Below are 144,179 nucleotides of genomic sequence, written 5' to 3' on the forward strand. Positions count from 1 at the left end.
CATCAATACAAATAAATCAGGTCACCAACCAGGACTGTGGGATATTATGCTTCCCAGCTTCCCTCCCTCCCCGAGAAGCGAGCATCTTTTCCCAGCTCCTTCCTTCCCTGTGTTTGGACTGGCTGTGGCAGAGAAGCACAGAAGCAGTGTGGCTCAGTGGAAAGAGCACGGGCTTTGGAGTCAGAGGTCATGGGTTCAAATCCCTGCTCTGCCAATTGTCAGCTATGTGACTTTGGGCAAGTCACTTTACTTCTCTGTGCCTCAGTTCCCTCATCTGTAAAATGGGGATTAAGACTGTGAGCCCCCTGTGGGACAGCCTTATTGCCTTGTAACCTCCCCAACGCTTAGAACAGTGCTCTGCACATAGTAAGTGCTTAATAAATGCCATAATCATTATTATTATTATCCCCCCACCCTCCCTCAACCCCAACAATGCCCCTGTTCTCACTGAGTTAGTTTTAGTTCTCATCCACTCAGATCAATCCATGTTATTTGGTTATTTACTCCTCTTTCCAGGCATTTCATCTCCCACGTCCCCTATAGCAACTTCATCCATCTCCAGAACTGCCATCCACAGGATTCCTTCCTCCATAGCCTCAGAGACAATTCAGCCAAGAGCCCCTGGACTCTCCTAACCATTAACCTTTTGAACTGATCAACCGTGGACAATTCAAACTTCTACTCTGGGCATCACTTGATTTTCTTGTTGTTGTTGCTAGCGTTTGTTAATTGGTAACTCCTCTCAGTGCTGTCGCTTACCTCATTGACCTCACCATGATCTTTCAATTCCCTGGCTCCCCATCTGCCCATCCCAATCCTCACCTCTCCTGTCCCATCTCCCACCCTGCTCTTTCCCTCCCCTTGCTCCGTCCCTACTCCTCCTCCCGGCCCCTTCCCTGGAATCCCTCTGTACCAGCACCAACAATTGTTCCCTCCCCCTGCACGCAGGCCCCCCCCAAAACCTCTCCCCTCCAACCCCTTCCTCCCACCCAGGCCCCCTCCAACTCATTCCCATCCAAACTCTCCCCACCCCCATCTCCCCTCCCTCCACAGCTGCTGCCAAATGTGGCCTATGGAACCGCTGCTCCATTATGAGTAAGCGCCCCTGCATGTTTGAAGTGTTCATTCATTCTTTCATTCAATCGTATTTATTGAGCACTTACTGTGTGCAGAGCATTGTACTAAGCGCTTGGGAAGTACAAGTTGGCAACATATAGATATGGTCACTACCCAACAGCGGGCTCACAGTCTGTCCCGCTCTCTCCTCTTTACTATCACTGAGATCTGGCTCACCCCAGATGACACGGTCTCTACTGCTGCTCTCTTCAGCGGAGGCCTCTCCTTCTCCCACTCCCCCAGACTCACGGGAAAGGAGGAAGTGTCGGCTTCCTTCTCACACCCCAGTGCCACTTTGTCACCATCCCCTCTCCCCCTTCCCTTTCCTTCCTTTGAAGTCCATATCATCTGCCTCTCCCATTCCCCTCCAGATTTTTGTAGCCATCATCTACTGCCACCCTGGTCCCACCTCCAACTTCTTTAACTATTTTGACCCTTTTCTCACCTTCCTTTTCTCTTTTTCCATGCCCACTTTGATTCTCGGAGACTTCAACATCCACATGGATGTACCCAGTGACTCTATCACTCCTTCTATCACTCCACCTTCTATCACTCCTCAACTCCACCAACCTCCTGCCCCATCCCACCTTGCCCACTCACCAACTTGGTCACACTATCGATCTCATCATCCCTAACTGCTGCACAATCTCCACTCTCAACTACTCTAAAATCCCTCTCTCTGACCACAACCTTCTCACTTGCCTCCTCTCTCATACTCCTCCTCCCCGTATATCTATATTACTCCCCCACAGAGACCTCTGCTCTCTCAACCCCATCCATCTCTCAGCGCATCACACTCCACCTAAGACTCCCTACCCACTCTGAATGACCAAATAGATCCTCTCAACTCCACCCTCTCTACCCAACTCAACTCCCTCACTCCCCTATTCCTTCATCACTCTCGCACCACTAACCCACAGCCCTGGATCACCTCCGCAGTTCACCTCCTTCGCTCCTGTGCTCGAGCTGCTGAATGCTGCTGGCAGAAATCTAAACACCAGGCCAACTTCGTCCGCTTTAAGTTTATCCTTCCTTGCTTTAACTCTGCCCTCTCCTCTGCCTGGCAAAGCTAATTCTATTCTCTTATTGGCACCCATGCTCATCACTCTCGTCAGCTGTTCCAGACATTTAACTACCTCCTCAGGCCCCCTATTCTTCCCCTTCCCCCATCCCTCACCCCCAACGATGTGGCTTCCTGCTTCATTATGAAAATTAACACCAACAGGTCTGAGCTCCCCAAAGTCACCCCTCCCCATCTTCCAGCCCCCCTCCTCTCGACCCTCTCTTCTACCTTCCCATCCTTCCCAGCAGTATCCAGAGGAGATCTCCTCCCTCCTCTCAAGTGCCACTCCCTCAACATGTGCTTCAAACCCCATTCCCTCCTTATAAAAACTCTCACTCCTTCCCTCCTCCACTCCTTAACTTCCATCTTCAACTGCTCACTCTCCAATGGTCTCTTCCCCTGTGCCTTCAAACATGTCTACGTCTCCCCCATCCAAAAAAAAACCCTCCTTGACCCCACAGCCCCTTTCAGTTATCACCCCATCTCCCTCTTACTTTTACTTTCCAAACTCCTGGAGCAAGTCACTTACACTTGCTGCCTTGAATTCTTCTCCTCCAACTCTCTCCTGGTCTCCCTCCAATCTGGCTTCTGTTCCCTCCATTCCACTGAACCCGCCCTCTCAAAAGTCACCAATGACCTCCTTCTTGCCAAATCTAATGGCTCCTACTCTATCCTAGTCTTCCTCGACTTCTCAGCTGCCTGTGACACTGTCGACCATCCCCTTCTCCTCAACACGTTATCCAACCTTGGCTTCATGGACTCTGTCCTCTCCTGGCTCTCCTCTTAACTTTCTGGTCACTCATTCTCAGTCTCCTTCGTGGGCTCCTCCTCCTCCTCCCATTCCCTAACTGTAGGGGTTCTTCAAGGGTCAGTTCTTGGTCCCCTTCTGTTCTCCATCTATACTCACTCCCTTCGTGAACTCATTCACTCCCATGACTTCAACTATCACCCATAGGCAGACAGTACCTAAATCTGTATCTCCTCCCCTGTTCTCTCTCCCTCCTTCCAGGCTCGCATCTTCTCCTGCCCTCAGGGCATCTACACCTGGAAGTCCTCCCACCACCTACAACTCAACATGTCCAAGACTGAGCTCTTTATCTTTCCTCTCACACCCTGTCCTCTCCCTGACTTTAGAATGTAGATAGAGAATAGAAGGAGACTGAGAACTGAACTTTGAGGGACCCCCATAGTTAGGGGATGGGAGGCAGAGGAGGAACCCAGGAAGGAGACTGAGTATGAATGTCCCAAGAGATAAGAGGAGAACCAGGATAGGACAGAGTCAATCTAGTCAAGGTTGGATAATGTTTCCAGGAGAAGGCATTGAAAGCATCTGAGAGGTGAAGGAGGATTAGGATGGAGTAGAAGCCATTGGATTTGTCAAGAAGGAGACCTTTGAGAGGGTGGTTTCTTTGGAGTGAAGGGGACAGAGGCCAGTTTGGAGGGGGTCCAGAAGAGAATTTGAGGAGATGAATTTGAGCTCTCATCCTATCCCATCTGGACGACTGTATCAGCCTTCTCTCTGATCTCCCATCCTCATGTCTCTCCCCACTACAATCCATACTTCATGCTGCTGCCCGGGTTGTCTTTGTCGAGAAATGCTCTGGGCATGTTACTCCCCTCCTCAAAAATCTCCAGTGGCTACCAATCAATCTGCGCATCAGGCAGAAACTTCTCACCCTGGGCTTCAAGGCTGTCCATCACCTCACCCCCTCCTACCTCCCCTCCCTTCTCTCCTTCTACAGCCCAGCCCGCACCCTCCACTCCTCTGCCGCTAATCTCCTCACCGTGCCTCGTTCTCACCTGTCCCACCATTGACCCCCAGCCCACGTCATCCCCCGGGCCTGGAATGCCCTCCCTCTGCCCATCCGCCAAGCTAGCTCTCTTCCTCCCTTCTAGGCCCTACTGAGAGCTCATCTCCTCCAGAAGGCCTTCCCAGACTGAGCCCCTTCTCCTCTCCCCCTTGTCCCCCTCTCCAACCCCCCCATCTTACCTCCTTCCCTTCCCCACAGCACCTGTATATATGTATATATGTTTGTACATATTTATTACTCTATTTTACTTGTACATATCTATTCTATTTATTTTATTTTGTTAGTACGTTTGGTTTTGTTCTCTGTCTCCCCCTTTTAGACTGTGAGCCCACTGTTGGGTAGGGACTGTCTCTATATGTTGCCAACTTGTACTTCCAAAGCGCTTAGTACAGTGCTCTGCACACAGTAAGCGCTCAATAAATATGATTGAGACAGTGGGTACAGACGACTCGCTCAAGGAGTTTGGAGAGGAATAGTAAGACGGAGAAGGGACCATAACTGGAGGGAGCCGTGAGGTCAAGGGAGGGTTCTTTAGGATGGGGGAGACATGGGCAAGAGTCAAGAGTGAAAGGTTGAAGATGGCTGTTATAGGGGGAAGGACGGAGGGAGCGAGTTTTTATAAGGTGCGAAGGAATGGGGTCCGATGCACATGTGGAGGGGGTGGCATTTGATGATGATGGCATTTGTTAAACACTTACTATGTGCAAAGCACTGTTCTAGGTGCTGGGGGGATACTAGGTGATCAGGTTGTCCCACGTGGGGCTCACAGTCTTCATCCCCATTTTACAGATGAGGGAACTGAGGCTCCGAGAAGTTAAGTGACTTGCCCAAGGTCACACAGCAGACATGTGGTGAAGCTGGGATTCGAACCCATGACCTCTGACTCTAAAGCCTGGGCTCTTTCCACTGAGCCAAGCTAAGGCAGGAGATCTCCGGAGATACTGCTGGGAAGAATGGGAAAGTTGAAGAGGGAGCCGGAGGGGGAGGGACTGTGGAGGGGCTCACACCTGATGGTGTTAATTTTCTTAATAAAATAGATCATTGGGGGCAAGGGATGGGGGAGGGTGTTAAAGGTTTTGAACAATTGGTGAGGGTGATGGGCATGGGTGTCAATAAGGGAAATTTGCTTGACCCAGAGGATTCTGTTTGATTCCAGAAGTTTCATAAGTTTGTCAACTAGCTGTTGACTTGAAACAATTGAACTGGAAGTTTGAGCTACGTTTTTGAGAAGTCACTACCTTGGTGGAAGAATGAGCCATCTCATTAAGACAGTGTGCTGAAAACCCAATAAAATTATATCTAGGATCATTCTTCATTGTGCCCCTTCATCTGCTGTGTGTCAGACCTGTTGCTGTAGCTGTCTTTTGATACTGTAATCTTCCTGTTCATTCTTCTAAAGAAGCGGCATGGCCTAGTGGACAGAGCATGGGCCTAATTAATGATGGCATTTGTTAAGTGCTTACTATGTGCAAAGCACTGTTCTAAGCACTGGGGAGGTTACAAGGTGATCAGGTTGTCCCATGGGGGGCTCACAGTCTTAATCCCCATTTTACAGATGAGGTAACTGAGGCACATAGAAGTCAGGTGACTTGCCCAAAGTCACACAGCTGACAAGTGGCAGAGCCGGGATTAGAACCCATGACCTTTGACTCCCAATCCCGGGCTCTTTCCACTAAGCCACGCTGCTTCTCATAGTATAGCCATACATATATGCCATATATACGTATATATATATGTATATATACACACACACATATAACATATAACAATATAACAGAGTCAACATGTACCCTACCCACAGTGATTTGGTCTAGAAGGATTGTTTATCTGAAATAGCTGTAAAATACTCAACCAAATATACATATGCTGTTACATTGGCGTGAATTCATTATTTTCAAAGTAGCTTGCCAAATGTCTTAAATGCAATTACACAAGAATGGGTGAGAGTGAAAGCTATATTTGTTTGAGAAACTGAAAACCTAGAGAAGCAGTGTGGTTCAGTGGAAGGAGCCTGGTCTTTGGAGTCAGAGGTCATGGGTTCAAATTGCTGCTCCTCCAATTGTCAGCTGCGTGACTTTGGGCAAGTCACTTAACTTCTCTGTGCCTCAGTTCCCTCATCTGTAAAATGGGGATTAAGACTGTGAGCCTCACGTGGGACAACCTGATCACCTTGTATTCCCCCAGTGCTTAGAACAGTGCTTTGCACATAGTAAGTGCTTAACAAAATGCCATCATTAATTAATTATCAATCAATCATATTTATTGAGTGCTTACTGTGTGCAGTAAGTAATTAATTTAACTGCTTAACTGCTTACTGTGTGCAGTAATTAACTTCTCTGTGCCTCAGTTCCCTCATCTGTAACATGGGGATTAAGACTGTGAGCCCCACGTGGGACAACCTGATCACCTTGTAACCTCTCCAGTGCTTAGAACAGTGCTTTGTACATAGTAAATGCTTAACAAATACCATCATTATCATTATTATTATTATTATTATTATTGTGGATCCAACTGCAGCCTCTTCCAGACTGAAAGTTCCTTGTGGGCAAGGTATTTTACAATACCTTTCAGGGATCTGAAAGAATACTATTTGATTTTCAATAATAATGATAATAATAATAATAATAATGATAATAATGATGGCATTTGTTAAGCACTTACTATGTGCAAAGCACTGTTCTAAGTGCTGGGGGGGTACACTGAACTCCCCCAAGCACTTCAAACAGTGCTCTTCATACAGTAAGTGCTCAGTAAATACGATTGTGAGCCCACTGTTGGGTAGGGACTGTCTCTATATGTTGCCAACTTGTACTTCCCAAGCGCTTAGTACAGTGCTCTGCAGACAGTAAGCGCTCAATAAATACAATTGATTGATTGATTGATTGATTGAGGGGCCTGACTGGGTCAGGAAATTAGATGAGAAAACTATTAGATGATAGGAACTTGATGAAATCATCAATGTCAAGCCAGTTATGGTTGCATATCAAAAGATCTCTTCCCTGAATGTTATGTCATTCATACTCCGGGCACATTCCAGGGCCTCTCAGTTCTGTAGGGCTAGGTTGACCCCTGACCTCTCCCTTCAGAACAGTGCTCCAGCGCTTAGAACAGTGCTTTGCACATAGTAAGCACTTAATTAATACCATCATTATTATTATTATGATTCACCCTAATATGAGCTTACTATTCTTTGGTCAGATTCTGTCTGGGACATTCTCAGTTGAATAGAAAGTATCAGTTGGGTATCCTAATGGGTAGAGCATGGACATGGGAGTCAGAAAGGTTCTGGGTTCTAATCCTGGCTCTGACACTTGCCTGTTGTGTGACCTTGGGCATGCCACCTGACGCCTCTGTCTCAGTTAACTCATCTGTCAACTCTTCTAGACTGTGAGCCCGCTGTTGGGTAGGGACCGTCTCTATATGTTGCCAACTTGGACTTCCCAAGTGCTTAGTCCAGTGCTCTGCACACAGTAAGCGCTCAATAAATATGATTGAATGAATGAATGAATCTGTAAAATTTAGAATGAATGAGTTTGAATTTGAATGAATGAATGAATGAATCTGTAAAAGTTAGTCTGTGAGCCCACTGTTGGGTAGGGACTGTCTCTATATGTTACCAATTTGTACTTCCCAAGCGCTTAGTACAGTGCTCTGCACATAGTAAGCGCTCAATAAATTTGATTGATGATGATAAAATGGGCATTGAGACTGTGAGCCCCATGGGGGATTTGGACTATGTCTAACCTGGTTAGCTTGTATCTACCCAAGGCCATAAAACACTGTTTGACGCACAGTAAGTGCTTGATAAATGCCAGGAAAAACAAAAGTTGGAGATAATCTTCAATAATAATGGTATTTATTATAATAATAATGGTACTTGTTAAGCGCTTACTATGTGCCAAGCACTGTTCTAAGCACTGGCTATTAAATGCTTACTGCGTGCCAAACATTTGGTAGATGTAAAATAATCAGGTGAAAAATAATCCGGGACTCCCAGTCTGAAAAGCAGAGAGAACAAGTATTCTATCCCCATTTTAAAGATGAGGGAACTGAGGCAAAGGGAATTTAACCGATTCGCCCAAGTTCACACACAAGGCAGGTGGCAGAGCCGGGAACTAGAACCCAGGTCTCCTCACTCCCAGAATAGTGGACTAGGCCACGCTGGCTCCTCATAGCCTCATTGCCCGATCCACCTGATAGAGGAGGCTTGCCTGCTGATCAGGGATCTGAAAGAATACTATTTGATTTTTAATAATAATAATAATAATAATAATGGCATTTGTTAAGCACTTACTATGTACAAAGCACTGTTCTAAGCACTGTGGGGGATACAAGGTGATCAGTTTGTCCTACATGGGGCTCACGGACTTAATCCCCATTTTACAGATGAGGTAACTGAGGCTCAGAGAAGTTAAGCGACTTGCCCAAGGTCACGCAGCAGACATGTGGTGGAGCCGGGATTCAAACCCAAGACCTCTGACTCCAAAGCCCGTGCTCTTTCCACTGAGCCACGCTGCTTCTCTAAAATAAAGCACTGTTCATTCATTCATTCATTGAATCGTATTGATTGAGCGCTTACTGTGTGCAGAGCACTGTACTAAGTGCCAGGAAGGTTACAAGGTGATCAGGTTGTCCCTCGTGGGGCTCACAGTCTCAATCCCCATTTTACAGATGAGGGAACTGAGGCCCAGAGAAGTTAAGTGACTTGCCCAAAGTCACACAGCTGATACTTGGTGGAGCCGGGATTTGAACCCATGACCTGTGACTCCAAAGCCCGGGCTCTTTCCACTGAGCCATGCTGCTTCTCCACTGAGCCTCTCATTTAGCATTTGATCTTCGTGTATCTACACTTTTCCTGATTTCTGATTCCTGCTGGTCAACTAGGTTAGTGCTCAAATTCTATGGAATTGGGCAATATGATCGTATATTCTTTACGGTGTTAAGATCAATCAATCAATCAATCGTATTTGAGCGCTTACTGTTTGCAGAGCACTGTACTAAGCACTTGGGAAGTACAAGTTGGCAACATATAGAGACAGTCCCTACCCAACAGTGGGTTCACAGTCTAAAAGGGGGAGAAAATGTCATATGAGTAGACTGTGAGCCCACTGTTGGGTAGGGACCGTCTCTATATGTTGCCAACTTGTACTTCCCAAGCACTTAGTACAGTGCTCTGCACACAGTAAGTGCTCAATAAATACGATTGAATGAATATGAGTATGAAGTAATATGAGAAAACTAAGAAGTCATATTAAACTTAATTCCTTCAATAAGCCAAGTCCATGGGATTGTGAGAGAACAATGAGAGTCAGCAAAGAAAGACAGAAGCAGAAAAGTAGTGTGGTCTTGTGGAAAGAGAACAGGCTTGGGAGTCAGAAGACCTGGGTTCTAATCCTGGTCCTACCACTTGTCTGCTGTGTAGCCTTGGCGAAGACATTTAACTTCTCTGTGCCTCAGTTTCTTCATCTGTAAAATGAGGATTAAGATTGTATGCCCCATGTAGGACCTGGACCGTGTCCAACCCGATTATCTTCTATCTACTCCAGCGCTTAGTACAGTGCCTGGCACATTCAGTCATTCAATCATATTTATTGAGCGCTTACTGTGTGCAGAGCACTGTAGTAATAAATACTATAAAAAAGTAGTGTGAAGCAGGGCTTTGTTTTAATTTGCAGGATATTCAATTCCATTTTTCCTGATCAGTCATCCACAATGGTATTTAATCAATTGATCGTATTTATCTAATGAGAACTTACTGTGTGCACACCACTGTATTAAGTGCTTGGGAGACCACAATACAACCAAGTTGGTAGACATGTTTCCAGCCGACTACAAGCTCACAGTCTAGAGGGGGAGAGAGAGATTAATATAAATACAATATAATATATAATATATTAATATTAATAATGTATAAGTCATTTATAGATATTTACAAAACTGCTGTGGGGTTGAGAGTGGGGTGAAAATTAAATGCCCAAAAGTCACAGATCCAAGGGCATAAAATATGCAGTAGGGAGAACTGGAGCATTGTAGTAGTGATACTACAATGGGGAAGAGCGTGGCTCAGTGGAAAGAGCCCGGGCTTTGGAGCCAGAGGTCATCGGTTCAAATCCCGGCTCCGTCGCTTGTCAGCTGTGTGACTTTGGGCAAGTCACTTAACTTCTCTGTGCCTCAGTTCCCTCATCTGTAAAATGGGGAGTAAGACTGTGAGCCCCACGTGGGACAACCTGATCACCTTGTAAACTCCCCAGTGCTTAGAACAGTGCTTTGCACAGAGTAAGCACTTAATAAATGCCATCATCATCATCATTATTATTATATCCATTAAGTGCCTTCTGGGTGGTAAGTGCTGTATTAAATGCTTGCGGGAGAATACAGAAGCACGAGACATATTCCCTGCCCACAAGGAATATGGATGGGGAGACAAATATGGAAATATTTACAACAGTAAAGATGTTATTACGTTAGAACAAGAAATAGCAGCTTGGCTTAGTGGAAAGAGCACGGGCTTGGGAGTCAGAGGACATGGGTTCTAATCCCGCCTCCACCACTTGTCTGCTGTGTGACCTTGGGTAAGTCACTTAACTTCTCTGGTCCTCAGTTACCTTATCTGTAAAATAGGTATCAAAAGTGCGAGCCCCACGTGGGACAGTCTGATACCCTGCATCTACCCCAGAACTTAGAACAGTGCTTAGCACATAGTAAGTGCTTAACAAATACCATCATTATTATTAACGGTGGAATTGGAATAGAGAGTCAATCATATGCATATGCACAATGTCTGAGGAGGGATAGAAATATAGAGCTCTAGAGGTGGTGGTTGGGTTGGTGGGGCTCAGGGTTGGACCAATAATAATGTGAGCACTGACATCTGAAATTAAATCTGAATGACTTGTCCAAGCATACACTGTGTTTGTTATCCACCCAGCTTACTGAGAACGGCACAGGAAAGAACTGGTGTGTGGTACAGGACTCCAAATTTCACAGGAGAAGAATTCAACGGGATTTGTGGAATTGAAATTCCCGAAACCTCTGTCACAAGGCCAAGACAAATCCCCTTTTCCTGGAAGAAAAGACAAGATATTCCTTTGGATGGTACAGGACTCCAAATTTCACTGCAGAAGAATTCAACGGGATGTGTGGAATTGAAATTCCCGAAATCTCTATCAGGAGGCCAAGACAAATTCCCTTTTCCTGGAAGAAAAGACAAGATATCCCTTTGGAATTCTTTTCCTGTCTTTACAATGAATTCTAAATGAAGATCAAAGATTAGTGTAGCTTTTTCCTGTGGCACTAATTCTCATTTTTTGCTCCCTCCACTTCTGACTTCTTTTATTGTTTATCTGCTCCAGGGGGCACAAGTCTCCTATTTCCAGGTACTTTTATAACCTCCCTTCCTATTTGGTTCTAAGTACAATGTGAAATTCTTGGAATGGAATAAGAGATTAAGAAAAAAAAAGCACAATAGGGTTTGATATCACATTAGTCAGAAGAGTAATTATGACTGAATAAGCCAGTTCCAGGGGGAAGTTTTCTGGAGCCCTCACATTGGACTACATAATGCAGCACTCATGAACTCATTCAGGAGCCCCAAACAAATATTGGCTATTTGAGGCATACGTATATTTTCGGCCCACACACTTTTGGGGATCTCTCTGTTTAATGCCATCGAGTTGTGTCCGATTCATAGCATCTCCATGGATACAACTTCTCTAGAACATCCCATCCTCTACCATAATTCACAGCCCCACCAACAGCTCCTCTGCCATCGCTGTCATGGTCTCAATCAATCAATCAATCAATCGTATTTATTGAGCGCTTACTGCGTGCAGAGCACTGTACTAGGCGCTTTGGAAGTACAAGTTGGCAACATATAGAGACAGTCCCGACCCAACAGTCTCCATCCATCTAGCTACTGGTCTGCTCCTTCCACAACATCCTGGCATGTTTAATCCATAGGGTTTTCTTGGTAAAAAAATACCACTGCCTTCTTCTGGGAAGTAAAATCTTAAGTCTCTGCAGTTGTCTTTGATCAACATTTTGATCGCTTGATCATTCCCCTTTGACTCTTTCCCATACTACTGCTGCCCAGCAGGTGAATCACCTTTATCTGACACTTTGGCTTAGATTTTTCCATTAAGGGTAACCCTGTTGAGAGAACATCTCTCAATAGTATAGCTCTAAGTTTCATTGGAAAAAGCAAATTCTCCTGCCACAAGAAGACACTGATTCATAGGAGAGTTTCCAGGGATAGTTGAAGTCAAAATGTGTGAATACACACACACGTCATGTGCAAACAAATACCCATACACACAAGAAATGACACCTCCCTTCTTGTGTCGGTAATATACTTGGCATTGTACCTCTTAAGCGCTTTGATACTTACCCCAGCCCCATAACACTTATGCTTCTAGACTGTGAGCCCACTGTTGGGTAGGGACCGTCTCTATACGTTGCCAACTTGTACCTCCCAAGCGCTTAGTACAGTGCTCTGCACACAGTAAGTGCTCAATAAATACGATTGAATGAATGAATAAATTTCCTCCTGCATTACTTTTTCTCCTTTCTGTGATTTATTTTAATATCATCACCAGCCCCTGGTTCATGCGAACTAAGACCTTCCCAGCCCGGGGGAGCCTCGGTGACACGTAGTAGAAGTCAAACCACCCCTCTGATCACCAGCATTAATGTGAAAAGTTTTTTTACTTAGTTTACCAATGTGCATGGGAGTGAGACACACTCACTCACTCCACCACCCAAGGGTCCAACACCAGTCTGTGGTCAAAGGAGACCATTTGGCCAACGTTTCTTCCTCCTGCTTCCAAGTGTTGCTGACTTCTGCTGCTCGCTTCTCTCTCCATCTCAGCGTGCCTCTGCATTGTCTGCAGGTGGGCCACTGTGTGCCCTCATAGAACAGCCTTTTATCTGCCTTGGGCACAGCAGCTGTGGCTCTACATGGAGTCATTGACTGATCCAGGCCCATTACTGGATAGAACAGGGAGAGAAAGCCCCACCTCCCTCCCTGCTCTGCCCCCACATAAGCCAGCAATTACCTGCCTCAGGTAGAGCCCATTAGTGCTGTGGGATTACAAACAGTAATTAATAAGGCATCTTATTGTGGACTCACCACATCTCTCTGTCTCCCCCTCTAGACTGTGAGCTCCTTGAGGGCAGGGATCATGTTTACCTACTTTGTTATATTGTATTTTCCCAAGCATTTAGTATAGAGTTCTGCACACAATAGTGCTCAATTAATTCCATTGATTAACTGATACTAACACAACCTAACTACTAACTGCTAATTAACTAACAATACTAACACAGCCAAGCTAGCTCTCTTCCTCCCTTCAAAGCCCTACTGAGAGCTCACCTCCTCCAGGAGGCCTTCCTCTACCCCTCCTCCTCCCCCTCCTCATCCCCCACACCTTACCTCCTTCCCCTCCCCACAGCACCTGTATATATGTACATATGTTTGTACGTATTTATTACTCTATTTTACTTGTACATATCTATTCTACTTATTTTATTTTGTTAATATGTTTGGTTTTGTTGTCTGTCTCCCCCTTCTAGACTGTGAGCCCGCTGTTGGGTAGGGACCGTCTCTATATGTTGCCAACTTGTACTTCCCAAGAGCCTAGTACAGTGCTCTGCACACAGTAAGTGCTCAATAAATACGATTGAATGAATGAATGAATAAACCTGAGAAGATTTTTGCATAACCCCAGTGACACCTGTCTACATGTTTTGTTTTGTTGTCTGTCTCCCCCTTCTAGACTGTGAGCCCGTTGTTGGGTAGGGACCATCTCTATACGTTGCCAACTTGTACTTCCCAGGCACTTAGTACATTGCTCTGCACACAGTAAGCACTCAATAAATATGATTGAATAAATGAAAGAATGAATGTGCACATAAATGCATTCTTTGCTATGCTACTTTGTGTGACATGTGTAAGGCCTGCTACTGTTTTGCAAACTGTCTTCTGAATATTTCAAAAATGTTCCGTTCTTAGACAATATCAACGTTGGGAATGCATATTTCCTCCTCCCCACTTCCTCCACCCCCTGGTACATCTCCTTATATCCTGAAGAAAGGCTCTAGATGCTCCTAAATGTTGTCCTGTCTAAACCGGACAGTCCCTGTTCGAGGAAACAATGTAATCAGTCACTGAGAGTCCTGCATTCATTCCCTGATTCATAATTAGTGGCCTTTACCCCAAACTGCACTTCTGCAAAGTAGTTCGGAAAATGTCTGGAAAAGATATTCAAGTTTCTTAGTGTAAACACTGCCTTCTTCCAATGGTCCCATCTGGGCTACTTAGGAGTGAATATGGGCTTATTTTGGCGTCCAATTGAAAAAGGGTACTGCATTTGTTGCACCTGCGGAATGGGCTGGACAATATTTATCCTATCGATGACTTTCAGAGAAGTCACTGCCCAAGCTGAATCATCATAAAGAAAAACCAGTACAGAGTAGGGAAGTAGGAGTAGCCACGTGTGGTGGGCAAAGTCTAGCAAGCCTGTTGGATTGGGGCAATCCCTACAGCCTTTAGCCCTACCCTACTTCTCTTTGAGTCCCAGTTTTTCTCTTTCTAATCATCCTAAGGAACATTCACTGAGTCAGCAACACATCCACAAACACAGACAAAAGAGAGTGAAACAGAGATGAAGTGGATGTGTTCCATTTGGCAGCACAGACACTCTTCTAAGCGCTAAAATAATCAGACTGGATTTCTAGACTGTGAGCCTGTTGTTGGGTAGGGACCGTCTCTATATGTTGCTAACTTGTACTGCCCAAGCGCTTAGTACAGTGCTCTGCACACAGTAAGCGCTCAATAAATGCGAATGAATGAATTTAGTCCATGTCCCATATGTCTGTTGCTATCCTTTCCAGGTGATGGTGCTGATTAGATTTCGACTTTGGTGATAGTCTTGTTTGGGTTCAACCCTGATCTTTGGAGCCTTGACAGATCTCTCAACTAGCTGGGGTTTCTAATCCCAAATCTTCCTCTATCAATTATATTTATTGAGTGCTTAATGTGCGCAGAGCACTGTACTAAACCAGTGGGATAGTCCACAATAACGGGTTTCCCACAGTGAGCTTGCAAACTAGAGGGGAGAAAGACATTAATATAGATAAATAAATTAGGGATATGTCCATAATGCTGTGGGGCTGAGGGAGGGGTGAATAAAGGGAGCAGATCCAAGTGCAAGGGTGATGCTGAAGGGAGTGGGAGAAGAGGAAATGAGGGCCTAGTCAGGGAAGGCCTCTTGGAGGAGATGTACTTTCAGTAAGACTACCATGACTTACTGAAGTGGGAAGGAGTGGGAAGTAGAGGCGGATGATATTAGAGTTCGAAGGAAGGGAAAGAGAGGGATGGGGCAAGTGGAATGGTGTGAAAGTAGCATTAGGGAGCAAGAAATAAGCTGACTCTTACCCTTCCCATTGAGTTGGAGGAGTGGATGAAGATGAGCCCCCCACCCTCCTATAGGGAAGAAGCAGTATGGCAGAGTGGATCGAGTGGATGACCACTCAGAAGGTCATAGGTTCTAATCCCTGCCTTGTGACCTTGGGCCTGTCATTTCAATTCTCTGTGCCTCCGTTACCTCATCCATAAAATGGGGATTGAGACCGTGAGCCCCATATGGGACAGGGACTGTTTTCCAACCTGATTGACTTGTATCCACCCCAGTGCTTAGTACAGTGCCTGGCACATAGTAAGCACTTAACAAATACCACGACTATTATTTTTATTTTATTAGTGTCACCTGGGAAGAGCCAGGTTTGATAGCTTTGATAACTTCCTTTGATGGCTCTTAGTACAGGATGGTTACTTTTAATCCTAGTTTGGGTTTCTACAGTTAAACTACCCCGATTTGGAGCTCATAAAGCAAAGTAACCCATACTCCATAGTAAAACTTAGCTGCTACTAAATACATTCTCAAGATCTTCCCTGATTCAGTTTGAATGAATAAATACATTGAGTTTCTCCGTTCTCCCATTGTCATCCCGGAGTGCATCTTCCAAACAAAATCACAAAATGGCCCCATCAATCCTCTAGCCAGCGTTTTTTTTTTTCTTGGTACATTTTAAAAATATTTAATTATTTATTTGTTGCCCTTGGAAGGTCCTCCACAAACTGAAATATCATCTTCCAGCCTAATTTCTTGTTCGTGTGGCCTTTCTCTTGAGTGGTTAATTTTTTAAAGGATTTTAATTTTTTATGCCAGTTGAATAACTTTTACTTTTTAATTTAACATCTTGACCATCTGATTTTTTTTTCCCAATGTTCTGTGGCTGCATTTGGTCTGAGCTATTAACTTTCTTTTAGTTTTCTTCTTCTGGAGACTCATTTCATCTTTTTCCTCACTGAGGTTTGCATTTTTCACAGTTCCCCCTTTCTAAAGTGGTATATCCAAATTCTAGGGCTGTCTGTTACTTCCTATTCCTCTCTCCCAGAAAGTTTAATCATGTGATCCCTATGGTTAAGCAACTCTTCCATCCAGTCCTCAGTTTTAATTATTAAATGGGTTAGCAGCTAGTGAAAATCTTTCTATAATTGAAATATGTTTCTTTGTAGAGGTCTTGGTTTCTAGGTTCTTCTGGAAAATAGTCATTTATCCCTTCAAAAAAAAAAAAAACCTTCCCTCTACTTCTGGCTCTGAGGAGTTAGTTGGTCAGTTTATGTGAAAATATTTGAAATCTCCCATTGTTTTACTACCTTAATTTTCACAGCTTCCCTGTTCTTATTCAGTGTTCATTGCGCATTTTCCCTGTCAATCAGTCAATTGATCGATAGTATTTATTGAGAACTTGTTATGTTCAGAGAACTGTACTAAGCCCTTGGGGGAGTACAATAGCAGAAGCCATAAGGAGCTTACAGTCTAGTTGCGGGGAAAATCATATAATTTTTACCTTCAGATAATTCTCGCCAGTTAAAGCTGTTTATGTTGTCCTTCGCCAGCAGTCACAGCCCCTATCTGCCCATCTCTGTTCTTCTTAGAGAGTTGGTAGTCAGCAGCATTGTATCCTACTGGTTTTCTTCATCTCCATAAAATCTCAGAAATGGCAATTATATCAAGATTCTCACTAGTTGTCAAGACTGCCCATTCTTCAATTTCATTTTTCAGGTATTTTGTATTTCAGCAGACGCTTGTTTCTACCAATAAAAAAAAAATGATACGGATGGAGAGAGTAATAATCTCTTCATGATTCATTCGAGACTCCTCTTCCAACTTTCCTGACAAGGAAGATCTGGGGGAGCCATGGTGGCCGGGGGTTGGCCGCAGGGAACAGTTTGGGCCCACAGTCTGGTTATCCTCTCAGAGAGAAGCAGCATGGCCTAGTGGAAAGAGCACGGGCTTGGGATGTAGAGGACCTGGGTTCTAATCTGCGGCCCACCACCTGCTCTCTGTGTGACCTTGGTCAAGTCACTTAACTTCCCTGTGCCTTGGTTTTCTCATCTGTAAAATGGGGATTCTATACCTGTTCTCCCTCCTGCTTAGACTGTAATTCCTATACAGGACAGAGACTGCGTCCATCTTGATTGTATTGTATCTACTCTGGAATTTGGCAACAAAGTGCTTAATAAATAACACAATTGTTAGAAAGAGTGAAGGGAGGGGAAGTGATTTTGGGGAAGGCAAGGAGAAAATCAAGTCTGGGTGACTTCCCTTCATTTCAAGGGAAGTCAGAGCCCAAAACAGGATTGCACCTTGACTGGACTCAGCCCGATTCTGAAACTGCTCTGACTCTTCTGCCAGGAAATGGGGCTGGAGACTCAATCTTCAGCTGCCTTTACCTCTAGGAATTTACTGAGGCCTTACTCTGTGCAGAACACTGTGCTAAGTGCTGTGAATCAATCAATGATATTTATTGAGCACTTAATGATAATAATAATAATAATAGTATTTATGTGCTTACTATGCGCCGAGCACTGTACTAAGTACTGGGACAGATACGAGATAATCAGGTCCCACATGGGACTCACTGTCTAAGAAGGAGGGAAAGCAGGTATAGAATCCCCAATTTACAGATGAGGAAATTGAGGCCCAGGGAAGTGAAGTGACTTGTCCAAGGTCATACGGCAGGTGAGTAGCAGGGCAGGGATTAGAATCCAGGTCCTCTGATTCCCAGGCCCACGCTCCTTCAGTTAGGTCATGGTGCAGAGCACTGTACTAAGTGCTTGGGCGAGTACAATGCAGCAGGGGTTGGTAGACGTGTTCCCAGCTCATGGTGACCTTACAGTTTAGAGGGAAGAGTACGATAGAGTTAGTAGATAAGAGCCCTGAAGGAATTTATAATTTAGCCAGAGACACACATTAAAGTAAATTACCGGTTGGGGAAAGAACAGAATTTAAACCTAGGTACATAACTGCCGTGGGAATCACCAAGTATTTAAGTGATGCAGAAGTACTGAATAATGATTGTGGTATTTATTAAGCACTCGCTATGTGTCAAGCACTGTACTAAGCATTGGTGGTAAGAAGGAAAATATGGTGGGGAGATGAGAGATTAATCAAGGAAGACCTCCTGGAGAGGGATGTGATTTCAGAGGGTTTTGAAGATGGAGAGAGCAACGGTCTGCCAGTTGTGGAGGGGGAAGGACTTTCAGGAAGGAGGCAGGGTGGGAGAGAGATGAGAATGAGACACAGTGAACAGTTTGGTTTGAGAGGAGTGAAGTGGGTGAGCTGGAATGTAGTAGAAGAGGAGGGAGGATGAAAAAGGGGAGAGGGCCGATCGGCCGCATTAAAGCCAGTGGTCAGGAGTTTCTCCTTGCTGCAGAGTAGAATAGGCAGCCAACAGAGATGTTTGAGGTGAGGGAGGATGTGTGCAAAATAATGCTGTAGAAAAATGATCATGGAAGTTTGGCCTGGAGGGGAAAGCCTGGAGCTGTGCACTTGAACAGAGGAGAAGAGCTCAAGTCCCCTTCTCCCTCCAGCTCTAAAAACTGTTCTAACTGTCAGGAGGGGACTGGAGAGGCTCGCTTCCAGAAACCTGCCAATATCCATCTGTTCACCGGGAAGCAGCCAGCTCTTCTATTGAAAATTCCCTGGAGAGCAACCCAGAAGGAGGAGGGGAGTGCTTTCTCCACCGTTTTTTCATGGAATAGGATGGAGGCAAGTGAGGTGAAAGAGATGGCCCAGCCACCAGCCACGACCCACGAATGACCAGTCACCAGCCCCCAGCCCCAGTTATCAGCAAGTACTCAGCAGCTAGCAGCCAGCACCCACAACCTGCAGCTAAGGAACCATATCTGCTGCACCTCCGTCCCTCCTAGATCTAAACTGTTGCTCTGGGCCTTGGCCCCGTGGTTTTGTAAGGAGGGTGTGACCAGCCCTAAGAGTGGCATTCCACAATATCGACCCCCAGCAAACCCGTTCGTTTGTCCTGGGGAAGGGAGATAGCGGAAGAAGGAGTGTTGGGATTAGCTGACTCATGAGACTGGATCAAATCCTGAAAGACCCAGTTGAAATATCTCCCCCTCTAGATTGTAAGCTTGTTGTGGACAGGGAATGTATCAGTTTATTGTTATATTGTACTCACCTAAACTCTCAGTACAGTGCTCTGCACACAGTAAGCACTCAATAATAATAATAATGGTATTTGTTAAGTGCTTACTATGTGCAAAGCACTGTTCTAAGCACTGTGGTAGATACAGGCTAATCAAGTTGTCCCACGTGGGACTCACAGTCTTAATCCTCATTTTCCAGATGAGGTAATTGAGACACAGAGAAGTGAAGTGACTTGCCCAAGGTCACATAGCAGACAAGTGGTGGAGCCGGGATTACAACCCACAACCTCTGACTCCCAAGCCTATGCTCTTTCCACTAAGTCACTCTTCTTCTCTACGTCAGTAAATACATATATCAATAAATACGACTGACTGAGAAGGAATCTTTGCTTTCTCTACTGTGAGCTTAGCAGTGTAAGCAGAATCAGGACTGCCCTTGTGGGCCTAGAGGACACCTCTCACTCTCTCCTCGCCACTCACTTGCCTGTTCCTGAGATCTACAGCAAGTTGCTTAACTTTTTTCAACCGTTTCCTCACCCACGAAATGGGCATTAAATACCTGTTCTCCCTCCCTCAAGCTGTGAGCTCCATTTAGGACAGAGACGGTGTCTGTTTCGATTGTAGTCAATCAATCAGTATTTATTGAGCGCTTACTATGTGCAGAGCACTAAGCAATTGGGAGGGTACTTTTCATTCATTCATTCAGTCGTATTTATTGAGCACTTACTGTGTGCAGAGCACTGTACTAAGCGCTTGGGAAGTACAAGTTGGTGACATATAGAGACGGTCCCTACCCAACAGTGGGCTCGCAGTCTAGAAGGGTACAATACAATTGTTTTGTACAGAATTAGCAGACATGTTCCCTGCCCATACAAGCCTTCGGTCTAGAGTGGGAGGCAGACATTAATATGGATAGGTAATTTATAGTATATAACTTAAAGATATGTACATGTTTTGTTTTGTTATCTGTCTCCCCCTTCTAGACTGTGAGCCCATTGTTGGGTAGGGACCGTCTCTATATGTTGCCAACTTGTACTTCCCAAGCACATAGTACAGTGCTCAGCACACAGTAAGCGCTCAATAAATATGATTGAATGAATGAAGTGCAACGAACGTCAAGTGTCCAAAGGTCACAGATGGAAGTTCATAGACAATGCAGAAGGGAGAGCTACTGAAAGCTCACCTCTTCCAGGAGGCCTTCCCAGATTGAGCCCCCTTTTTCCTCTGCTCCTCCTGCCCTCCCCATGGCCCTTATTCACTTCTTCTGCTCTACCTCACCCCCCACCCCACAGCACTTAGGTGTATATTTACATATTTATTATTCTATTTCAGCTGTGTGACTTTGGACAAGTCAATTAACTTCTCTGTGCCTCAGTTACATCTGTAAAATGGGGATTAAAATTGTGAACCCCGCCGTGGGACAACCTGATCACCTTGTAACCTCCCCAGTGCTTAGAACAGTGCTTTGCACATAGTAGCAGCAGAAGCAGCATGAGGAGCAGCGTGGCTCAGTGGAAAGAGCCCGGGCTTTGGAGTCAGAGGTCAGGGGTTCAAATCCTGGCTCTGCCAACTGTCAGCTGTGTGACTTTGGGCAAGTCACTTCACTTCTCTGTGCCTCAATTACCTCATCTGTAAAATAGGAGGCCTTCCCAGACTGAGCCCCCTCCTTCCTCTCCCACCATCCCCCTCTCCATTCCCCCCTTCTTACCTCCTTCCCTTCCCCACAGCACCTGTATATATGTTTGTACATATTTTTTACTCTATTTATTTATTTTACTTATACATATCTATTCTATTTATTTTATTTTGTTAATATGTTTGGTTTTGTTCTCTGTCTCCCCCTTCTAGACTGTGAGCCCACTGTTGGGTAAGGAGTGTCTCTATATGTTGCCAATTTGTACTTCCCAAGTGCTTAGTACAGTGTTCTGCACACAGTAGGCTCTTAATAAATATGATTGATTGATTGATTGATTGATTGATTGATTGGAGATGAAGACTTTGAGCCCCCCGTGGGGCAACCCGATCACCTTGTAACCTCCCCAGTGCTTAGAACAGTGCTTTGCACATAGTAAGCGCTTAATAAATGCCATTATTATTATTATATAGTAAGCACTTAATAAATGCCATTATTATTATTATTATTATTTATTTTATTAATGATGTGTATATATCTACAATTCTATTTATTTATTTTGATACTATTGATGCCTGTCTACTTGTTTTGTTTTATTGTCTGCCTCTCCCTTCTAGAGCGTGAGCCTATTGTTGGGTAGGGATTATCTCTATCTGTTGCCAAACTGTACTTTCCAAGCGCTTAATACAGTGCTCTGCCCACAGTAACCGCTCAATAAATATGATTGAATGAATGAATGAGAGTGAGCCGGGGAAAAGAGGGCTTGACTGGGGAAGGCCTCTTGGAGGAGATGTGACCTTAGTAATTCTCTGAAGGTGGAGAGAACCTATTTCCACAAGAATTGTGTCTGCCTCAGCATTTAGCATGATGCTTGGCACATAGTGAGCCCCATTTGGGAGAGGGACTGACCCCAATCTGTTGCCTGAGTTCTGGAGCAGGGCTGAATCTTGAAGAATGAGAAGCAGCGTGGCTCAGTGGAAAGAGCCCAGGCTTTGGAGTCAGACGTCATGGGTTCAAATCCCGACTCTGCCACTTGTCAGCTGGGTGACTTTGGGCAAATCACTTAACTTCTCTGTGCCTCAGTTACCTCATCTGTCAAATGGGGATGAAGACTGTGAGCCCCCCGTGGGACAACCTGATCACCTTGTAACCTCCCCAGCGCTTAGAACAGTGCTGTGCACATAGTAAGCGCTTAACAAATGTCATTATTATTGTTATTATAAGAATAAAGTGATTTATGAAATATCAAGCTGCTGTTGGAGTCCTTTTTTATTTCTTGGTTTTTACTGCCACCGTCTGGCTATTTCCCCAGTGCTCTGGCCAAGTGTTTTGTAACAGAGAATTGGTACAGTGGATCATCATCAATCGTATTTATTGAGCGCTTACTGTGTGCAGAGCACTGTACTAAGCGCTTGGGAAGTACAAATTGGCAACATATAGAGACAGTCCCTACCCAACAGTGGGCTCACAGTCTAAAAGATGAGACTCATCAGTGGATGAGAGTAGGGTGGGCACTTTTGGCACCGGGAAATAACATAAAAGGAGATACCATGTGACATCACACAAGCTACACGTGATGACATCATAAGTGCTCTGGCCAAGTGTTTTGTAACAGAGAACTGGTTCAGTGGATGAGAGTAGGATGGGCGCTTTTGGCACCGGGAAATAGCATAATAGGAGATACCATGTGACATCACACAAGCTACACTTGATGACATCATAAGTGCCACTCTGCAAAACTACTATAATTTGGCATCAGTTTCTCAGGGGAACCCGTGAATCTATCAATGGCATTTATTGAACCCTTTTTATGTGCGGAGCTCCGTACTCAGTGCTTGGAAAAGTACAATGCAATAGAGTCGGTAGACATGATTCTTTCCCTCAAGGAGTTTACAATCTAGTTGGAGAGAGAGGTGTTAAAATAAATTGCAGATCAGGGAAGCAGCAGAGCTTAAGGCTATAAGTGTTGTGAGAGCTGGGGAGAGGGGTATAAAAGCCTGTCTACTTGTTTTGTTTGGTTGCCTTCTAGACTGCGAGCCCGTTGTTGGGCAGGGACCGTCTCTATATGTTGCCGATTTCTACTTCCCAAGCGCTTAGCACAGTGCTCTGCACACAGTAAGCGCTCAAGATATATTATTGAATGAATGAATGAATAAATGCAATTGAATGAATAAATGAAAAGGGCTTAGGGGTACAGATGCAAGTGTGTAGGTGATTCAGAAGGGAGGGAGAATAGGGTAGGGAGATGAGTTTAATCAGAGAAGGCTTCTTGGAGGAGAAATCATATTATTAGGGCTTTAAAGATAAGAAGAGTTGTGGTCTGTCAAATTTGATGTGGAAGGGAGTTCCACGCCAGAGGGAAGATGTGTGAGGAAGATGTGTATATATCTATAATTCTATTTATTGAATTAGATTGAGGTACAGAAAGTAGATTGGTGCTAGAGGAGCGAAGTATAAGAGGTGGGTTGTAGTGGGAGAGGAGAAGATTAGGCAGGAAGGGGAGAGCTGATTGAGTGTATTAAATCCAGCGGTAAGGAGTTTCTGTTTGAGGCGGAGATGGATGGGCAACTGTTGGAGATTTTTGAGGAGAGGGGAGATGTGTGCAGAATGCTTTTTTTTAAAAAAATGATCCAGACAGCCAAGTGAGGTACAGATTGGGGTGGAGAGAAGCTGGAGGCAGGGATGTCAGTGAGGAGGCTGATAACGTTAGTCAAGGAGAGACGTGATAAATGCTTGAATCAGCATGGTAGCTGTTTGGATGGAGAGGAAGGGGTGGATTCTAGAAATGCGGTAGAATATGGTGTGACGGTTATAATAATAATAATGATGGCATTTATTAAGCGCTTAGTATGTGCAAAGCACTGTTCTAAGTGCTGGGGAGGTTACAAGGTGATCAGGTTGTCCCTCGGGGGGCTCACAGTCTTCATCCCCATTTTACAGATGAGGGAACTGAGGCCCAGAGAAGTTGTGACTTGCCCAAAGTCACACAGCTGACAATTGGCGGAGCGGGGATTTGAACCCATGACCTCTGACTCCCAAGCCAGAGCTCTTTCCACTGAGCCACGTGAACGGACAGGATTTGGTGGCAGACCAAATTTGTGGGTCGAATGAGAGAGATGAGTCAAGGATAATGCCAAGGTTATGGGTTTGTGAAATGGGGAGGGTGGAGCGCTTCCCGAAGCGTTTCCCCACGACACCTGTATATATGTATATATGTTTGTACATATTTGTTACTCTATTTATTTATTTTACTTGTACATATCTATTCTATTTATTTTATTTTGTTAGTATGTTTGCTTTTGTTCTCTGTCTCCCCCTTTTAGACTGTGAGCCCACTGTTGGGTAGGGACTGTCTCTATATGTTGCCAACTTGTACTTCCCAAGCGCTTAGTACAGTGCTCTGCACACAGTAAGCGCTCAATAAATATGATTGATGATGATGATGATGATGAGGGGTTGTCTACAGTGATAGGAAAGTTTTGAGTGGGAAGGTGAGGAGTTCCATTTGGGATATATTAAGTTGGAGGTGTTGGTGGAACAGCCAAGTAGAGATGTCCTGAATAGTAATGGCATTTATTAAGCACTTACTATGTGCAAAGCACTGTTCTAAGCAACGGCAGAAGGAAATGTAGGACTGCAGAGGAGAGGGGTCATGGGTGGAGAAGAGCCCGCTGTTGGTTAGGGACCGTCTCTATATGTTGCCAACTTGTACTTCCCAAGCGCTTAGTACAGTGCTCTGCACACAGTAAGTGTTCAATAAATAGGATTGAATGAATGAATGAATGAGAAGTAGATTTGGGAATCATCTGCAGAGAGATGGTAGTTGAAGCTGAGGGAAGCAATTCATTCATGCACTCAATCACATTTATTGAATGCTTACTGTGTGCAGACCACTGTACGGAGCGCTTGGGAGAGGGCAAAATAACAATAAACAGACACATTCCCTGCCCACAGTGAGTTTACAGTCCAGAGCTCCACCCTCTCCAACCAGCCTTTCCTAATGATTAATTTACCAACATTCTGAGCTTTACCGACACAATGATTTCCCCTAAAATTAACGCATCTATTTATAGCATCCTCAGCACTCGTATATATATGCATATTCAAGTAAATCAAGCATTCAATTTATTTATTCTGATTGCATGTCTTGCAAATACACGCTGAGAAGCAGCGTGGCTCAGTGGAAAGAGCCCGGGCTTTGGAGTCAGATGTCATGGGTTCAAATCCCGGTTCCACCACTTGTCAGCTGTGTGACTTCGGGCAAGTCACTTCACTTCTCTGGGCCTCAGTTCCCTCATCTGTACAATGGGGATGAAGACTGTGAGCCCCCCGTGGGACAACCTGATCACTTTGTAACCTCCCCAGCACTTAGAACAGTGCTTTGCACATAGTAAGTGCTTAATAAATGCTATCATTATTATTACTTTAATATCTGTCTTTCCCCATTAGATTGTCAGTCTCTTGTGGTGAGGAGATAATAATAATAATAATAATGGTATTTGTTAAGTGCTTACTATGTGCAAAGCACTGTCTTAAGCACTGGGGAGGTTACAGGCTGATCAGGTTGTCCCACGGGGGGCTCACAGTCTTCATCCCCATTTTACAGGTGAGGGAACTGAGGCACAGAGAAGTTAAGTGACTTGCCCAAAGTCACACAGCTGACAAGTGGCGGAGCTGGAATTTGAACCCATGACCTCTGACTCCAAAGCCCAGGCTCTTTCCACTGAGCCACGCTGCTTCTCATGTATCTTGTCCATTTGCTGTAATTCCCTGATCACTTAAAACAGCATGGCCTAGTGGAAAGAGCATGGGCCTTGGAGTCAGAGGACCTGGGTTCTAATCCTAACCACTTGTCTGCTGTGTGACCTTGGACAAGTCACTGAAGTTTTCTGTGCCTCAGTTCCCTAATCTGTAAAGTGGGGATTAAATCCCATCCTTCCTACTTAGACTATGAGCTCAGGTGGGACAGTGAGTGATGATAATGATGATGATGGCATTCATCAAGCACTTACTATGTGCAAAGCACTGTTCTAAGCACTGGGGAGGTTACAAGGTGATCAGGTTGTCCCACAGGGGGCTAATAGTCTTAATCCCCATTTTACAGATGAGGGAACTGAGGCCCAGAGAAGTGAAGGGACTTGCCCAAAGTCACACAGCTGACAATTGGCGGAGCCGGGATATGAACCCATGACCTCTGACTCCAAAGCCTGTGCTCTTTCCACTGAGCCACACTGCTTCTCTAATCTGAATCTAATCAGATTGAGTGTGTTCAATCTGATGATCTTGTATCTACCCCAGCACTTACTATAATGCTTGGCACATAGTAAGCATGTAACAAAAATAACAATAATGCTGATTATGATAATAATATAGTGCATTGTACCCAGAGGGTGCTCACTATATAGCAGTCAGTCAGTCAGTCAGTCAGTTGATCCATCAATCACATTTATTGAGCACTTACTGTGTGAAGGGCACTGTCCTGTAGGGAAGCAGCATGGCATAGTGGATAGAGCAGGGGCCTAAGTGTCAGAAGGTCACAGGTTCTAATCCCAGCTCTGCCACATGTCTGCTGTGTGACCTTGGACGAGTCACTTCCCTTCTCTAGGCCTCAGTTACCTCATCTGGAAAATGGGGATTAAGACTGTGAGCCCATGTCGGACAAGGACTGTGTCCAACCCGATTTGCTTGTATCTGCCCCAGGGCTTGGTATAGTGCCTGCCACAGGTAAGCGCTTAACAAATACCATCATCATTATCATTATTATTACTACGCACTTGGGAGAGTACAATACAACAATAAGCAGACACGTTCCCTGCCCTCAACGAGCTTACAGTCTAGAGGACTGCACTAGCACTGCAGTGTGAAAGGTTCAGGGCAGTGCAGAAGCTCTCAAGGGCTAGACAGTGCTAGTGAAAACCACCAGAGGAGATACCTGAATGAATGAATCGATCAATGCTATTTATTGAGTGCCTACTTAAGCGCTTAGTACAGCGCTCTGCACACAGTAAGTACTCAATAACTACAATTGAAAGAATGAAATGCAGAAGCTGGACAGTGAAGAAACAGAATACAAAGAGCGCCGATTCTTTGGAAATGAGGTGTCAGAGAAGGGTTTTGCGAATACCACGGATGGCCTGAAAAACTAGCAAATGGGTTTTGGAGAAAATTAAACCGATGTAATCTTTGGAAGGCCAAATGAACCATTTTAGATTAGCATATTTTGGACACATCATCAGGAGGACTAATTCTCTGGAGGAGATGCTAATGCTAGGAAACGTTCTAGGAAAATGTGGAAGAGGCAGACCAGCAGCTAGATGGATTAAAACCCTAACAACGGTAACTGAATAACTGTTAGCGAGATGAAGGTTTATGGCAGAAGATAGGATGTTACGGAGAAAATAAGTCCATAAAGTCGCTGTGAATCGGAAATGACTCGACAGTATTTTGTATATGCACTGTGTGGACAGCACTGTACTAAGCCCAGAGTTGGGAGACACAATTCCCTGCCCACAACGAGTTGACAGTATAGAGGAAATGAAGAGTCTGGAAATGACTACTTTGGGAAGCCCTAATGACTGAAAAATCACCCTCCTGAGATCCAAAAGGAACAACGAGAGGGGACCCTAGGGGTGAAGTATTGATAACTGGAAAGAGCTTAAAAACACCCTTGAAAGAAAGAGAGACTAAATGTAGTTCAAAATGGTCTCTACAGAAATTCCATTTAAGTAATAATAATAATAATTGCGATATTTTAAGATACTGAAGGAGGCTGATCTGGGGCTGCGTTGGGGCTGGGGCAAGCAGAATATACTTTTCGTAGAGTCGGGGAAAACCAACACTTCTTGTTGCCCTGGCTGGAATGACTCAACCTTTTAGGTTGCTGAGTGGTTATTATTGCAGAACCCATTTGGGGAATTCCCGGGCACACCACACATCTCCTCACCTTTCATTTCACGACTCTCAATTCAGGAAGTATAATGTCTTCTTGGAAAAGTCCCTAGAGTTTAGGGAACAGGTGAGGAGAGGGTAATATGCTGGTATTTTTTTTTTTTTTTGGTGAACACGTGCGTGAGCGTGTTTGTGTGTACGCGTATGTGTGTGGTGGGAGAGAGGTATGGGGATTATGTATGAACTTTTGACAATGGCAACCCTAAAAATCTCAGACCCCCCCCCCCCCCCCCCCCCCCCATTTTATTGTGATCTTCTTTAGCCATACTGTGCAATTAAGGGTTAAAGGAGCCCTCTCTATGCTGAAAGGATTACCACCGGCCACAACTGGGAAACTTTCTATATCCGTCTCTTGAATGTTCTTGATGCTCTTCGATTGGAACCAGGCTACAAGAAATTTCCTTCCCATTTTACAGATGGGTCAAGCTGAGGTTAAGATCCAGGCCTGTGGCTCCCTGTCTATTGACTGCTCATGATGCTCTTCAATTCGAACCAGGCTACAAGAAGTTTCCTTCCCATTTTACAGAAGAGTCAAGCTGAGGCTAAGATCCATACCTGTGGCTCCCCACACCTCAGGCCTGTTCCATCCTTGTAAACCAAGGCAGACACATTTCCCTGCCCCTTAGAAACCATGCTGCTGCTGGTTTCTTTTGCTTCTCGTGCTTCTCTTGTTATTCCATTGCCTCAGGAGATGCTTTTCTGCTGGGATGACTCAAGCCCGTGGGTGAAGTCGACAGGGCACCCAAAGCCCTTGTGGCTTGAAGTCGGGCCTCCCTCACTGTGTCTGCAGGTTTTGGAGCAACTTCTGGGATGGAGGGTTTATGGCTGCTGCTGCCACTAGTGGGTGGGAGCCTCCTGCAAACCAGAAATAGTACAGTGCTTCAAGCGCTTAGTATAGTGCTTAGAACACAGTCAGTGCTCAATAAATAGGATTGAATGAAATAGGATTAAAAGTCCCTCAGGAAAGTGGCCAGGGTCCACAAGGGTGGCCTTTGAGGACTTTCATCCCTCCAAAGTGGACAAAAAGATTGGAAAGTGTGAATCCCATCACCCTGGAGCCTTGGGGTAAAGACGGTGATGCCAACTCCGTGTGGACTGCAAGTTTCTTGTGGAGAGGGAACACTTCTATCAACTCTATTGTACTGTGCTCTCCCAAGCGTTTAATACATTCATTCATTCATTCAATCATATTTATTGAGCGCTTACTGTGTGCAGAGCACTGTACTAAGCACTTGGGAAGTACAAGTCAGCAACATATAGAGGCGGTCCCTACCCAACAACGGGCTCACAGTCTGTGCCGTGCACATAGAAAGCGCTCAAGAAATAGCATTGACAACCTACTAACCAAGCAAAAACTCTTCACTCTCGGCTTCAAGGCTGTCCATCACCTCACCCCCTCTTACCTCACCTCCCTTCTCTCCTTCTCCAGCCCAGCCTGCACCCTCTGCTCCTCTGCCGCTAACCTCCTCACTGGGCCTCGTTCTCGCCTGTCCCGCGGTCGACCCCCGGCCCACGTCCTCCCCCTGGCTTGGAATGCCCTCCTTCCGCACATCCGCCAAGCTAGCTCTCTTCCTCCCTTCAAAGCCCTACTGAGAGCTCACCTCCTCCAGGAGGCCTTCCCAGGCTGGGCCCCCTCCTTCCTCTCCCTCTCCTCCCCCTCCCCACGGCACCTGTATATATGTTTGTACAGATTTATTACTCTATTTTGCTCGTACATATTTACTATTCTATTTATTTTGTTAATGATGTGCATACAGCTTTAATTCTATTTGTTCTGACGATTTTGACACCTGCCTACAAGTTTTGTTCTGTTGTCTGTCTCCCCCTTCTAGATTGTGAGCCCGTTGTTGGGTAGGGACCGTCTCTATATGTTGCCGACTTGTACTTCCCAAGCGCTTAGTGCAGTGCTCTGCACACAGTAAGCGCTCAATAAATACGATTGAGTGAATGAATGAATGAATGAATTGATTGAGGCCTGCTGGTCCCCTTCATCTCCCCCTTCTAGACTGTGAGCTCACTGTTGGGTAGGGACTGTCTCTATATGTTGCCAACCTGTACTTCCCAAGTGCTTAGTACAGTGCTCTGCACACAGTAAGCGCTCAATAAATACGATTGATTGATTGATTAATTCAGGCCATTCTAGGTTATGATAGCTGGATATTAGAGTTGTTTTGGGGGTGAGGGGACAGAGATTCTAAGAAATCTCTAAGCCCAGTCAGCATTCATTTTTCTTCACTACCTCACCATGAGGTACCGCAACAACCACACAAATGCGCACACATGCAAACACACACAAACACATACACAGTCCACAGCCTCTCTGCCCTAACGTTGCAGCAGATGGAGCTAATACCTCAGGGAGATGGGAAAGAGAGCCCTAGACAGGCTGGAAATCTGGGATCAGCCCATCTCCAACCTAGTACTGACTGCAGCAAAGCAGATTCAGTGCATCCAAACCGGCAATAGAGAGACGCTTCCTCGCGGTCGAACCGAGGCCTGTGGCACAGTGGAATCAGAATGCCAGGATAATAACAATAATGACGGTATTTGTTAAGCGCTTACTATGTGCAAAGCACTGTTCTAAGCGCTGGGGAGGTTACAAGGTGATCAGGTTGTCCCACGGGGGGCTGTTTTAATCCCCATTTTACAGATGAGGGAACTGAGGCCCAGAGAAGTTGAGTGACTTGCCCAAAGTCACATAGCTGACAGTTGGCAGAGCTGAGATTTGAACCCACGACCTGACTCAAAACCTAAGCTCTTTCCACTGAGCCACACAGTGCTGGAGTTGCCTTTCACCTACTAAATGCCCACTTGTCATGTATTAGGTTGGATTGACATGGATTTAGGGGAAATCTCCATACAAAACCAGGAAAAGGTCCAGCCAGTTTAAAATTCTGCTTTTTCAGTCTGGGAGAGGAGAGAAAGCCACCTCTCCTCCTGCAACTCTCCCTCCTCGCTCCACTGTTCCCCCCACGCCCCCACCCTGATCCTCCCATCCACCAGCTCCCTGCATGTTTCCGGAACAGGGGAACTAGATGCAAGAGAAGCAGCGTGGCTCAGTAGGAAAGATCACAGGCTCTGGAGTCAGAAGTCATGGGTTCAAATCCCGGCTCTGCCAATTGTCAGCTGTGTGACTTTGGGCAAGTCACTTCACTTCTCTATGCCTCAGTTCCCTCATCTGTAAAATGGGGATTAAGACTGTGAGCCCCACGAGGGACAACCTGATCACCTTGTAACCACCCCAGCGCTTAGAACAATGCTTTGCACGTAGCAAGCGCTTAATAAATGCCATCATTATTATTATTATTAAGAGGGCCACGTCAGGAAATCGCAGAAAGTAGTTTGCCGTAGCTGTTGCTTCTGGCAGAGGTGGGTGGGTCACGGCGAGGGCTTTAGCCTTTGGTGTATCTGAGCTGATACATCTGTAGATGTTTATATCTCTGGTTTTTCTAATTGTATTTGGCAAGGGCTCACTATGTGCCAAGCACTGTACTGAACACTGGGGTGGATACAAGCTAATCACGTTGGAGCTCCTGTCAGGGGTTCAGGCTTCATCCCCATTTTACAGGTGAGGCAGGCGAGGCGCAGAGAAGTTTGGTGCCTTGCCCAAGGTCACACAGCAAAGTGGCAGTGCAGGATTAGAACCCAAGTCCTCTGGTTCCTAGGCCTGAACTAAGCACTTGTCTGACTCTTTCCACTAGGCTATGCCGCTCTGGGTGTGCATACATGACTCTGCCCCATTTCCCCCCATTCAATCTCATGCCTGCCCTCTCTTCCCGTTTTTTTTTTAACGGCATTTATTAAGCGCTTACTATGTGCAGAGCACTGTTCTAAGCGCTGCTTTTCTCAGCCGCTCCCTGTCTCTATAACTCCTGTGTGTCTGTCTCTTTTCCTGTTCCTGTGGGACAGCGAGACATCTTTCACTTGTTGCCCTGTAGTCGCTGGAAACCAGGCCTACCAAGGTTAAACTAAAAGTGTTTTCCTGCACAGGCTCCATTGGTCTTCCTCCAGCTTCTAATAATGATTAACAACCATAATAATAATAATATTGGTACTTGTTGAATGCTTACTGTGTGCCAAGCACTGTTCTAAGTACTGGGGTAGATTTAAGTTAATCAGGTTGGACACAGTCCCTGTCCCACATGGGGCTCACACTCTTAATCCCCATTTTGCAGATAATAATGGTATTTGTTAAGCGCTTACTATGCGCAAAGCACTGGGGAGGTTACAAGGTGATCAGGTTGTCCCACGGGGGGCTCACAGTTTTAATCCCTGTTTTCCAGTTGAGGGAACTGAGGCACAGAGAAGTGACTTGCCCAAAGTCACACAGCTGACAACTGGCGGAGCGGGGATTTGAACCCATGACCTCTGACTCCAAAGCCCGGGCTCTTTCCACTGTGCTTCTGAGCCATCAAGATTAAGCTCCCTTTTCCTCTGCTCCTCCTCCCCTCCCCATCACCCCAACTCCCTCCCTCTGCTCTACCCCCATCCCTGCCCCACAGCACTTGTTTATACATACATATTTATTACTCTATTTACTTTATGTGTATATATCTACAATTCTATTTATTAATATTGATGCTATTGATGCCTGTTTACTTCTTTTGATGTCTGTCTCCCCCTTTCTAGACTGTGAGCCCGTTGTTAGGTAGGGATTGTCTCTGTTGCTGAATTGTACTTTCCAAGCGCTTAGTACAGTGCTTTGCACAAAGTAAGCACTCCATAAATACTGTTGAATGAATTAAAGGGCCTTCTGGGGCCTACAAGTCCCAAGACTCTGGCCCTCTGGCCATGGGAGCCCCTCGCCAGTGGGAATGCACTGTGCTCTGGTGGCTTTGAAGTCGGAGGTCATGGGTTCAAATCCCTGCTCCGCCAATTGTCAGCTGTGTGACTTTGGGCAAGTCACTTCACTTCTCTGTGCCTCAGGTCCCTCTTCTGTAAAATGGGGATGAAGACCGTGAGTCCCCCCGTGGGACAACCTGATCACCTTGTAACCTCCCCAGCACTTAGAACAGTGCTTTGCACATAGTAAGCACTTAAGTGCCATCATTATTATTACTGGGAAGGGTTTGAATGTGGTGTGCTCCCGTCAGGGGCCCCGAGGTCCAAATACTGGTGGTGATTGTATTCACTAAGTGCTTACTCTGTGCAGAGCGCTATACTAAACTTTGGGAACAAGTCCACGGGTGGGCATTAGACAGGGTCCCTGGGTTTATAACCTACGAATGCAGGGGGGAAGGAGGGGAATGGTGATAGGCATATAAAGAGCGATGAAACACCTTTAAAACAGCATAAAAGGCAACATAAACATATAAAATCAAAACAAAGAGTAGCAGGATACTGTGGATAGAGGAGCAGACTTTCAGGCTCCTCACGACTTAGAGTCCAGTCACAGCCGGAGCCGTGGTAACCTGGAGTAGCAGCTGCCGTAGCCTTTCCCATTTTTGGTGAAGGATGAGCACTGAGCCTACTTTGACCTTCTTTATTTTATTTTATGGTGTTCTTTAAGCACTTACTATGTGCCAGCCACTGTACTAAGCACTGGGGTGCGCACAAGCTAATCAGGTTGGCCCACAGTCCCTGTCCCACATAGGGCTCGCTCACAATCTTAACCCCCATTTTGCAGATGAGGTAACCAAGGCCCAGGGAAGTGAAAAGACTTGCCCAAGGTCACACAGCAGACGTGGTGGAGCTGGGATTAGAACCCAGGTCCCCTTGACTCCCAGGATTGTGCTCTATCCATTGGGCCACGCTGCTTCTCCTGATCTTTCCCACTGGGATGGAATCACTGCTCTAATGGACTCCACCCTGTCCTGACAATCAAGCTTCTAAGGGCTAACCATTTCTAAAATACAAAAAATCTTCAAGAGAGGATGCATCCTTCCACTCTATATTTAGACCTGAGAGAGTTCAAATTGAGGTTTGGGGGAGACTTTTGAGGCACAGCTTCCAGGAGGTGATCTCCAAGACCTTCTTGTACATATTTACTGTTCTATTTATTTTATTTTGTTACTATGTTTGGTTTTGTTCTCTGTCTCCCCCTTCTAGACTGTGAGCCCCCTGTTGGGTAGGGACTGTCTCTATATGTTGCCAACTTGGACTTCCCAAGCGCTTAGTACAGTGCTCTGCACACAGTAAGCGCTCAATAAATATGATTGAATGAATGAATATTTACTATTCTATTTATTTTATTTTGTTACTATGTTTTGTTTGGTTGTCTGTCTCCCCCTTCTAGATTGTGAGCCCCCTGTTGGGTAGGGACTGTCTCTATATGTTGCCAACTTGGACTTCCCAAGCGCTTAGTACAGTGCTCTGCACACAGTAAGCGCTCAATAAATATGATTGAATGAATGAATATTTACTATTCTATTTATTTTATTTTGTTAATATGGCTTGTTTTGTTGTCTGTCTCCCCCTTCTAGACTGTGAGCCCGCTGTTGGGTAGGGACCGTCTCTATATTTTGCCAACTTGTACTTCCCAAGCGCTTAGTACAGTGCTCTGCACACAGTAAGTACTCAATAAATACGACTGAATGAATGAACGTACCCTGCAGCTCCTGAATCGGTTGGAGGCTCTTTTCATGTAAACGTGAGGTCCCCAGCAGCTTCTGTAGGGACACATTTTGGGGCTCTCTCCCCGCTAGCTCCTCCCATCCGCCCCCAGTCACCACTCTGCAAAGAAATCCCTGGCTTATAAGCGGGAATAAGCAGGAAAGACTCTGAGCTTCATTCCGGAGGGCTGGGAGAGAGGAGGGTGGATGCAGAGTGAGGAGGGGTGATTAGTGTAGGTAGGTGTTCTTCCGTCCCCTACGTTGCTTGGGTCCTGTTACTCCCTGAGTGTTGAAAGATGAGTTTAAGCCTCATCCTAGGTGAGCCCACCATTTTTCAGTTCAGACGGTGACGACTGGGTACGAAATCCCCGGCAATCTCACCGTCGGTCAACCCAGCGCAATGTTGAGTAGGCGCTTATATCGACTTCATATCTAGCAGGACCTAATGACCGCTGGTCACCTTAGGCCTCGCCTGACGTTGCCACGGAGGCGTGGGTGTTCCCGTTTTCAGCCCCCTCCACTGACTTCATAATCTCGTCCGCGACGGCGCACAGTTTGGCTTCTCTGAGGCTGGTGATGAGAGTTCTGAATGCCCCTTTCGTCCCGTGAGATTGGTACCAGCGCCGAAGCAACTGCACTTTTTGCTCTGCTGTGTCGTGCAAGTGATCGTGAAGTATCTGATCCATTATGACCGGAGTCATGTTGTTCTTCCGAACGAAGCATTTGACGTCACTTATTGTCATCCGGTCGGCAATATCAATGATATGACCGCTCAGGTCGATATCTGGAAACAGAAAAGGGGGGCCCAATAAAACCTTCATCGTTAATTCCTTTTTTTTTTTACATTACAAGCAGGCTACTGGTCTATAGATATCATTCCGTAATTTCCAAAGTCAAGGGAATCTGTCCCCCCATTTTTAGCGATAGAAACATTGGTTATTTTGAAATTATGACCAAATTATCACAATTATATTTTAAAGATCTGCAGAAGCAGAGGGGAGTTTCTCTGTACAGATCACTGGAATTCTAAAGGTTCACTCACTGCTCCTGGTATGAAAAATCTGCTGTGGAGCCCAAGACTGAGCCCTAGAATAAATCCAAGGTTGATTTTAGAATCACTTAGGCCTTGTAAAAATGATCATTGTTTTCCCCAATGGTAGAATGCATCTGCCAACTGTTATATTATATTATTCCAAGTGTTTAGTACAGTGCTCTGCAAACAGTAAGTGCTCACTGTAGTGTTTCTGGTGACAATGTATGGATCTGAAAGCTAGACAGTGAAAGAACAGGAGAGAAAGACCATCCACTTTTTTGAAATGTGGTGTTGGAGAAGGCTTTTGTGAATACTGTGGACTGTCCAAAAAGCCAACAAATGGGTTTTGGAGCAAATTAAGCCAATGTGACCTTTGAAGGCCAAATTACTAGACTTGGATTTGCATATTTTGGACACATCATCAGGAGGACTAATTCTCTGAAGAAGACACTAATGCTAGGAAAAGTCCAGGGAAAACATGTCCAGGTAGATAGATAGAAACCATAAGAACAATAACGGAAGAACCGTTAGGAAGGTAAGAGAGCGTGGCAGAAGACCAGACGTTCTGGAGAAAATAAAGTGCTCAATAAATACGATTGAATGAATGAATGAATAATAATAATAAGTACTTACAATGCAACTAAGTACTGGGGCATAGAAATGAGTTTATGAGATCATTCACAGTTCCTAACCCACACTATTGCCAGAATCCATCTTATTCCATTGCTATAGATGAGAAATGAGCTGTCCAGTGACAAAGCTGAACTCAAACCCATTTTTTCTGACTCCCAGAGTCCTGTGGTCTTTCATTCTTTCATTCATTCATTCAATCGTATTTATTGAGCGCTTACTGTGTGCAGAGCACTGTACTAAGCACTTGGGAAGTACAAGTTGGCAGCATATAGAGACGGTCCCTACCAAACAGTGGGCTCACAGTCTAGAAGAAAGCCACAAGGCCACAAACTTCTTCGCAAGATCTGTGGAACCTTTCCAAGTTCTTTCAATCTAGACCTCCCTCTCAGACTCTTACTGGTTTCTATCTAGACCGCCCTCCCTCTCACATTCCGTCTTCAAGACACCTTCCAATTCAAGAAACGAATTCCTAGGCCCTCTGCTAGAAGCTACCCAAATCCAAGTCAACAGATAAAGCAGCAATTGGAAAAGCAGCTATTCTGTTGTTCCACAAGACCGAAGTTAAAAGAAATGAAGTACTTTCTGGAAATGGCTTTAAAACATATTACCTCTGTTTCAACTTTTTTTTTTCAACATTGATACCATCTTACCTGGATAAGGAATAGGAATCATTTCCTGAAAGAAAAAGAAAAAAGAAAACCAATAGCCACATAGTTAAATGGCCCTAAAGGTGAGATTCTTCCTTCCCTCACCTATTACTTTATAATCCCCCTCCTTTTTGTTCCTCTCACAGTCACAGGGCCATCAGCATTGAGTTTGGGGGTTCAACTAAAAACAAAGGAAAAAGTAGTGTCTACCCTGATTAGGTAAAATTTCTTCTTTGAAAATTCAGTGCCTTTTCCAGGGGCTAGGCAAATTCTCTGCAAAAAAGGGCAGTCTTCATTGGCAATGCCAAGGGTCTGACCAAACATCCAAAAGGAGGAAATAACTATTAATCAGCTTCTACAACTGAATGCTTTGGAGTCAGAGTGAAATGTGTGGGTCACTGCAAAACTGACCTGCCGGCCAGGGGCAGACCAAGGCATCAAGCAACAGGGAAAGATGGTCATGGGGGTGAGAAGGAAATCACTGAGGAGGAGTGACAAAGATACAGAGAATGGGGGTGAGGGGAACAGAAGGGAAGAGAAAGAGAGGCAAATAGGAAGAGAAACACACACACACGCACACCCAAGAATAGGGGAAGAGATGGACAAAAATGGGGAAAGGCCCCGAGGAAAGCCTACACAAAAACACAAGGAACAGAGAACCCCATGGAGAAACAGGAAGTCAAAGACATGCCACAAAACCAGGGCATGTTCCAGAAACAATGACAGCTTTGCCCACTTTGGCCCTCAGGATTCCCTAGGCCCTTCACTAATAAAGGGGCTTTTTTCCCCACTTCCAACATCTCTTGGCAAAGGGGGAAGGGAAAAGAACTTCCTGAACTTCGAGGCCAGGGTGTCCCTACATGAATATGGAAAAAGGCCCAAACTAGCTGGAAGCATTAGCCAGGGCTTAGTTGACTGCTTCTAAAGCAAAGAATGAAAGGCACGGGAATGACATGAATATGTCATATACGTGGAGTGGGTATCACCAACGTGGAGACTCGAGTGAACACAAAGGAAAGGGTGGGGGTGACATATTATTAAGCACTTACTATGTGCAAAGCACTGTTCTAAGCGCTGGGGAGGTTACAAGGTGATCAGGTTGTCCCACGGGGGGTTCACAGTCTTAATCCCCATTTTACAGATGAGGTAACTGAGGCACAGAGAAGTGAAGTGGCTTGCCCAAAGTCACACAGATGACAAGTGGCAGAGCCAGGATTTGAACCTATGACCTCTGACTCCAAAGCCCACGCTCTTTTCCATTGAGCCACGAAATGCATCCTCTGGTAGGAATGCTCAGTGAGGCAGACAAAAAGGTGCTGGGGTTCCCTAACTCTGACATACCCTTTTCCCAAGGATATTCAGCAATGGCTAGCTAGCAAACGCTCTGCAGAGCTCAATCAATCAATCAATCAATCGTATTTATTGAGCGCTTACTGTGTGCAGAGCACTGTACTAATCGCTTGGGAAGTACAAGTTGGCAACATATGGGGACGGTCCCTACCCAACAGTGGGCTGGAAGGGGGAGACAGAAAACAAAACAAAACATATTAACAAAATAAAATAGAATAGATATGTACATGCAAAATAAATAAATAGAGTAATAAACACGTACAAACATATATACATATATACAGGTGCTGTGGGGAAAGGAAGGAGGTAAGGTGTGGGGGATGGAGAGGGGAAGGAGGGGGAGCTCATTCATTCTATTCTTCTAAGTGATGCCAGAATGACAGTGTGGAGGGGTGGGGGCATGGCTAAAGGATTGGAATTCAGCAAATTAAGTCTACAGCGGTATCTAGTATCTAGGCTGAGGCTGGGAATTAGGATGGCTACCTGGCCACTGGCTAACTTTATCGGGACTAACTACAGATAGAAATCCAACCACTTACAAACTCTTTGTATTTAACAAGCTGGAATTTCTTCTTTTTTCTTCTCTTACCTGAAACATCAAAACAATCATGTCAGAAGTGACATCACAACAGCGCAAAGCATAACCAAGGGCCCCCCTCAAGGGGCATCGATTTGTTGGGAAGGTGAAAGTGAGCAGGGTAGGGAAGACTGGGTCAAGTCATTTAACCGTATTTACTGAGCACTTACTGTGTGCAGAGCACTATACTAAAGCGCTTGGGAGAAAACAGTATAATATCTTCATCAATCGTATTAAGCGCTTAGTACAGTGCTCTGCACACAGTAAGCGTTCAATAAATACGATTGATGATAATAGCAGACACATTCCCTGCCCACAGTGAGCACAAGTAGATACCCCCTGTCCTGCTACAGTTTCTGAAGTCCTCTAACTCTAACCCCTCCCCACCGCCCAACCCACTGGGGAAAAAAAAAAATCAATGGTATTTACTGAGGGCTTACTGTGTGCAGAGAATAATAATAAGATTTTGGGAGAGTACATGACAAAATTGGACTTCTCCCTACAATTAAGCCTGGAGAAAGTATTGGAACAGCCCTTTGTTGAATGCTTTGGTAACAGAAGATCACTAACAAAAGCACCAGGTATCAGAAAGACTGAGCTTCTGAATCAAAGCTAGTTTAGTCATGACAAAAAGTCTTGGGTGGCAGCCATGTGCTCCAAACTCCTCAGAAGGGTTGTATTCACTTGCATCTCCCAATTTCTCTCCTTGGATATCTTTTTTCATCTTCTATAAGCTGTCCTCTTTCCACTTTCCATGGTCACCAAACAATCAGTGGTAGTTTTTTGAGTGTTTACGAAGTGCAGAGCACAGTACTAAGTGCTTACCAATGACCCTCTCCTTGACAAATCTAGCAGATACCACTCAATCCTAATCTTCCACAACCTCTCGACTGCCTTTCGCCCTACGAACCACTCCCTCCTCCTGGTAACACTAACTTCGGTTTTACTGACATGGTTCTCTCTTGGTTCTCTCATCTTACCTCCCTGACCACTCCTTCTCAATCTCTTTCACGGCTTTCTCTGCCTCTTTAATCCTGACTGTGGGTGTCCCTCAAGGCCATGAGCTTGATCTCCTTCTATTCTCAATTCATACTCATTTTCTTGGAGAGCTCATTTGCTCTCCTTGACTTCAACTCCCCCCTCTTTGTGGAAGACTCTCAAATCTACCTCGCCAACCCTTGACCTCCCACTTCCTTTCATTCATTCAATCAATCGTATTTATTGAGTGCTTACTGTATGTACTAAGCGCTTGACAATCTTACACTTCCATCTGCCTCCAGGACATTGCTATGTGGATGTTCTGCCGGCCCTTTAAGCTCAACATGTCCAAAACTGAACTCCTCATTTCCTCAACTCAAATTCCCTCTTCCATTAACTTTAACAGTTAGTAACGCTATCATCCTCCCCATCTCTCAAGCTTGCATCCTTGCCCTTTCAATTCTTATTTTTAGTCTGTCATTAAATCCTGTCAGTTTCTTCTCCCCCTTCCTCAACCAAATGGCCACCATGCCGATCCGAGCACGAGTCATTTCCAAGCTTGATGGCCACATCAGTCTCCTTCACTGGCCACCCTACCTCCAGTATCTCCCATCTCCTCTATCGTTTTTTTTTTAAATGCCATTCTGCACATATTTCCCACCTCTCAAAATCCTCCAATCAATCAATTGTATCAATCAATCATATTTATTGAGCGCTTACTGTGTGCAGAGCACTGTACTAAGCGCTTGGGAAGTACAAGCTCCAGTGGCTGCCCACTCCTTTATACATCAGGTAGAAACTCCTGAGGTCTTTCTCTGTTAATTTCTATCCTTCCCAGGGTTTATCCCCCACAACTGCTGAAGAGCAGCATCGCCTAATAGAAAGGGCATTAGCCTGGGAGTTACAGGACCTGGGTTTAATCCCAGCTCCACCACCTGCCTGCTGTGTGACACTGGATAAGTCACTTAACTTCTCTGTGCCTCAGTTATCTCCTCTGTAAAGTAGGGATTCAATACCCGTTCTTGCTCCCACTTGGACTGTGACCCCTCTGTGGGACGGGGACTGTGTCTGACCTGGTTATCTTGTTTTCTCCCCAGAACTTAGAACAGTGCATAACACTTAGCAAATATCACTATAATAATAATAATAATGGCATTTATTAAGCACTTACTATGTGCACAGCACCGCTTTAAGCGCTGGGGAGGTTACAAGGTGATGAGGTTGTCCCACGGGGGGCTCACAGTCTTCATCCCCATTTTACAGATGAGGCAACTGAGGCCCAGAGAAGTGAAGTGACTTGCCCAAAGTCACACAGTTGACAATTGGCGGAGTCGGGATTATCATTAGCTACCACTTCAGCAGTCTTGTGCTGTGGGCTCACCACCAAGCAGCGTGGCTCGGTGGAAAGAGCGCGGGGTTGGGAGTCAGAGGTCATGGGTTCAAATCCCAGCTCCACCACTTGTCAGCTGCGTGACCTTGGGCAAGACACTTAACTTCTCTGGGCCTCACTTACCTCATCAGTAAAATGAGGATTAAGACTGTGGGCCCCAAGTAGGACAACCTGATCACTTTGTATCCCCTCCCAGCGCTTAGAACAGCGCTTTGCACATAGTAAGTGCTTAACAAATACCACTGTTACTATTATTATCATCCACGGCGCGTAGATAAGATATATATGTAGGGGCAGATTACACACCCTACTACTTGCGTATTAAACTCAAGTACATCTACACTTTTCCTTCTTCCTCTTATCTGTAAATTATTTTAGTGTGACTCACCAACTAGATTCTAAATTCCTTTTCAGCAGGGATCCCGTCTACTAGCTTGAATGTACTCTCCCTAGAACTTAGTTCAGACACGGTAGGCTTTCGAAGAAAACTATTGATTGACATCAATCGAGGACATTGATTCACTCATTCAATGATATTTATTGAGCACTTACTGTGTGCAGAGCACTGTACTAAGCTCTGAGGAGAGCACAATACAACAGAGTTGGTAGAAGTGTTCCCTGCCCACAAAGAGATCACAGTCTAGATGGGAAGACAGACATTAATATAAATCATTTATAATACGTAATTCATAGATATGTATAAAAGTACTTTGGGGCGGAGGGTGGGACAAATACCAAATGCCCGAAGGTCACGGGTCTGAGTGGTTTTCTGAACTGGCCTTTGACCTCTGTTTGTGTGAATAACCTCTTTACATTGCATTCAATTCATTTTGGTCTGCAACCAGAATGGAAAAAAGATGCATGACTTACATAAAAAATATATCGCACACCCCAGCGCCAGGATCAGTGGTAGAAGACTCAGGAACCACAAGGCTGAATATCCAGTCTCTGCTGATTAGAACATTGTACATAATATATTGAAAACAAATGAAAATGGAGCAAATTCCTGATGCTAGTAGGGATGCAAGACAGAAAACCTGAGTAATCACACAATTAAAGACATTTCTTGAGCATCTACTTTGTAAAAACACTGTACAAATGCATGGGAGAAGGCATTGGTAGCAAGGCACAATTCCCTGCCTTTAGGGAGCTTACAATCTAACGGGGAAGACAAAAATGATTTATAGAGAATTACAGCAGGAACTGTGTCTAACAACTCTACTGTATTGTACTCTCCCAAGTCCTTAGTACAGTGCTCTGAAAATAATACGTACATTCAATAAATACTACTGAATGATTGTAGAAACAATACAGACACATCAGGACCAACAAAAATAACTGAATGAAATTAAATATATAATATATATAGGAATAAAAATAATAATAGCAATTATTATGGTATCTGATAAGCATTTTCTATGTCCCAGGCACTGAACTAAGCTCTGGGGTGGATAAAAGCAAATCAGGTTGGACATAAACAGCCCCTGTCTCACATGGGGCTCACAGTCTCAATCCCCATTTTCCTGATGAGATAACTGAGACATAGAAAAGTGAGGTGACTTGCCCAAGATCACGCAGCAGACAAGTGGTGGAGTCGGAATTAGAACTCATGACTTTCTCACTCCCAGTCCCATGCTCTATCCACAAAGCCATGCTGCTTCTCAAATGAGTTCATTCATTCAATCGTATTTACTGAGCTCTTACTGTGTGCAGAGCACTGTACTAAGTGCTTGGAAAGTACAATTCGGCAACAGATAGAGACCTTCCCTACCCAACGGGCTCACAGGCTAGAAGGACTGGGGCTTTGGGAATTAGTCTGGGAACACTTTTGGGAGAAGATGGGATTTTTGTAGGTCTTTAAAGAGCTGTGGTCTGGTGATTTTGGAGGAGAAGGAATTTCCAGGGTGGGAAAAGAGCATGACCTAGGGGTCGGTGGCAAAAAAATTGAGAAGGGGGTAGAGTTGGATGGGAAACGAAGGCGGAGCGAGGAATGAGAGTTGAGGATCTTGGTGGGTGGGGAAAGTGAAGCCGCGTGGCTCAGTGGAAAGAGCCCGGGCTTTGGAGTCGGAGGTCATGGGTTCAAATCCTGACTCCGCCAATTGTCAGCTGTGTGACTTTGGGCAAGGCACTTCTCCGGGCCTCAGTTCCCTCATCTGCAAAATGGGGATAAAGCCTGGGTGCCCCCCATGGGACAAGCTGATTACCTTGCACCCCCACCAGTGCTTAGGACAGTGCTTTGCACATAGTAGGCACTTAATAAATGCCATCATTATTATTATTATTATATATAAACTGGTAGAAAGCTGGAGGAGAACTTGGTCTGCAGCTTCTGCTTGAAGAGCAGGGACATGGGAGTTTTTGAGGAGCAGATGAGCTATGTATGTACTGAGCAATACTGAAAGAGGATTATTCATGCAGCAGTGTAGGGGAAAGGCAATTCGGGAGGTAATGCTGGAGGCAGGGAGACCAGCAAGACAACTGATGCAGTAGCCTAACTGTGATATCATCAGAGTTTACACAGAGATGGTGGCTGTTTGAGTGGAGACGAAAGAGAAGATTTTGGAGGAAAATTATGTCTGTTTTATTAATTGAGCTGAAAGATGGTACAAATGAGGCACCAGGGTTGAAGACTTCCGCTCTGAAGAGGTGGTGGTGTTACTGTAGGAAAGTGAAGAAGAGGACTCTGTACCTAACAAGCACTTATTTTTCAGAGTGGCCGACATATAACTCTTACTATCGACTCAAGTACACATATGGAGATCCTGTATTTTGTGGATTGCTTGCAGCAACATTTTGATCTCTGGAACCATGAGCCTTTCTTCCCTCAGATGTAACAATAACTCACTTGGGGCTAAGCATCAGTATCAGTTTTGAGCCATAAAAGATGTGAACCGTGCTCTCAAAGGGATTATAATCTTAGGGAGGCAGTGGGCATAAATTGAGGACCCTACTATGGATAAATAGAATAGGTATAAATGATAGCTAATAGTGACCACAAAAGTATCAAATGAATAGATATATTCATAAATCCTCAGATGGCTAATGATCAAATGAGGGGTGTAAGAAGGGAAGCCTTCATTGTCCTAGGGTTCTCTTCACCCATTGCCCAGAATAATAATAATAATAATGATGGCATTTATTACGTGCTTACTATGTGCAAAGCACTGTTTTAAGCACTGCGGAGGTTACAAAGTGATCAGATTGCCCCATGGGGGGCTCACAGTCTTAATCCCCATTTTACAGATGAGGTAACTGAGGCACAGAGAAGTTAAATGACTTGCCCAAAGTCACACGGCTGACAAATGGCGGAGCTGGGATTTGAACCCGTCACCTCTGATTCCAAAGCCTGGGCTCTTTCCACTGAACCATGCTAAACTGCTTATGCCTGCAAGCAAAACGGACGCTCCTTCAGACCTCCCCTGATTTTCCATTATTTATTTTTGCTTGATCCTACAGCACTTGGAACAGTGTTCAGTGCTTAGAACAGTGCTTGGCACATAGTAAGCACTTAATAAATACCATTATTATTATTATCATTGTTATTATGATTATCATTCCTTCTCCTCTGTGGATAGTTGAAAATTGACTGTGCTCATTAGCACTGACTGATGGCTGGATCTAATTCTAAAACCCTTTTCTATTACTAAAAATGCCACAAGAAGATAACAACATGACATAAGCAGTGCCATTTCTGGGCCGGACCATTGGACCATCCAGCCTAGTGTTCTGTCTCTGATAGTGGCGAAGGATACTTGGAAGAACCATGAAATGGTTGCCCTCCTTGAAACTGATCCTAATGAAGCATTCCCAATTTTTCCCTTCTGAATGAATGCGGATGGAAGTGAGGAGTTCAGGGAAAGATGTGCCCATGGCGTCGCTATGGGTCGGAGACGACTCGACAGCATAGGACAAGACAATGGCTTATTTGTCCCTGAAGTTCCCAATCAATGAACAGAATGTATTGAGGACTTACTGTGTGTAGAGCACTGTACTAAGCGGTTGGGAGTGTACAATACAACAGAGCTGGTAGATATGTTCCCTGTCCACAAGGAGCTTACATTTTAGAGTAGGATTTATAATAATAATAATATAACTGATATTTATTAAGCACTTATTAAGCCCCTAGCACCATCCTACAAGATGGACAGGATACAATATATACAAAATGGACAGAGTCCCTGCCTCACATGGGATTCACAGTCTGAGGGAGAACAGACATTCAGTAGTCCCCATTTTACGGATGAAGAAACTGAGGCATAGAAGTTGAGGGGCTTGTGCTAGGGGACACAGAAAGCAAGAGGCAGACTCAGGATTAGCACCCAGATCCTCTGACCCCCAGGCCATGCTCTTTCCACTTAAACCTACTGAGATTTTTTACTGAGATATTCACGGAGGGCTGTGAACTAAATTAAGTATTTGGGCTAGTTCAACAGTAGCAAGACACAAGTAATCTGCCTTCAGGGAGCCTACAGTTTAGTTTGGGATGCAGACACATTTATTTACATACAGCGAAAGTAAGAAAAAAGAACAAAGATAAAGTAAGAAGCAGGAATACTAGTAGTAGTAATAATAATGGTATTTGTCAGCTGTGTGACCTTAGGCAAGTCATTTCACTTTTCCGTGCCTCAGTTACCTCATCTGTAAAATGGGGATTAAGACTGTGAGCCTGGACTGTGGACTGTGTCCAATGTGATTACTTTGTAGCTACCCCAGCACTTAGAACACTACCTGGTACATAGTAAGTGCTCAACTGTGAGCCCATTGGAGGATTTGGATTGTCTCTATCTGTTGCCAAACTGTACTTTCCAAGCGCTTAGTACAGTGCTCTGCACACAGTAAGCGCTCAATAAATACCACTGAATGAATGAATGAATGCTCTGCACACAGTAAGCGCCGCTCAATAAATACGATTGAATGAATACCATAAAAAAAATGAATGGTGATATAACATTATTAGATGCCATCATGTGGGCAAGGAATGTGTCGGTTTATTGTTATACTGTACTCTCCTAAGCACTTAGTGCAGTGCTCTGCACATGATTAGTGTTAAATAAATATGATTTATTGATCGAATATATATTGAAAGCTCACTGGGTCCATTTGCACTCATACCCTGTCCACACAATGCTTACATTAACAGAGTAAAACTGAATTACAAATACTTTCTAATAGAGTAACTAGAATAAATAGACCCTTGAAAAAAAATATATATATATACACATATACACACACACACATATATATATATCTCCTTAGCACTTGTGTGCATGTATGTATGTAGGGATATATATATATATCTCCCTAGCATACAAGGTATTCCTTAGCTTAGAACAGCGCTTAGAACAGTGCTTTGCACATAGTAAGCACTTAATAAATGCCATTATTATTATTATTATAATGATGGCATTTGTTAAGCACTTACTATGTGCAAAGCACTGCTCTAAGTGCTAGGGAGGTTACAAGGTGATCAGGTTGTGCCACGGAGGGCTCACGGTCTTCATCCCCATTTTACAGATGAGGTAACTGAGGCACAGAGAAGCAAAGTGACTTGCCCAAAGTCACATAGCTTACAGCTGGCGGGGCCGGGATTTGAACCCATGACCTCTGACTCCCAAGCCCTTGCTCTTTCCACTGAGCCACACTGCTGCTCATTATTATTATTCTCTATTCTCTATTATTATTATTATTTGCTTGTATCACCCCAGCACTTAGTGCAGTGCTTGGCACATAGTAAGTGCTTAACAAATACCACAATTATTATTATTATTAAGTGTTGTGGGGCTGGGAGAGGAGAATGAATGAAGGGAACAAGTCAGGGTGATGCAGAAGGAGAAGAGGAAAGGTGGGCTTAGTCCGGGGAGGCCTCTTTGAGGAGTCGACAGGCCGACCCCTGACCCTTTGCAAGAAAATCTTTCATGAGCCTCAAGAACTAATCAAACATTCCTTCCTATCAGGCCAACATTTTTTTCATACCTGCATAGATATCCATAATCTATTTATGTGGAAGTCTTTCTCCCCATCTAGACTGTGAACTTGTTGTGGGCAGGGAATGTGTCTACCAACTCTGTTATGCTGTACTCTTCCAAGCACTTAGTATAGTGCTCTGCCCACACTAAGCGGCTCAATAAATACCATTCATAGAGTGACGGATAATTTTGGAAAACCCACGCAATGTTTTTCTTCAGATTTTGTAGAAGTCGACTGCCTTTCCAATGTGAACAGAGTAATCCCGCGAGAACCTCTGATTCCATTTGTGGTGCGCTCGGTTCTGCCCAAACAGTTGTTTGCCCTCCGTCTTTTGGCTGGAAAGCTGCTGGGGACCTAGAGGAAGTCTGTCTGGTGTCACTAGCCTGATCAGGGCTCAGCTCGCCACGGGATCAATCAATAAATCATATTTATTGAGCGCTTACTGTGTGCAGAGCACTGTACTAAGTGCTTGGGAAGTACAAGTTGGCAACATATAGAGACGGTCCCTACCCAACAGTGGGCTCACAGTCTAAAAGACTGTTTCCTGCACGGGACTGCAGGAAACAACCCTGGGGCACATGGCGTTGGGACTAGTGAGAAGCAGTGTGGGTCAGTGGCAAGAGTCCGGGCTTTGGAGTCGGAGGTCACGGGTTCTAATCCCAGCTCCTCCTCTTGTCAGCTGTGTGACTTTGGACACGTCACTTCACTTCTCTGGGCCTCAGCTGCCTCATCTGTAAAATGGGCATTAAGACTGAGCCCCACGTGCGACAACCTGATTACCTTGTATCTCCCCCAGTGCTTAGAACAGTGCTTGGCACACAGTAAGCGCTTAACAAATACTATTATTATTATTAAGAGCACGGGCTTGGGAGCCAGAGGTCATGGGTTCTAATCCCGGCTCTGCCACTTATCAGCTATATGACTTTGGGCAAGTCACTTAACTTCCCAATGCCTCAATTACTTCATCTGTAAAATAGGGATTAAGAATGTGAGCCCCACGTGGGACAACCTGATTACCTTGGATCTACCCAAGGGCTTTGAACAGTGCTTGGCACATCATAAGGGCTTAACAAATGCCATTATTATTATTATTATTGGTGACTGTGACAGGGAAGTTCCTGCGAGCTGCCCGAGAGCCAGGGGTTAACGGCACAGTCCTTCTTGGGAGGGTTTTGTTGTTTCTTTTCTCTTATGGTATTTGTTAAGCGCTTACTATGTGCCAGGCACTGCACTAAGCATCGGGGTGGATAGAAGCTAATCACGTTGGACACAGTTCATGTCCCACATGGGGCTCTTAGTCTCCTAGCTCATCTCCCTTCTCTCCTTCTCCATCCCAGCCCGCACCCTCCACTCCTCTGCCGCTAACCTCCTCACTGTACCTCGTTCTCGCCCGTCCCGCCATCGACCCCCAGCCCACGTCCTTTCCCTGGCATGGAACGTCCTCCCTCCTCGCATCCACCCAGATAGCTCTCTTCCTCCCTTCAAAGCCCTACTGAGAGCTCACCTCCTCCAGGAAGCCTTCCCACACTGAGCCCCCTTTTTCCTCTCCTCCTCCCCATCCCCCTACCCTACCTCCTTCCCCTCCCCACAGCACTTGTATATACTTGTACAGATTTATTACTCTATTTAACTTGTACATATTTACTATTCTATTAATTTTGTTAATGATGTGCATATAGCTATAATTCTATTTGTTCTGACGATTTTGACGGCTGTCTACGTGTTTTGTTGTGCTCCCTGTCTCCCCCTTCTAGACTGTGGGCCCATTGTTGGGTAGGGACCGTCTCTGTGTGTTGCCGACTTGTGCTTCCCAAGCGCTTGGTACTGTGGTCTGCACAGAGTAAGCGCTCAATAAAGAAGATTGAATGAATGAACGGACAAAGCATTACTAAGCAATCTACCGTCAAAACATTACTAAGGTCACAGCATGGCTCAGTAGAAAGAGCCCGGGCTTGGGAGTCAGAGGTCATGGGTTCTAATCCCGGCTCCGCCAACTGTCAGCTGTGTGACTTTGGGCATGTCACTTCACTTCTCTGTGCCTCAGTTACCTCATCTGTAAAATGGGGATTAAAACCGTGAGGCCCCCTGTGGGACAACCTGATCACCTTGTAACCTCCCCAGCGCTTAGAACAGTGCTTTGCACATAGTAAGCACTTAACAAACACCATCATCATCATCTTCTCCAGGAGGCCTTCCCCAATTAAGCCCTCTTTTCCCAGACTCCCTCTCCCTTCTGCAGCATCTGTACATTTCAATCTATGACCTTTGGACTCTTGATATCTGCCCCACGTCCAACCCCACAGCACAAGAGTGACCCAGTGGAAAAAGCACGGGCTTTGGAGTCAGAGGTCATGGGTTCAAATCCTGGCTCCGCCAACTGTCAGCTGTGTGACTCTGGGCAGGTCACTTAGCTTCTCTGTGCCGCAGTTACCTCATCTAGAAAATGGGGATTAAAACTGTGAGCCCCCCATGGGGCAACCTGATCACCTTGTAACCTCCCCAGCGCTTAGAACTGTGCTTTGCACAGAGTAAGTGCTTAACAAATACCATCATTATTATTACTACTATTATTATTATTATTATTCATAACTGCATAAGTTCTAGAGGTGGCTGGCTGTAAGACTGATCCAGACAAGAAAAGAATCGGTCACACCTTGTTGGAGGAAGTAGGATTTTAGGAAGGCTTTGGTAACATGGGAAGAGCTGTGTTCTGGATGATTTGGGTGGGAGAGAGGGCCAGATGGATGGAACGGAGTGAAAGAGGATAGTCATTCAAACATATTTATTGAGTGCTTACTTTGTGCAGGGCACTGGGCTAAGCGTTTGGGAGAGGATATTGAGGTGGAAGAATCAGGAGTGAGGACCAGGAGCTGAAGTTGGGGAGAAAGACGAGAGAAAGCTGGGAGGCAGAAGATGTTAGATGGGAAAATAATGATAACAATTTTGTTACTTGTTAAGCACTTACTATGTTCCAAGCGCTGTTCTAAGCCCTAGGGGTAGAAACAAGTTAATCAGGTTAGACACAGTCCCTGTCCCACATTGGGCTGACACTCTTCATCCCCATTTTTTTACAGATGAGGTAACTGAGGTACAGAGAAGTTAAATGACCTGCCCAAGGTCACGCAGCAGACAAGTGGAGGAGCTGGGATTATAACCCATGACCTTCTGACTTCCAGGGCCGTGCTCTATCCACTACATTCATTCATTCAATTGTATTTATTAAGGGATTACTGTGTGCAGAGCACTGTACTAAGCGCTTGGGAAGTTGGCAACATATAGAGACAGTCCTTACCTAACAGTGGGCTCACGGTCTAGAAGGGGGAGATGGACAACAAAACAAAATATATTAACCAAATAAAATAAATAGAATAGTAAATATGTACAAGTAAAATAGAGTAATAAATCTGTACAAATATATATACAGGTGCTGTGGGGAGGGGAAGGAGGTAAGGCGGGGGGATAGGGAGGGGAAGAGGAAGGAGGAGGCTCAGTCTGGGAAGGCCTCCTGGAGGAGGTGAGCTCTCAGTAGGGCTTTGAAGGGAGGAAGAGAGCTAGTTTGGCGGATGTGCGGAGGGAGGGCGTTCCAGGCCAGGGGGAGGACATGGGCCGGGGGTCGACGGCGGGACAGATGAGAACGAGGCCCAGTGTGGAGGTTAGCCGCAGCAGAGGAGCGGAGGTTATGGGCTGGGCTGGAGAAGGAAAGAAGGGAGGTGAGGTAGGAGGGGGCGAGGGGATGGAAAGCCTTGAAGCCGAGAGTGAGGAGTCTTTGCCTGATGTGTAGGTGCTTCCCTTACACCATGCTGCAGCAGGTGGAGAGGATTAAAAGTGATCATGAGGAGGGTTTTTCTTATGTTATTCGCTAAGCAGTTACTATGTCACGCACTGTCCTAAACACTGGGGCAGATGTAAGTTAATCAGGCTGGACAGAGTCCCTGTCCCACATGGGGCTCAAACTCAAGTAGGAGGGAAAATGGGTACTGAATCCCCATTTTGCAGCTAAGGAAACTGAGGCAGAGAAAAGTTAAGTGATCTGCCCGAGGTCACGTGGCCGCCAAGTTGGTGGGATCCTTGAAGACGTTAATCTGTGCAGCAGTGAGTAAAATAGACCAAAGACGGGAAAGAGGCTGAAGGCGGGAGACCAGTGAGGAGGCAATTTGTCCTCCAGCTTAATCACACACAGAATCACTGATAAAATCAAATCCAGTACACTCCTTGATAAAATAAAAATGTAAACCTTCTTACTTGGCAAAGCAGTACAGTGAACGCATGGTGAATCTGAACAAATATAGTCTTCCTTACATCTGCATTTCACATTCTGCGTTTTTCGACAGGGCTCTTCCTCTATCAAGCCTAGGAAATAAATTTCACAAAGGTCAGTGGGGCTGTTTTGTGCATCGGGGCTAGCTCCAGGTGTCTTTGAGATTGGGGGCGGCGGGGACAAAGACACAGGACAATGAGGGTACCACCCCCATCCAACCCTGGGGAGGATTGATGATGCTCGATGTTGCCAAGCAAACTTTAATTTGTCCTCCTCTTTCCCTCATGCACCATGAGGAGTAGGAGGTGCCCGGAGCCCATCAAAGAATGGAGGAGAAAAAAAAAAAAGAATCTGGGGCCTGTCGGGAAGGTAAAAACAGCAGAGGCCCCTGAAAGGTGTATTCATCAACTGTAGGGAAGAAATGAACCCATTTATTCTGGGAAAAAAACACATACTTTCATGGGTCTAGGGTTCTTTCATTTGCTGTTTCAAACACTCACCAACCACTTCATCGCAAGTGCCACATCGCAGGCATTTTCCGAGTCCATTACTGTGGTCCATGAAATCGAACCCATCTTTGCAGCCTTCACACTTTGGTTTGTTCCCGGTGGCGTTGCAGTGTTGGGCTACCACCGAACCTGCCCGAGGACACCAGAGAACAAAGTGAAGTGCAGGTCAGAGGAGATCAGGTCCCTAGATCTCAGACACGAGGTCCAGGGTCAAAAGGACAGGGATGAGGAGACATGCCAAACTCGAGAGAGAATCCTGCCTGTCTGTTCCCAGCTGAGTCTTCATTCATTCATTCCTTCAGTTGTATTTATTGAGCGCTTACTGTTTGCAGAGCACTGTACTAAGCACTTGGGAAAGTACAAAACAACAATAAACAGACACATTCCCTGCCCACATGCAGGCTGACCACCCCTTTCTCCTCAACATGCTATCCAATCTTGGCTTCACAGACTCCATCCTCTCCTAGTTCTCCTCTTACCTCTCTGGCCATTCATTCTCAGTCTCCTTTGTGGGCTCCTCCTCGCCCTCCCATCCCCTTACCATAGGGGTTCCTCAAGGGTCAGTTCTTGGTCCCCTTCTGTTCTCTATCTACACTCACTCCCTTGGTGAACTCATTCGCTCCCACGGCTTCAACTATCATCTCTACGCTGATGACATCCAAATCTACATCTCTGCCCCTGCTCTCTCTCCCGCCCTTCAGGCTCGGGTCTCCTCCTGCCTTCAGGACATCTCTGTCTGGATATCTGCCCACCACCTAAAACTCAGTATGTGCAACGTTGAACTCCTTATCTTCCCTCCCAAACCCTGTTCTCTCCCTGACTTTCCCATCACTGTAGATGGCACTACCATCCTTCCCATCTCACAAAACTGTAACCTTGTGTCATCCTCGACTCTGCTCTCTCGTTCACTCCTCACATCCAATCCATCACCAAAACCTGCCAGTCTCACCTCCACAACATCACCAAGATCTGCCCTTTCCTCTCCATCTAAACCGCTACCTTGCTGGTTCAAGCTCTCATCCTATCCCGACTGGATTACTGCCTCAGCCTCCTCTCTGATCTCCCATCCTCCTGTCTCTCCCCACTTCAGCCTATACTTCATGCTGCTGCCCGGATCATGTTTGTGCAGAAACGCTCTGGGCATGTTACTCCCTTCCTCAAAAATCTCCAGTGGCTATCAGTCAACCTATGCCTCAGGCAAAAACTGCTCACTCTCAGCTTCAAGGCTGTCCATCACCTCATCCCCTCCTACCTCACCTCCCTTCTTTCCTTCCCCAGCCCAGCCCGCCCCCTCCGCTCCTCTGCCGCCGCTAACCTCCTCACTGTGCCTCGTTCTTACCTGTCCCACTGTCGACCCCCAGCCCACGTCCTCCCCCTGGCCCGGAATGCCCTCCCTCTGCACATCCTCCAAGTTAACTCTCTCCCTCCCTTCAAAGCCCTACTGAGAGCTCACCTCCTCCAGGAGGCCTTCCCAGACTGAGCCCCCTCTTTCCTCTCCCCCTCCCTATCCCCCCACCCTACCTCCATCCCCTCCCCACAGCACCTGCATATATGTTTGTACAGATTTATTACTCTATTTATTTTACTTGTACATATTTACTACTCTATTTATTTTGTTAATGATGTGCATCTAGATTTACTTCTATTTATTCTGATGACTTGACACCTGTCCACGTGTTTTGTCTTGTTGTCTGTCTCCCCCCTCTAGACTGTGAGCCCATTGTTGGGTAGGGACCGTCTCTATATGTTGCCAACTTGTACTTCCCAAGCGCTTAGTATGGTGCTCTGCACACAGTAAGTGCTCAATAAATACGATTGAATGAATGAATGACTCAGGATTCCTGCACATGTGACAGGTGGCGGATCTATGAAGTCAGCACCTCACCGGCGGAAGAAAGCAGGGGGTTTTGGTGATTTTCGAATGGGGCATTTTAGCCCAGTGGAGAGATTGTAGGACTGAGAGTCCGAGACGGGGATTTTTAAATCCCAGCTCTGCCACTGATCAGCTGGGTAAACCTGGGCAAGTCACTACACCGCTCTGAGAGGTGTAAAATGGGGATAAGATCTCTGTTCTTCTTTCCTCTTAGATTCTAAGTCCAATGTGGGACAGGGACTGGGTCCGATCTGATTATCCTATGCCTGCCCCAGAGCTTACTCGAGCTTTTGGCACCTAGTGAGTGTTCAGTCATACTACTACTACTACTACTACTACTAACATTAATAATAGTATTTGTTAAGCATTAACTATGTGTCAAGCACTGCTGTAATCGCTACGGTAGAAGCAAGCTAATCAGGTTGGACACAGTCCCTGTCTCAGATGTGTCTCACAGTCTTAATCCCCATTTTACAGATGAGGTAACTGAGGCACAGAGAAGTTAAGTGACTTGCCCAAGGTTACACAGAAGACATGTGGCAACACCAGGATTAGAATCAGACAGTGCTCTGCACACAGTAAGCACTCAATAAATACAATTGATTAGAACCCAGGTCCTTCTGATTCCCAGGCCTGTGCTCCATCCACTAGGCCATGCTACTTCTGCTTACTAAAGAATACATCACATGAGTGCTTAGTAAATATCATCATATTACATTTGCTTTAACTTGCTGTTTTGCATCTTATTCTCTCCAAGACCTCCAGACACCACAATGAATAGGGATCATGTCTTTTAGCTCCCCTGCACTTTCCTAAGCACTTACCACAGTGTTCTCCACACAGTGCATACTCAATAAATACTACTGATAATTAATGCATGAATGTAAGTTCAATTGCAAACTAGGTTGTAAACTCCTTGAGGGCAAGGATCCAATCTACAACCTCTATTATACTGCATTTTCCCCATCTACTATATTGCATTTTCCCAAGTGCAATGGTGCTTATGCTGCAGTGCTCTGTATACAGTATGTGCTCAGTGAATACTCCGAATTACTGGCTAGGATTGATAATCAATAATAAAGGAACTAGGGAACTAGTAGTCAAGAAATATGCCAAAGATTACTGTTGGGAAGACTTGCTATGAAGAGCCTGGAAAACGTCATGAAATGTGCTGATAGGATTGATAATCAAAAATAAAGGAACTAGTAGTCAAGAAAAACGCCAAAGATTATGGTTAGGAAGACTTGCTACGAAGAGCCTGGAAAAAGTCATGAAATGTGCTGATGTAACAATTGCCACAAAAATACAAATTGTCAATTCTGTGGTATTTCCAGTGACAGTGTGTGGTTCTGAAAGCTGGACAATGAAAAAAACAGGGTAGAAAGAACATTGATTCTTTTGAAATGTTGTGTTGGAGAAGGCTTTTGTGTATACCATGGATTGACCTGAAAAACAAAAAAATGGATTTTGGAACAAATTAAGCCAAAGTGGTCTTTGGAAGGTCAAATGACTCGACTTGGATTAGCATATTTTGGACACATAATCAGGAGGACTAATTCTCTGGAGAAGACACAAATGCCAGGAAAAGTCCAGGAAAAATAAGGAAGACACAGACCAGCAGCTAGATGGATAGAGACCATAACATTTATTACTCTATTTATTTATTTATTACTCTATTTATTTATTTATTACTCTATTTATTTATTTATTACTCTATTTATTTATTTTACTTGTACATATCTATTCATTTTATTTTGTTAGTATGTTTGGTTTTGTTCTCTGTCTCCCCCTTTTAGACTGTGAGCCCACTGTTGGGTAGGGACTGTCTCTATATGTTGCCAACTTGTACTTCCCAAGCGCTTAGTACAGTGCTCTGCACACAGTAAGCGCTCAATAAATATGATTGATTGATTGATTGATAACGGCAATGGAAGAACTGTTAGAAAGGTTGTTGATTATGGCAGAGGACAGGATGTTCTTAAGTAAGTACATTCATGGAGTTGCTATGCATCGGAAACAACTCAATGGCATTAATAATAATAATAATAATAATAATAATAATAATGCAATTAGAAACTTGATTTTGATCAGAAGGCATCCAATTCCCCCTCCAGCTTCGCTATGCATCAGAAACAACTCAACGGCATTTAATAATAATAATCATAATAATGCAATTAGAAACTTGACGTTGATCAGAAGGCATCCAATTCCCCTTCCAGCTTCGCTATGCATCAGAAACAACTCAATGGCATTTAATAATAATAATCATAATAATGCAATTAGAAACTTGACTTTGATCAGAAGGCATCCAATTCCCCCTCCAGCTTCTACAGATGGGAGCCAACTCCTGCACTTAAAACCCCCGGCCCAGGTCCTTCCTTTCCCTGATCATCCACATCTATTCCAGTGAACCAAAGTAGAAGGGAGGGATAGTAAGTAGGGAGCATATGTAAATGTATTAAATGGCAGCAAACATGCTCTTATCACTTCATTTGAAATTGTGTCCATTCCAACTACTTGAGCCCTTCCTCTACTGAATTCGAACTAAAAACAAACAGAAAAAAGATGGCAAGGATGCATCAGTATTGGAAGGAAGCGCTGCCTGCTGCCCAGCAAAAAAACACAGCAAGAAGCAGAAATTCTTCAGGAGCCAGAAAAAAAGAGAAAAGGTCAGAGGAAGTCACACTTTCCCCTTGTAGGGTTAAACTTTCCTCCTTCTCTGAGGTAGTTAAAGGAAGTGCAAATATGAGAAACACATTCTGTGCATCTATAAAACTCAAAGAGGTACAGATAGACCTTGTCTAGAAAAGCAGTGTGGTTTAGTAGAAAGAGCATGTGCTCGGGAGTCAGAAGACGTAAATTCTAATCCCGGCTCCGCCACTTGTCTGCTGTGTGACCTTAGGCAGCCATTTCACTTCTCTGTGCCTCAGTTCCCTCATCTGTAAAATGGGGATTAAGACTGTGAACCCCACGTGGGACAAACTGATTACCTTGTATCTACCCCTGCGCTTAGAACAGTGCTTGGCACCTATTAAACTCTTAACAAATACCATCATTATTATTATTATTATTGTTATTATTATTATTATTATTATTATTATTATTATTATTATTATTATTATACTGAGCCCGCAACTTTTCAGAAGGGAGGACGGACGGGTTTAGTCTTTTGCAGACCTAGAGGTACTTACCGGCCGGACACTTCTCACAGCAGAGACCATTTGTGAAGTATTGGTCACTGGAGCAATTCACTTCCCTTTTAAAAATGCTCCTTTTTCTTTCCAAACGCTGGGCTTCCACATGACTCCTGGGGCTGCCGTAGCTTTCGCACAGAATTCCAAAAAGACAGAGAAGGACCTGAAGAAAGAAAGGAAAAAGGGCTCCTTCAGACATCTTGAAAAATTCAAATTGAGTCCTGATGCCAGCCTTGGCAACTCTCCGGATGTGGCCAGTGGTGTTAGTTTCCACAACACGAAAGCCGGTTGATCGGATGTGTATCTGTCGGGGCTGGGACCCTGGAATAATAATTCATTCATTCAATTGCATTTATTGAGTGCTTACTGTGTGCAGAGCACTGTACTAAGCGCTTGGGAAGTACAAGTTGGCAGCATAGAGAGACGGTCCCTACCCAACAGCGGGCTCACAGTAATTATGGTATTTGTTAAGCGCTTACTATGTGCAGAGCCCTGTTCTAAGTGCTGGGGTAGATACAAGGTTAGCAGGAAATCCTGGAAAGATTTTCCAGTTCTCCCACCACTTTGTCCTCTGACCTCAGGCAAGGCAGAGAGCCTCTCTGAGGATTAATCATCCACATTTTTTTCATGGTATATGTCAGGCGCTTACTATGTGCCAGGCATTGTACTAAGCACTGGGGTAGAAACAAGTTAATCAGGTTGGACGCAGTCCCTGCTTAACACCGGGCTCACAGTCTTAATCCCCATTTTACAGATGAAGTAACTGAGGCACAGAGAAGTTAAGTAACTTGCCCAAGGTCACACAGAAGAAAAGTGGCAGAGCTGGAATTGGAACCCAGATCCTTCAGACTCCCGGGCCCATACTCTATCCACTAGGTCACCACGGCTAGCAATGTTCCTCTTCCAATCAATCCATCAATCAGTCAATGGTATTTATTGAGCACTTACTATGTGAAGAGCACTGTACTAAGTGCCTGAGAGAGTACAAAACAACAGAATTAGCAGACACGCTCCCTGTCCATAACGTGTTTACGGTCTAGAGATTTTTTTTTTTTAATCGCTTGGGACTGATATCACATTGTGGCCAAGTCAATGCTCTTTTCCAAAAATCAACGGGGCAGGATTTTCAAGACAAAAATGTATTTTTTCCTTCTCAGTGGGCTAAACGATTAGCTAGGGGAGAAAAGATACGTTTAGGACTTTGGTACCTTCCACTTGAGTAACAGCAAGTTAGGGAGTGAGCTCGTTGTGGGCAGGGACTGTCTCTATTTATTGCTGTATTGTATCTTTCCCAAGCTCTTAGTACAGTGCTCTGCACACGGTAGACACTCAATAAATATGCCTCAATGCATGAATGAATGCAGAGAGAGTGAGAGAGAGAAGGGAGGGTAATCAGCCCTATCGCTCCATGTACCTCTACCCTGTCTAGGTATGCCTGGCTTCAGATCTATTCGAAATGCAGCCCTGGGTACAGAGACCCCCCAAAAGAAGGGTTGGGGTGGGGCCAACAGGCAGGTGTCCTCTCCATCTTAACCCCAGACGTACACACCTTGTTTGAGAAACTGGGGACTGGAGGCTAATGAAGATGGAATCATGAAGCTTTGGGGGACTTATTCTATTCTATTTTATTTTGTTAGTATGTTTGATTTTGTTCTCTGTCTCCCCCTTTTAGACTGTGAGCCCACTGTTGGGTAGGGACTGTCTCTATATGTTCCCAACTTGTACAGTGCTCTGCACACAGTAAGCGTTCAATAAATACAATTGATTGATTGATTGATTTGGGGTGGCAAACATCAGACGTGCCCAGGAAAATCTCAAGCAGTGTCTCAGAGGCCTAATCCTGACAGGGCCTGCTGAGGTCCGAAGACCCGCATCTTCAGCACCTCCCCTCTGCAAGGCGACCCTGGGTCCGGGTCTGCCCTGGATAAAATCCGTGCTCTCTTCCCAAAGAAAATCCCAGGCCCTCAGGGGGCTTAAACGGGACTGCTAGACAGAGAGCTTGGCAAATAGATCCAGGAGCCCCAAATTTGCAGACAGTAGTTACGTGCAGTTCTCCTAGAGAGCAAAAGTTCATCGTTGAGGAATATTCACGTTACTGTGATAAAACATGCCCTGACCGACACAGCAGGCAAGTTCACAATGGTTTCTTCCAATGTCACATCACAATCCATACAGAGGCAGGATGATCAATCAATCAACCAACTGATCGTATTTATTGAGCGCTTACTGTGATGAATGTGGTATTTGTTAAGCGCTTACTACGTGCTAGTCCCTGTACTAAGCATTCATTCATTCATTCATTCAATCATATTTATTGAGCGCTTACTGTGTGCAGAGCACTGTACTAAGCGCTTGGGAAGTACAAGCTGGCAACATATAGAGACGGTCCCGACCCAACAGTGGGCTCACAGTCTAGAAGGGGGAGACAGAGAACAAAACAAAACATATTAACAAAATAAAATAAATAGAATGAATATGTACAAGTAAAATAAATCAATAGAGTAATAAATATGTACAAACATATATACATATATACAGGTGCTGTGGGGAAGGGAAGGAGGTAAGGCAGGGGGAATGGAGGGGGGAGGAGGGGGAGAAGAAGGACGGGGCTCAGTCTGGGAAGGCCTCCTGGAGGAGGTGAGCTCTCAGTAGGGCCTTGAAGGCAAGAAGAGAGCTAGCTTGGCGGATGTTGGGCAGGAGGCCATTCCAGGCCAGGGGGATGACGTGGGCCGGGGGTCGACAGCGGGACAGGTGAGAACGAGGCCCGGTGAGGAGATTAGTGGCAGAGGAGCGGAGGGTGCGGGCTGGGCTGGAGAAAGAGAGATGGGAGGTGAGGTAGGAGGGGGCGAGGTGATGGACAGCCTTAAAGCCCAGGGTGACGGGTTTCTGCCTGATGCGTAGGTTGATTGGTAGCCACTGGAGATTTTTGAGGAATAAGCACTGAGGGGAATACAAGCAAACTGGGTTGGACCAGTCCATGTCCCACATGGGGCTCACAGTCTTAATCCCCATTTCACAGATGAGGTAACTGAGGCACAGAGAAGTGAAGTGACTTGCCCAAGGTTCCACAGCAGACAAGTGGCGGAGCCTGAATTAGAACCCACAACCTTCTGATTCCCAGGCCCCCGTCTATCACCATCGCTAAAATGTGCCCGTTCCTCTCCAACTAAACCTAACCCAAGCACCCTAACCCACCTTTATAACTTCCTTAGCCTCCTTGCTGACCTCCCTGCCTCCTGTCTGTCCCCACTCCAATCCGTACTTGGTTCTTCTGCCCGGATCATTTTTCTGCAGAAACGTTCAGGGAGGGTTTCCCCACTCCTCAAGACCCTCCAGCCCATCTGCCCATCCACCCCCGCATCAAACAAACTCCTTGCCACTGGCTTTAATGCACTCCCTCCCTCCTAGCTTTCCTCGCTGCTTTCCAAGTACAATCCAACCCAGACGCTTCACTTCTCCAGGGCTAATCCTACTTACTGTGCCGTCATCTACCTCCCCACCAACCTCTCACCCACATCCTGCCTCTGGCCGGGACTGCCTCCCCCTTCACATAGCCCTCCCCACCTTCAAAGCCTTTCCTTTAGACTGTGAGCCCACTGTTGGGTAGGGACTGTCTCTATATGTTGCCAACTTGTACTTCCCAAGCGCTTAGTATAGTGCTCTGCACACAGTAAGCGCTCAATAAATACGATTGATTGATTACTGAAGGCACATCTCCTCCAAGAGGCCTTCCCAAACTAAGCCACGTTTCCTCCCCTCCCACTCCTTTATGCGTCATCCTTGCACTTGGATTTGCACTCCTTATTCATCCCTCCCTCAGCACTTATGGACATATCTACACAGTACGTGCTCAATAAATATGATTGAATGAATATCCGTAATTTATTTAGATTAATGTCTGTCTCCCCCTCTAGGCTGTAACTTCACTGTGGGCAGAGAACGTGCCTATCAACTCTGTTGCATTGTACTCTCCCACGCTCTTAGTACCGTGCTCTGCACGTAGTAAGCGTTCAATAAATATAATTGATTGGTTCATTGAACTGGGTCCACTAATACAACCCAAAAATAACTTTTATGGTTTCATCTTTTTCAAACGAAACCTTTGGTAGATGTGGAGTTGCATTTCCCAAAACCCCTCTATCCAGTTGTTGAGCCACAGAAGTAGCCATTTGCAGAACCCATCAGAGGTATGAACTGAACGCTCACTGTCTGCAGAGCACCTAACAAAGTGTTTGGGAGAGTATAATACAATGGAGTTAGTAATAATAATAATAATAATAATAATAATGGCATTTATTAAGCTCTTACTATGTGCAAAGCACCGTTCTAAGCACTAGAGAGGTTACAAAGTGATCAGGTTATCCCATGGGGGGCTCACAGTCTTAATCCCCATTTTACAGATGAGGTAACTGAGGCCCAGAGAAGTGAAGTGACTTGCCCAAAGCCACACAGCTGACAATTGGCGGAGCTGGGATTTGAACCCATGGCCTCTGACTCCAAAGCCCGGGCTCTTTCCACTGAGCCACGCTGCTTCTCCGACATGTAGTAGACATGTTTCCTGTCCACAGGGATCTTACAGTCGATCGTATTTATTGAGCGATTACTGTGTGCAGAACACTGTACTAAGTGCTTGAGAGAAGTCTAGAAGGAGAGGCATTTGCTGATGGGGCCATGTGGTTTTGAATTCCTCAGACGTGGAGGCGTCCCACGGTTCTCCACAGAAATCACTAGTTATTATTATTATTATTAATAATAATGGCATTTGTTAAGCGCTTACTATGTGCAAAGCACTGTTCTAAGCGCTGTTGTCCAGCTGCAGCCTGAGCTCGCTTTGTGTAAACAGGGTTCTTGAAACAAACCTAAGTGCTAAGTGTGAAACGTAAGGAAGGAAGGCTGTATAGAAGGGGTCATTGACAGTTCCACAGTAACAGCCAGGAAGACTCATTCATTCAATCGTATTTATTGAGCACTTACTGTGTGCAGGGCACTGTACTAAGCGCTTGGGAAGTACAAGTCGGCAACATATAGAGACGGTCCCTATCCAACAGTGGGCTCGCAGTCTAGAAGATCAAAGTTCAGTAGCTGTCAACAGGGAAGAACAAAGATTAGAAAGTAGGTACAGCTATGGACAGTATTCCCAGGCTAATAACAACAACTGTGGTATTTGTTAAGTGCTTACTATGTGTTAAGCGCTGTTCTAAACGCTGCAGTGGACACAAGCTAATCAGGTTGGGCACAGTCCTTATCCCACGTGGGGCTCACTGTCAATCTGTTTAGGAGAAGCAGCGTGGCTCAGTGGAAAGATCCCGGGCTTTGGAGTCAGAGGCCATGGGTTCAAATCCCAGCTCTGCCAACTGTCAGCTGTTTGACTTTGGGCAAGTCACTTAACTTCTCTGTGACTCAGTTACCTCATCTGTAAAATGTGGCTTAAGATTCTGAGCCCCCCTTGGACAACCTGATCACCTTGTAACTTCCACAGCGCTTAGAACAGTGCTTTGCACATAGTAAGCGCTTAATAAATGCCATTAATCTCCATGTGACAGATGAGGTCACCGAGGCCCAGAGACATTAAGTGACTTGACCGAGGTCACACAGCAGCCATGTGGCGGAGCCGGCACTCGAACCTGGGTCCTTCTGCTTCCCAGGCCAATGCTCTATCCATTAGGCCACACTGCTTCTCTGTTTTATTATGATCTGCACACAATAAGCATTCAATAAATACAAATACGGTTAAGTGATTGATGCATTTAAAATGCGAAACAGAATTCAATCTATTTTGAGGCTATGTGTGGGGGGCTGGCGGGGGCAGTTGGGTGCTAGTCGTAATCAATGAGGGCTTTTAGGAGAGGAAAGACCATTGGTAAATTCAAAGCGAGTTGCAAAGGTCCGATGGGGTCAGCAGCAGATTTATGCCCAGGCCTATAAGGCTAAGGTCTGGGCTTGTACATTTTATTTATTCATTCATTCAATCAATCGTATTTATTGAGCGCTTACTGTGTGCAGAGCACCTCACTAAGCACTTGGGAAAGTACAATACAGCAATAAAAAGAGACAATCCCTGCCCACAAGGAGCTCACCGACTCCCCATCCCCCCGCCTTACCTCCTTCCCCTCCCCACAGCACCTGTATATATGTATATATGTTTGTACGGATTTATTACTCTATTTTATTTGTACATGTTTGTTCTATTTATTTTATTTTGTTAATATGTTTTGTTTTGTTCTCTGTCTCCCCCTTCTAGACTGTGAGCCCACTGTTGAGTAGGGATCGTCTCTATATGTTGCCAACTTGGACTTCCCAAGCGCTGCACACAGTATGTGCTCAATAAATACGACAATGAATGAATGGAGAAGCAGCGCGGCTCAGTGGAAAGGGCATGGGCTTTGGAGTCAGAGGTCATGGGTTCAAATCCCCGCTCCGCCAATTGTCAGCTGGGTGACTTTGGGCAAGTCACTTCACTTCTCTGGGCCTCCGTTACCTCATTTGGAAAATGGGGATTAAGACCGTGAGCCGCCCGTGGGACACCCTGATCACCTTGTAGCCTCCCCAGCATTTAGAACAGTGCTTTGCACATAGTAAGCGCTTAATAAATGCCATTATTATTATTATTATTATTAGAGGAGGGGAGACAGCCGTCCATACAAGTAAACAGGCATCAATACAAGGGGGCAAAGATATTGTCCAACAGTTCCCTGCAGGGCTGTCCAAGGCTGCCTTCCCACCCTCCTCCTCCCTGCTGCTTTTCTTCCAGCTCTGGGCCCAGGATCCTAAAGCTGGATTCAAGCCATCCCTATCCCCAGGATGCTCCCTTTGGCAGCACCAGCTCAGTATGGCCTAGCGGATAGAGCAGGAGCGTGGGAGTCAGGAGGTCATGGGTTCTAATCCGGCTCCACCACGCATGTGTGTGTATATATGCATATATCTATAATTCTATTTGTTTACCTGTTTACTGTTCACTTGAAGCAGCGTGGCTCAGTGGAAAGAGCCCGGGCTTTGGAGTCAGAGGTCACGGGTTCGTATCCCCGCCCCGCCACTTGTCAGCTGTGTGACTTTGGGCAAGGCACTTCACTTCTCTGGGCTTCAGTTCCCTCACCTGGAAAATGGGGATTAAGACTGGGAGCCCCCTGTGGGACAACCTGATCTCCTTGTAACCTCCCCAGCGCTTAGAACAGTGCTTTGCACATAGTAAGCGCTTAATAAATGCCATTATTATCATTATTATATCCCAGCCCCGCCACTTGTCAGCTGTGTGACTTTGGGCAAGGCACTTCACTTCTCTGGGCCTCAGTTCCCTCATCTGGAAAATGGGGATTAAGACTGGGAGCCCCCCGTGGGACAAACTGATCACCTCGTAACCTCTCCAGCACTTAGAACAGTGCTTTGCACATAGTAAGTGCTTAATAATTGCCATCATTATTATTATTATTGTTTTGATGCCTGTCTCCCCCCTTCTAGACTGTGAGCCCATTGTAGGCAGGGACTGTCTCTCTTGATTGTTGAATTGTACTTTCCAAGTGCTTAGTACAGTGCTCTGCACACAGTAAGCGCTCAATAAATATGACTGAATTGAATTGCTGTGTGATCTTGGGCAGGTCACTTCACTTCTCTGGGCCTCGCACATGTTACCACAATTACCAGTTGTCTTGTACCCTCCCAATAGGTTTGTGCTCTGCACAAAATGTTTAATAAATATCACTGATTGACTGATCCCAGTCACCCACTGGCCCCAAGGCAGGCAGACTTGGAAAGCTTCATTGCACAGAGTTCATTTTTTATCCCCACCAAAGATGTGGGAAGTGGTTACACTTTGTCAGAGAAGAAAGAAATTTGAATTGTTGTCTGCAATCACGGCCCTCTGTTACTGGTCATTACTTACTAAAAGAAATTCATCTCCACACGAGTACTTTTTTCTTAAATTTTAGATTAAATAGCAACACAACTGCAAGTTTATTCATTCATTCATTCAATCATATTTATTGAGCACTTAGTGTGTGCAGAGCACTGTACTAAGTGCTTGGGAAGTACAAGTTGGCAACATATAGAGACGGTCCCTACCCAACAACGGGCTCATAGTCTAGAAGGGGGAGACAGACAACAAAACAAAACATATTAAAAAAATAAAATAAATAGAATAGTAAATAGTAGAAGTAAATTAATACAGTAATAAATCTGTACAAACATATATACAGGTGTGCGGGGAGGGGAAGGAGGAAGGGCAGGGGGGATGGAGAGGGGGAAAGGAAGGAGGGGGCTCAGTCTCAGTTTATGAACAAGGACAACTAATGGGTGTTGAAGAGGTGTATATACACATATTATGTTAAAATTACATCATTGACCGTATGCTATTATTCAGGTGCAAATGTGACTGAAAAGTACATTACTAACCAATAGTAACTGCTATAATAATAGTAACGATGGTATTTGTTAAGCGCTTACTATGTGCCAAGCACTGTCCTAAGCACTGGGGTAATAATAAAAATAATAATGATGATGGCATTTGTAAAGCGCTTACTATGTGTGAAGCACTGTTCTAAGCGCTGGGGAGGTTACAAGGAGATCAGGTTGTCCCACTGGGGGCTCACAGGCTGAATTCCCATTTTACAGATGAGGTAACTGAGGCCCAGAGAAATGAAGTGACTTGTCCAAAGTCACACAGCTGACAAGTGGCGGAGCCGGGACTTGAACTCATGATCACTGACTCCAAAGCCCAGGCTCTTTCCACTGAGCTATGAGATACAGGGTGATCAGGTTGTCCCACATGGGGCTCACAATCTTAATCCCCATTTTACAGATGAGGTAACTGAGGCCCAGAGAAGTGAAGTGACTTGCCCAAAGTCACTCAGCTGATAAGCGGCAGAGCCGGAATCTGAACCCATGACCTCTGACTCCGGAGCCTGGGCTCTTTCCACTGAGCCATGCTGCTTCTCTGTGCTCTGCTATACCGTGCAAAGCTTAAAAAAAAATCATATTTCATAGAACTGTTACATCATTTCCTACTCTATCTGGCGGTTTTTGAATCTGCCTCTTGCTATCAGGATTTTTTCAAAGATTCTGCTCTAAAAATCTTACCCACCTCTAAGTTCCAAACTTCATGCTGATCTGCCCACCGCTGTCATCTCTCCGCTGTGCATAGCTGTAGCACATCGTTTGTCTTTTACATGTTTCTATTTATCACCTTTCATCTGCCCTCCTTGTTTTTCCACCTCCAACTTCAAATCTCAATACAGAGATGAAATAATTCCTTTTTCCCCCCCTCCCTGCTCATTCACCCACTAAGATTATGAGTCTTAGGGACTGTACCCAATCTAATGATCTTGCACTCACCGAGAAGCAGCATGGCCTAGCAGATACAATGCGGGCCTGGTAGTCGGAAGGACCTGGGTTCGAATCCCGGCTTCTCCACTTTTCTGCTGCGTGACCTTGGACAAGTCACTTCAGTTCCTCTGTGCCTCAGTTCCCTCATCTGGGAGATAGCGATTAAGACTGTGAGCCCTATGTGGAAAAGGGACTGTGTCCAACCCAATTATCTTGTATCTCCTCGGGGCTTACTACAGTGCCTGACATATAGTAAGCACTTAACAAATACCACAATTATTATTATTATTATTATTAATATTAGGATGGGTGCATTGAAGTACAAGTTTGCACCCACCCCGGAGACTGTAAACTCCTTTGGGGCTGGGACCACATCTACCAACTCTGTATTTCCCCAAGCGCTCAGTACAGAGCTCTGCACACAGTAAGTACTCAATAAATACCATTAATTGGCTGATGAAACCAGAGGAAGCACCTAATAGACACCATCATTATTATACTTGTACAGTACTCTGCACACAGTCAGCGCTCAATAAATACGATTGAATGAATTATGATTCTTACTATTCCCTCCTGGAATGGTATAAATAGCCATTTTAATTCAACATATGTCCATTTTGATTTAGCAGGGTAATGTATTTCAAAGCTTCAGACCCCATTTGAACCTTGTTCCCTCTCATTTTATGAAAATTCTCACCGCTTCCCTCCTCCTCCCTTAACTTTCATCTTCAACTGCTCACTCTCCGCCGGTTCCTTCCCTTCTGCCTTCAAACATGCCCACGTCTCCCCCATCCTAAAAAAACCCTCTCTTGACCCCACTGCCCCTTCTAGTTATCGCCCTAATTCCCTCCTACCCTTCCTTTCCAAATTCCTAAAACGAGCCATCTACACTCACTGCCTCGAATTCCTCAACTCCAACTCTCTCCTAGACCCCCTCCAACCTGGCTTCCATCCCCTACACTCCACTGAAACTGCCCTCTCAAAGGTCACCAATGACCTCCTTCTTGACAAATCCAATGGCTCCTACTCTATCCTAGTCCTCTTCATCCTCTCAGCTGCCTTCGACACTGTGGACCACCCCCTCCTCCTCAACACGCTATCCAACCTTGGCTTCACAGACTCCATCCTCTCCTGGTTCTCCTCATCTCTCTGGCCGTTCATTTTCAGTCTCCTTCGCGGGCTCCTCCTCCCCCTCCCATCCCCTTACTGTAGGGGTTCCTCAAGGGTCAGTTCTTGGTCCCCTTCTGTTCTTCATCTATACTCACTCCCTTGGTGACCTCATTCACTCCCTCGGCTTCAACTATCATCTCTACGCTGATGACACCCAAATCTACATCTCCACCCCTGTTCTCTCCCCCTCCCTCCAGGCTTGCATCTCCTCCTGCCTTCAGGACATCTCCATCTGGATGTCTGCCCTCCACCTAAAACTCAACATGTCCAAGACTGAGCTCCTTATCTTCCCTCCCAAACCCTGACCTCTCCCTGACTTTCCCTGACTTTCACTGTAGACGGCACTATCATCCTTCCCGTCTCACAAGCCCGCAACCTTGGTGTCATCATTAACTCTGCTCTCTCGTTCACCCCAAACATCCAATCCATCACCAAAACCTGCCGGTCTCACCTGCACAACATCGCCAAGATCCACACTTTCTTCTCCATCCAAACTGCTACCTTGTTGGTTCAATCTCTCAGCCTATCCCAACTGGATTACTGCATCGGCTTCCTTTCTGCTCTCCCATCCTCCTGTCTCTCCCTGCTTCCGTCTATACTTCACTCTGCTGCCCAGATTATCTTTCTACAGAAATGCTCTGGGCATGTCACACCCCTCCTCAAAAACCTCCAGTGGTTGCCTACCAACCTATGCATCAAGCAAAAACTCCTCACCCTTGGCTTCAAGGCTGTCCATCACCTCGCCCCCTCCTACCTCACCTCCCTTCTCTCCTTCTCCAGCCCAGCCCACACCCTCTGCTCCTCTGCCGCCACTAACCTCCTCACTGTGCCTCGTTCTTACCTGTCCCGCCGTTGTCCCCTGGCCAACGTCCTCCCCCTGGCCTGGAATGCCCTCCCTCCGCACATCCGTCAAGATAGCTCTCTTCCTCCCTTCAAAGCCCTACTGAGATCTCACCTCCTCCAGAGGCCTTCCCAGACTGAGCCCCCTTTTCCTCTTCTCCTCCCCATAGCCACCCTCCCTCTCTCCACCCTTCCCCCTTCCCCTCACCACAGCACTTGTGTATATTTATTACTCTATTAATGATGTGTATATAGTGGAAAGAGCTCGGGCTTTGGAGTCAGAGGTCACGGGTTCAAACCCTGGCTCCGCCAATTGTCAGCTGTGTGACTTTGGGCAAGTCACTTCACTTTTCTGGGCCTCAGTTCCCTCATCTGTAAAATGGGGATTAAGACTGTGAGCCCCCAGAGGGACAACCTGATCACCTTGTAACCTCCCCAGCGCTTAGAACAGTGCTTTGCACACAGTAAACACTTAATAAATGCCATCGTTATTATTACTATTATTATTATTATTCTGTTGGTATTGACACATGTCTACTTGGTTTTTTTGGGTTGTTTTTTTTTGTCTGTCTCCCCCTTCTAGACTGTGAGCCTTTTGTTGGGTAGGGACTGTCTCTATATATTGCCCATTTGTACTTTCCAAGAGCTTAGTACAATAAATATGATTGAATGAATGAATGAATAAAAGCATGAGAAGCAGCATGGCTCAGTGGAAAGACCACAGGCTTGGGAGTCAGAGGTCGTGGGTTCTAATCCTGGCTCCAGCACTTGTCTGCTGTGTGATCTTAGGCAAGTCACTTAACTTCTTTGTGCCTCAGCTACCTCATCTGTAAAATGGGGATTAAGACTGTGAGCCCCACGTGGGACAATCTGATTACTTTGTATCTACCCCAGCACTTAGAACAGCGCTTGGCACATAGTAAGCACTTAACAAATACCATTATTATTATTATTATTGTTATTAAAATACTCCTGGATTTTTTTTTGGCCTTGGTCTTTTTTGAATAAGTGGTATCCAAACTCTAACTTGTAGTTTCAATTCAGCATTCATCAAAAGTTAACCTTTTTTCATTAGCAGTGACAAGCCCAGTATTCTCAACAAAACGGCTTCAGCATCAGTGCCAATGGAAAAGCATTCGGGCTTCTCTTTCTGTTTTTCTCATTTCTGCGAAGTAGAGCAGGAAATGATGCAACAATTCTACAAAGTGTGATTTCTTTTGTATGTGCACACAATGTGGAAGTTATTGTTGGTTCATAATGTATTTTCCAGTCACATCCACACCCGAGTGATAGCTCACGGTCAATAGTGTCATCTTAATAAAACACAACCTATATGTACACACACCCATTAGTTGTCCTTGGTCACAAGCTTGCAGTTCTGTTGCCATTAAATCCAAATTTTTTTAAAACAGTACTAGCGTAGAAATGAGCTTCTTTAAGGAAGTGACGATCAGTAAAAGGGTGTCATCATTTCCTCCCCCTGACTTTCCCATCACTGTAGATGGACAATCAGTGTAGATGGCACCACCATCCTTCCTGTCTCACAAACCCTTGGCATTATCCTCGACTCCTCTCCCTCATTCGACCCACATACTCAACCCATCACTAAATCCTGTTGGTCCCACCTTCATAACATCACTAAAATCCTCCCTTTCCTCTCCATCCAAACTGCTACCTACAGGAAGGACTCCAAGAGGCCTTCCCAGACTTATCCCCCTTTTTCCTCTCCTCCTCCTCCTCCCCATCCCCCCTGCCCTACCTCCTTCCCCTCCCCACACCACCTGCATATACCTTTGTACAGATTTATTACCCTATTTTACTTGTCCATATTTACTATTCTATTTATTTTGTTAATGCTGTGCATAGAGCTATAATTCTAGGGATGGGAAACTGAATTAGCTCTCTTCCTCCCTTCAAAGCCCTACTGAGAGCTCACCTCCTCCAAGAGGCCTTCCCACACTGAGCCCTCCTTTTCCTCTCCTCCTCCCCATCCCCCTCCTCTGCCCTACCTCCTTCCCCTCCCCACGGAACTTGCATGTATTTGTACAGATTTATTACTCTATTTATTTTTCTTGTCCACATTTATGATTCTATTTATTTTGTTAATGATGTGCATCTAGCTTTATTTCTATTTATTCTGGTGACTTGACACCTGTCCACCTGTTTTGTTTCGTTGTCCGTCTCCCCCATCTAGACAGTGAGCCCGCTGTTGGGTAGGGACCGTCTCTATATGTTGCCGACTTGTACTTCCCCAGTGCTCTGCACACAGTAAGCGCTCAATAAATATGACTGAATGAATGAATGAATGCTACCACATTAATGCAATCAGTCATCCTGGATTACTACCTCAGCCTCCTTGCTGACCTCCAGCCTCCTGGCTCTCCCCACTCCAGACCATACTTCACTCTGCTGCCCAGATCATTTTTCTGCAAAAACGTTCATCATCATCATCAATCGTATTTATTGAGCGCTTACTATGTGCAGAGCACTGTACTAAGCGCTTGGGAAGTACAAATTGGCAACATATAGAGACAGTCCCTACCCAACAGTGGGCTCACAGTCTAAAAGGGGGAGACAGAGAACGAAAGCAAACATACTAACAAAATAAAATAAATAGAATAGATATGTACAAGTAAAATAAATAAATAGAGTAATAAATATGTACAAACATATATACAGGTTCAAGACGTGTCACCCGTCTCCTCAAAAGAGTAAGGCTCCCTTTCTGTTTTTCTGGCTTTCCACGGCCTCTTCAGCAGAACATGGCACTTGCAAAAAGAGCCTTGAAGACGCTTTCAGCTTTCATTCTTAGTCACCCCTGAAACTTCAGTTAAACGAACACCGAGGAGGCCTTTATTTTGTCTCTACACTTTCAAAATGTGTCTCCTAACCTAGGATACAAATGAATGGGCTGTTATGATGCTTGGGAAGGACCCCAAGAAAGCAAACGGAACAGGGGAGTTTGGGGGTGGAGGGCAGAGGGGCTTTGTCTGTGGGGCAGGGGCACAGACCATGATCGAGTCATGATCTCTACCCTCACCTCCCGCCCATCTCTGTCCCCATCCCAACCTACACTGCAGTCTGAGCCGGGTCAGAGGCTCCGTTTTGTCTTCAGGAAGCCACTATTTTTTTCCTGTGCCATCCGCTGACACTAGCTCCATACAATTTCTTCTACTTCCAAGAAACAAGAGAATATCAGATTAAAAGGCAAATCTCAAGAGAACACTGCAACAGCCTCTAGATAGTGAGCTCCTTTGGGGCAGGGAATGTGTCAGTTTGTTGTTCTCTCCCAAACGTTTAGTACAGTGCTTCGCAAATGGTAAGCGCTCAATAAATATGATTGAGTGAATGAATGAATTTGACTAATAATAATAGTAATAATGGTGGCATTTGTTAAGCGCTTACTATGTGCCAATCACTGTTCTAAGCACTGGGGTACTTCCCAAGCACTTAGTACAGTGCTCTGCACACAGTAAGCCCTCAATAAATACGATTGATTGATTGACTGGGGTAGATACAAGGTGATCAGGTTGTCCCACACGGGGCTCACATTCTTGGTCTCCATTTTACAGATGAGGTAACTGAGGCACAGAGAAGTTAAGGGACTTACCCAAAGTCACACAGCTGACAAGTGCTGGAAATCGGAGCTCTGGCTTTCTCGCAATTCTACGACAGGCAAAAGTGCTCTGCTTTTGAATATTTCTTTCATGATATTTGTTAAGTGTTTAGCATGTGCCAGGCACTGTACTAAGCAAGCACTGGGTTAGAGACAAGATACTCAGATTGGACACAGATCCTGTCCCACATTGGGCTCACATCCCCATTTTACAGATGAGGTAACTGAGGCACAGGGAAGTGAAGTGACTTGTCCAAGGTCACACGGCAGAGAAGTGGGAGAGCCGTGATTAGAACCTAGGTCCTTCTGACGCCCAGGTCTAGGCCATGCTGCTTCTCATTCATTACCTTGGTTCCCTGCTTCTTTCTTCTGCGTCCTACCAGTTGTGCAACTAAAAATGATAAACGCCCCATCTCATTCTAGGGCTGGGGGTGGTGGCCATTTTGGTGGTAGCTGAGAATTATTGTTCAGAGCCAGCCTTGCTTGTTGGCTGATTTACCCAGGAATTAGGGGCAAACCTATCACCAGGTAGAAGTTTTTCAGAATCCACCGACGTCCAAATGAAATCTGCCTCAAGACGGGCGGCCTTACGGGAATTTCCGGCTGCTGACCGGTATTTGGGGACACAATTCAGGACGGGAAGACTGCAGGGCATTAGGTTGACGCAACTGAGAAACGGACTTTGGAATAAGAGTTGAGTCCTTTTACATAACTCCTGATTGGCCCTGGAATCTGCCCGATTGCTGCTGCTCAGAGAAGTTAGAGGCTCAATCAATCAATCAATCAATCATATTTATTGAGTGCTTACTGTGTGCAGAGCACTGCACTAAGCGCTTGGGAAGTACAAGTTGGCAATCAATCAATCAATCGTAGTTATTCAGCACTTACTGTGTGCAGAGCACTGTACTAAGTGCTTAGCAATGTGGCTCCGTACTATAGCCTTGTCATGGAGCGCTTAGTACAGTGCTCTGCACACAGTAAGCACTCAATAAATACGATTGATGATGATGATGGAGTGGCCAGTTTGCCAGGGCTCCACTGAAGTTTCTTTAAACAAAACAGGAGAGGTTCTTGGCTTTCCTAATCAATTACTGTGCAGACGTGAGTTTTAAAGGAACAGATTATCTTCATTCCCTGCTTTCCTTACTCAGTAGACATTTGCAATTTTTGAACTAAAATAACATGCTGTTTGCATCAGTCACAGAATGTGTGTTCTTTGGGGAATTTGGGGAGATTTACCTCAGATTTACCTCAGTAGGGGCTTTCAAGGTAATAGTAAACAGGGAGATTCCCTGGCTTAGGTGTCTGACAATACGACACCAAAGACTTGACTGTAAGTTCGCAGTGGGTAGGGAATGTGTCTACCAACTCAATTCTATCTTGGTTTCCCAAGCGCTTAGTACAATGCTCTGCATGCAGTAAGCTCTCAATAAAGGACTGACTGTTTGGAGGAAAGAGGAATCTCTCCTGCTATGAGAACTTCCCCTGCTCATGTTTCTCACTTTTTACAGCAGGTCAAACCTGACACTCATTTTGTGCTTTTCACTCCGGATCTTTTATTGACAACAGCATTGAATACAATCATTCCAAGAAGTGAGCTTTAGGGTGGCCAGTTCACTCCCACAAAGCAATTGCTTTTGGTTAGTGGAAGAATCAGGAGTGCTCGTTTAAGTTCCTGAGTCACACACTTACTCTCCAGCCTCTGAACCCCAGGCCCTCTGCCATCTTTCTCTCTCCCATTTATCAACTGAGAAGCAGCGTGGCTCAGTGGAAAGAGCCCGGGCTTTGGAGTCAGAGGTCATGGGTTCAAATCCCGGCTCCGCCACTTGTCAGCTGGGTGACTTTGGGCAAGTGACTTCACTTCTCTGTGCCTCAGTTCCCCCATCTGTAAAATGGGGATTAAGACTGTGAGCCCCCCGTGGGACAACCTGATCACCTTGTAACCTCCCCAGCATTTAAAACGGTGCTTTGCACATAGTAAGCGCTTAATAAATGCTATCATTATTACTATTATTATTATCAATTACTCTAAGTTCAGTGCAGGAGTTTAGATTGCTTTCTTCATGTAAGTCTTCTATTTTGTCATTCTCTCTACACTGCAAGCCCCCTTTGGGCAGGGAACATGTCTACCAGTTCTGTTGTATTATACTCTCCCAGAGGGTTAGTACTGATCACAGTCTGAGCGCACAACAAATACCACTGACTGCTTCTCTCTATAAATTGTTGATGATTTGTTAGGGATACAGAAAAAGAGTCTGACTGGAGAAGACTGATGGCACAGTTATTTTGGGGAAACCAGTCCAAATCCTAGAAGCACATTTCAATCTCTCTGATTCTACTCTAGGTAATGAATGCCTAGGGTTATAGGAGACACAGATATTTTTTTTTCAGAGGATTTTTCTAGTCCACCATGTAGGAAGAAGGAAAGACTATGGGGCAGTTGAAGAAATGTGTGTGTGGTTATCTTGCTAAACCTCACACATCTCAATAAGCCCACTCAAACTAGAGAAGAAAGGTTAGAGCTACTAACACGTAACTTGGGTGTTTTTTAGGGTTAGTGACTGAAAATCATTGTTTTCTGATATGCTATGAAGTTTTGCTAGGTGCCAAACACTGTTCTAAGTGCTGGACTAGATACAAGTTAATGAGGTTGGACACAGTTCTTGTCCCATATTGGGTTCATACTCTTAACCCCCATTTTTTACAGATAAGGTAACCGAGCCCAGAGAAGTTAAGTGACTTGAACAAGGTCACACAACAGACATGTGGTGGAGCTGGGATTAGAACTGATTTACAGGCCCGTGATCTATTCACTATGCCATGCTATAAGTTGGAGAGAACAGGATGGGGGAATTAGGGATGGTTCTACTCACTTTGAGAGTCCGTTCTGGCCAATCAGTCAATCAATAGTACTGATTGAATGCATACCGTGTGCAGAGCACTGTACTAAGAGCTTGGGAAAAATACAGTACAATCGAGTTGGTAGGCATGATCCTAGTCCAGAGCTTGTAATCTAGAGGGTGAGAGGTATCAATATAAATTAAAGGTAGCGAAAATGGCAGAATGTAAGGATATGCACATATGTACACACTCTCCACACCTTCAGGCCTTACTCAGGACACATCTCCTCCAAGAAGCCTTCCCTGACTAAGCCTTATTTCCTTTTCCTCCTACACCCTTCTGTGTCTTGCACTTGGATTTGCTCCTTTATTCATCCTTCCCTCAGCCCCAGAGCACTTATGTACACATCCATAATTTCTTTATTTATATCTCTGTCTCCCTCTCTAGAATGTAGGCTCATTGTGGGTAGGAACCGTCTCTATCTGTTGCCGACTTGTTCTTCCCAAGTGCTTAGTCCTATGCTCTGCATACAGTAAGTGCTCAATAAATACGACTGAATGAATGAATGAAAGGGAATGTGTCTACCAACTCTGGATATTTTCATTCATTCATTCATACAATCGCATTTATTGAGCGCTTACTGTGTGCAGAGCGCTGTATTAATCAATCAATCGTATTTATTGAGCGCTTACTATGTGCAGAGCACTGTACTAAGCGCTTGGGAAGTACAAATTGGCATCACATAGAGACAGTCCCTACCCAACAGTGGGCTCACAGTCTAAAAGGGGGAGACAGAGAACAGAACCAAACATACCAACAAAATAAAATAAGTAGGATAGAAATGTACAAGTAAAATAAATAAATGAATAAATAAATAGAGTAATAAATATGTACAACCATATATACATATATACAGGTGCTGTGGGGAAGGGAAGGAGGTAAGACGGGGGGATGGAGAGGGGGACGAGGGGGAGAGGAAAGAAGGGGCTCAGTCTGGGAAGGCCTCCTGGAGGAGGTGAGCTCTCAGCAGGGCCTTGAAGGGAGGAAGAGAGCTAGCTTGGCGGATGGGCAGAGGGAGGGCATTCCAGGCCCGGGGGATGACGTGGGCCGGGGGTCGATGGCGGGACAGGCGAGAGCGAGGTACAGTGAGGAGATTAGTGGTGGAGGAGCGGAGGGTGCGGGCTGGGCAGTAGAAGGAGAGAAGGGAGGTGAGGTAGGAGGGGGCGAGGTGATGGAGAGCCTTGAAGCACAGGGTGAGGAATTTCTGCTTGATGCGCAGATTGATCGGTAGCCATTGGAGGTTTTTGAGGAGGGGAGTAATATGTCCAGAGCGTTTCTGGACAAAGATAATCCGGGCAGCAGCATGAAGTATGGATTGAAGTGGAGAGAGACACGAGGATGGGAGATCAGAGAGAAGGCTAGTGCAGTAGTCCAGACGGGATAGGATGAGAGCTTGAATTAGCAGGGTAGCGGTTTGGATGGATGGAGAGCGGTTTGGATGGAGAGCGGTTTGGATGGAGAGCTTCCCAAGTATTAAGCGCTTGGGAAGTACAAGTTGGCAACATCTAGAGACGGTCCCTACCCAACAACAGGCTCACAGTCTAGAAGGGGGAGACAGACAACAAAACAAAACACGTGGACAGGTGTCAAGTCATCAGAATAAACAGAAGTAAAGCTAGATGCACATCATAACAAAATAAATAGAATAGTAAAGATGTACAAGTAAAATGGAGTAATAAAACTGTACAAACATATATACAGGTGCTGTGGGGAGGGGAAGGAGGTAGGGCCGGGGGGGATGGGGAGGGGAAGAGGAAGGCGGGGGCTCAGTCTTATTTTGTACTCTCCCAAGCACTTAGCATAGTGTCTTCCACACAGTAAGCACTCAATAAATACGACTAATTGAATAAGTACTGTGGGGCTGAAGGAGGGGTGAATAACAAGTGCTAGTGCTTTGCACATGGTAAGCGCTTAACAAATGCCATTATTATCATTATTATTATTACTATTAAGAAGTGTGGATCCAAGTGCAGAGGTAATGCAGAGGGGAGGTGGGATGAATCAATCAATCAATCATATTTATTGAGCACTTACTGTGTGCAGAGCACTGTACTAAGCCCTTGGGAAGTCCAAGTTGGCAACATATAGAGACGGTCCCTACCCAACAGTGGGCTCACAGTCTAGAAGGGGGAGACAGAGAACAAAATATATTAACAAAATAAAATAAATGCAATAAAATAAAATACATACAAATGATTGAATGGAGGAAATGAGAGTTTAGTCAGGGAAGGCCTCTTTGAGGAGATGTGATTAAGGAGGGTTTTGAAGGTGGGAGAATGGTTATCCGTCTCTCCCTCTAGATGTAAGCTCATTGTGGGCAGGGAACGTGTCTGCTAATTATGTTGTATTGTGCTCTCCCAAGTGCTTAGCACATAGTAAGTGCTCAAAAAATACCGGTGATTCTTTGATTGATTGCACTGTTGAATACAAAGGGGCTGGGAGTTACAACCCAGAGAGAAGAGGTGGGCAAGGGGGAGATCGAGGTACAGAGAGTAGGTTGGCATTAGAGGAGGGAAGTCTTTGGGTTGGGTTGTAGTAAGAAATAGTTTTTTTTGAGAAAAATGATCCAGCTGTCAAAGTGAAGTATGAACTGGAGAGGGGAGAGATAGGAGGCAAGAGGGTCAGTGAGGAGGTTGAGTCGGGGTGGGACTGTGAGCCCATTGTTGGGTAGGAGCCATCTCTATATGTTGCCAACTTGTACTTCCCAAGTGCTTAGTACAGTGCTCTGCACACAGTAAGCGCTCAATAAATACGACAATGAATGAATGAATATGATAAGTTCTTGGAACAGCACGGTAGCAGTATTGATGGAGAGGAATAAGTGGATTCTAGACGTGTCGTGAAGGTAGAACGGATAGGATTTGGTAACGGACTGAATATGTGGGTTGAATAAAAGAGATGAGTTGAGGATACAGGCTTGTGAGACAGGGAGGATGACTGTGTAGTCTACAGTGAAAGGAAAGTCGGGGCCGGGAGGGATAGGGTTTGGATGGGAAGCTGAGGAGTTTTGTTCGGGACATTTGAAATTTGAGAGGTACACGGCAAACCCAAGTAAAGCTGTCCTGAAGGCAGGAGGGAACGAGAAACTGCAGAGAAGGACAGAAGTCGGGGCTGGAGAGGTGGATTTGGGAATCATCCATGTAGAGATGTTAGTTGAGGCCATAGGAGTGAATGAGTTCTCCAAGGGAACAGGTGAAGATGGAGAGAATATAAGGGAACCCAGAGCCTTGAGGAATTCTCACACTTAGAGGGTGGGGGCCAGAGAAATAATAATGAAAATGGCATTTTTAAGCGCTTACTATGTGCAAAGCACTGTTCTAGAAAGAGCTATAGCACCACACATCTGCCACACTAGCTCTCTTCCTCCCTTCAAAGCCCTAGAGAGAGCTCACCTCCTCCAGGAGGCCTTCCTTTTCCCCCTTTTTCCTCTCCTCTCCATCACCCCCTTCCCTCCCTCTGCCCTCCCCCCTCCCCCTTCCCCACAGCACTTGTATATAGTTGTACATATGTATTACTCTATTTTATTTGTACATATTTACTACTCTATTCTATTAATGATGTGCACAAAGCTATAATTCTATTTATTTTGACGGTTTTGACAACTGTCTCCTTTTGTTTTCTTGTCTGTCTCCCCCTTCTAGACTGTGAGCCCGTTGTTGGGTGGGGACCGTCTCTATAGGTTGTCGACTTGTACTTCCCAAGTGCTTAGTACAGTGCTCTGCACACAGTAAGTGCTCAATAAATACGATTGATGATGATATTAATGTCTGCCTCCCCCCTAGACTGGAGGCTCATGGTGGGCAGGGAATGTGTCTGTGATGTTGGATTCTCCCAAGCACTTAGTACAGTGCTCAGCAAATCTGATTGATTGATTGAGCCAATGGAAGAGGCTGAAAATGAGCCGTCCCAGAAATAAGAGGACAGTGTTGGTGAAACCGAGATTAATGTTTCCAGGAGAAGGGGGTGGTCAAAGGCAGCTGAGAGTCACGGAGGATTCAGCATGGAGAAGAATCCATTGGATTTGGCAAGAAGGAGGTTACTGGTGACCTTAAAGAGGGCTGTTTCCACACAGTGAACGGGGTGGAAGCCAGACTGCAGAGGACAAAATTGGAGGAGAGGAAGTGGCGACAATGGGTATAGCCAATTTGCCCAAGGAGTTTGGAAAGGAATGGTAGGAGGGAGATGGATATAACATAATAATAATAATAATAATAATGGCATTTGTTAAGGGCTTAGCATGTGCTAGGCACTGTTCTAAACGCTGGGGTAGATACAAGATAATCGGATTGGATTATCCGATTATCAGAGAAGCAGCGTGGCTCAATGGAAACAGTACAGGCTTTGGAGTCAGAGGTCATGCGTTCAAATCCCGGCTCCGCCAATGAGCCCACTGTTGGGTAGGGACTGTCTCTAGATGTTGCCAGCTTGCACTTCCCAAGCGCTTAGTACAGTGCTCTGCACACAGTAAGTGCTCAATAAATACAACTGATTGATTGACTGATTGATGGGCAAGTCACTTCACTCCTCTGGTCCTCAGTTACCTCATCTGTAAAATGAGGATTAAGATTGTGAGCCCCATGTAGGACAACTTGATCACCTGGGATCCCCCCAGCGCTTAGAACACTGCTTTGCACATGGTAAGTGCTTAACAAATACCATTATTATTATTATTGGACACAGTCCCTGTCGCATATAGGGCTCACAGTCTTAATCCCACTTCACAGATGAGGGAACTGAGGCACAGGGAGAAATTAAGCGACTTGCCCAAGATCACACAGCAGACAACCGGCCGGGCCAGGATTAGAACCCAGGTCCTTCTGACTCCGAGGCTCGTGCCCTATCTAGTAGGGCTTGCAGTCCGTGCGAGCATATGACGATATAGGAATTTATATCAAAACATATCAATTATGGTCAGTATCTCCAAATCATCTACCCCTGAGGCCCTCAATTTCCACAGTGCAATTTTCCCCATAGCATAAGGTTCTTCCAGAACATAAACACCACACTATAGGATATCTCCCCATATATACCCTACTCCAATCAATCAATCAATCATATTTATTGAGTGCTTACTGTGTGCAGAGCACTGTACTAAGCGCTTGGGAAGTACAAGATGGCAACATATAGAGACAGTCCCTACCCAACAGTGGGCTCAGTCTAAAAGGGGGAGACAGAGAACAAAACCAAACATACTAACAAAATAAAATAAATAGAACAGATATGTACAAGTAAAATAAATGAACAGAGCAATAAATATGTACAAACATATATACATATATACAGGAATATATATAATATATATACATGCATATATATATGTATATATATATATATATATATACTCCATTGGTGAATGGTATTTTTTTCAGGGCAGAGTGAGCCTAGGTATTTCTGGAGCCCCTTCCTTTACTTCCTTTAGAGAAGCAGCATGGCTCGGTGGAAAGAGCCCGGGCTTTGGAGTCAGAGGTCATGGGTTCAAATCATCCCGGCTCTGCCAATTGCCAGCTGTATGACTTTGGGCAAGTCACTTCACTTCTCTGTGCCTCAGTTACCTCATCTGTAAAATGGGGATTCAGCCCGTGAGCCCCCCGTGGGACAACCTAATCACCTTGTAACCTCCCCAGCGCTTAGAACAGTGCTTTGCACATAGTAAGTGCTTAATAAACACCATTATTATTATTATTATTATTATTATTATTATACCCCACCCACCACTAAACTGTAAATCCCTCCCCACAGCCAATGCTACTGGAACACCCCCTTAACCAGGCACACAAGTTTGTTCAAATGTTCCCAGTGCACAGACCCTCTGGAATTGTTACTATTCATTCAATCGTATTTATTGAGCGCTTACTGTGTGCAGAGCACTGGACTAAGCGCTTGGGAAATACAAGTTGGCAACATATAGAGACGGTCCCTACCCAACAGCGGGCTCACCTCCCAAACCCAGCCATCTGCCGTGCCACAAACTGCCCTTGGCAGCTTCTCACTGAAGGTGACAGACACTACATTTATTTTCACAAAGAGCTACTAATAAGATTTTTGGTTCCTGTCCAAATAAACTCTACGTAGTTCAAAAAGTACAAGGAGCTGGGAAAAAGAAAAAGTTTGCCTGTAAACCCATGATGCAATAATAATTATAGTACTCGTTCATTCATTCATTCAATCGTATTTATTGAGTGCTTACTGTGTGCAGAGCACTGTACTAAGCGCTTGGGAAGGACAATCAATCAATCAATCGTGTTTATTGAGCGCTTACTGTGTGCAGAGCACTGTACTAAGTGCTTGGGAAGGACAAGTTGGCAACATATAGAGACGGTCCCTACCGAACAGCGGGCTCACAGTCTAGAAGGGGGAGACAGAGAACAAAACAAAACAGATTAATAAAATAAATAGAATAAATATGTACAAGTAAAATAAATAGAGTAATAAATCCGTACAAACATATATACATATATATAGGTGCTGTGGGGAGGGGAAGGAGGTAAGGCGGGGGGGGGGGGGTGGAGAGGAGGAGGAGGGGAGAGGAAGGAGGGGGCTCAGTCTGGGAAGGCCTCCTGGAGGAGGTGAGTTCTCAGTAGGGCTTTGAAGGAAGGAAGAGAGCTAGCACTTGTTAAGCGCTTACTATGTGCCAAGCACTGTTCTAAGCACCGGAGTAGATGCAAGTTAATCAGGTTGGACGCGGTCCCTGTCCTACACGGGGCTCACTCTCTTAATCCCCATTTTACAGTCTAACTAGGAGGGGGTCCAGGTATTTTAATCCCCGTTTTACGTGAGGAACCTGAGGCCCAGAACAGTTAAGTGAGTTGCCCAAGGTCACACAGCAGACAGGTGGTGGAACCGGGATTAGAACCCAGGTCCTTCTGACTCCCGAGCCCGTTTTCTAGCCACTAAACCACGCTGCTTCTCGCACACACATATAGGTGTGTGAGGTGTGTGAGTCTTTTAGACTGTGAGCCCACTGTTGGGTAGGGACTGTCTCTAGATGTTGCCAACTTGTACTTCCCAAGCGCTTAGTACAGTGCTCTGCACACAGTAAGCGCTCAATAAATACGATTGATTGATTGATTGATTGGTGTCACGCACATGGCCCTGCGCAGCATATTGATGAGGATGCTTTGTGATGCTGAGGAAGCACAGTGGTCTACTGGTAAGAGCACAGGCCTGAGAATCAGTGGCCCAGTGTGCTCTTCCACTTGCCCACAGTGTGACCCAGGGCAAATCACTTAACTTCTCTGTGCCTCAGTTTCCTCACTTATAAAATAGGGATTAAAACACCTAGTCCCCCTCCTACCAGGGGTCCCCCACGCTGAGAGAAGCAGTGTGGCTCAGTGGCAAGAGCATGGGCTTGGGTGTTAGAAGTCATGGGTTCTAATCCCGGATCAGCCGCTTGTCTGCTGTGTGACTTTGGGCAAGTCACTTAACTTCTCTGGGCCTCAGTTACCTCACCTGTAAAATGGGGATTAAGACTGTGAGCCCCATGTGGGACAACCTGATTACCTTGTATAATAATGACGGCATTTATTAAGTCCTTACTATGTGCGAATCCCCCCCCAGTGCTAAGAACAGTGCTTGGCACATAGTAAGTGCTTAACAACTGTGAGTAGGGACCGTCTCTATATGTTGCCAACTTGTACTTCCCAAGCGCTTAGTACAGTGCTCTACACACAGTAAGCGCTCAATAAATACGATTGAATGAATACATGAACAAAAGCCATCATTATTACTATTACTTGGACTATGAGCCCCATGTGGGACAGGACTGGATCTGACCTGATTAACTTGTATCTACCCCAGCGTTTAGTACAGTACCTGGTCCACAGTCAGCTGCTCAACAAATCCCACAATCATTATGACGTCACCCCACGTCCCCCTCTGAGCACCCCAGTAGCTGCAGTGGCAGGGAAGAGAGACAACGTAGTAAGAGCTTAAATACCATCCCAAAAAAAGCAAGAGTGAGGGAAGGAAAGAGGAGGAAGTCGGCCACGGCACACGCCCTCAGCCTGGACGGAGTTTGGCTCCGGCAGGACTGGCAATGAGCAATTGGTGGAAATCATCATCATCATCAATCGCATTTATTGAGCGCTTACTATGTGCAGAGCACTGTACTAAGCGATTGGGAAGTACAAATTGGCAACATATAGAGACAGTCCCTACCCAACAGTGGGCTCACAGTCTAAAAGGGGGAGACAGAGAACAAAACCAAACATACTAACAAAATAAAATAAATAGAATAGATATGTACAAATAAATTAAATAAATAAATAAATAAATAGAGTAAAAAAATATGTACAAACATATATACATATATACAGGTGCTGTGGGGAAGGGAGGGAGGTAAGATGGGGGGATGGAGAGGGGGACGAGGGGGAGAGGAAGGAAGGGAGGGGGAAGGGTTTGATGATGATGGCATTTATTAGGCACTTACTATGTGCAGAGCACTGTTCTAAGCACTGGATTTCTGATTTACTTTCTCCCCTGAAAGAGGCCCAACCAAAAACGGCATCAGGGGGCTGCCTCGGCAAACCCACGAATGCCTCCGCGGTTCAGTCTTTGGTCCCCTGGGCCTCTTTGGCCAGCCCAACACCCTCAGGACATCAATCAATCAATCAATCGATCAATCATATTTATTGAGCGCTTACTGTGTGCACAGCGCTGTACTAAGCGCGTGGGAAGTACAAGTTGGCAACATATAGAGACGGTCCCTACCCAACAGTGGGCTCACAGTCTAGAAGGGGGAGACGGAGAACAAAACCAAACGTACTAACAAAATAAAATAAATAGAATAGATATGTACAAGTAAAATAAATAAATAAATATAAATAAAAATATAAATAAATAAATAAATAAGTAAGTAAGTAAGTAAGTAAGACATCACCAGGAGAGGATTTTAGTGGGAAAAACTAGGGTAATGGTTCCACCCAACCAGGGGCTTCCCTCCTGGGCTCACGGGCCGATGACGGCTTGGCAAGTCCCAAATGGCAAAACAGCCCGGGCTTTGGAGTCCGAGGTCATGGGTTCAAACCCCAGCTCTGCCAATTGTCGGCTGTGTGACTTTGAGCAAGTCACTTCATTTCTCTGGGCCTCAGTTCCCTCATCTAGAAAGTGGGGATGAAGACTGTGAGCCCCACGGGGGACAACCCGATCACTTTGTAACCTCCCCAGCGCTTAGAACAGTGCTTTGCACATAGTGGGGCTCACAGCGCTTAGAACAGTGCTAGGCGCATAGTTGGCGCTTAACAAATACTATCATTATCATTACGGTGCCTGACACATAGTAAGTGCTTAATAAATATTCTGATTATGAGGATCATTACTGAGCCAGCTCAACGAGGAGGTGGGCTAACGGCTTCGGAGACAGGCCCGGGCGTTTCGGCTCACAGTCTTAGTCCCCTTTACTTGTACATATCTATTCTATTTATTTTATTTTGTTAATATGTTTGGTTTTGTTCTCTGTCTCCCCCTTCTAGACTGTGAGACCACTGTTGGCTAGGGACTGTCTCTATATGTTGCCAACTGGTACTTCCCAAGCGCTTAGTACAGTGCTCTGCACAAAGTAAGCGCTCAATAAATACGATTGATTGATTGATTGATTAGCCCGCCCACCGGGTTTAGTGGTCAGGCCGCCGCCTCGGTGGGAACCAGCTTCAGCGCTTAGAACAGTGCTTGGCACAGAGTAAGCGCTTAACAAATACCATCATCATCATCATCATAATTTTAGTATTTATTAAGCGCTTATTCTGTGCCAAGCACTGTTCTAAGCGCTGGGGTAGATACAAGGTCATCGGGTGTGTCCCACGTGGGGCTCACAGTCTTAGTCCCCATTTTACAGCTCCTTTACTTGTACATATCTATTCTATTTATTTTATTTTGTTAATATGTTTGGTTTTGTTCTCTGTCTCCCCCTTCTAGACTGTGAGCCCGCTGTTAGGTAGGGACCGTCTCTATATGTTGCCAACTTGTACTTCCCAAGCGCTTAGTACAGTGCTCTGCACACAGTAAGCGCTCAATAAATACGATTGATTGATTGATCCCCCTCCTCTGCCCTACCTCCTTCCCCTCCCCACAGCACTTGTATATATTTGTACAGATTTATTACTCTATTTATTTTACTTGCGCATATTTATTACTCTATTTATTTTGTTCATTCATTCATTCATTCAATCGTATTCACTGAGTGCTTACTGTGGGCTGAGCGCTGTACTAAGCGCTTGGGAAGTACAAGTTGCTGATGTGCATATAGCTATAACTGTATTTGTTCTGACGATTTTGACGCCTGTCTACGTGTTTTGTTTTGTTGTCTGTCTCCCCTTTCTAATAATAATAATAATGATGGCATTTGTTAAGCGCCTACTATGTGCAAAGCACTGATCTAAGCGTGGGGGAGATGCAAGGCGATCACGTTGTCCCATGTGGAGCTCACAGTCTTCTGTCCCATTTTGCAGATGAGGTAACTGAGGCTCAGAGAAGTTAAGTGACTTGCCCAAGGTCACACAGCAGATATGTGGGGGAGTCGGGATTCAAACCCATAACTGCTGACTCCCAAGCCCGGGCTCTTTCCACTGAGACACGCTTTTTCTCTTCTAGACTGCAAGCCCACTGTTGGTTAGGGACCATCTCTATCTGTTGCTGACTTGTACTTCCCAAGCGCTTAGTACAGTGCTCTGCACACAGTAAGTGCTCAATAAATATGATTGAATGAAAGGGGTGACTTGCCCAGGGTCCCCCGGCAGACGAGGGATTAGAACCCATGACCTTTGACTCCCAAGCCCGGGATCTTGCCACCAGCTTCCAGGAAGGACGGTTCCCACTTGGTATTTGTTGATGATGATGACAGCATTTATTAAGCGCTCACTATGTGCAATGCACTGTTCTAAGCGCTGGGGAGGTTACGAGGTGATCAGGTTGTCCCACGGGGGACTCACAGTCTTAATCCCCACTTTACAGATAAGGGAACTGAGGCCCAGAGAAGCTAAGTGACTTGCCCAAAGTCACACAGCTGGCAATTGGCAAAGCCAGAATTTGAACCCATGACCGCTGACTCCAAAGCCCGTGCTCTTTCTACTGAGCCATGCTGCTTCTAATTGTTAAGCGCTTACTATGTGCAAAGCACTGTTCTAAGCACTGGGGAGTTTACAAGGTGATCAGGGTGTCCCACGGGGGGCTTACAGTCTTCACCCCCATTTTCCAGATGAGGTCACCGAGGCCCAGAGAAGTGAAGCGACTCGCCCAAAGTCACCCAGCTGACAAGTGGCGGGGCCGGGATTTGAACCCACGACCTCTCACTCCAAATAAATAATAATAATAATGACGGCATTTATTAAGCGCTTACCGTGTGTCAAGCACTGTTCTAAGCGCTGGGGAGGCTACAAGGGCATCAGGTTGTCCCACGGGGGGCTCCCAGTCTTCACCCCCATTTTCCAGATGAGGTCACTGAGGCCCAGAGAAGTGAAGCGACTTGCCCAAAGTCACCCAGCTGACGAGTGGCGGGGCCGGGATTTGAACCCACGACCTCTGACTCCAAATAAATAATAATAATAATAATAATGACGGCATTTATTAAGCGCTTACTATGTGCAGAGCACTGTTCTAAGCGCTGGGGAGGCTACAAGGGTATCAGGTTGTCCCACGGGGGGCTCCCAGTCTTCATCCCCATTTTACAGATGAGTTCACTGAGGCCCAGAGAAGTGAAGCGACTCGCCCAAAGTCACCCAGCTGACAAGTGGCGGGGCCGGGATTTGAACCCACGACCTCTGACTCCAAATAAATAATAATAATAATAATGACGGCATTTATTAAGCGCTTACTATGTGCCAAGCACTGTTCTAAGCGCTGGGGAGGTTACAAGGGCATCAGGTTGTCCCACGGGGGGGGGCTCACAGTCTTCACCCCCATTTTCCAGATGAGGTCACCGAGGCCCAGAGAAGTGAAGCGACTCGCCCAAAGTCACCCAGCTGACAAGTGGCGGGGGCGGGATTCGAACCCACGACCTCTGACTCCAAATAAACAACAGTAATGATAATGACGGCATTTATTAAGCGCTTACTATGTGCAGAGCACTGTTCTAAGCGCTGGGGAGGCTACAAGGGCATCAGGTTGTCCCACGGGGGGCTCCCAGTCTTCATCCCCATTTTACAGATGAGGGAACTGAGGACCAGAGAAGTGAAGCGACTCGCCCAAAGTCACCCAGCTGAAAAGTGGCGGGGGCGGGATTCGAACCCACGACCTCTGACTCCAAATAAACAACAGTAATGATAATGACGGCATTTATTAAGCGCTTACTATGTGCAGAGCACTGTTCTAAGCGCTGGGGAGGCTACAAGGGCATCAGGTTGTCCCACGGGGGGCTCCCAGTCTTCATCCCCATTTTACAGATGAGGGAACTGAGGACCAGAGAAGTGAAGCGACTCGCCCAAAGTCACCCAGCTGACAAGTGGCGGGGCCGGGATTCGAACTCACGACCTCTGACTCCAAATAAACAACAGTAATGATAATGACGGCATTTATTAAGCGCTTACTATGTGCAGAGCACTGTTCTAAGCGCTGGGGAGGCTACAAGGGCATCAGGTTGTCCCACGGGGGGCTCCCAGTCTTCATCCCCATTTTACAGATGAGGGAACTGAGGACCAGAGAAGTGAAGCGACTCGCCCAAAGTCACCCAGCTGACAAGTGGCGGGGCCGGGATTCGAACCCACGACCTCTGACTCCAAATAAACAACAGTAATGATAATGACGGCATTTATTAAGCGCTTACTATGTGCAGAGCACTGTTCTAAGCGCTGGGGAGTTTACACGGTGATCAGGTTGTCCCACGGGGGGCCTCACAGTCTTCACCCCCATTTTACAGATGAGGTCACTGAGGCCCAGAGAAGTGAAGCGACTCGCCCAAAGTCACCCAGCTGACAAGTGGCGGGGCCGGGATTCGAACCCACGACCTCTGACTCCAAATAAATAATAGTAATGATAATGACGGCATTTATTAAGCGCTTACTATGTGCCGAGCACTGTTCTAAGCGCTGGGGAGGTGATAAGGTGGGCCCGGGCTGTTCCCACTGACTCCGGAAGCGCTCAGTACATAGGACCGGTCGGAACGGGAGCCCGCGGGGAGAAAGCGTTAAGACCGTGAGCCCGCTGGTGGGGAGGGACCGTGTCTCTCTATGTTGCCACCTTGGACTTCCCGAGCGCTTAGTACAGTGCTCTGCACACAGTAAGCGCTCAATCAATACGATTGATTGATGGATTGATTGATTGCGGGAACTTTGTCCACTTACCGTGGGCCCCAAGCGGTCCCCGCCCCGGATCATGCCGGACGAAGGCCCGGGGATGGGGGAGACGACGATGGGGGATGGGGGAGACGACGATGGGAACGAACAGGACTCCCGTCCTACCGCCGCCGCTCGATCAGCCCGGCAACTGACCCGAGCCCCGCCCCCCGGACCCCCTCCTCCAATCAGGTCCCGCCCCTCCCATCGGGCCGCGCCCCCCGGACCCGCTCCTCCAATCGGGCCCCGGCCCGCCATTCGGGCCCCGCCCCCCCGGAACCGCTCCTCCAATCAGGTCCCGACCCTCCCACCGGGCCCCGCCCCATTTCCCCGACCCTCTATCCAGGCCCCAGCCCTTATTTCCCCGCCCTTCTCATCAATCAATCAATCAATCAATCAATCAATCGTATCTATTGAGCGCTGACTGTGTGCGGGGCACTGTACTAAGCGCTTGGGAAGTCCAAGTTGGCAACATACAGAGACGGTCCCTACCCAATAGTAAAAGCCATCAGGCCCCGCCCCCCGGACCCGCTCCTCCAATCAGGTCCCGCCCCTCCCATCGGGCCCCGCCCCTTATTTCCCCGCCCCTCCCATCAATCAATCAATCAATCGTATCTATTGAGCGCTGACTGTGTGCGGGGCACTGCACAAAGCGCTTGGGAAGTACAAGTTGGCAACATGTAGAGACGGTCCTTACCCAACAGTAAAAGCCATCAGGCCCCGCCCCCCGGCACGCTCCTCCAATCAGGTCCCGACCCTCCCATCGGGCTCCGCCCCTTATTTCCCCGCCCCTCCCGTCAATCAGTCAATCAATCAATCAATCGTATTTATTGAGCGCTTACTGTGTGCGGGGCACTGTACTAAGCGCTTGGGAAGTCCAAGTTGACAATATATAGAGACGGTCCCTACCCAACGGTAAAAGCCATCAGGCCCCGCCCCCCGGACCCGCTCCTCCAATCAGGTCCCGACCCTCCCATCGGGCTCCGCCCCATTTCCCGACCCTCCAACCAGGCCCCGCCCCTTATTTCCCCGCCCCTCCCATCAATCAATCAATCAATCGTATCTATTGAGCGCTTACTGTGTGCGGGGCACTGTACTAAGCGCTTGGGAACTACAAGTTGGCAACATATAGAGACGGTCCCTACCCAACAGTAAAAGCCATCAGGCCCCGCCCCCCCGGACCCGCCCCTCCAATCAGGTCCCGACCCTCTCATCGGGCTCCGCCCCATTTCCCCGCCCCTCCCATCCATCAATCAATCAATCAATCGTATCTATTGAGCGCTTACTGTGTGCAGGGCACTGTACTAAGCGCTCGGGAAGTACAAGTTGGCAACATATAGAGACGGTCCCTACCCAACAGTAAAAGCCATCAGGCCCCGCCCCCCGGACCCGCTCCTCCAATCAGGTCCCGACCCTCCCATTGGGGCTCCGCCCCATTTGCCCGACGCTCCGACCAGGCCCCGCCCCTTATTTCCCCGCCCCTCCCATCAATCAATCAATCAATCAATCGATCGTATTTATTGAGCGCTTACTGTGTGCAGGGCACTGTACTAAGCGCTTGGGAAGTCCAAGTTGGCAACATATAGAGACGGTCGCTACCGAACAGTAAAAGCCATCAGGCCCCGCCCCCAGGACCCGCTCCTCCAATCGGGTCCCGACCCTCCAAGCAGGCCCCGCCCCATTTCCCCGACCCTCTATCCAGGCCCCGCCCCTTATTTCCCCGCCCCTCCCATCAATCAATCAATCAATCGTATCTATTGAGCGCTTACTGTGTGCAGAGCACCGTACTAAGCGCTTGGGAAGTACAAGTTGGCAACATATAGAGACGGTCCCTACACAATAGTAAAAGCCATCAGGCCCCGCCCCCCGGACCCCCTCCTCCAATCAGGTCCCGCCCCTCCCATCGGGCCCAGCCCATCAATCAATCATCGTCATCAATCGTATTTATTGAGCGCTTACTATGTGCAGAGCACTGGACTAAGCGCTTGGAAAGTGCAAGTTGGCAACATATAGAGACGGTCCCTACCCAACAGTGGGCTCACAGTCTAAAAGAGCCCATTTCCCCGACACTCCCGTCAGGCCCCGCCCCCCCCGGACCCGCCCCTCCAATCAGGCCCCGTTCCTCCCATCGGGCCCCGCCCCCCGGTCTCGCCCCTCCAAGCAGGCCCCGCCCCATTTCCCCGACCCTCCAACCAGGCCCCGCCCTTCCAAATAGGCCCCGCCCATGCCTCCCGATCCTCCCGTCAGGCCCCGCCCCCCGGCCCCGCCCCTCCAATCAGGCCCCGTCCGACCCATCGGGCCACGCCCCCCCGGACCCGCTCCTCCAATCAGGTCCCGACCCTCCCATCGGGCCCCGCCCCATTTCCCCGCCCCCCCGGACTCGCCCCTCCAATCAGGCCCCGACCCTCCCATCGGGCCCCGCCCCCTCGGACCCATTCCATTCCATTCATTCAACCGTATTTATTGAGCGCTTGGTGTACAGAGCACTGTACTAAGCGCTTGGGAAATACAAGTTGTCGACATCTAGAGACGGTCCCTACCCAACAGTGGGCTCACAGTCTAGAAGGGGGAGACAGAGAACAAAACCAAACATATTAACAAAATAAAATAAATAGAATAGATATGTACAAGTAAAATAAATAAATGAATAGAACCGGTCCGGGAGCAGGTTCGCTTGTAAGCCCGGTGCGGGCAGGGATGGTCTCTCTTTATTGCTGAATTGAACTTTCCAAACGCCTAGTACAGCGCTCTGCACACAGTAAGCGCTCAATAAATCCAATTTGAATGAATGAATGAACCCCATCTAGCCCCTATCAGTCTCCCCCACCTGGACTGTAACCCCTTTGTGAGCAGGGATGGTCTCTCTTTCTTGCAATACTGAATGATAATAATAATAATAATAATGGCATTTATTAAGCGCTTCCTATGTGCAAAGCACTGTTCTAAGTGCTGGGGAGGTTACAAGGTGATCAGGTTGTCCCACAGGGGGTCTCACAGTCTTAATCCCCATTTTCCAGATGAGGGAACTGAGGCCCAGAGAAGTGAAGTGCCTTGCCCAAAGTCACACAGCTGACAATTGGCAGAGCTGGGATTTGAACCCGTGACTTCTGACTCCAAAGCCCATGCTCTTTCCACTGAGCCATGCTGCTACTTTTCCCAGCACTTAGTGCAGTGCTCTGCACACACTAAGCACTCAATAAACACGACTGTTTGAATGAATGAATCCCAACTAGCCCAATTAATCAATCAATCGTATTTATTGAGCGCTTACTATGTGCAGAGCACTGTACTAAGCGCTTATCTCCCCCCCACTAGACTGTAAGCCGGGGTGGGCAGGGATAGTCTCTCCATCTTGCTGAACTGTACTTTACAAGCGCTTAGTACAGTGCTCTGCACATAGTGGGGGCTCAATAAATCCCACTGATTGATTATGCATTCATTCATTCATTGAAGCATATGTATTGAGTGCCTACTGTGTGCAGAGCACTGTACTGGGCGCTTGGGAGAGTGAAACCCAACAGATTTGGGGTGAGCCCGTTGTTGGTAGGGATCGCCTCTGTTGCCAAATTGTACTTTCCAAGCACTTAGTACAGTGCTCTGCACACAGTAAGCGCTCAATAAATATGATTGAATGAATAATAATGATGGTATTTGTTAAGCACTTACTATAATAATAATAATGATGGCATTTGTTAAGTGCTTACTATGTGCAGAGCACTGTTCTAAGCGCTGGGGGGGATACGAGGTGATCAAGTTGCCCCACGTGGGGCTCACCATCTGAATCCCCATTTTACAGATGAGGTAACTGAGGCTCAGAGAAGTTAAGTGACTCGCCCAAGGTCACACAGCAGTCATGTGGAGGAGCGGGATTAGAACCCATGACCTATGACTCCAAAGTCCGGGCTTTTTCCACTGAGCCATGCTGCTTCAAGCACTAAGTGCTGGGTTGGATATTGTGTAATCAGGTTGTCCCACGTGGGGCTCACACTTTTAATCCCCATTTTTACAGATGAGGGAACTGAGGCCCAAAGAAGTGAAGTGGCTTGCCCAAGGTCACACAGCAGACAAGTGGCGGAGTGTGATTCGAACCCACGTCTTCTGACTCCCATGCCCGGGCTCTTTCCACTAAGCCACACTGCTTCGATGAAGGGGTTGGAGTGGCAGCATAGAAGTTTAAGGGGCTCCAATAATAATAATATAATAATGTTGGTATTTGTTAAGTGCTTACTATGTGCCAAGCACTGTACTAAGCGCTGGGGAGGATTCAAGGAAATCAAGGTGGTCCCACGTGGGGCTCACAGCGTGGCTCAGGGGAAAGAGCCCGGGCTACGAGAAGCAGTGTTGCTCAGTGGAAAGAGCACAGACTTTGGAGTCAATCAATCAATCAATCAATCGTATTTATTGAGCGCTTACTGTGTGCAGAGCACTGTACTAAGCGCTTGGGAAGTACAAGTTGGCAACATATAGAGACAGTCCCTACCCAACAGTGGGCTCACAGTGTAAAAGGGGGAGACAGAGAACAAAACCAAACATACTAACAAAATAAAATAAATAGAATAGATAGGTACAGGTAAAATAAATAAATAAGTACAAACATCTATACATATATACAGGTGCTGTGGGGAAGGGAAGGAGGTAAGATGGGGGGATGGAGAGGGGGACGAGGGGGAGAGGAAGGAGGGGGCTCAGTCTGGGAAGGCCTCCTGGAGGAGGTGAGCTCTCAGTAGGGCCAGTAGAGTCAGAGGTCATGGGTTCGTATCCCACCTCCACCATTTGTCAGCTGTGTGACTTTGGGCAAGTCACTTAACTCCTCTGTGCTTCTGTTACCTCATCTGTAAAATGGGGCTGAAGACTGTGAGCCCCACGTGGGACAACCTGATCACCTTGTATCCCCCCAGCGCTTAGAACAGCACATAGTAAGCGCTTAATAAATGTCATTATTATCATTCTTATCATTATTATTATTTGGAGTCAGAGGTCATGGGTTCAAATCCCGGCTCCACCAATTGTCAGCTGTGTGACTTTGGGCAAGTCACTTCACTTCTCTGTGCCTCAGTTCCCTCATCTGTAAAATGGGGATGAAGACTGTGAGCCCCACGTGGGACAACCTGATCACCTTGTATCCTCCCCAGCGCTTAGAACAGTGCCTTGCACATAGTAAGCGCTTAACAAATGCCATCATTATTATTATTGTGGGGATGAAGACTGTGAGCCCCACACGGGACAACCTGATCACCTTGTATCCTCCCCAGTGCTTAGTACAGTGCTTTGCACATAGTAAGCACTTAACAAATACTGTCATTATTATTATTATGGGGATGAAGACTGTGAGCCCCACGTGGGACAACCTGATCACCTTGTATCCTCCCCAGCGCTTAGTACAGTGCTTGGCACATAGTAAGCGCTTAACAAATACCATCATTATTATTATTATTGTGGGGATGAAGACTGTGAGCCGCACGTGGGACAACCTGATCACCTTGTATCCTCCCCAGTGCTTAGTGCTTTGCATATAGTAAGCGCTTAACAAATACCATCATTATTATTATTATGGGGATGAAGACTGTGAGCCGCACGTGGGACAACCTGATCACCTTGTATCCTCCTCAGCGCTTAGTGCTTTGCATATAGTAAGCGCTTAACAAATACCATCATCATTATTATTATGGGGATGAAGACTGTGAGCCCCCCGTGGGACAACCTGATCACCTTGTGTCCTCCCCAGCGCTTAGAACAGTGCTTTGCATATAGTAAGCGCTTAACAAATACCGTCATTATTATTATTATGGGGATGAAGACTGTGAGCCCCCCGTGGGACAACCTGATCACCTTGTATCCTCCCCAGCGCTTAGTGCTTTGCATATAGTAAGCGCTTTACAAATACCATCATTATTTTTATTATGAGGATGAAGACTGTGAGCCCCACGTGGGACAACCTGATCACCTTGTATCCTCCCCAGCACTTAGTGCTTTGCATATAGTAAGCGCTTAACAAATACCATCATTATTATTATTATTATTGTGGGGATGAAGACTGTGAGCCCCATGTGGGACAACCTGCTCACGTTGTATCCTCCCTAGCGATTAGTGCTTTGCATATAATAAGTGCTTAACAAATACCATTATTTTTATTATTATGAGGATGAAGACTGTGAGCCCACGTGGGACAACCTGATCACCCTGTATCCTCCCCAGCGCTTAGAACAGTGCTTTGCACATAGTAAGAGCTTAACAAATACCATCATTATTATTATTATAAGGATGAAGACTGTGAGCCCCCCGTGGGACAACCTGATCACCTTGTATCCTCCCCTGCGCAACAGTGCAAAGCACATAGTGAGCGCTTAACAAATACCAAAATAATAATTATCATTAAGTGAGGCCCGGAGAAGTGAAGTGACTTGCCCCCAAGTCACCCAGCTGAGAAGCGGCGGGGCCGGGATTAGAACCCACGACCGAGTCCATGTTCTTTCCACGGAGCCACGCTGCTTCCAATCAAGAGGAGCAAGGTCGAGGACGGCCCTCCGCGGAGGCAGGTGGATAGGCCGAAGCCTGGCACAGACGGGCAGACCAAGGCCAAGCAGGGTCGTTAATTCTGACGAAGCCACGGTCCCCACATTCCCTTCCTTTTCCGTGTATCTACAAGCGTGGCGATGCCATGGCGGGACTATGACAAAGTCACCCTGGTAGCCCGGGAAGAGCCTTCTCCTGCCCGCCCAACACCCCTGCAAGCTGAGGAAGTGGGTTTGCCCCCCCCCCTTACCTCCTTCCCCTCCCCACAGCCCCTGTATATATGGATATATGTTTGTACGGATTTATTACTCTTACCATCTTACCTCCTTCCCCTCCCCACAGCCCCTGTATATACGGATATATGTTTGTACGGATTTATTACTCTTACCATCTTACCTCCTTCCCCTCCCCACAGCCCCTGTAGATATGGATATATGTTTGGACGGATTTATTACTCTTACCATCTTACCTCCTTCCCCTCCCCACAGCCCCTGTAGATATGGATATATGTTTGGACGGATTTATTACTCTTACCATCTTACCTCCTTCCCCTCCCCACAGCCCCTGTATATATGGATATATGTTTGGACGGATTTATTACTCTTACCATCTTACCTCCTTCCCCTCCCCACAGCCCCTGTATATATGGATATATGTTTGTACGGATTTATTACTCTTACCATCTTACCTCCTTCCCCTCCCCACAGCCCCTGTAGATATGGATATATGTTTGGACGGATTTATTACTCTTACCATCTTACCTCCTTCCCCTCCCCACAGCCCCTGTATATATGGATATATGTTTGGACGGATTTATTACTCTTACCATCTTACCTCCTTCCCCTCCCCACAGCCCCTGTATATATGGATATATGTTTGTACGGATTTATTACTCTTACCATCTTACCTCCTTCCCCTCCCCACAGCCCCTGTAGATATGGATATATGTTTGGACGGATTTATTACTCTTACCATCTTACCTCCTTCCCCTCCCCACAGCCCCTGTATATATGGATATATGTTTGGACGGATTTATTACTCTTACCATCTTACCTCCTTCCCCTCCCCACAGCCCCTGTATATATGGATATATGTTTGGACGGATTTATTACTCTTACCATCTTACCTCCTTCCCCTCCCCACAGCCCCTGTAGATATGGATATATGTTTGGACGGATTTATTACTCTTACCATCTTACCTCCTTCCCCTCCCCACAGCCCCTGTAGATATGGATATATGTTTGGACGGATTTATTACTCTTACCATCTTACCTCCTTCCCCTCCCCACAGCCCCTGTATATATGGATATATGTTTGTACGGATTTATTACTCTTACCATCTTACCTCCTTCCCCTCCCCACAGCCCCTGTAGATATGGATATATGTTTGGACGGATTTATTACTCTTACCATCTTACCTCCTTCCCCTCCCCACAGCCCCTGTAGATATGGATATATGTTTGGACGGATTTATTACTCTTACCATCTTACCTCCTTCCCCTCCCCACAGCCCCTGTAGATATGGATATATGTTTGGATGGATTTATTACTCTTACCATCTTACCTCCTTCCCCTCCCCACAGCCCCTGTAGATATGGATATATGTTTGGACGGATTTATTACTCTTACCATCTCACCTCCTTCCCCTCCCCACAGCTCCTGTATATATGGATATATGTTTGGACGGATTTATTACTCTTACCATCTCACCTCCTTCCCCTCCCCACAGCCCCTGTATATATGGATATATGTTTGGACGGATTTATTACTCTTACCATCTTACCTCCTTCCCCTCCCCACAGCCCCTGTATATATGGATATATGTTTGTACGGATTTATTACTCTTACCATCTTACCTCCTTCCCCTCCCCACAGCCCCTGTATATATGGATATATGTTTGTACGGATTTATTACTCTATTTATTTATTTATTTTACTTGGACATATCTATTCTATTCATTTTATTTTGTTAATACATTTGGTTTTGTGGTCTGTCTCCCCCTTCTAGACTGTGAGCCCACTGTTGGGTAGGGACCGTCTCTTTATGTTGCCAACTTGGACTTCCCAAGCGCTCAGCACAGTGCTCTGCACACAGTAAGCGCTCAATAAATACGATTGATTGAATGAGTATGTATATGTTTGTACGTATTTATTACTCTATTTATTTTATTTGTACCTATTTATTCTATTTATTTTATTTTGTTAGTATGTTTGGTTTTGTTGTCTGTCTCCCCCTTCTAGACTGTGAGCCCACTGTTGGGTAGGGACTGTCTCCATATGTTGCCAAGTTGGACTTCCCAAGCGCTTAGCACAGTGCTCTGCACACAGTAAGCACTCAATAAATACAATCGAATGAATGAATGAATAAATACATCTATATGTTTGTACATATTTATTACTCTATTTATTTATTTTATTTATACCTATTTATTCTATTTATTTTATTTTGTTAATATGTTTTGTTTTGTTGTCTGTCTCCCCCTTCTAGACTGGGAGCCCGCTGTTGGGTAGGGACAATCTCTAGATGTTGCCAACTTGGACTTCCCAAGCGTTTAGTACAGTGCTCTGCACACAGTAAGCACTCAATAAATACAATCGAATGAATGAATGAATAAATACATCTATATGTTTGTACATATTTATTACTCTATTTATTTATTTTATTTGTACCTATTTATTCTATTTTATTTTGTTAATATGTTTTGTTTTGTTGTCTGTCTCCCCTTTCTAGACTGTGAGCCCGCTGTTGGGTAGGGACAATCTCTAGATGTTGCCAAGTTGGACTTCCCAAGCATTTAGTACAGTGCTCTGCTCACAGTATGCGCTCAATAAATACGATTGATTGATTGATTGATTTCTCTTGCGCCATCCTTCAACATTCGCCTCTGTTTCTGGTATTCATTCATTCAATCACATTTATTGAGCCCTGACCATGTGCAGAGCACTGTGCTAAGTGCTTGGGAAGTCCAAGTTGGCAACATAGAGAGACGGTCCCTACCCAACAGTGGGCTCACAATCTAGAAGGGGGAGACAGACAACAAAACAAAGCATATTAACAAAATGAAATTAATAGAATAAATATGTACAAATAAAATGAATAAATAAATAGAGTAATAAATGCATACAAACATATATACATATTCATTCATTCAATCGTATTTATTGAGTGCTTACTGTGTGCAGAGCACTGTACTAAGAGCTTGGGAAGTACAAGTTGGCAACATAGAGAGACGGTCCCTACACAACAGCAGGCTCACAGTCTAGAAGGGGGAGACAGAGAACAAAACAAAACATATTAACAAAATAAAATTAATAGAATAAATAGGTACAAATCAATCAATCAATCAATAGTAAGCACTGAAGAAATACCATTATTATTATTATTATTATTATTATCCAGTGCTTAGAGCAGTGCTTGGCAGATAGTAAGCACTTAACAAATACCATCATTAGTATTATTATCCAGTGCTTAGAACAGTGCTTGGCAGATAGTAAGCACTTAACAAATGCCATCATTAGTATTATTATCCAGTGCTTAGAACAGTACTTAAGTACAGTGCTTAAGCACATAGTAAGGGCTTAACAAATACCATAATTATTAAATACCATAACAAAAGAGGGAAAAAAGTGGCAGAATCTGGATTAGAATCCAGTTGCTTCTGACCTTCAGGTCCATGCACAGTCCTTTAGGCCATGGTGTTCATGCACACAGTAATAATAATAATAATAATAATAATAATAATAATAATAATAATAATAATAATAATAATGACATTTATTAAGCGCTTACTATGTGCAAAGCACTATTCTAAGCGCTGAAGCACTTAGAAAGCGCTCAATAAATACAATTGATTGATTGATCAATCTAGACTGTGAGCCCACTGTTGGGTAGGGATTGTCTTTATATGTTGCCAATTTGTACTTCCCAAGCACTTAGTACAGTGCTCTGCACACAGTAAGTGCTCAATAAGTATGATTGATTGATTGATTGATTGATCCCAGGGGCCTGGTTTCGGGCAGATCCCCAGGCCTGCGGTGACGGTTCGGGATTCCCATCCCCCTCACAGGGATGCCTCAGACTTGGCTTTTCAGGGGAAGCTCAGTGCTGGGTCGGCAGCCTGGTCAACATCAGGCAGAGGGAAACTTGCAGAGCGCCCCGCTCCTACGCCCTGCTGTGTTGGAGGGACGAGGGGACGGTTGTGCCCCAGGGGATGGGCAAGATCCACAGTGGCCCCAGGGGCCAGAGAATTTCTGGAGACACCTGAGGGTCACACTGAGCGAGACTCGTCTTATGTATCTCTTCCCCGGAATCCCCACTAATTGGGACTTTCAGGAAGCTGTGAGCCCCTGAGCGACCACCAGATCCAGGCAGCCTTAGCTTCCCAAGGAGGTCCAGGGGACCCTGAGGCTCTTTCCCCCTCCTTCCCCCCTCCAATTTAGACAGAGGCTGGGAAGGGCACCTTCAGGGATTGGCTATTGAAAGACCCTTCTGGGAAGCCCAAGCTTCCTGTCGGCCGCTCCTCCCAACCACAGCTGCCCAGGCCTCATGGTGCCCCAAATCCTCGGGGGTTTTCTCGGGGTGGGCCAAGTTGAGCTCTCTCCTTGCCACTTAGAGCTTCAGGATCCTCCCCAAAATGAGCTCTTGACAGAGGGGAGGGTAGCCTGGCCTGACTGGATGGGCTCCTTGGGGTGGGCAGACAGGGCTGAGAGAATGAACAAGCAGGGCAAGCTTCATGGCAGCATCACAGCTTTGTCCCCATGTCTTGCCACAGGCTGCTCTCCTCTCCACTCCCCTCCTCTTCCCCTGGTCAGGGCCCTTGGCCCTTTTTGTGAGTCCTTGTAGACTGAAAGCTCCTTATGGGCAGGGAATGTGTCAAGGCCCTACTGAGAGCTCACCTCCTCGACAAGGCCTTCCCAGACTGAGCCCCTTCCTTCCTCTCCCCCCATTCCCCTCTCCATCCCCCCCGTCTTACCTCCTTCCCTTCCCCACAGCACCTGTATATATGTATATATGTTTGTACATATTTATTACTCTATTTATTTATTTATTTATTTATTTTACTTGTACATATCTATTCTATTTATTTTATTTTGTTAATATGTTTGGTTTTGTTCTCTGTCTCCCCCTTCTAGACTGTGAGCCCACTGTTGGGTAGGGACTGTCTCTGTATTTTGCCAACTTGTACTTCCCAAGCATTTAGTACAGTGCTCTGCACACACTAAGCGCTCAATCATCATCAATCGTATTTATTGAGCGCTTACTAATAGCGCTCAATAAATACGATTGATTGATTGATTGTTTATTGTTGTCTCGTATTCTCCAAGTGCTTAGTACAGTATTCTGCACTCAATAACTACAATTGACTAACGGGTTGTTCTTTTCATATTTGATCAGGGGAGCACAGAGGGCTGAAAATAAGGGTGGCCAAGAGGAGCTGGGTGAGGCCCAGCAACTAAAATTATTTTCCCTGCCTCCCCTCCCCACCGACCCCATTTCTAAAAACAGCTGGGCTTCGCCCATCAGCCGTGGCAGCAATGGCCCCAAGGGCTCGTTTCCAACTCCATCAGGACCACCATTCCCACGATCCTGCTGGCGGGAGGTCCCCGGGAGGAGGCACGTCATGGTACATTTGGCATTCCCGCGTTTGTAAGTCAAGTGCTGCAAATAGCAGCTGCAGCCCCAACCTCAGAAGTTTTCTGTGGGGCTCAGTGAGGAAGAAACTGTTGACGACTAAATGTTTTGCACTGCTTCTTCACCCGCAGGAGAAAGATTGCAATCAGTGTCACCAGTGCCATCTCGCAACTTGAAAGACGTCATTCTTTTCTAGAGGTTTATTTCACAGCCTAAAAAAACTTGATACGTGTTGAAATTCAACAGGAAAACACAGGTTCAAACCCATTTTCCATAAACATCTAGGTTTTCTTGCTCATATTCACAACGGTTCCCTCTTGTGAGTATTTTTCCCAGTTTTGTTGTCTGTCTCCCCCTTCTCGACTGTGAGCCCGTTGTTGGGTAGTGACCATCTCTATATACTGTCGACTTGTAATGATAGTAATAATAATGATGACATTTTTAAGCACTTACTATGTGCAAAGCACTGTTCTAAGTGCTGGGGGGATACAAGGTAATCAGATTCTCATGTGGGGCTCAAGGTCTTAATCCCCATTTTACAGATGAGGCAACCGAGGCTCAGAGAAGTTAAGTGACCTACCCAAGGTCACACAGCAGATATGTGGCGGAGCCGGGATTAGAACCCATGACCCCTGACTCCCAAGCCCGGGCTCTTTCCACTGAGCCACGCTGCTTCTCAGATTCCCAAGCGCTTAGTACAGTGCTCTGCACACAGTAAGCACTCAATAAGTACGATTGAATGAATGAATGTGTCCGTGTTTTCGGGAACTCAGAACCAAGGAGCAGCAACTTCCATCACAGCAATATGCAAAAAGGGAGGCCGAATAGATATGGAGAAAGAGACAGTCAGTTGCGAACTGAAGCAGATAGATAGATAGCTAGATAGATAGATAGCTAGATAGATAGCTAGATAGATAGATAGATAAATAGATAGATGTAGATAGATAGATAGATGATAGATAGATAGATCTATATATATGTATATATGTATATATATGTATATATATATAGAGAGAGAGAGAAGATATAATAGACTGAGAAATGCAGAGAAATATACCGAAAAAGAGAGAAGAGAAAAATCTGAGGCAGGTGACAACAGTAGCAGGAGATTCCACTCCTCCCCTGCTACCACTGTTGCTATGTTCACCACGACTATTGCTTTCATCACTGCAGCAGCTGCTGTGTTCTGTCACTGGACAGTTATCAACCATTTAGTCAATTAATGCCGCCCTGCATATATTTCTGGCCAGGCCAGAAAACTCCCAGCACTGCATCCCAGAAGCTGCAGCAGAGGCAGAAACGGTGGTCCCAGGGCCATGAGAGGGGAAGGATGGCAGCAATAATGAGCACTCCCCTCCGTTATCTGCTGCTGCCAGGCCATGTCTTTTAAGCCATTTGGATGTTGCCAAGCACCGACTACAGAGCTCTTTCCATTTGCCTAGTCTACAATCTATCAGAGGAAATGGACACTAAAATAAATAACAGGAAGAACGGAAGTAATAGAAGATACTACTCGGGGAAGAGGAGATAAGGAAGGCATTCCGATAGATCACAATCATAGGGCCTTATCACTTGGGTGATGTGGAAGTACTGAAGTGACAGGTAGGATAAAAGGTGGGAACTTTAAGGCAGGAGGGAGCGTGTGCCACAGAAATCTCAGTTCCATAAACTGCTTGACTCCCAGTTTCAGGAACTTTACACCATTGTTATCAGCAATTAATATCGGTCTTCCCCTGTAGACTGTAAAATACTTTTGGGCAGGAATCACATCTACCAACTCTATTGAACCTTTCTAAGCACTTAATGCTTAGCACACAATAAGCACTCAACAAATACATTACTCAATTATAATGCAAGCATTCCGCATTGATTGACAGTAGAATAAATTAAAGATAGGGGAAATTGTTGAGTATAAGGATAAGGATATAAGTCCTGTGGGGAAGGATGAGTATCAGAATGCTTAAGGGGTACACAGTCAAGTGCGTAGTGGATACAAAGAGGAGGTCAGGTGAGGGATATAAGGGCTTAGTCAGGGAAGGCCTCTTGGAGGAGGAACTGTGGCCACCAATTCTGTTATATTGTATTTTCAAGTGCTTAGTACGGTGCTCTGCACACAGTAAGTGCTCAATAAATACGATTGAACGAATGAATGATTGAACAGATGTGATTTTAGGAGAGTTTTGAAGGTGGGAAGAGTGGTGAACTCTCACATATGAAGGGGGAGGAGGTTCCAGACCAGAAGGAGGAAGTGGACAGGGAGGTCAGTGGCAAGTTAGATAAGATCAAGCTACGGAAGAGTAGGTTGAGGTTTCTGTTCGGAGTCTGTTGTGTACAGAGCATTGTACTCAGCATTAAAAAAACATAGGATGACAGTTGAAGAGCAGGGTCCTGTCCTCCACGTGCTTACGATACATTTTCATTCACTTTCCACTTATTTCTCCCCCTTTTGGCCTGACAGTTTCAAGCATTCGCCATCACCTCTTCAGATTCATTAGTTCAGCAACAGATTGGAGGTACCAGAGAAGATGGGATTGGAGCTTCCATTCCAGCCTTCTGGCCATCCTGTCCCCAAGAAAGACTGTCCCTGTGGGAGAGATGAAGGGCAACAGGATGGAAGGACAGAAACTTTTCAAGCAACTAACTCCTTTTTCCCTTCAAGCTTTCTCGCACCCTCCAACCTCCTCTCTTTGTTCTAGACCCCTGGGCCAGGCAATTTTCCAGGTTTACGAAAGGGTGGAGGCAATCCACTTTCCCCCTACAGCCCCTTCCCCAACGCCAATATTCCTTAGGATTGTCTCTCATAATGCCAGAAACCTAGGGAATCTTTCATGGCCAGCAAAGACTGGGAAATAAAACAGAGGAGAAAAGCCAGATCACATACATCCAAACACACTCTGAAAATCTGTTGTATAATATGCTATTCAAATAAGCTCTGTGAGCGGGACCTAGCTTATGATGTTTTCCACAAGGATGACACCACCATTTCACTTCCACTTGGACTGTGTCCAATCTGATTATCCTGTATCTACCCTACCACTTAGTACAGTGCCTGGAACATAGTAAGCACTTAACAAATGTCATTATTTACTGATTTCAAGCATAACATGGATCTGTATTAGATATTGTACGCTCCAAGCCCCTCTTCAGACTATCAGCTTCTTTTGGGCAGGGAACATATCTACCAACTCTGTTGTACTCTCCCAAGCACTTGGCATAGTGCTGTGTACACAATAAACACTCAATAAATACCATTGATTGAGTAATTGATTAATTGATTGATATTGGGCTTTACCTTCAAGGACTTCATCTCTTTCTACAGGCTGCTAGGTTTTCAGACAAAATTCAGTAACTCAGTGTATCACATTATGCACATTCCCAATCTGTTTTCTAACTTATGAGGTCCTCTTTAACCCTGGACCCTTTACTTCTCTTTCCCGATTCAATTAGATCAGGAGGTAAAAGTTATTAATAAAAGGGCATTCTGACAAAATGGGTCTTTGTCTTTAGGGTGCCTTTTTCCTAAAACCGATTTTCTGTTCTCAGGAAACCAAGTGAAAATCTAACTCATCTTTCTCCTTCCATATTTCAGCAGCACAATGGCAACAGTAAATTAAAATTATGTTACTGGGAAAGTTCCACAGCCTCTGTAATGACTAATGAGAGAGTTAACTGCAAAATTTTGCGCTAGACATACTCGATTGATTTTCCTTTTAAAATAGAAATCAGCTTCATGTAGGAGGTTCTTGAAGAAGAAGACCAACAGTTTTTAAAGAGCACCTGGTCTACATCTCAGTTTCCGCAAGACGCCTGAAATCTCCAATAATGAACACAAATGCAAATGCATTTTTCCACTGAAACATGACTGAAGAGGTTTGCTTAAGGTTTCAGAAATCGATGCATACATTGCTCACACTACGTGTCATCCACTCTCCCTTCCTGGAGCAACTGCTCTTATTATCTCTGCACACAGTAAGTGCTCAATAAATACGATTGAATGAATGAATGATCTTCCTCTCCTGGGGAAATGATCTATTATGACATATAACTATGATTTGTAATTCATGTTGAAATTAGTTAATACTACCATAATGTACCATAAGCATCTCTAGGGGCCTTATGTTTTACTTCTGTCCTGTGCCTAGTACAATTAATGTTGATTTATATAATTTATAATAATTTATTATTTTTACAGAGGAGCAGCGTGGCTTAATGGAAACAGCATGGGCCTAGGATTCAGAGAACCCAAGTTCTATTCCTGACTCTGCCATGTTCCTGCTGTGTGACCTTGGGCAAATCACTTAACTTCTCTGTGCCTCAGTTACGTTATCTGTAAAATGGCAATTCACTACCCGTTCTCCCTACTTAGATTGTGAGCCCTGTGTGGGAAGGGCTCCGTGTTTGACCTGATCATCCTATATCTTCACCAGTGCTTAACACAGTGCATACACTTATTAAACACTTAATTATTGTTTATGATTTTTTATACTTATGACTACAAGTCTGTAATACCTAGAGCAGCAGACACCACTCCTTCCTGGAGTTGTAAGCACTGTTGGACTATAAGTATTCATTGCTTACAATCCCTCTAAACTCTAGTTACATCGTGGGCAGGGAACCTGTCTACTAACTCTGTTATATCATTACACGCAGTAAGCACTCAATAAATACAATTGATGGATTACACAGTAATCTGAGAAGTAAAATTGGCCACATAAACTAAAGATTCAAGTGCCACAGCATGAAATTAGCACCATAAGGATTTCCTCGGACCACCAACAAACAGCTGTGTAGTTCCCAAGTAACCTGACAGGAAGGGTGAGGAGTCTCGGGCTTGGATTCTGGAATTTTAAAAAACTAATTTTGGCAGAATCACCCGATGACTCAGTGCAGGAAACTTAAGGAAATGGCAGCTTGTGTTCTAGCCCAGCCTCTTATTGAGCATGTCAGAGTCCCTGGGTAGTGTTTATCTGAGAAATCAGAATGCAGGTCAATTCAAGGCCAAATGAAATGATCCCCTCGCAGCCCTAATATTTGCTGTGAGTCCTTTCACACACCTACACAAACAGTGGAGCTTGAGGACATGGAAATGTTTCTATCACCACTTAAGCAGCAAGAAAATTTTCAGGGGGTTTCAGCATCTCAAATCCTAAGACCCAATTTTAAACTTTTGAACACGGAGGATGTATTTGATTAAGTGTTCTTTCATGACCGTAAAGCGAAACCACAGCATGTAAAGTGATTTTTTTAAAAGCACAAAATGTGCCTACTGAATATTCACTGCGGCCGTTTTCCTTCCTGTTCTTTTATTAATTTGCATCTCACTCCTAAAGACATTTGGATCTTTAGGACATTTTAGTGGACATTATTCTGTGGCCTGTTCCTTGTCCAAGAGCCATTTTAGTGGGTTCACTTTTGATCATCCGGGATCTTGTGGGAGGATAAATAAAATCCCTTCATAATCCTCCATCAACTCCATTTTGCCATTACTGCAACTTCTTCAGGCACCCAGCCTTTCATAGGAGCTAAATTATTAACTTTCTTCTCCTCCCCATCACCATCTGTCCAAGGGACTAATGAACGGGAAAAAAAAGATAAAAGGCAGATGAGGAGAGGGAACCTTTCTTCTTGCCTTTCCTTGGAAATGTGATCGTCACTCCCGCAGTGGTGATTAGAGGCTTTTTGCGATGGACCACACAATTCTCACGTGTACCATTTCATTTCTCCTTTTGACCGTGAGATTCAGGCTTAACGCTGCCCCGAAGTGAAAGAGCCAAGCACGTGTCGCGCGTCCTTTTCAAACACAAGAGGGCCACGTTGTCTAAATCAAAAATGGGGAGGTAACAACTGCACTAAAATAAACTACACTGAATTTGTATTGCTCTCCTTTGGGAGCCTAAACATCCAGGGATTCAGGCAAAAAGGGTAGAAAAAGGCAAACTGTCCAGGTCTAACTGAAGCAACCGACTCCACACGCACTAACTACTCAGTAAATGCCGTTGATTAATTGAGAAGCGGTATGGCCTAATGGAAAGAGCACGGGACTGGGAACCACAGGACCTGGGTCTTAATCCCTCTCTGCCTCTTGCTTGTTGTGTAACCTTGGGCAAGTCACTTTAACTTCTCTGGGCCTCAGTTTCCTCTACTGCAAAATGAGGATTTTCATACCTGTCTTCCCTCCTACTCAGACTGTAAGCCCCATGTGAGATGGGGCCTGTATCCAGCCTGATTAACTTGCATCTATCCCAGAACCTAGAACAGTGCTTGACACCTAGTAATAATAATAACAATAACAATAACAATAATAATAATAATAATAACATTTATTAAGCACTTACTATGTGCAAAGACTGTGAGCCTGCTGTTGGGTAGGGACTGTCTCTATATGTCGCCGACTTGTACTTCCCAAGCGCTTAGTACAGTGCTCTGCACACAGTAAGTGCTCAATAAATACGATTGATTGATTGATTGATTGCAAAGCACTGTTCTAAGCGCTGGGGAGGTTACAAGGTGATCAGGTTGTCCCACAGGGGCTCACAGTCTTCATCCCCATTTTACAGATGAGGTAACTGAGGCCCAGAGAAGTGAAGTGACTTGCCCAAAGTCACACAGCAGACAATTGGCAGAGTCAGGATTTGAACCCACGACCTCTGACTCCAAAGCCCGGGCTCTTTCCACTGAGCCACGCTGCTTCTTAGTAAGTACTTAAAACCTTAAAAAAAAGGTTTTTGAACTCTTTAATGAGAGAGATGCCACCTCTCAGACTGAGAAGAAGCTGTTCAGTTCTGATCCAGAGTCCGAAGTTGCTAGAAAGCTGCAACTACAGCCAGATACTGGGTTTCAACATTCTTTCCTCACCGACTTATGAAGTGATTCAGAAATCAGACCAATTCCTAACACACCTGTGTCATCTCCAACCTACTTCCCCTTTCCAAGGAGTTTTGGACCTTCAGAGCCAGATACGATGTGATTGGGAATGAGAAACCTAGAGGCTAGGGGTAAATAATTCAAACTCACTAGGCTTTGGATCCCTTCTCCCCCGGTCCCCACGTTCAGACAAAGAAACCAGGTCTTCTGGTCCCTAGTTGACCTGCTAATCACTAGGCAAATTATCACTGCAGAAAGAAAATGGCTCTTCCAGTTTCTTGCATTATAGATTTGGCTTCTTTTCACTATCCAAAAGATAGTGCCCTTTTGAATTTTAATTTTCTTTTCCTTTTCTTCTGCTCCCTTCTGCATCACCCTGACTTGCTCCCCCTTATTCATCCCCACTTCCGGCCCCACAGCACTTATGCACATATCTGCAATTGATTTATTTATTTATATTAATGTCTCTCCCCTCCTCTAGACCATAAGTTCGTTGTGGTCAGAGCATGCGTCTGTTGTAGTGTTTTATTGTACTCTCCCAAGCACTTAGTACAGTGGTCAGCACGCAGTGAGTGCTCAACAAATGCTACTGATTAACCGATAATCAACAGTATTTATTGAGCACCTACTGCATGCAGAGCACTGCACTAAGTGCTTGGGAGAATAAGGATAGAGGTAAAAGACGTGACTCTTGCCCTCCAGGAGCTGACCGTCTAAGTGGGAGGAGACAGAACAGATGGATTCAAATAATTTGTAGTTAGGAGCAGCAGAAACGAGAGAAGCAGCATGGCTTAGGAGATAGAGCACAAGCCCGGGGGGTCAGAAAGTCATAGGTTCTAATTCCGGCTCTGCCACTTGTCTGCTGTGTGACCTTGGGCAAGTCATTTCACTTCTCTGGTCCTCAGTTATTTTAATCTGTAAAATAGGATTAGGACTGTGAGCCTCATGTGGGACAGGAACTATATCCTTCTAAACTGTGAGCCCGCTGTTGGGTAGGGACCATCTCTATATGTTGCCAACTTGTACTTCCCAAGCGCTTAGTACAGTGCTCTGCACACGGTAAGCGCTCAATAAATATGATTGAATGAATGAATGAATGAATGAATGAATATCCAACTCAATTAGCGTGTATCTACCCCAGGGCTTAGAATAGTGCCTGGCACATAGGAAGCTCCTAACAAATGCCACTATTATTATTATTACTCATAAGAAGATAATGGAAAGATAAATAAGTGAATGGATAAGGGGTTAAGTATGAGGTAATTTTAACTGATAAGGGTGGCTCTGCGTATATAAGTGATGAGATGATAGTTCAGAAGATATCTGGGAACCAGAAAATTAATCAGGGGATGCCTCCTGAAGGTGATGTGGTTTGCAGGTGGCCTTGGCGGATGGGGAGAGCTGGGATCTGGTTGATTTGAAGTGAGGAGGAATTCCAGAAAGTGTGGAGGGAAAAAGCAAAGGGCCCAAGGCAGGAGAACTGAGAGCCGGGACAAGTGAGAAAGTCCATTTGGGAGCAGTGTAAAGTGGGGGCTAGAAAATAGCAGTTAAGTAAAAGAAGAGAGTTATTGAAGAGCGTAGAAGCCAGTGGTGCAATTTTTGCATGATACAGAGAAAAACTGGAAGCTTTTAAGGAGATGAGAGATGGGAGCAGAGCAATGTGGTGAGCAAGACTGGCTCCATCTTGTAACGCAGAAGTCATATTCTAAGAGACTATTCTTTGACCCCGTGAGTGACAAGGTCAAAGGAAGAATTGGAGGAGCAACTGTATTATCTTGCTGAAAAGTGTTGCAGAGGACTTGAATGGCTGGGGAGAAACAGAAATGTTCTGCAGAGGGGCTTGAGGAGGGGTGAAACTGCTCTGCTGGGCAGGAAAACTGCCCAGATTAGACTGTGAGCCCACTGTTGGGTAGGGACCACCTCTATATGTTGCCAACTTGAACTGCCCAAGGGCTTAGTACAGTGCTCTGCACACGGTAAGCGCTCAATAAATATGATTGAATGAATGAATGAATGAAAAAGACTGCTGGATGGGACTGTGCCCTCAGGGGATAAGCATGGTTGGGGGTGGAGGTGGTGGTCAACGTGGGAACATCTTCATAGGGAAAGACATGGGGAAATCTGGTTGGATTCATTCAATCATATTTATTGAGCACTTACTGTGTGCTGAGCACTGTACTAAGCACTTGGGAAGTATATGTTGGCAACATATAGAGATGGTCCCTATCCAACAATGGGCTCACAGTCTAGAAGATGGGTGGGTAACTATCCTGTGTGTATGTATGTGCGTGCGCATGTATGCATCTACCCCCTGTTTTTAGTATGAAATAAAGCTTTCCATTGTTCACAGTGGTGGTTTGGTTTCACTTTTGGAACATGTCATTTAGTGCCCAAATTTAAAGGGGGAGACAATCCCCAGAGAAGGGCTCATAAATTGAGCGCCTGAATTTGGAGGGAGTTAAATCCCTGGTGAAGGGCCCGTAGGTTGAGCTCCTGATATTAAGGAGGAGCCAGCCCCAGGTCAGGGCTCATGACAAGCAAAATGTTAGAAAAGACATCTGAGCTGTGGCATGCAGCTTAGACTGAAAAATGGAGAGGTCACTGAGGCAGGCAAACCTGAGAGGAGGATCACTGGCAAAAGACGAGCTTAAACCAGAGTGATGGCCCTTTTGAGGGAAGGGAAGGAGTAGTGTATATCTGAGAAATATCAGGGAGAAAGAAGCAGCATGGCCTACTGACAAGAACCCGCTGTTGGGTAGGGACCGTCTCTATATGTTGCCAACTTGTACTTCCCAAGTGCTTAGTACAGTGCTCTGCACACAGTAAGCACTCAATAAATATGATTGAATGATTGAATGAAAGAACAAGGGCCTGGGAATCAGAGGACCTAGGTTTTAATCCCGACCACCTATTGCATAGGCAAGCCACTTAACTTATCTGTGCCTCAGTTACCTCAACTGTAAAATGGGGATGAAGTACCTATTCTCCCTCCTACTTAGACTGTGAGCTCCATAATAATAATAATAATAATGGCATTTGTTAAGCACTTACTATGTGCAAAGCACTGTTCTAAGCGCTAGGGGGGGAGACAAGGTGATCAGGTTGTCCCATGTGGGGCTCACAGTCTTAATCCCCATTTTACAAATGAGGGAACTGAGGCTCAGAGAAGTTAAGTGACTTGCCCAAGGTCACACAGCTGACAAGTGGCGGAGCTGGGATTTGAACCCATGACCTCTGGCTCCCAAGCCCGGGCTCTTCCCACTGAGCCACGCTGCTCCATGTAGGACAGGCTTTGTGTCTGGCCTGATTAGCTTGTCTCTACCCCGACTTATAGTAAATGTTTAACAAATCCTATAATAATAATGTAAGAACCATTGTGATTTTACATCAGACTGAGTGTGAGAGGCATCGAATAGTGAGGCATCGAAGATGACATCTAGTTGCGGGCTTCTGGGACAGAGAAGATGATGGCATCAACAAGCGATGAGAAAGATAGGTGGAGGAACGGGTTCTGGAGGGATATCTTAGTTACGTCCATTTAAGTTGTTGGTGGAGAATCTGTGTGGTGATATCCTGGAGCTAGAATACAAGATAGTTTAGCAAGGAGGGAGGTCAGAGCTTTGGAGGTAAATTCTGACTCCAGGCTGGGACAAGAGACTTCGACAAGCTTCTGAACATGCTTAACTGGTTGCGGAAGGCCACAGCAGAATGGCTTGCTCAAGAACAGCCTAGTTTGACTCATGAAGCTTTGCCTCTTTGTCCCGCCCAAATAGGGGGCCATCCTGGAGTCTAGGACTCTCACTGGAGCCTTCCAGGGGGTCTCTGGCCAAATTTCTCCCATAGGACTTTTGCTTCCTCTTCGAGCCTAACCCGAGAAGAGTCTGAAATCCTTGATATTTATAAGCAATGGACTAGCAAAGTGTTAGTCACGTTCTCCTACCCACTTCCTTCAGTTCTGGGGACCCTGTTTTATTCCGCTTTTATATAAACAGACTCTACCTCTGGTTTAAAATCCCAATTATTCTTCTTGTTTATTCCCATACACCCAGAGGCCCAGAAGCTGCTGTTTTTACTAGGCTGCATGTTCCTTGAGGGCAAGGATGGTGTCAGAGAAGTAGCATGGCTCAGTGGAAAGAGCACGGGCTTTGGAGTCAGAAGTCATGGGTTCAAATCCTGGCTCCGCCAACTGTCAGCTGTGTGACTTTGGGCAATTCACTTCACTTCTCTGGGCCTCAGTTACCTCATCTGGAAAATGGGGATTAAGACTGTGAGCCCCCTGTGAGACAACCTGATCACCTTGTAACCTCCCTAGTGCTTAGAACAGTGCTCTGCACATAGTAAGCGCTTAATAAATGCCATTATCATTATTATTATTACCAACTCTCCCAAATGCTTAGTACAGTGCTCACGGTACAAAGTATGCACAAAATAAATACCATGGATTGATTGATTGATTGATAAGTGTCAGGGGAGAGGGCTAGGGAGAGAGGCTGGTAAAGAAGAGCTCCCAATGGCCAAGCTCTCCCCAGAGTTCCTCCTTCTCCTCCCCCAAGACGTCTAGACCACTTTCTCCAGCCACCACGGGACCACTCTCTCCAGCCATGACTGGGCCACTTTCTCCAGCCGTTCCTGGGCCACTCATTCTAGCCGCTACTGGACCACTCTCCAGGTATCAGTGGGCCACCTCTCCAACCACCGTCTAGTCCACTCTCTCCATCCAGAAATGGGTCACCCTCTCTGGCAACCTCTAGGCCCTTCTATCTAGCCACCACTGGGACACCCAGTGATGGGACACCACCGCTTCAGCCACCACACTCACCTCTACCACCTTGGCTTTCCTCAAACTCGTTGATTTGATGAGGTCTTTATGCTGTTAATCAAGAAAAGAGATCTGTTAGTTGGCAGATGTCCTATTTAATTGTTATTGGAAACGTATATGTTGTCTACCTAGTCCCTGTCAATTTAGCTTTGGGGCATGGCAATGGGTAAGGGGTAGCTGAGGGGCCATGCTGGTTGGACAGAACTGTGCCTGGGAGGCTGCACATAGGCCATGACCCCCAGTGATGGTTGCTCTGGATCATCTTTGTGAAGAAACGCTCTGGGCATGTTACTGCCCTCCTCAAAATCTCCAGTGGCTGCCAATCAACCTACGCCTCAAGCAAAAACTCCTCACTCTCGGCTTCAAGGCTTTCCCTCACCTTGCCCCCTCCTACCTCACCTCCCTTCTCTCCTTCTCCAGCCCAGCCCGCACCCTTTGCTCCTCTGCCACAAACCTCCTCACTGTACCTCGTTCTCGCCTGTCCTGCTGTCGACCCCTGGCCCACGTCCTCCCCCTGGCCCGGAATGCCCTCCCTCCACACATCCTCCAAGCTAGCTCTCTTCCTCCTTTCAAAGCCCCACTGAGAGCTCACCTCCTCCAAGAGGCCTTCCCAGACTGAGCCCCCTTTTCCTCTCCTCCTCCCTATCCCCCCCCGCCCTACCTCCTTCCCCTCCCCATAGCACCTGTATATATGTTTGTACAGATTTATTACTCTATTTATTTTACTTGTACATATTTACTATTCTATTTATTTTGTTAATGATGTGCATTTAGCTTTAATTCTATTTATTCTGACGACTTGACACCTGTCCATATGTTTAGTTTTGTTGTCTGTCTCCCCTTCTAGACTGTGAGCCCGTTGTTGGGTAGGGACCGTCTCTAGATGTTGCCAACTTGGACTTCCCAAGCGCTTAGTCAGTGCTCTGCACACAGTAAGCGCTCAGTAAATATGACTAAATGAATGAATGGTTTCTGAGGGAGGGTCTGTACCTAGCTCAGTCCCACTTCTGCTTCTCTGGCCCCAACCAGGAGCCCAATTTCTGAAGGGGAGACAACAGCAGCAACACACGTACTTGCTCTCCCCTCCAACCTCTTGCCCTCCTGACCTCTAGACCCTGTTCATTGTGGGATTGGGGGGAATAGCGGGGGGTCTGGGCTGCCCTGTCTCTAAGGTCTATATTGTCACACTGGGCCTGTGACATCTGTGCCACCATGGCAGAACTGGGACGGCCATGATCACCCTCATTTTCTTGTGTTTTCTGGGTTACTTCCATCCTGGTCAGGTGGTTCCTGAGGCAGAGAGGGAGAAGACAGTGATGGTAGCAGTTTAGGTGGAGATGAAGGAGCGGATTTTAGAGGTGCTTTGAAGGTAGAACTGAGAAGAGGGAGGAGGACAGCAGTGGGGGGTGGGGGGCTGGGGACAGTCAGGAGATGGTGGTGGCTGACTGGAGTGTGTCTGAGGCTGGGACAGTGGGGAGGATGGTGGCAGGCTAGCCAGAGCACCCCTTGGGCTCTGGGCAATGGGAAGGCCTGTTGTGGCTGGATGGGGTGTGTCTGGGTCTGGGGAAGCTGACCAGACTTGGACAGAACAGGAGCTGAGAGCTGCTAAGAAAAGCAGAGGAATGAAAAACTCAGAGCTGACCAGAAGGGTGGGCAGAGAACGCTGAGAGGCCAATAAGCACTCTCCCAAGCGCTTAGTGCAGTGCTTTGCACACAGTAAGCACTCAATAAATATTCTAGACTGTGAGCCCGCTGTTGGGTAGGGACCGTCTCTATATGTTGCCAACTTGTACTTTCCAAGTGCTTAGTACAGTGCTCTGCACACAGTTAGCGCTCAATACATATGATTGAATGAATGAATGAATGGTTAATAAAATAATAATAGGGGTGTGGGGTTCAGAGCCCGAGGGCTGAACAAGTGAGAGAAATGTCAGATAATAAACTGTGTTGTAAGGTCCTTGAAGGTGGGACGGTGTCTAATATCGATTGTTTTCTCCCAAAAGTCTAAGTCCAGTATTCTGCAAATACAGTATGTGCTCATTTAATACCACTGATAGAAAAGTCCAACGGGGACAGAAGGTAGATAAGGATGAAATTGGGCAGGTAGAGGGGAGAGAAAGCCAAGATCCTCTCGGTGACATAATTCCGTGACTTAATTATCTCAGTGACATAACTAGGCCCCTTAGCTCTCTATCAGAGAAGGAATAGAAAACTAGGTGTGGCTTTACAGCAATTTTTTTGGACCAGACAGGCACGTTTTTCTTTTGGCACAAAATTTAACTTTAGATGTTGACGAGAAGTTCCTCTTTGGTTTATTAATGGAGCTGGAGATTTTATGGCTAAGCCAACTTTTATTGTGGCGAGAAACGCTACCCAGTCCACGTATCCTGCATATCCTTCTGTCCATTACACTCGGTGAGGAGCACTGCCTCCCTCCCCCGAAATGGGATGTACTCAAAAGAACAGATGCACAGAGAGCAATGAACCAACTTTCTTGTCCTGGACACTAAATCGCTGATTGTGATCTGCCAATGTGAATGACCCTGTCTTGCTCAGAGGCTACAAATCAACTGGACTGGGGGCTCTGCCTATTTGGATTGTGTTCCTTTACCACAGACTGGAACCCCCAGCGTTCGCTTAACTGCCCCAAGTTTTCACTCAGTTGAACCAAGCTCGCTTTGACTACGTCAATAAATTCTTCCCATCAGAAAAACAGTTCATTTTTCAGGCACACCGAGCATTTCCTTTGGCTGAAAGAGAAAATTGGCCAGAAGCCCATTGCCAGACTCAGCCAATCAGCACAACGTTACCATAAATGTCGATGTCTTTCCCCTCCTGGTCACTGCTCTGGTTTCTTTATTTTAGACTTGAGGACACGCTAAGGGAAGACTCCAGAGAACTGTGGAGCACTGATGCCTTTAGGGAGTGTAATTCCTTTGGTGACTTGGCCTTTTATGCCATAAATCCTCCTCTCCCCAGAGATGCTTTCATTTCCCTGGCATCCCTAGTTTGGAGGTAGCATTCACCCTTTAGAGGGGCACTTCCAGCCATGAAGATGTCTAGAAGAAGGAGCCAGAGGTGGGTCGGAAGGGGATTAAGACTGTGAGCTCCATGTGGGGAGGGGACTGGGTTCAACCTGATTTGCTTGTATTCAGTCATGTTTATTGAGCACTTAACTGTCTGCAGTACACTGTACTAAGCACTTAAGAGAGCACAGTACAACAGAGTTGATAGACACGTTCACTGTCCACAACGAGCTTACAGTCTAGAGGAGAGTAGTCTTTTTCTATTGAAACAGGAGCAGTAACATCCAAAGAGAACTTTCACTAGTTTGAGTCGATTTAAAGTTTTTTTTTTTTTAAGAAACATCAATTCCATTTATTTCCTACCCTATTTTTTCCCCAACCATGGGAATAGGTGGAAAACAGAATCCTGGATAGGAGGCCCAATCAACACTATGTTGCTGTTCGCCACACTGGCCCAGGCAACTCCTACTATCGCCAGATTCCTGGCTTGCATTTCCAGAATTTGTAAGTCTTTCTATCCAGGGTCTCGTTCCTCCCACACCTGGCATATCTCTTCCCCACAGGAGAGCCCTCGTTGAAGTCGGCATAGCGTGTGCTGTGGTGGAGAACCAGATCCCATTTCTCAGGCGTTCTGACTGGCACACACCAAGTTGTTTCTGCTTCAGGAATGAGACTCTTCCCTCCTCAAGCCTGCTGCTCCGGCCCTTGGGCGCCTCGCCCTCCATTTCCCAGCATGACCTGCTGTGTGGCTTGGGGCAAGTCCGTTTACTCCTGTGCCCAGTGTTCTCATCAGAAAAACATGAATAAGGTACCTGCTTTCCCTCCCTCTTAGAGAAGCAGCGTGGCTCAGTGGAAAGAGCCCGGGCTTTGGAGTCAGAGGTCACGGGTTCAAATTCCAGCTCCGCCACTTGTCAGCTGTGTGACTTTGGGCAAGTCACTTCACTTCTCTGGGCCTCAGTTACCTCATCTGGAAAATGGGGATTAAGACTGTGAGCCCCCCGTGGACAATCTGATCACCTTGTAACCTCCCCAGCGCTTAGAACAGGGCTTTGCACATAGTAAGCGCTTAATAAATGCCATCATTATTAAGATTATTGTTATATTGTGGGCCCCTTGTGGGAGAGAGATGGGATCTGATCTCATTGTCCTGGGTCTACTTCAACACTTGACACAGTGCTTGGCATATAGTAAGTGCTGAATGTTGTGAGCCACAGTTTATGATGGTAGCCTTATTCAGAAGGCCCTGGAAAGGGGAAGCAGAGACTCTGGAGCAGGTCAGGGGAGCTCTCCCCTCCCATTGGAGAAGCACTTTAAATTCAGGTGAACTTTAATGAAATTCCTCCAAATGGGGAGGATGACATCATTACTCAGTACCATAGCCCCAGTACAACACACGCAACATCATGTATGTCTCAGTAGTCTGTATCCATGATGGTCATCAGTGACATGAAAGACAGTAAGCTCATTTTGGGCAGGGAATGTGTCTACCAACTCCTATATTGTACTCTCCCAAGCACTTAGCACAGTGCTCGGTATACAGTAAGTGCTCAATAAATTGACTGATTGATGAAGGTCATGAAGCAGTGTGGGCTAGTGGAAAGATCAGAGGACCTGGTTTCTAATCCCAGATGGGCTACTTACCTGCTGTGCAGCCTGTAGCAAGTAAATTTACTTCTCTGGGCCTCAGTTCACCTCAACTGCAAAATGGGGATTCAATAGCAGTTCTCCCTCCTACTTAGATTGTTGAGACTCATGTGGGACCTAATTAATTTGTTTCTATCACAGTGCTTGGCACATTGTAAGCACCTAACAAACATTATCGTTATTATCATTATTGTGACACCAAGAGGAAGAAACCAAAATAATACTGGACACCAAAGTGACGATGCAGTAAGGAGGGTACTGATATGCACACAGCAACACAGCCAATCCTCATCCCTCGCATCTTTAACAGCGCTGTTTTTGAACTCCAAAGAGAGTTCTGCATAGTTCATTCATTCATTCAATCGTATTTATTGAGCGCTTACTGTGTGCAGAGCACTGTACTAAGTGCTTGGGAAGTACAAGCTGACAACTGTTGGGTTGTCCCTACCCAACAGTGGGCTCACAGTCTAGAAGGGGGAGACAGACAACAAAACAAAACATATTAACAAAATGAAATAAATAGAATAGTAAGTATATACAAGTAAAATAAATAGAGTAATAAATCTGTACAAACATATATACAGGTGCTGTGGGGAGGGGAAGGAGGGAAGGCGGGGGGATGGGGAGGGGGAGGAAGAAAGGGGCTCAGTCTGGGAAGGCCTCCTGGAGGAGGTGAGCTCTCAATAGGGCTTTGAAGGGAGGAAGAGAGCTAGCTTGGCAGATGTTCGGAGGGAGGGCATTCCAGGCCAGGGGGAGGACGTGGGCCAGGGGTCGACAGCAGGACAGGCGAGAATGAGGCCCAGTGAGGAGGTTAGCAGCTGAGGAGCGGAGGTGTGGGCTGGGCTGGAGAAGGAAAGAAAGGAGGTGAGGTAGGAGGGGCCGAGGTGATGGACAGCCTTGAAGCCGAGAGTGAGGAGTTTTTGCCTGATGCGTAGGTTGATTGGTAGCCACTGGAGATTTTTGACGAGGGGAGTAATGTGCCCCGAGCATTTCTGCACAGAGATGATCTGGACAGCAGCATGAAGTATAGATTGAAGTGGGAAGAGACAGGAGGATGGGAGATCAGAGAGGAGGCTGATGCAGTAATCCAGTCGGGATAGGATGATAGATTGATCCAGCAGGGTAGCGGTTTGGATGGAGAGGAAAGGGCTGATCTTGGCGATGTTGCGGAGGTGAGATTGGCAGTTTTGGGTGACGGATTGGATGTGAGGGGTGAAAGAGAGAGCAGAGTCGAGGATGACACCAAGGTAGCGGTCTTGTGAGACGGGAAGGATGGTAATTATCATCAACAGTGATGGGAAAGTCAGGGAGAGGACAGGGTTTGGGAGGGAAGATAAGGAGTTCAGTCTGGGACATATTGAGTTTTAGATGGCGGGCAGAGATCCAGATGGAGATGTCTTGAAGGCAGGAGGAGACACGAGCCTAAAGGGAGGGAGAGAGAGCAGGAGCATCTATCTCACCGTCGACCTCTTGCCCACATCTTGCCTCTGGCCTGGAACCCACTCCTCCTTCAAACCCAACAGACAATTATTCTCTCCACCTTCAAAGCCTCATTAAAGGCACATAACCTTCCAAGAGACCTTCCCCGACTAAGCCTTCCTTTCCTTCCACTCCCTTTGGCTCTGCCTTGACTTACCCCCTTTATTCATCCTCCATCCCAGCCCCACAGCACTTATGAAGCAGCATGGCATAGTGGATAGAGCACAGGCCTGGAATTCAGAAGGTTATGGGTTATAGTACTAGCTCTGCCTCTTGTCTGCCGTGTGACCTTGGGCAAGTCACTTCACTTCTCTGTACTCTCAGTGACCTCATCTGTAAAATGGTGATTGAGACTATGAGCCCCCTGTGGTCAGGGACTGTGTCCATCCTGATAAATTTGTATTTATCACTGTGTTAGTACATTGGCTGGCACACAGTAAAAGTTTAACATAAACCACAATCATTATATGTGTAATTTTATTTATATTTATGTCTCTCTCCCCCTCTAGACTGTAAGCTCACTGTGGCGGTGAATGTATCCGTTATATTGTCCTCTCCCCAGCACTCAGTACAGTACTAAGTAGAAGCAGCGTGGCTTAGTGGAAAAAGCATGGGCTTGAGAGTCAGAGGGTGTGGGTTCTAATCCTGGCTTCACCCCTTGTGAGCTCTGTGACTTTGGGCAAGTCACTTAACTTCTCTGTGCCTCAGTTACCTCATCTGTAAAATGGGGATTGAGACTGTGGGCCTTAACTGGGACAACCTGATAACCTTGTATCTTCCCCAGTGCTTAGAACAGTGCTTGGCACATTATTATTATTATTATCATTGTTATTGTTATTATTATTATTATTATTATTATTGTTATTATTATTATTGTATTTGTTAAGCACTCAACTATGTGCCAGGCACTGTACTAAGTGCTGGAGTGGATACAAGTAAATCGGGTTGGACACAGTCCCTGTCCCACATGGGGCTCACAGTCTCAATCCCCATTTTACAGATGAGAAGCAGTGTAGCTCAGTTGAAAGAGCCCGGGCTTTGGAGTCAGAGTTCATGGGTTCAAATTCCGGCTCTGCCAATTGTCAGCTGTGTGACTTTGGGCAAGTCACTTAACTTCTCTGTGCCTCAGTGACCTCATCTGTAAAATGGGGGTTAAGACTGTGAGCCCCCCGTGGGGCAACCTGATCACCTTGTAACCTCCCCGGCGCTTAGAACAGTGCTTTGCACATAGTAAGCACTTAATAAATGCCATCATTATTATTATTATTATGAGGTAACTGAGGTAACAGATACCATTATTATCATTATTATTATTATTATTATTAGGAACACAGTAAGAGCTCAATGATTAACTGATGGACTGACTGACTCTATTTCCTTTTCAAGGTGGTGATGGGCAAGAGGGAAATCTGTTACTGGGGAGCAGCCCCACAAAGCAGGGGGAGGTAATTTGTGGTCCCAGAAGCAGAAAGCAGGCTCTGCCTTTGTCCATGCAGCCTTCGCCTGGACGGGTACAGGTTGCAGTTTGCCACACCACCTGGACCAGGGCTCTTGGTTCAGTGGGGATGGGCTGATTGATGCGTGGATGAGGCCACTTCAGAGTGGCTCAGTGCTGCAGGACAAGGTCACCTGTGAGTGGCAACTCCCAGAGTGATGCTTTCAGCCCAGAGGATCCTTTCAAGTGAAGGAAATAATTGAGGAAGAAACGGGAGGGAAGACAGCAAAGAGAGGAAGGGGAGGAATGATGGGTGAGACCTAGCCAAACTCTAGCATGACTCTGAGGAGGCCGCAGTGCATTTGTTTCATATTCGTACCTTGCACTTCACAGAGCTATTCAAAAGTTACTGAATTTAATTCTCTTCTCCCTCCTCTCCCCTCCTTCCTCCACTGCCCAGAGTAGCAGAGGTAAGGGAAGAGGGTAGTGGAATATGTTTTAGATGAGACAGCTCATCAGCACCCTATTCAGGGAGCCCAAAACCTGCTTTCAACTCTTTCATGAAAAGGAACATGCAGGAAAAGCACTTTGGCAGAATACTTTGTTTGAAGAGGTTGTCGTATCAGGAACTCTCTCTCTCTGTGTTCCCCTGTCCTCCCCCACCTCTCTCTGTCTCTGTCTCCCCTTTTCTTCCTTCCTTCCCTCCCTCTTCTCTTTCTCTCTCCCCCACCTTCAACCTTCCTACCTCCCTTCATAATAATAATTATGGCATTTGTTAAGCGCTTACTACATGCCATGCACTGTTCTAAGCACTGGGGTAGATACAAGGTAATCAGGCTGTCCCACATGGGGCTGACAATCTTAATCCCCATTTTATAGATGAGGTAACTGAGGCACAGGGAAATTAAGGGGCTTAAGGTCACTTAAGTTAAGGCCACACAGCAGACAAATGGCAGAGCCAGGATTTCTCTCCCCTCCCTCCTTTCTCTTTCTCTCTCTCTCTCACCCTGGACAATTAAGAAAGGGAATCAGAGCTACTTCTGTGGGCCTAGAGCTCTGGTTGGACACACTGTGCTCTGAGGGAATGTGAATGTACAATCCATTAGCCATGGGGTGAGAGATCTCGATGTGGGACTTCGATAAGCTATGGGGTTGGAACTGGAACTGCCTGTCTACCTGTTTTATTTTGTTGTCCATTTCCCCACCTTCTAGACTGTGAGCCTGTTTTTGGGTAGGGATTGTCTCTATCTATCGCCGAATTGTACTTTCCAAGTGCTTAGTACAGTGCTCTGCAGACAGTAAATGCTCAATAAATACAATTGAATGAATGAATGAATGAAGCCAGCAGGGTGTGGGGAGATGGGGACAGACTTCTAGGCAGGTGCCGCGGGTGACAATTTGTACCTTCTGCAACCCAGGAAGGGATAGAACCAGGTAGGGCAGTGGCTCCAGCTGAGGAGCTTTTTGCAAGGGTTATGATGGGAGCTGATTTGCTTGAAGCCCCACCCTGATAAGGGACTGTTTGTGTCTGCATGTGTGTTCATATGCACACATGTGCGTACTCGCATGCGCTGAGGTGACCATAAAGACCCATGCAAACAAAGGAAGTCAAACATTTGGATTGCAGCAACTATACACAAAACGGATTGAGCCAAAACTCCTCACTCTCGGCTTCAAGGCTGTCCATCACCTCGCCCCCTCCTACCTCACCTCCCTTTTCTCCTTCTGCAGCCCAGCCCACACCCTCTTCTCCTCTGCCGCTCACCTCCTCACTGTACCTCATTCTCGCCTGTCCCAACGTCGACCCCCGGCCCACATCCTTCCCCTGGCCTGGAATGCCCTCCCTTCACACATCCGCCAAGCTAACTCTCTTCCTCCCTTCAAAGCCCTACTGAGAGCTCACTTTCTGAGCTCACCTCCTCCAAGAGGCCTTCCCAGACTGAGCCCCCTTTTTCCTCTCCTCCTCCCCATCCCCCCTGCCCTACCTCCTTCCACTCCCCACAGCACCTGTATATATGTTTGTACAGATTTATTACTCTATTTATTTTACTTGTACACATCTACTATTCCATTTATTCTGTTAATGATGTGCATTTTGCTTTATTTCTATTTATTCTGATGACTTGACAACTGTCCACATGTTTTGTTTAGTTGTCTGTCTCCCCCTTCCAGACTGTGAGCCTGCTGTTGGGTAGGGACCGTCTCTATATGTTACCGACTTGTACTTCCCAAGCGCTTAGTTACAGTGCTCCGCACACTGTAGGCACTCAAGAAATACGATTGAATGAATGAATGAATGCTTTTGGCAAGTCTGACTTCCCAACGCCTTTGTTCGGTAGGAGCAGGCGGCTCATCCTGACCGCCTCATGCAAGCCTGGGTTCTCCAATCAATCAATCAATCAGTCCATTGAGTGCTTACTGTGTGCAGTGCACTGTACTAAGCACTTGGGACAGTACTATAGAGTAGGGAGACCTGGTCCCTGCCTTTAAGAAGCTAGAGGTGGAAGTAGGGAGGATTCCCCGCTTCTAGACTGTGAGCCCACTGTTGGGTAGGGACCGTCTCTATATGTTGCCAACTTGTACTTCCAAAGTGCTTAGTACAGTGCTCTGCACACAGTAAGCACTCAATAAATATGATTGAATGAATGAATAAACAGATTCAGTACTGAACAATCCTTACCACCAGGGAGGTGGTCCCTACAGCTATCCTAGAAAACTTTCTGTAGCAACAATTTCCCATGACAGCACCCTCCCCAGGCAGAGCAGTCTTTGAGCCAATCCACGACTCTCCCCACTCCCCTCTTTGACCTTTTAATCTTCACCCATGTCTGATTTGCTACACCCCTCTTTCCCAGCACTAACACGGCATTAAAAATCCAGCAGCAGGACTGAAACATTTCATTTATATTCCCTACCCTTTGTGTTTCTAATGGTAATTGTAGCATTTGTTCAGCACGTACTGCATGCCAAGCACCATAGTAAACGCTGAGATAGATATAAGATAATCCAGTCCCACATGGGGCTCCAGATGTAAAGGGGAGGGAGAACAGGTATTGAATCCCCATTTGGAAGATGAGAGAAATGTGGCATATAGAAGTTAAGTAACTTACCCAAAGTCACTCAGCAGGCACATGGCAGAGGCAGGATTAGAAACCGGGTCCTCCCAGGCCCAAGCTCTTTCTACAGGGCAACACTGCTTCTTGGTCCTGGAATCTTCTTCTCTAGGCAACAAAGCAATCCAACTGGAAATACGGTTTCCATCGGGGATGTTGATGAAAACCACTTCTCAAGTATTTGAGCACGTAGGAGTTTGTCCAATCGATTGTTTTCACTGAGCGCTTACTGAATGTAGAGGACTGTACTAAGGTCTTGGGAGAGCACCAAATCACATTCCCTAGTCAAGCTCTCTTCTTTCAGTTTAATTCAGGGAAAATAGCACTAACCTTCTGCAAATATTTCGTTAACAGAGCCAGGTAATATGCTCCTTCTGGATTATATTCTTGGCCAACACAGGCAACTGAAAACATTTTCTACAATGGTGAGAAACCACATTATGGAAATCTAGGTTTAATGAGAACATCAGGTTTGAAGAGAAGGAAGTCTTTTATCTATTAAAAATCTGTACCATTTTGATTCCCTCTCGGGGTTGCACCTGGAGTGTTTCCAGTACTCTACCAGTCACAACTACAGGAGGGAGAGTCAAGCAGAGGCCTACCCATTCCATTCCTAGCTTGGGCAGTGGCTAGTGAGTGGAAGGCCATCTGTTACAAGTCAAAACTGTCCTTGGGCAGCAGCAGCATGGGAGAGATTCGAGGACGGAGGGTTGGTCACTCCACGGAAGGAGGCAATGGTAAACCACTTCTGTAATTTTACCAAGAAAACCCTATGGATACGCTACCAGAACGATTGCAGATGGAAGTGGGGCGTTCTGGTAGAGATGTGTCTTTGATATCGCTATGGGTCGGACCTGACTAGACTGCATAAGACGACAACACCGATCATTATGATCAGTTTCAAAACGGTCAACTCTTTGTGCAATGAAAAGTGAACCCTGGGTAAAATGCCCAGATAGAGTAACTGACATTCCGAGACAAAGTTGGCAAGGAACTCTGCTGCAGTGGTTTCCTAGTGGAATTTTTCAAAGGAGCTTTTTATTAATTATTAACTGCCTCTGGTTACAGTCAGTCAGTCATCCAAGTTCCCCAGGTTCACCTCATATACCATTTCCTTTTCTGGCTCAAATGAGTGATTTGGACACGTCCATAGTTCGAGCTTGACAAATCCTCTCCAAGCATCATGACCAAAGCTGGCATGGGTGGAAAGCCACATGACCTATTTGAAGGAACATGGGACTGACATCCAGAGGACCTGAGCTGTAATCTTAGCTCTGCCATGTGCCTGCTGTGTGACAGGCAAATCACATAACTTTTCTGTGCCTCAGTTTACCTTATCTGTAAAATGGGGATTCAATACCTGGTCTCCCTCTTACTTAGACAGTAAACCCCATGTGGGACAGGGACTGTGTCCAGCCTGATTGATTTGTATCTATACCAGTGCTTGATCTATAGTATGTGCTTAACAGATACCGTTAAAAAACCCTACCTCTCTAAGTGCCTAATATACTGGGTCAGACCACAGCATTTTCATCTTTTACTTCCTGCTTCTCAACTTAGTTTCTTTATAAGACAGCCAGGCACCAACCTAAAGAGTTATAGACTATCCTTCCCCAGGTTGGCAATGTAGATGGCCTGTAGTACAGAATCTAAAGCGTGGCCTAGTGGAAAGAGCACGGGCTTGGCAGTCAGAAGATCTGAGTTCTAATCCCAGCTCCACTTGTCTGCTGGGTGACATTGGGTGAATCGCTTAACTTCTCTGTCCCTCAGTTTCCTTTTCTGTAAAATGGTGATTAAATATCTGTCCTCCCTCCTACTCAGAATGTGAGGCCCACGTAGGACAGGGACTTGTGTCTGACCTGATTATAGTCTATCTAGCCCAGTACTTAGTACCGTGCTTGGCATGTAGTAAACACTTAACAAATGCCACTTCACTGAAGTCCAGATAGAGTCCATCTCTTTCTTCCCTCCTGTCTTCTGTAGAAGAAATTTGCCTGACTGGAATAGCTTTTCACAAAGCCAAGTACGTTTTTTGTTAGTGTCCAATGCTCTTAGATAGATCAGCCAATCAATCATTGCTATTTATTGAGCACTTACTATGTGCAGAGCACTGTCCTAAGTGCTTGGGAGAATATAATACAATAGGATTAGCAGACACATTCCCTGCCCATAATGAGCTTACTGTCTAGGGGGCGAGACAGACATTAATATGAATAAATAATTTATAATATATAATTTAAAGATAAGATTTAAAGACAAGTATATAAGTGCTGAGGGGTTCAGGGTGGGTGAATATGAAATGTCCACAGGTCACAGAGCTTACTATGTGAAGAACATTTTATTGCATGGGAGAGTATAATTATGAAACTAGCTACAAACCCTCAAGGAGCTTACAATCGAATTGGATCGAAACTAATTATTTGTTGGAGTATCTTTCTGGAGCTGAACAGAATGAAATTACTAATGTTTTCCTCTTATCACTTCATAAAAATGGTAAAACATCCCCAGTCTCAGGTATGCCACCTCAGCTGCAGGAGTTCTCAGAAATAATGTTTAATTCATCTAAAGGAACATCAACCCATTCCTTACATATACTAGTAGACATAACACTAGGTCCTTTTTTGATGGTATTTGTTAAATGCTTACTATGTTCCAGGCACTGTACTAAGCACTGGTAAGCCCATTGTGGACAGGGATTGTCTCTCTTTATTGCTGTATTGAACTTCCCAAGCAGTGCTCTGCTTTCAGTATGCACTAAATACGACAATGAATGAATGAATGAGTACAAGTCAACCAGGTTGGACACAGTCCACATAGGACTCACAATCTTAATCCCCATTTTACATTTACTGAGTCCCAAAGAAGTGAAGTGACTTGCCCAAGGTCTCACACACACAGCAGACAAGTGGCAAAGCCAAGATTAGAATCCAGGTCCTTCTGATTCCCATGCTTCCAGGCCATGCTGCCTGTCAGGTCCTCCTGATTTAAATGTACCCAGCTTTTTATTAATCATTTCCTGGCCTCTTTTCTTAGTTTTCTCACCTTCTATCCCCACCGGCACATGCCAGTCACTTAACCACTCACAGTTTCAATGATCTTTTTCCATAAAGACAGAGATGAGAATGATCCCCACATGCTCAAGCAATTACCCTTTATTCCCTAGGAAGTATAACATTTTGCTCGGATCTCCTCCCTTGCCCGATGGACCGAATCAAAGAAAACAATACCTTTCATGAAAAGCCGCAAGGCCACTCTGGAAGTGGGAGTCGGGAGATTTGAATTTCAGTTCCTGTTCCATCCTGCTACGTGAACTGGGGCAAGTCACTTAATTTCTCTGTGCCTCTGTTCCCACATCTGTAAAATGGGGACCAAATGCCTGGTCTCTCGACAGGGTCTGTGTCTGATCTGATTGTACTGGATCTACCTTAGTGCTCAGCAGGGTGTTTGGTACATAATAATTATAATAATAATGATAGCATTTATTAAGCACTTACTATGTGCATAGCACTGTTCTAAGCACTGGGGAGGTTACAAGGTGATCAGGTTGTCGCATGGGGGGCTCACAGTCTTAATCCCCATTTTACAGATGAGGTAACTGAGGCCCAGAGAAGTTAAGTGACTTGGCCAAAGTCACACAGCTGACAATTGGCAGAGCCAGAATTTGAACCCATGACCTCTGACTCCAAAGCTGGTGCTCTTTCCACTGATCCACGCTGCAGTACCATTTATTAAATGATAAATAAGTAAATAATAATGGTATCTGTTAAGTGCTTACTATGTGCCAAGCACTGTTCTAAGCTCTGGGGTAGATACAAGGTAATTAGGTTGTCCTATGTGGGGTTCCCGGTCTTATTCCCCGTTTTACAGATGAGGGAACTGAGGCACAGAGAAGTTAAGTGACTTGCCCAAGGTCACACAGCAGACAAGTGGCAGAGGAAGGATTAGAACTCAAGACCTCTGACTCTTTCCACTAAGCCATGCTGCTTCTCTATTATTTCCTGTATCTTGCCAGACACAGGTCATCTCCAGCTTCAATTTTTTTACTCTTGTCCACGTGTAATTGTGCTATTTCTTTATCCTCTTCTTCATGAACTTTTTATTTCACTTTGTGCTTAGGTCCGCGCACAGTGCCAGGTCTAGCATTTTGGACTCATGCTGCCCTTCTTATTCTTCCCCTGCACGGATACTTTTGTCCCTGAGCCTGCAGAGTTGCCTTTTTGGGGAACAGCCGGCTTCCTTGGGCTCCTTTTGCCTCTTAGGATCTCCTCCCCTCAGATCTTTCCAGCTGGGCCTCTGAGCTTGTTAAAACAGGCTTTCCTCAAATTCATTTTCTTTATGTGGCTGATTTCTCTCTTTCCCTTAGGGTCTTGAATCTGCTCATCTTGGGATTGCTTCTGCTGAGGTTTCCACCCACCTTCAGGTAATTAATATAGGTAATTGCCCTGGTTGAAAGTTCTACTTTATGGTCTGGAAATTAACCCTTTTCCCCCAATATCTCAGCTTCCTTGATCTACTTCACAACGGGAGCACCTGCTGGACAAGAAATACATCTTATTACGTGTTATGTGAGTACCAGCATCCGGTGGGCCTGTCTGAAACAGGAAGTGGTATCACCACTGAATTCTTCATTAGAGATTTCTGTTTCAGTAACGATTCGATCATGCAGGAAAATCTGACACCTACCATAAGCCTCTCAGAGTTTGGGGTCCAGGAAGACCAGGCCATGAGTGGAAGTTACACAGGAGCCCCCAGTACAAAGCACTGGTAAAAAAAGAACCATAGTGTGGGCATTTTACTATAATTTACTTTTTTTAATGGTATTTATTAATGATAATATTGATTGTGGTATTTTTTAAGCACTTACTGTGTGCCAGGCACGGACCTAAGCTCTGGGGTGGATACAAGCAAATAGGCTCACAGTCTCCATCCCCATTTTACAGATGAGGTAACTGAGGCACGGAGAAGTCAAGTGACTTGCCCAAGGTCACATAGCAGAGTCAGGATTAGAACCCACAACTTTTTGACTGCCAGGCCCATGATCTAGACACTACGACATCCCCTCCCTAATCACTTAAGCACTTATTAAGTGCCAGGCACTGTACTAAACGCTGGGGGTGGATACAAACTAATCAGGTTGGATACAGTCCAGGTCCCACATGAGTTCAAAGTCTTCATCCCGTTTCACAGAGGTAACTGCGACACAGAGAAGTTAAGTGACTTGCCCAAGGCTACACAGCAGACAACTGGTGGAGCCGGAATTAGAACTCTGGTCCTTCTGACTCCCAACCCTGTGCTCTATCCATTAGGCCACAATGCTTCTCTGATTTTGCAAGCCAGCATCCTCTGCCACGGCTTAGTCAGTCAGTCGTATTTATCGAGCGCTTAATGAGTGTGGAGCACTGTACTAAACGCTTGGGAGAGTCCAATATAACAGTAAACAGACAAATTCCCTGCCCACAGTGAGCTTATAGTCTAGAAGAGTGGTGCTGTCTGGTCTGATTGGTTGCTCTGGACCACCAAGGACCCCAAGGTGGCCCAGGAGCTGGGTTGTCCCCCATTTCCTTGGGGGCTTCAGCAGGACTTCAGCTCCTTCTGAGTCCCAGGGTGGGCCCAGCCTGCCTTACACCGGGCTGCCCAGTGCCAGGCTACAATTTGTCAGGCTGCAGAGTGCCAGGCTGCAGAGTGCCAGGCTGCAGAGTCCCAGGCTACAGGATGCCAGGCAGATAGCCATCCACCAGCAATCAGTCAATCAGCAGCCCAGCATGGCTGCAGACAAACCCAGGGGTGGGGACGGGGAGGACGTGTCCCCGGGTTCCTGCCACTTCTGCTCTTTCAGCCAAGAGAACGCGGCGTTCAGCCTGGCTCGGGGACCTGTGGGGTTCCCACCATCTTCGTGGGGCTGCAGGGTGAGTGAAAGCAGCTTTCAAAGTCTCCTTCCTGCTCCCTCTCACCACAAAACCCCCACCCGCCCGCCCACTCGCCGTGGCCAAGGCACGCACGCTCTTCCCCCAGGGGCCTGCATTCACAACCTCCGCCAGTTTTAAACGTCTCTCCCCTCATCTTCCCAGCCCCTCACCTCCTCCTTCTTAGCAATGCCTTCTCGCAGCTCTGTTAAAGGAAGTTTTTAAACTTTCAGCCCTGGGGCCAAGTCTCAGTTAAGGAGGCCAAAACAAGTGGCATCTTGTCTAAGTGTCCCGATCACATCCTGCTAGCATGTCAGGCTGGTGGGGACATATCATGATTTTCTACCTTCCCTTGCTGCCCAGGTCACTCCTCTCATAGCCTGACTCCTCTCCAAGCTTATGGAGCAATTGTGAGGTTGATGGCAGCATATTGGAGGAAGGGAGGGGCTCCAGCACCCTCTGATATCAGCTGCCAATCAATTGTGGTGCCAATCAGCGATGGAGTTATTGGCCAGTCAGGTGGCACACACAAGGAAACACACAACATCTCAGACCTTCTCTTTTGTCTTCACAAATCCTCCTGGGATTCTCAAAGTGAATGGGTGTTAGGATGAAAAAAAATAACACCCAACAAAAAACCCTTTTATTGGGTTTCAAATAAGGCTAGGGATGCTTCAGTCAATAAGGAGCCAGCTGGGAGCCACTAAGATTTTTTTCTTTTATTGACCACCCTGGTTTTCTAGTGAAAAATACCATTTCTGGGTACTTTACGAACACTGAGGGCTGGTGATTCTTATTTTACATGGTTGTGGGTGTGGATTGTGGAAAAGAATGAGGTTAGGACACATTTCTATCTTTTCACCATGAATGTGCCCACAGGAAATCAATGTCAATGTTAATTATAAGGAAGTCTTAGATATTTATGTATGTATTCACAGTGAGGAGAGGAGATTTCCCTGAGAGAACTGCCGAGGGAAAAGACTGGCCATCTGTGGTTTCACACACAGAGTAGATTACAAGTTGGAAAAGAAAACTCAGGCCCACCTCTCCTTTATGTCCCTCTGAAAAGGAGACAGCAGGAGATGTCTATCCACATCCACCTCTCATCTCCCCATGGTGTTCTTGTCGTGTTTCACCCCAAATCCCTGTGAACCAGGCTGTTTTACAGGAAGCTTTCCCTTGGAAAACCAGATGCTTTCCTATTTAAATCTCCAAGCCAAACTTTGGCAAGGGGGATTCCAGCTGATGCAACGTGCCCCAAGACTGGTCTCCCCAAAAGAAGGCAGGAATAAAAGAAAAAACATTCTCGTCTTTCTGAGTAGACTGTTTCTTGATTTAGACAGAAAGCCAGAGCAAGGGCCCTGATTGGATGATCTGAAGCTATTTATCTTAAGAAAGTTCTTTAGGAGGGGCTGTTTGCCTCTGTCTGTCTCTGTCTCTCTCTCCGTTTCTTTCTCTCTGGGTTACTTATCCTTAAGATTGAAGGCTCTTTGCTCTGAAGAACCTAGTTTTAAACCTGACTATTGAGTCCTGGGATTTCTGAGCAGAAGAGGATCATGATAAGCATTCCCATTCCCCTGGTACTATATTGCAGTGACAGTCTTCTTTGAGCTAGTCTGTCCCTTGTCTGGTATGGATATAGCAAAGAATGCCTTTATGTCCAGTATTTTTACTTTACACACACCCATCTTCCCTCTGCGTCTTTCCTGCTGTAGAGTTATGCGGCTTAAAAGCGACAGCTGGGTTCGGAAGGACTTCCAGAGGGAAGGGATCCTAAAAAATTCTGGAGGGAAGTATGGGAGGGGCTGGTTGGGAGTTCTTCTCCTGCCCCCCACCCCCAACCCAGAGAAAAACCTTGGTCTGAATTCCACCCAAAAGGCCCTATAGCATCGTACCATTAAGAGTTGCATGCCCACTGAAATGCTTGTGAAGCCACTTATGTCTCCTTGTTCATTATCAGGGAAGGTCTTTGGTGAGCAGCCTAGACATCTTTTTTTACGGTATTTGCTAAATGAGTGCTTACTCTGTGCTAGGCACTGTGCTAAGCGCTGGGGTAGATACAAACTATCCAGGTTGGACACAGTCCACGTCCCACACTGAGCTCACAGTCTTGATCCCCACTTTAGAGGTGAGGAAACTGAGGCCCAGAGAAGTAAAATGACTTGCCCAAGGTCACACAGCAGACAAGGGGCAGAGTCAGAATTAGAACCCAGATCCTTTTGACTCCCTAGTTCGGTCTTTATCCACTAGGCCATGCTGCTTCTCTGTTGAGAACTTTGTAACCGGCCCCCAGAGTTGAAGATTTGGCCACATCCTTCCAGGGGGTCTCCTCGTTTAGCCTCCCTAGCCAAGAACCACTGAAAGCACAGATTCACTCTGACCATTTACAGAAACTGCAGCTGCTCTGAAGAAAAGCAGACCGATCGGAGCCTCTTCTTGTCTCTGGAGCCAGAGCGGAGTTTCTGGTTTACTCATCTTCCTCCCCAGTGGAGTGAGGGACCTGCAGACAGATAAATCCTAAGAGTTCCTTATACTCTTGGGCTGTTGCTGGCAAGATGAAAGCAAACCCTCAATCAAAGGAAGCCAGAGATATTTTTAGCCAAACCTCATTCCTGGCCAGCCAATTAGAACAAAGCAGGAAGGTCTTTCTGTGAATCTGAAGCTTCCTGCCCTTATAAAGTCAAGGCACTTAAGAGTGGTATTTTGACTGTTCTGGGTAGAGGGGTTGCTTTCTCCCCAGTTTCCTAAAGAAGCCAAGGCAAGACATCGCTTCCTGCCCTTCTTCACCGAAGGAGTTTGACATCTACAAATAAGTTCACAAATGCAGGCCCAGCATTCTTCTGTGCAGACGCGTACCAGTAGCCCCCATTCCTGGCTACATTTGAGGTAAAAGCTCTTGCTGTCATGGATTCTTAAAAACAAACACATTCTTTGGTCACCCCCTATTACTAGTTTAAGACTAAACTTAGTGGCTTCCATGAGTAGGGCTGACCATTGGACTGGACGTGAATGGACGGTAGGAATTAGCGATGTGTGGTAGACGGGATGGGCATTCCCTGCAGCCGTTCGGATGCAGTGGGAGTTGCGGTTTCCGACATCTGTGACGGGATCCCCTCCCATCCACAAGGCAACGGATAGTTTTTCTACAAAGTCACTGGGCAGCTCTAGTGAACCAAGTGGAATTTCAGTGAGAAAAATTCTGAGTGCTCAGTTCAGTGCTCTGCACAAAGTAAGTGTTCAATAGTGCTCGCTGATGGATTGATATCCCTATAGGCTGTAAGCTTCTCCTGTAGAATGTAAGCTCCTCATCAGCAGGGATTGTTTCTACCAACTTGGTTGTACTGTACTTTGCCAAGTGTTTAGTGCAGTGCTCTGCACATGGAAAGTGCTCAATAAATACCATTGATTTATTGGCTGATTGAATAAATGGGTTGTCACTGATTCTCATCTATTTCAGTTGAAAACAGAAACCTTTTTCCAAGGACTTTCTACAGGAAATCTCAAAATAAAGATTTGCATCCAAAAAGAATAACATTTAAGTTACCGACCCCAAAGGCCGTCAGGATATATAAATGAATGAAAATGGTTCTGGTTACCATGGATCAGGCACTGTACTAAGTTCTGGAGTAGACACAAGATAACCCGGTTGAACACTGTTCCTATCAATCAATCAATCAATCAATCGTATTTATTGAGCGCTTACTATGTGCAGAGCACTGTACTAAGCGCTTGGGAAGTACAAATTGGCATCACATAGAGACAGTCCCTACCCAACAGTGGGCTCACAGTCTAAAAGGGGGAGACAGAGAACAGAACCAAACATACCAACAAAATAAAATAAGTAGGATGGAAATGTACAAGTAAAATAAATAAATAAATAAATAAATAAATAGAGTAATAAATATGTACAACCATAGGGCACTTATGGCACAGGGCTCATTGGTGATCCCACACAGGGCTCACAGTCTTAATCCCATTTTACAGATGGGGTAACTGAGGCACAGAGAAGTTAAGTAACTTGCCCAGGACCAAAGAATAGACAAGTGGTGGAGCCAGGATTAGAATCCAGATCCTCCAACTTCCAGGCCCATGGTCTTCCCATTTGGCAACACTGCTTATTCGCTTAGGGAGACTTGTGAGTTTGAGGAGATTTTTAGATGCCTTTTAACCAGAAACATTCGCACTTCTCTTTCTTCAACTGCTTGTGGACAATTCCTTTCCTGCGGAGTAGAAGACAGATGCCACCATCCTGTGTCAGTCTGAAAAGAGTTAAGAAATCAAGTTCCTCCCCAAACCCAGGCCTTAAGCCCTCGCTACAGTTTAAGCAAAAATGATAACCTAGTGGAAAGAGCACCAACCTGGGAGTTAGAGTACCCGAGTTCTAATCCCAGCTCCACCACTTGTCTGCTGTATGTCCTTGCACAAGTCACTTAACTTCTCTGTGCCTCAGTTTCCTCATCTGTAAAATGAGGATTAAATCCTCCTTTCTACTTAGACCGTGAACCCTGTATAGGATGTACTATGTCCAACCCAATGATCTTGTATCTACCCCAGCCCCTAGTAGAGTGCTTGGTACAAAACAAGTCTTTTACAAGTACCAAAAAAAAAATACTCTTATGTATTTTGATGATTGTCAAAAAAAACCACTGAGATGTGGGAAAATAAACAAGTTTAAAAGATCCGGCTGGCTCTCCCAGGACATTCCAGTCTGAAGAGTTGTACTAATTCCCATCCCCACGGTTGGCACACCACAGGGGCTGAATCTCCCGGCCGTGGTTGGGATCACCGGTAGTTTGCATCCCAACACTTCAGGCCTTAGCACACCCTTGTTGAGAACCTCTGACTCTCCTGCAATTTCACAGTCTTCACTCCCTGTTCAGGGCCTGCACACTCCCTATGAATAAGGCAGTTTCTGAGTTTCTTAGTCCCCAAAGATTCACCTTTCCACCTGCCTGCCTCTGCCTGCCCCTTTGGCTGTGAGGCAATTAGAAACAGGGTGATAGATGCAATAGCTCTTAGTACAGTGCTCTGCATACAGTAAGCACTCAATAAATATGACCGAATGAATGAAATAGCTCAGCAAGGGACAATATTCCATGTCTCCTTACTGCAACAAGAAGCAGCTTGGCCTAGCAGATAGAGCACGGGCCTAGGAGTGAGAAGGACCTGGGTTCTAAACCCGGCTTTGCCACTTGTCTGCTGTGTGACCCTGGGCAAGCCACTTCACTTCTCTGTGCTGCAGTTACCTAATCCGTAAAATGGGGATTAAGACCGCGAGCCCCACGTGGGACAGGGACTTTGTCCAATCTTATTACTGTGCATCTATCCCAGTGCTTAGAACAGTGCTTGACACATAGTAAGCGCTTAACGAACACCACCATCATTATTAACACTGGCTTGGAAACCCAGAGCCAGAGGACCTGGGTTCTAATCCCTACTTTGCCACTTGCTTGCTGTGTGACCCCGGGCAAGTCATAAGCAGTGTGGCCCAGTGGAAAGAGCACGGGCTTTGAAGTTAGATATCATGGGTTCAAATCCCGGCTCCGCCACTTGTCAGCTGTGTGACTTTGGGCAAGTCACTTAACTTTTCTGTGCCTCAGTTCCCTCATCTGTAAAATGGGGATTAAGATTGTGAGCCCCACGTGGGACAACCTGATCACCCTGTAACTTTCCCAGCGCTTAGAACAGTGCTTTACACATAGTGAGCGCTTAATAAACGCCATTATTACCCCAGTTTCCTCAAATGCAAAATAGGGATTCAATTTCTGTTCTCCCTCCTACTTAAACTGTGAGCCTCAAATGGGACAGGTACTGTGTCTGACCTGATTAAATTGTATATACCCCAGTGCTTAGAACAGTGCTTTACACAAAGTAGCTTTACCTAGTGGAAAATCTTGGGAATCAGAGGACTTGGGTTTTAATCCTGGCCCCTCCACTGGCCTGCTGTGTGACTTTGGGAAAGTCATGTAACTTCTCTGAGTCTCAATTTCTTCATCCGTAAATGGAGATTCAATACCTGATCTTCTTTCTACTTATGCTGGGAGCCTAGTGAGGGAGAGGGGTTGTGTCCTACCTGATTAAATTGTATCTACCCCAGTCTTACAACAGTGCTATTCACATAGTAAGCTCTTAACAAATGCCATCATTTTTTTAAGTATTATTAACACTGCAGCTAGGTACAATCTCTTCATGCACTCAGTGTGGAAGAGACTGTCAGTCACATGTCAGTTTTATCAGTCTCACTTGCTGCCAGGAGAAAAAAAACCTCACAATCGGTAACGTTCAGTTCCATATTAATATTCAGATATATACATTTGTTCACATATACATCTATATCCATGGCTTAGTGGATAGAGCAGGGGTTTGAGAGTCAGAAGGACCTGGGTTCTAATCCCAGCTGCGCCATATTCATGTCTGCTGTGTGAACTAGGGCAAGTCACTTAACTTCTCTGGGCCTCAGTTACCTCATCTATAAAACGGGTATTAAGACTGTGAGCCCCTTGTGGGACAGGGACTTTGTCCAAACTGATTAACTTGCATATACCCCAGTGCTTTGAACAGAGCTTGGCACAGAGTAAGAACTCATTCATTCACTCATTCAATCGCATTTATTGAGTGCTTACTGTATGCAGAGCACTGTACTAAGCGCTTGGGAGGTACAAGTTGGCAGCATATAGAGATGGTCCCTACCCAACAATGGGCTTACAGTCTAGAAGGGGGAGACAGACAACAAAACAAATCATGTGGACAGGTTTCAAGTCATCAGAATAAATAGAAGTAAAGCTAGATGCACATCATTAACAAAATAAATAGAATAGTAAATATGTCCAAGTAAAATAAATAGAGTAATAAATCTGTATCTGTACAAACACATATACAGGTGCTGTGGGGAGGGGAAGGAGGTAGGGCAGGGAGGATGGGGAGGGGGAGAGGAAGGAGGGGGCTTAGTCTGGGAAGGCCTCCTGGAGGAGGTGAGCTCTCAGTAGGGCTTTGAAGGGAGGAAGAGAGCTAGCTTGGCGGATGTGAGGAGGGAGGGCATTCCAGGCCAGGGGGAGGACGTGGGCCAAGGGTAAACTGCGGGACAGGTGAGAACAAGGCACAGTGAGGAGGTTAGCGGCAAAGGAGTGGAGGGTGTGGGCTGGGCTGGAGAAGGAAAGAAGGGAGGTGAGGTAGGAGGGGGCAAGGTGATGGACAGCCTTGAAGCCGAGAGTGAGGAGTTTTTGCCTGATACATAGGTTGACTGTTAGCCACTGGAGATTTTTGAGAGGGGAGTAATGTGCCCAGAACATTTCTGCACAAAGATGATCTGGGCAGCAGCGTGAAGTATAGACTGAAGTGGGGAGAGACAGGAGGATGGGAGATCAGAGAGGAGGCTGATGCAGTAATTCAGTCGGGATAGGATGATAGATTGAACCAGCAGGGTAGCGGTTTGGATGGAGAGGAAAGGGCGAATCTTGACGATGTTGCGGAGGTGAGACTGGCAGGTTTTGGTGATGGATTGGATCAAGGACCATACTGATTACTATTATTATATCTATCTATAGAAGCAGTGTGGCTTAGAGGAAAGAGCCCCGGCTTGGGTGTCAGAAGTCATGGGTTCAAATCCCAGCTCCTCCAATTGTCAGCTGTGTGACTTTGGACAAGTCACTTAACTTCTCTGTGCCTAAATTACCTCATCTGTAAAATAGGGATTAAGACTGTGAGCCCCCTGTGGGACCACCTGATCACCTTGTAACCTCTCCAGCTCCTAGAACAGTGCTTTGCACATAGTAAGCACTTAGTAAATGTCATTATTATTATTGTTATTATTATCTATGCATAGATTTATGGATAAACAGATAGATTTAGATATAGTATTTCCACTTCTGCCTTTAACTCCTTCCTCCAAGAGAACTGAGCAGAAATAGGCCTTCCCTGATTAAACCCTCTTTTCCACAACTCCCTGTCTTCCCCCTCTAGACTGAAAGCTCAGTGCGGGTTTATACTATGTCAATCAACTCTGTCGTATTGTACTCTCCCAAGTGCTTAGTAAAGTACTCTGCACGCACTGTGTCCAATAAATACGGTTGATTGATTTATTGATTGATTCCATGTCATCTATACACTTGCATCTGTACCTTTTAGGCACTTGGTAACCACCCTACCCTCAGCCCCATAGAACTTTAGGCACATATCCAAAACTTATTTATTTATTTATTTATTTATTTATATAATAAGTTCTTCATGGGCATGGAACATATCAACTCTGTTATACTGTACTTTTCCAGCTGCTTAGTACAGCACTCTGCATACAGTAAGCGTTCCATAAATACCATTAATTGATAAATTAAAAAAAGCATGGGAAAGATGATTCCTTGGTTTGATTTCTATTTGCCAGCTGACTGTGACTTTTAGACTGATGACATTGTTTATATTATTAATGAATTCACATGATTCAGGCAATCAATGAACTGTTCAATCAGTGGTATTTATTGAGCGTTTGCTGTTTGTAGAGCACTGTACTAAGTGTTTCAGAGAGTACAGTACAAGAAGAGTCCATAGACACATTCCCTGCCCACGAGGACCTTATGGTCTAGAGAGAGAGGCAGACATTAATATAAATAAATAAATTATGGGTAGGTACATAAGTACTGTGGGGATTAGGGTGGGGTGAATATCAAGTGCCCAAAGCCAAAGGGAGAATGAGCAGGGGAAGTGAGGACTTAGCTGGAGAATAATAATAATAATATGGTATTTATTAAGCATTTATTATATGCCAAGCACAGTTCTAAGTGCTGGGGTAGATACAAGGTAATCAGGTTGTCCCCGTGGGGCTCACAGTCTTAATCCACATTTTACAGATGAGGTAACTGAGGAACAGAGAAGTTTAATGGCTTGCCCACGGTCACAACAGCAGACAAGTGGCGGAGTCGGGATTGGAACCAGCATCCTCGGACTCCCAAGCCTGTGCTCTTTCCACTAAGCCGTGCAACTTCTCTAAGTGGGAAGGCCACTTGGAAGAGATATGGTTTTAATAAGGCTTTGAAGGAGAGGAGAGTGGTGGTCTGTCATATATGGAAGGGGAGGGAGTTTCACGTTAGTGCGAGGAAATGGGCAAGTGGCCAACAGTGAGATAGGATCGAGGTACAGTAAGTATGTTGGTTTTAGTGGAGCGGAGTGTGTGGACAGGGTTGTAGTAGAAAATCAGTGAAGTAATAATAATAATGATAATGGCATTTATTAAGCACTTATTATGTGCAAAGCACTGTTCTAAGTGCTGGAAGATAGGAAGGGGTGAAGTGATTGGCCTTAAAACCAATAATAAGGGGTTTCTGTTTGATGTGGTGGTGGATTCACTCATTTATTCATTCAATTCTATTTATTGAGCACTTATTGTGTGCAGAGCACTGTAATAAGCACTTGGGAGAGTACAGTATAAAAATAAACAGACACATTTCTGGCCCACAATGGGATGAGCAACCACTGGACGTCCTTGAAGAGTTGGGAGATGTGGATTGAACATACTTTTAGAAAAATGATCCAGGCAGCAAAGCGAAGTATGGACTGGAGTGGGGAGAGACAGGGACGATAGCGAGGAAGCTGAATCAGTAATCAAGGTGAGATAGGATAATTGCTTAGATCACGACAGTAGCAGTTGGGATGGAAAGGAAAGGGCAGATTTTAGTGATGTCCTGACAGATAGAATATGTGGGTTGAATGAGAGATATGAGTCAAAGATTATGTCAAGGTTACAGGTTTGTGAGAGAGGGAGGATGGTGGTGATGTGTAAAGTGATGGGAAAGACAGAGGGAGGACAGGGTTTGGGTGGGAAGATGAGGAATTCTGTTTTGGACATGTTTAGTTTGAAGGTGTCAGCAGGACAGACAGGTAGAGGTGTCCTGGAGGCAGGAAGAAATGCAAGACTTCAAAAAAGGTGAGACGTCAGGGCTGGAGAGGGAGATTTGGGAATATCCTCATAGAGAGGGTAGTTGAAATGGTGGGAGCGAATGAGTCCTCCAAGGGAGTGGGTAAAACTGGGGAAAAAAAAGGGATCCAGAACTGAGCTTTGAGGGACTCCCACTGTTACAGGGTGGGAGGAGAGGAGGAATCCGCAAAAGAAAATTAGAATGAGCGGCCAGAGAGATAGGAGGAGAACCAGGAGAGGACAGTGTCAGTGAAGCCAAGGTAGGATAATATTTCCAGGAGAAGGGAGTGGTCAACAGTGATGAAGGCAGCTGAGCAGTCCAGGAGGACTAGGATAGAGTAGAGGCGCCCTCAGATTTGGCAAGAAAAATGCCATTGATAACCTTAAAGAGGGCAGTTGATCTAATGTTTTCATGGTAGATACGGTCCCTATCCACAAAGAGCTTGTAATCTAGTTTGTGGTGGGGAGAGTGCAGAAAAGGCAATTTCTGCCCAGCATGAATCTTGCGAGGGTAGAGGCTCTATGTTCCTGGAAAGTTGAAGAATAAGGATTCTAGTAGGCACTTTTCCCCCTCTATGCTGTTTAGTCATGCTCAAAAACACTTCTTCATTTCTCCTCTATCCTGGAAGAGGAATTCAGCTTAAGGAGATTGAGGCCCCGTTATGGGCAATGTGGCAATATTCCTGAAATGTGCTAAAGAAAGATCAGCTAGAACTCCAAGACCATTTCTTATCTCGGACCTCTTATCTCTGACTTGCCTGAAATAAAGTAGGGAAACTTTCTGAAAATAACTGTGTCAGAGATCCCTGCAGAAATCTGTTAGGTCTGGAAAAATATAAGAGCCTACACAATTTCTTAAAACAGTTCTTCCCCACCTAGTTTGTTCCTTGGAGCCAGAGCAAAACTGAGTCTCTGGGTGGTTTTTTTGGTTCTTTTTTTTTTTAATGGTATTTGTTAAGCACTTACTATGTGCCAGGCACTGTACTAAGCTCTCGGGTAGATACAAGTTAGTCAAGGTTGGACACAATCCCTGTCCAAATGGGGCTCACAGTCTTAATCCCCATTTTACAGATGAGGTTACTGAGGCACAGAGAAGTGAAGTGACTTGCTCAAGGTCACCCGGCAGACAAGTGGAAGAGCCAGAATTAGAATTCAGGTCCTTCTGAATACCAGGCCTGTGACCTATCCAGTAGGCCACGCTGCTTCTCACTGAGTTTATTCATTCAATCATATTTATTATCTTTTAGATATTTATATATATATATATCTAGATATCTTCTAGTATTGATTATATCTTCTAGACTGTCTCCCCCTTTTAGACTGTGACCCACTGTTGGGTAGGGACTGTCTCTATATGTTGCCAACTTGTACTTCCCAAGAGCTTAGTACAGTGCTCTGCACACAGTAAGCGCTCAATAAATATGATTGATTGATTGATTGATTAGACTGTGAGCCTGCTGTTGGGTAGGGACTGTCTCTCTGTATGTCGCCAACTTGTACTTCCCAAGCGCTTAGTACAGTGCTCTGCACACAGTAAGCGCTCAATAAATATGATTGAATGAATGAATGAATGAATTTATTAAGTGCTTACTGTGTCCTGAGCACTGTACTAAGTGATTGGGAAAGTGCAGTACAACAATAAACAGTGACAATCCCTGGACAACGAACTCACAGTCTAGTGGTGGGAGACAGGCACCAATACAAATAAATAAAATTACAGATAAACACATAAATGCTGTGGGGTTGAGAGTTGCCGGGGCGGGGAGAGCAAAGGGTTGACAAAAAAGGGAGTGGGAAATGAGGAAAAGTCTGGGAAGGCCTCTTGAAGGAGATGTGCCTTCAGTAAAGCTTTGAAAGTGGGGAGAGTAATTGTCTGATGAATTTGAGGAGGGAGGGCATTCTAGGCCAGAGGCAGGAAGCAGGAGAGGCAGACAAGATCAAAGCCTAGTGAGAAGGTGAGCACCAGAGGAATGAAGTAGGTAGGCTGGGTTGTAGAAGGAGAGAAGTGAGGTGAGGTAGGAGGGGGCAAGGCGATGGAGTACTTTAAAGCCCCAAAGACGAAGTGTTTTTGTTTGATTCGGAGTGGATAGACAACCACTGGAGATTTTCGAGGAGGGGGTGACATGTCCTGAACGTTTCTCTCGAAAGATGATCCGAGCAGCGGAGTGAAGTGTGGACTGGAGTGGGGAGAGGCAGGAGATGGGAGGTCAGCAAGGAGGCCGACACAGTAATCTAGGCGGGATAGGATGAGTCCGTTGTGGGCAGGGATTGTCTATTGCTGAACTGTACTTTCCAAGCGCTTAGTACAGTGCTCTGCCCACAGTAAGCGCTCAATAAATGTGATTGAATGAATGAATGAATGAATGATTGTCCCCACTGTCTGCTGCAGTTGCTGGGCACAACCTTATGGGGTGGGGAAAGCTACTGACAAAATTTGTACATATTTACTATTCTATTTGTTTTGTTAATGATGTGCATCTAGCTTTAATTCTATTTGTTCTGATGACTTGACACCTGTCCACATGCTTTGTTTTGACTCCCCCTTCTATAATGGCATTTATTAAGCGCTTACTATGTGCAGAGCACTGTTCTAAGCGCTGACCCTTCTAGACTGTGAGCCTGTTGTTGGGTAGGGACCGCCCCAATATGCTGCCAACTTGTACTTCCCAAGCGCTTAGTACAGTGCTCTGCACACAGTAAGCGCTCAATAAATACGATTGAATGAATGAATGAAATTAGAGTCCTGAGCCTGCTGCCATATATGTCCCCTCCCCACCCAAGCTGCAGCAAGCCCCTCCTGAGAGCCAGTAGCCTTTCTCGTGCTGCCCCTGTTCCATCACAACCAGTTCTCCAGAGGCAACAGACACAACTGGGAATGATAAGGACTGGAGTGTTCCACCCCTGCCCCTCTCACCACTTATACACTACTTTAAGGAAAGCAAACTCTTAAAACAATGCAAACATCCGTCCTCTTCATTTCTTATTTTCCACTATGCTGATCAAATGCGATGGAACAGATGGCCTGTCGTGAATTGGGTTTTCTAGTCACGTTCATATGCCCTCGGTAAATTCTTGCTCTCTCTGTGGCACCTGCTGGACCATCTTCAAATACAAGGACAGCTTGTTCACTATCTCGCCGTTGACCCCTTTCCCACATCCTCTCTCTGACCAGAAATGCCCTCTCCTTCCATAGACCACCATTCTCCCCACCTTCAAAGACTTATTAAGGTCACCCCTGAGAAGCAATGTGACTTAGTGGCAAGAGCAGGGGCTTGGGAATCATAGGTCATGGGTTCTAACTTTGAACAAGTCATTAACTTCTCTGTGCCTCAGCTACCTCATCTGTAAAATGGGGATTAAAACTGTGAGCCCCAAGTGGGACAACCTGATAACCTTGTATCTTCCCCAGTGCTTAGGACAGTGCTTGGCACATAGTAAGTGCTTAATAAATACCATCATCCTCCTCCTCCTCATCATCTCCTCCAAGAAACCTTCCTCCATTAGGGCCTCTTTTCCCCAAATCTCTCTCCCTTCTGTGTCGCCTATGCACTTGGATCTGTAGCCTTTGGGCATTTGGTATTCACCCCACGTTCAGCTCCACAGAACTTACGTACATATCCATTATTTATGTGTTTAATATCTGTTTCCCCCTCTAGGCTGTAAGCTCATTCGGGCAGAGAATGTGTCTACCAACTCTGTTGTCTCATACTCTCCCAAGCGCTAAGTACAGTGCTCTGAACACAGTAAGCAATAAATAGCATTGATTGATTAACTGATTGATTAAAGGCCACTAAGTTACTTCCTTCCTTATTGGAGATTTGGATGCCACATTCCTGAAGTTAACCTGTAAAACACAAGAGAAGCTCAACTATCACTACTGGATAGTTTCACTATCCAGTATCCACTATCCACTATCCAGCTTAGTTTCACTAAGCTTCTAGACTGTGAGCCCACTGTTGGGTAGGGACCGTCTCTATATGTTGCCAACTTGTACTTCCCAAGCGATGAGTACAGTGCTCTGCACACAGTAAGCACTCAATAAATACGATTGAATGAATGAATGAATGATAGTTATTTTTGGTCCCCTTACTTTGAGCTATACTGGTTTTCCCTGTCTTCTCGTAAGGGGACCTGAAACTCTTCTAGACTGTGAGCCCGTTGTTGAGTAGGGACCATCTCTATTTGCTGCCAACTTGTACTTCCCAAGCGCTTAGTACAGTGCTCTGCATGCAGTAAGCGCTCAATAAATACGATTGAATGAATGTTGCCTCTGTTTAAAGGGTTTCCCCTGTGTCACTATTCATATAATGTGACTGTATGCTGTGGCCTCTTTTTGCTTCTGGCTTTGAAACTCCCTGATTTAGTACGCATGGCATGGGAGCTGGGGGTAGAAACGAAATCAATCATTCCATCGGTGGTATTTATTGAGTACTTATTCTGTATAGAGCACTGTACTAAGTGCTTGGGAAAGTACAGTACAATAGAATTGGTGGACACGATCCCTGTCCGTAAGGAGCTTGAACTGGATTGAGCAGCAAGTGGTGGCTGTAGATTTCAGATTCTCGAGTTGGGGTTGGATGTAGTAGTAGTTGAAGGAGAGCTTGTTGTGGGCAGGGAACATATCTACCAACTCTGCTGCATTGTATTTTCCCAAGCCCTTAATATAGTACGCACACAGTGAGCACTCGATCGATGATTGATTGACTGATTGATTGAGTTGTACAGCGCTCACCTCACCGCAACTTTTGCGTACTACACAAAAATACTTTTTAAACCAAAATGTCTCTCAAGTTGGATGTTAAGTAGACTGGTTGGCCTCTTCACTCAAGAAACATTCAACGTGGAATCTGTCTTTATAAGACTCCAATACCTATGCAGCACTTTGAATCCCTTCATTAAGAATGGCTTTTTAGTACTAGTATCATGGAGTAGAGTTCCCATTTTTTACCCAATCAGGATTTACTTTAAGAGCAGAGGGGCAGTTGTTAATACAGATCTGTTGCTTAGCAATATTCCCTGGGCCAGGGTCTCCAGAGGCAAGTTGGTTTTGCTGCTGCAACTTAAAATGTGCTTAAAATGTCCCCCTTCTAGACTGTGGGCCCACTGTTGGGTAGGGACCATCTCTATGTGTTGCCAACTTGTAATTCCCAAGCACTTAGTACAGTGCTCTGCACACAGTAAGTGCTCAATAAATACGATTGATATTGATTGATTGATTGATTCAGGCTTTCCATAAATTAGAGCGGCAGGTTCTGGGGGTGAGTTCAGCAATTTTATTTATTTATATTAATGTCTGTCTCCCCCTTTAGATTTTAAGCTCATTATGGGTAGGGAATGTGTCTGTTTTATTGTTATATTGTACTCTCCTAAGCGCTGAGTACAGTGCAATGCACACGGTAAGTGCTCAATAAATTCATTCATTCATTCAATCGTATTTATTGAGCGCTTACTGTGTGCAGAGCACTGTACTAAGCGTTTGGGAACTACAAGTTGGTAACATATAGAGACGGTCCCTACCCAACAGTGGGCTCCCTGTGTAGACTGATTGACTGTCAAAGAACCACCCACCCTCTCCTAGCTGATCACCTTCCCCTTCCATTCCCCTCCGGGCTGCCAATCATTACACCAGTTAACTGTCTGCCCAAGGCCCCCCACCCGATCACACCTTCAGAGTTCTGCCAAATCCAACACCCACCCAATC

General features: G+C 45.7%; 1 protein-coding gene and 1 non-coding gene across 4 annotated transcripts; one reads left to right on the plus strand and one right to left on the minus strand.

The window, feature by feature from the left end:
* Positions 1–17,114: 17,114 nt before the first annotated feature.
* Positions 17,115–88,246, minus strand: FAS (Fas cell surface death receptor). 3 transcript variants are annotated; one of them, XM_038743989.1, is made up of 9 exons: positions 88,156–88,246; positions 57,040–57,205; positions 51,967–52,104; positions 51,451–51,558; positions 42,112–42,192; positions 38,836–38,885; positions 36,950–36,974; positions 35,094–35,417; positions 17,115–17,146 (listed from the first exon to the last, which is right to left on the minus strand). In XM_038743989.1, the coding sequence occupies exons 1-8, from the start codon at positions 88,186–88,188 to the stop codon at positions 35,095–35,097; spliced, it is 924 nt and encodes a 307-aa protein (XP_038599917.1). In that variant the 5' UTR covers positions 88,189–88,246; the 3' UTR covers positions 17,115–17,146; position 35,094. The 3 variants fall into 3 exon arrangements, with proteins under 3 accessions (XP_038599917.1, XP_038599918.1, XP_038599916.1); XM_038743990.1 differs by lacking the exon at positions 17,115–17,146 and having other exon boundaries at positions 34,566–35,417; positions 42,112–42,189; XM_038743988.1 differs by lacking the exon at positions 17,115–17,146 and having other exon boundaries at positions 34,566–35,417.
* Positions 88,247–123,192: 34,946 nt separating this feature from the next.
* On the plus strand, positions 123,193–123,330 carry LOC119926033. The gene has a single exon (XR_005449951.1). It is a non-coding gene; the product is annotated as a small nucleolar RNA SNORA7 (small nucleolar RNA).
* Positions 123,331–144,179: the final 20,849 nt, after the last annotated feature.

This window comes from Tachyglossus aculeatus, chromosome 3, assembly GCF_015852505.1.
Source record: "Tachyglossus aculeatus isolate mTacAcu1 chromosome 3, mTacAcu1.pri, whole genome shotgun sequence".
Lineage (NCBI taxonomy): Eukaryota > Metazoa > Chordata > Mammalia > Monotremata > Tachyglossidae > Tachyglossus > Tachyglossus aculeatus.

Bases quoted from the DNA above. Each gene is read 5' to 3' on its own strand.
- FAS (XM_038743989.1), bottom strand. From the start codon at position 88,188: ATGATCCGGGGCGGGGACCGCTTGGGGCCCACG. The intron at 42,193-51,450 runs GTAAGAAGGTTT...TGTTCTAATCAG, and splicing joins TCACTGTACTGCTTTGCCAA to CAGAGACTGGATATTCAGCC. The intron at 38,886-42,111 runs GTAAGTCATGCA...TTGATGTTTCAG, and splicing joins GTGTGCGATATATTTTTTAT to GTAAGAGAAGAAAAAAGAAG.